The 144,179-nt window shown below is 40.0% G+C and overlaps 4 protein-coding genes across 7 annotated transcripts; 2 read left to right on the top strand and 2 right to left on the bottom strand.

The window, feature by feature from the left end:
• Window positions 1–44,149: 44,149 nt before the first annotated feature.
• Window positions 44,150–46,600, top strand: mterf2 (mitochondrial transcription termination factor 2). Its single transcript, XM_084932889.1, has 2 exons — window positions 44,150–44,229; window positions 45,041–46,600. The coding sequence occupies exon 2, from the start codon at window positions 45,067–45,069 to the stop codon at window positions 46,192–46,194; it is 1,128 nt and encodes a 375-aa protein (XP_084789015.1). The 5' UTR covers window positions 44,150–44,229; window positions 45,041–45,066; the 3' UTR covers window positions 46,195–46,600.
• A 4,325-nt stretch (window positions 46,601–50,925) lies between these two features.
• LOC146382318 (dihydrofolate reductase) lies at window positions 50,926–55,115 on the bottom strand. The gene is made up of 6 exons (XM_084932893.1): window positions 54,484–55,115; window positions 54,064–54,113; window positions 53,497–53,602; window positions 53,267–53,393; window positions 52,116–52,231; window positions 50,926–51,652 (listed from the first exon to the last, which is right to left on the bottom strand). The coding sequence occupies exons 1-6, from the start codon at window positions 54,588–54,590 to the stop codon at window positions 51,562–51,564; spliced, it is 597 nt and encodes a 198-aa protein (XP_084789019.1). The 5' UTR covers window positions 54,591–55,115; the 3' UTR covers window positions 50,926–51,561.
• Window positions 55,116–56,620: 1,505 nt separating this feature from the next.
• On the bottom strand, window positions 56,621–70,306 carry cry1b (cryptochrome circadian regulator 1b). 3 transcript variants are annotated; one of them, XM_084932880.1, is made up of 12 exons: window positions 70,113–70,306; window positions 69,230–69,710; window positions 63,299–63,407; window positions 62,815–62,957; window positions 62,507–62,691; window positions 62,305–62,393; window positions 61,658–61,798; window positions 61,229–61,540; window positions 60,749–60,900; window positions 58,784–58,986; window positions 58,095–58,229; window positions 56,621–57,713 (listed from the first exon to the last, which is right to left on the bottom strand). In XM_084932880.1, exons 2-12 carry the CDS (start codon window positions 69,385–69,387, stop codon window positions 57,631–57,633), a joined length of 1,710 nt encoding a protein of 569 aa, XP_084789006.1. In that variant the 5' UTR covers window positions 69,388–69,710; window positions 70,113–70,306; the 3' UTR covers window positions 56,621–57,630. The 3 variants fall into 3 exon arrangements, with proteins under 3 accessions (XP_084789006.1, XP_084789005.1, XP_084789004.1); XM_084932879.1 differs by lacking the exon at window positions 70,113–70,306 and adding an exon at window positions 69,872–70,034; XM_084932878.1 differs by lacking the exon at window positions 70,113–70,306 and adding an exon at window positions 69,876–70,034.
• Window positions 70,307–74,472: 4,166 nt separating this feature from the next.
• Window positions 74,473–142,245, top strand: abtb3b (ankyrin repeat and BTB domain containing 3b). 2 transcript variants are annotated; one of them, XM_084932870.1, is made up of 17 exons: window positions 74,475–75,606; window positions 118,587–118,742; window positions 126,891–127,095; window positions 130,832–130,984; window positions 131,233–131,398; window positions 132,131–132,220; window positions 134,171–134,272; window positions 135,984–136,077; window positions 136,396–136,531; window positions 137,377–137,597; window positions 137,695–137,873; window positions 139,344–139,449; window positions 139,761–139,863; window positions 140,328–140,409; window positions 140,536–140,604; window positions 140,728–140,841; window positions 140,954–142,245. In XM_084932870.1, the coding sequence occupies exons 1-17, from the start codon at window positions 74,754–74,756 to the stop codon at window positions 141,161–141,163; spliced, it is 3,039 nt and encodes a 1,012-aa protein (XP_084788996.1). In that variant the 5' UTR covers window positions 74,475–74,753; the 3' UTR covers window positions 141,164–142,245. The 2 variants fall into 2 exon arrangements, with proteins under 2 accessions (XP_084788997.1, XP_084788996.1); XM_084932871.1 differs by lacking the exon at window positions 134,171–134,272 and having other exon boundaries at window positions 74,473–75,606.
• The last annotated feature ends 1,934 nt before the right edge of the window (window positions 142,246–144,179 follow it).

Below are 144,179 nucleotides of genomic sequence, written 5' to 3'. Positions count from 1 at the left end.
CAGCACCATGCAAGTACACATTTCATTTAAGTTTGACATTTCTCCGAAGATAATTATTTGTTTTCTGGCACACTAATTCAGAAAAAAGTTCATGCCCCACTTCTCACAGCTCGCAATTTTTATTGATCAAGAGTCACGAAAATAAATTCAAAATTAATTTGACTTTACTAAAACTAAAAGTCCTCTTACTAAATTATAGACCTTCAACTTAGTTTCACTTCATATTTTACTCTAGTCATCCAAATCCATTCTGTAGTGGCTCCTTGCCTTAACAGACGGGCACTGTTTGTGAGCCCTTGCCTTCATGTAACCGCTCAACTAAACCCAGATTTAAAAATATGTCTTTAATATGAAATGTAAGTATTTATGAGAGCTGGGTTTGTCATATGTTGAGTCAGCATCAGTCTGCATCACTGCAACCTCCATGTTGATCACAACATGATGTGTACTGGCCCAAAAAGCATTTTTCCCTTTATGTTGCTGCAGTTCCTCAAATGGCCACTTGAGGCTGGCTTTCATTCAACATCGCAGTGGCTACATGCATCTTTGGATTAAGTCTTGGATTTTTGGAATTTGATTGACCTCACACACCAGGAAAGAAAATGGGAATTCTGCTCTTCATATTCATTTTCAAGTTCCACAAATACAGTGCGGCCTTCCTCTGTTTTTTTTTACGCTCTTCCTCGTCTTTATTTTTGACTCATGGAGTGTGAAGTTGAAACAGATAAAAAGTTTTATCCAGATTAAATCACAGACGGCCTGTGTAAACCTGCTGATTCCATTGGAAATAAAGGTAACCAGAGACTCTCATATGTAACTGAAGCCTTGGTGTCAGCTCGACATTTTCATACGTTACAGGATACTTTGCTGTCATTTCCTCTGATGACTCACTAGAGTAACCAGTTTTGAGGAGAAGGAGAAGCCACCCAAGACCTCTTTTTACAATATTTTTCACATAATGTATTATCTCATTACTATATTGTTCGACGTGTTTAAAAAAAAGTGTAAACACAGTCATTTTTGTAGTAATAATTTTGGGTTTGTGCCCAACAAAAGAAAGTAATTATCATGTGCCAATGGATAAAGTTTAGAGACTGTGTGTTTTGGTTGTTTATCAGTTTTATCACCAGTATTTATGTGAAGCTAAGTTAAATGGCTTTAAGCCTTACATTTAACTGACAGACACAATAATGCTATCAGTCATTTCATCAGACTGTTTGCCCAAAAACAAATAAGCATATTTACAAAATTATGAAAACTCTACATTTAAACTGACTGGGATTTATTTTGTTTAACTTCAGATACTGAGAAAGCACAGCTTTAGTCAGCTGGGATGTTTATTTGTAATTTTTTTCAACCAATAGGGAGGGTTTTTTTTGTGTAATATTACTTGACTGTTAATGAGAGGTCACAATTGAATTCAACAATGCTGACCCCAATCAGACTTGGAGTCTCAACTAGTTTGATTGCTTATTATTCTGAAGCTTGCAGAATTCCTGACCTGGCATGCCACACTTGTCTCTCCACTGTCCTGCTCAGTGAGCCATTTACAAAGACAAGGATCATGTGGCATAAATTTGTCTTGCCAGTAGACAAATCCATCACTGGCTGCTTTCTATGAAGACTCCAACATTACAGAAGGAGCTTTTTTTTTATAAACCAAACACCTTTCGCTCACATTTGTGCATCTACAGTGTTCCCATCCTGTTTGGCAATTTTGCAAGCCTTCATTTATTAAATTCAGGTGGGATGGGACGCATGCTGAGGTGCTTCACAGCAGGCAGAGCAAGAGAAATCAGCTGAGTGACACACATGATGATGAGAGGAAAGAAGAATGTGGGACAAGAGGGATGAGAAAAGCAGAGAGACAGATAACAGCAGATAGGAGGAGAGAAAGAGCAGGAGGTGGAATGAGAAAGTTTACACACACCATCTGTGCATCAAAGGTGTGGCTGTGCTGGCTCTGACTTCACAATACGCGTCTGCGTGATTATTTTTGATCGAGAGATCTCTTGATTATGGATGGTCTCATTTTTACTTGCCTGTCTAGCGTGCTCTCACTTTTTTATATCAGCTTTAATCTAACAGTATCTGCACATGACTGAGCAAGTCATCTGTGCTGTTTTGTTGTTGAACCCTGTGCAAAAAAATATTCTGCTTCCTAGCAAGGACTTTTAATTATCTTCTGTGTGGATGCAGGTATCTCAGCAGCATTCAGTGAAATTAAGAGTTTCTTTTTCTGCCACCAGTCAAGAGTCTCACACACACAACTCTTGTGCTTCTCACATGCCAGAGGAGGCAATTAAATGAGATTTCAGGCCTAACCAGTTGATAGCTGTTGTTTGCAATGAAAGACGAGATGTTTTCTTTTGTGTTGCATAAAAATGTAGATAAATAAAATTTTGCTTGTAAACATCACACAATGACTGCAATTACTCCATGGGATGAAAACCAGAATCATTATTGTGGGGCTTTTTCTCTCTCTAAAACACTTTGATCACACAGAAATTTTACAGTCTGACAGAGAGTGAGTATCATAGCATCAGCATCACGCCCACTGGTTTCTAGGGTATAGACTTCAAATCAAATCTACAAAAAGCCTTTGAGACGTCCAGAGGGGAGTAAGTTTTATTGAGAGCATTTGATTGGTCGTAGTCTTGCTCGAATTGCTCCTCTGAAACAACATACATAAATTCCTGCATGGCTGCAATCCAACCAGACACCTCCACATGTCTGGGTGGTGAGCAGACCGCTATTAGGAAAGATAAGCCCCAGGTGGCTCATCTCAGTCGGGTCTGTAACATCCCCCCCCCCCTCTGTTTTTGGAACCAAAGGCCCCCCTATGCAACCATTTTCCCTCTAGCGCTTTTGCTGTAAAACCAGCCCATCAGCAGTGCTCTCTGGTGCATAATTGGTGCCATTAGCACAAAGCATTGCACGCTCTCAGACACTGTGGCTAGACAGCAGCAATAGCGAGGTACCTTGCTCTCTCTCTCTCTCTCTCTCTCTCTTTATCCCACCAACTGTTTCACACTCACAGGGCTCGCAGCCATCACATTTGTGGGAGTAATGGGCCTGGCAAATTACAGCAGATCGGGCCTCAGCAAGCTCAGCCTGGCAGCCACCAGGGAACATTGAGCAGACATGCTGATTCCACTGAACATGGGTTCCTGATCGGAGAGAAAAAGCTGGCCTGGGAGTGTGGAGGGATCATGCTAACTTTGACCGGCTGTGGTTTTGATTGCTGCATTGGTGTGTGCGCGCATGTGTGCTTACAAGACAGAGAAAACTTTAGATAATCTTCAAATCGAGAGTCAAGTCACACGTCTTGTTGTGCTGCAGAAGTTGAACGAGCCCAAGTGAACACACTCCGAGTAACAACTTTTCTAAACACAATTTCCTGGCTGGTTTCATTGATTATTTTTCTAACTTTAGTTCTGCTCTGTCACCGCGATGGCTCAGTTTGCTTCAACTCAAACACACAGACAGCACGGTCTGAGACAGACTTGCACTAGCAGCTCAAACACGCCCTCCTACACACACAGATGGTCTGAGAGATGCCTCTGCAATTAAGCTGATCCATTTAAAGTCTCACACTGTAACAAGCTGAAGGAAGCCTACTGCTGGATCTTGCTGCTCTCTGAGGCGTGCTGAATCCTCTGTGCTCTGTTGGGCCTCGAGGGTCTTTCTGTGTGACCGAGCCTTTTCTTAATTACACCTGAGAGCACAGAACAGCTGCTCCTCTGTCACATCTGCATCTCCATCAGTCAAGCCTATGAAGGGGTGTATGTAAAGCAAACTGGCAAAGATGTAACACCTTCTACCTCATGCCTCTCATTGTTTTTGCATTTTGCACTATTTGCACCACATTTCTCTGCAAATAGCTCTTCTTTTCCTCCTTCCAGCAGACATTGCTCATCTTGTCCTGAGAATATTCATGGAAAAAAAATAATAGTCACAATTAAGTTATTTTTAAAACAAATGATGAGGAAAGTCCAAATTTCATTTTCACTGTGGGTAATTCATAGCTCAACTTCCCAAATATGACACCTTTCATAAAGTTGGTTGATTTTTAGTGCATGTATTTTTAACACTTGGGATGTATTTTTAATAGAAGTGCTTCATCAGAGGGCTGTAAAAGTATCAATGTTAGCAAAGAGCAGAGAAGGTTTCAAAATTGCATGAAAGTTGCATTAATTTTATGGAAATAATACCAGAACAGTTTATTTCATAGATGTGGCTTTTTCCTGCAGCTGCAGCATCAGATATTAGCTCAGTATCAAATTAAGAACAAAAATAGAATAAGATTTAATCTTTAGATACCAGCTGTGCAAATATTTCCTCACAGAAACCATATTTCTTCTTTGGATATATTGGCATTGCTGTGGAACATAAATATTTATCAGGGCTCCAAGAGGTTAAGTGAGTGGGAGTGATAGAATCTGGCAGCTGAAAATATTGCTGAAACAAAAAAAATCTCCAGGTTGTTTTCCAAGATCTGCGGCTTCAACACAGCTATTAAAATAGTTTTACATCGCCATGGTGTTCTTGAAAATAATAGACAAAATGTAAATAATAAATATGACGTTGGATTATTTAACCCTTGATATTTCTTCATGTGTAGCTTTAAAGAGCTTCAATATATTGGTATATGCTTAAGGTAGCACACTTTCAACATATTACCTCAGTATTTTATGCCGGCATGGGAGGTGGTGATATGATTTTCTCACCCGCAGAGTCCACTTGAGGGCGAGACTGAGAAAGCAATTATTGACTAAATATGCAACAGGAATAACAGTCGTCGTCTTGTTCTCTCATAAATACTGCATAATCAGCAGCCTTTGGGGCTAAAACATAAATCTCAACTGCCAAAAAATTGGCATTTCTTAAGTGGCCAACTTAAAGCTTGCGCCACTAATAAAATGCAGAGCTTGACATGTATACCTGATACAAAAACGGTTTTGGTCTCTAATTTCTAAATTTGGGCTTACAGCAACAGTACAGATTGTAAAATTTAAAATTCATAACTCACACATTTAAATCATGTTCAGACTTGAAATTATTCATATATAAAAGTCACTTGAAGTGACACGTGGGTGCTAACACAGCAATTTGTGCCACCTAGCCTTCAGGTGGTATCGGTGGTGGTGCTTTTTGGAGGCTTTTAAGTCCAATTACCTGGGTTACTGTTGGGCTATACAAAAAGCCAGTCCTGGAAGTCTATGCTCCAGCTTTGGTGAGTGAAAGTCAGTACAGTAGGTATCTGTATTGATGCAGTGTGTTGCTAGTGTAAAAAGGCATGGTGAGGTCTTTTTCCATCGGGTGGAGAGCAGCTAAAAATACAGAATGGTAGCCTAGCAGTACAAAAAACTCAGTGCAGCAGAACATTTGATTTATTTACAGTTAAAATCAAGCTCAGGGACTTAAAAAAAAAACAAGAGCTAAAACACTCCAAGTTAACAGTCCATATAGTATGTACATGCTGCAAATGCTCCAAGGCAGTTCCACAAGCAAATTCATGGAAAAATACCACGTCTTCCTTGAAATCCAACTGTAAACTCCATCTTGTTTCTTCCTGTTGCTCTGCTGGATTCCTGCGCCATGACTCTTTTGTTGCCTGACCTTAACTGTCCTGACCTTCCCTCCTCTAAGCAGGGAGGCTGAGCAGGCGTTAATAATTTCCTTGATTAGGAAGATGAGGGTAGAAAGTAACAACTTTTCAAAATAAAAGCATGCAACAAAACAACAACATGCAAATATGAAACCAAACTAATACAACACACAGAATAAAACATTAAAATTACACCCACACAAGCATTAACTGAACCAGAAGGACCTGTATGCAGCAGGTCCTTCTGGTTCCAAATATCCCGACATATTGGCAGCCAAAATTGAAATCCCCATGGGTTTCATATGCAGTCTGTGATACTGGAGGTTGCTGTGCTGCCCCAGATTTGATTTTAGTCATCCGAGGGTGCTTTGTACTTTGACCCTTGCAAGCTTAAAGTAATGCTGCACTGCACTGACAGGAGGAAATGATTCAAATATCACAACAGATAAGGCACTTGAGCAAAATTTCCCTTTGTAGCTGACATTGCTTTTTTTTGTGCCTAAACCTGAATGAGGAGGTGGGTGCCACACCCATGAGTTAATCAACTGTGGTGTAAAGAATCAAAGCAGAGGAGCAACCAACGTAGGTACATGTTTTATCTCATTTGTTTGAGCTGTATGAAAGCGTATGTGTGCACTCTACACTTTGTGGTTTTCAGGGAGTGTACAAATGAGCTCTACCTTCATATTTATAATTTATAGTAAAAGCTTGATTTTCTCCTTCACTAAATGAAGCACAAGACAGGGTAAGTGATTGATTTTACACGTGTAAGACCAGTAATGTTTTCTTTTACTGGTGAAACAGTTAATACTGTTGACCATTATTTTAGCCACTGAGACTTATCGACAGCATATTAGTGGAGAAACACCCTTTAAAATAATGTTATAACCTTGCCTCACTTTACAGCACAGATAAGATTCATTGTTCTGAGATCAATCAATGAAAACCTTACGGCCAAATTCATTGATGCAGCCATAAATTAAACACACAGCAGATGTGCAAGTTTACTTTGTATGCGGCAGGTCATGAGCACGTCTGTAAGTGTTTTACTGATATAATAAAAATATTATTATATATTTTTCACTTTTATGATGATTTCTAATCATACACACGTAGGTTGGTTTCCCCGAGTTTGACAATAGCGAGCCTAGGGCAGAGGGACTTATGCATTATTAATGTTTAACCAGGACCCAGCGTTACCGAGAACCCGAGGGAGATCAGGAGTGTTTCAGCGGCCTTGCTGTGGAGAAGCTCAGGGCTTATCGTGTGCCAACTGCTGCATATTAATTCTCAACATGATATTGATTGAGTAGATGATCAAAGTCCAGTATGACTGCAAGAAAGAGACCAGCATTTGTACTCTCTTTTTGGAAGTTCTTCTGGATGAACAAATCATCAGCAGGTAACATGATAACCATAATGAACAAGTTTCTACGTCCTGTTTTGAAAATATTTATTCAAATTCATGTGAGCTTGAAAAAAAAGAGACTCAGTTTTGTGAGCAAGGAACTGTGCCACTGCAGCAGCACCTCATATTTTCTTAAAACATAAACTTTCTCAGTATAATATCACATTTAATAAAATGCACAGTTTAATCAATATAAACACAGTCAGCTAGTCAATAATGTGCAGTTTATAATCACTTTATACACTGTGTCTCATTTTGTGTTTCCCAAACAATAAACTGCAATATCGGATCAATACTGATGTACACACTGCAGCAGTATACTGCTAAACCTGTTCAGGAGCTACAGATGACATTGACTGAATATTGCATATGTAATTGTATTCAATGAGGTTTACAACAGCAGCAGAATTTGCATACACACATGTGAGATATGCAAACACAGATTTATCATCTAATCCATCTGGATATTTTGAGGAATAATTTTGTAACAAATTTTCATGGTTAAAAAACAACAACAATATATTGCTCTGGTTTCATATATAATAACAATACATCATATGTTTAGTTACAGATGATGGAAGGTGATTGTCTCACTGGGAATCATTATTGGACTCTGCTAGCATGTTGTAAATCATTAACTGATTTCACAGCTTGCAGCTTTAATGTTTTGGTCCATTCTCATTTCTTTCATTAATCTGTTTTCCAGCAGCAGCTGTTTCCAGTAAGAGAAAAAATTAGCCCTACAAGCCCACTGTACACTATCTGTTCAACACCAAACAACAAACCAAACAGCATTTAGCTGCTAAAGAACCAGATATTTCCCTCATGATTTCATGAAGAACAGAACTGAGCAGAAAGGAGAATGGATATTGAACTCACGATTATCAGACTTCAAATGATTGTTGAGGTATTTCTTGCCACTGTTTGCGCACATATGAAAATGCAATTAGTTAAACTATTAACCACTGACTTGTGGTGTGAACATGTTAGCATTAACTGTAATGACATTCATTATGTGCAGCACAGTGAAAATGGAAGCACCCAAAGAGAAAAATATTTACTTCTCTGAAGCCTTTGACATTGAAGCTTACAGGGACTTTCTGACTGCTGCTCCTCCTGTGATTTACAACAAACAATCTGTTGACAGCAGAGTAGCCCAACTGGTTTTTAGTCATCATTTAATGTTGCATTAGAGCCATGCAACATTTTTTGCACCATCAGATAAATTGAAAACATGATAGCTATGATCCTTTTGCACTTCACTGGCTGCTTGTTCTGTACACTAAACATAAAGTAAAAAGAAAAATCTCTTATTTTTCCACGTTTTCAGTCTTAAGTAAAAACAGGATGTTGAAATTATATTTTATTTTAACAAATCTATAGTCATCAGCGACTGACAAGGAAGGAGAAAATGACATAAAGGCAAACTGAAAGCATAAATACTACTTTTTCATAATAATCAACTGGTGAAAATAGTTACACATTTGTACAGATTTTACAGCACAGTGTGCATCAGGTGGATATTAAAATGTCTTGCAGCTATTTTACAAAAGCTGAGCAACATTAATCAGATGCAGTTAACCTTTCAGAACAGCCAGGATCCCTATCCATCTTTATGTCTGCTTTTGCTGGTTTTCTCTTTGACCTCTTCTTCACCACCACTATTGTGACAATCACTACAGCTACCACCAGCAGCAGCACCACCACTACTGCCACCCCAACATACGGCATATGCAGTGGTGGAGGACTGCTGGGTAAATTCAAAGTGATCTCCTGTTTAAAAATGCATTCCAGAGACTCTGTCCACTCGTTGTCCATTTCATCTTCTTCAGTACCTTTGTCATCATATTCTGTATCATAATCCGTATAATTCCCTGCGAAATCCAGGGTTTTAACAACAGCACACAAGTACTTCCCTCCATCTGACACCTTCAGGTCGTTGATGGTCAGCAAAGTCCCATCCTCAGATAGAGTCACTCTGCCTCGTAGATCTTTAGGGATGGGAACAGTTTTGTCCTGTGAGTCGTGGATGATCTCATAGTGCCCTGAAAGTCCATAGCGGTACCACTGCACTATAGCTGAAACATCTTGGCCAGAATCGCACATCAGGGAGACATTTTCACCTTCATCAGCAACTTTTTCTTGGAGTTTGTTTTTGGGGCAAAGAAACAATGTATATTGCATCTCACGTGAGGGGGAGATGCATGAATAGTCTCCAATGTAGTCTGCAGAGATGGCAGGTATAACCAGTGAGAAGTCATCAGCTGATATGTACATTGGACTGCCCCTCGTGTTACCATCAATTCTTCCCAGTGGAGTCTCCCACGCCTGGTCACCCTCATCAGTAGAACAATTTAGAAGCACTCTGTCCCCCAGTGAGACAAAAATGTCCTTGCTTTCACTCTCATCTGGTGGGTGCATGGTTTGGAAACTAAGACAGTTGATACCTTTCATCACAAGACACTTAAAGTGTGTGGTTTTCTGTAACATGTTGTTGAACACGAGCAATGCACCGTTGTCTCTTACATCTACCACACCTGCAAGCTCCTTCACCAGAGGCTTCAGCGAAACACTGCTATCCAGGAAGAGTGTGGGCTCATAAGACGGATACATTTCATGGTACCAGCGTACAGATGTTCCCTCAGAGCCAATAGCACTGCTATTGCACAAGATCTCAGTCCCTTTACTGTCTTTACTTACAATTATGTCTTCAGATTCAATCTGCTCCTTACACACAGTGAGCTGCTGTGTCTTCTGGCTGATTATCGTCTGGTTCTTCCAACATTCCCTCCTATAAATCCCAGAGTCCAAGTGAGTGAGGTTACTGATTTGAAACCCGAGCAGGTTGGGATCGTCACTGATGTGGGTACGACCCTGTAGGTCTGCAGGTGGTGTGTTGGGCATGTTCTTGTTTGAAGAGTTGCCAAGCAGTTGGTCTCCCTCTGAAGCAGATCTATAAACAACAATATAATCCATTCCGAAACAGTATCCCATCTCAATAACTTCGCGCTCTGCCCTGACAGCAGGTTCTGGGTTGTCACTGTAGACCTCATGAAGGAGGAGGAGAAGGAAAAGCAGGAACTCTGTAAAGCTGATGCAGGTCATGTTGTTTGTTTCTCCCAGGTGACTCTGAAAAGTGCAAAGCCTGTTTCACTTTGGTGTGACACTTTTGTCCCGCCTCCAGCCAACATCAGTTTCCACCTCTTCCACATTCTTCCTTAAACACATACTCGGCCTCAGAGCGACAGACATTACAACACACACAAACTTTCACACTGTTATGCGCATACAAAGACAGATATATACATGCACATACATGTACGTTTGCTTTATGGGCAATAAGAGCAGGTGGAAAAGCATTACAGTTATAAAGTCATTTATTTGATTTTGACAAGGCTGAGTCAACAAGGTTAAAGGAAAGCCAGGGGACAGAAAATAAAAAGCTGCAATCCTGGTTGCTCATTAACAGTGTTGATGTGTAGTTGGACAGGTTTTCTATTAGCTGTGGGTGCGGTCTGTCGCTATGGAGGGAGTGTTCCTTTCACGCAAGCTTGATTGCAAACTTTCAAATGCATGCACTGCAAGATTTGTGTACCATCATATTCTTATTGAGTGAGCAGACTAATCTGAACTAAATCTAAATGTCTCAGGTAACCTGTAGTAGCAGATAAGGTTTCTAGTACATCGCAGCTCTCTTTATCTTTTGTCACTGCGAGACAGCACGAAATATGAATCCATTGCTTTGTCAGTTTATTACTGTGTGGGGAAAATTTTACCCTCAAGTGAAGTTAAAAGGGTTAAATGTGTTAATACAGAATGGTTTGTTTGCTTGGCCAGTCCTCTGCCCAGTATTTATTTATTTTTTTTAAAAATCAGTCCTTGAGCTACTATCATCCTGCCAGTCACAGCTATGATTTCACTTATTATATTACTGCATTCATACATGTCATCAGTGATGAGGTTTATTAACCTGATGAACAGCGCATTTCTGAAATACAACACTTCTCACTAGCAATATGTTCTTAAAAACTGCGTCTGCAGCTCACAATGTGAAGCTGACTTTCTATTTTACAACACTGTAAAGTTGATAAAACAATCACGGCTTATCTTTGCATGTGCTGTATAAATCTCACAGTAAAGCACGCTCTCTTTCGATATCTTTCTTTCACAGTGTCTCAGGTTGTAAATGTCATTGTTTGTTATAGTAGGTGGAGGACAGAGTGTGATCATATCGAATGGGAAAATCCCTTACCTGTGTGGAAAACAGGTTAGGTGCTGGTTTTAATAGAAATATTGATGTCTGTAAGACAAGAAGGGGTCTGGTCAATTTGGGCAAAGATAAGCAAAAGAGACTGACTTTCCCAGGATTCCCATCATTAGGAAAACTGATGAATGATAGTTTCTCTCAGGGAAGCCAGTGTCTAAAAGATGCAAATTGCCCCAGCAGGTACAAATGAAAAAAAAAAAGAATCTCCACTTTGTCTCTGATGGTGCTGTTTTTCTTCATGTTGTGGTGATTGTAACTTGGTTACAGCTGTGTCTTTTTAACATTTGTTCCTCCCTATAGCACCACTTTTAAACAATAGAAAATAACAGTAAGTATGTGGCAATATAGTTGTTTTAAGTTTTAACACGCTACACACACAAACTAGACATTTATCACTAGAGCTTGACAGGAATCAACAGTCTCTGTTCCATTTAAGCATTGGCTCGAAGTGTCTCTTTATTTTGATTTCATAATTTTTCTAAATCCCTGTTTATGTATTAAATTCCTCATTCCTGCTGCTACAAGAGAAGCATTGTTGCAAAGAAGGTTAGATAAATTAATGCATAGCTCAAACTCAGTGAAACAGTTAACAGGTTGACTGAAAATAGAAGAAGACTGAAAGGGACTGTTTATTCTACAGGATGAGGCTCACTTGTTGATGTGATTCACTGCTGAAGAGAGTTCCTTCCCATGACGCTCAAGTAAACCAGTAGGGATTTTTTTAAAAATCTAAACCACTGTTACTGCACTTGTGTTTGGACACAACTTAACAAACCTGCAGGTGCACTGTGATGACCAGCTTACTCCTGTGAGCATACTGGGTTATACAAAATCTCTTTTCCTTTCAGATATCACGATCATCTGTTTACTACTTTATGAACTATAATGAACATAGATACTCACTTAGCAGCAGCAGCAGATCTGGTGCTACTTAGAGAACAGCTTGCAGAGCTGGTGATCAAGCATCATGATTAAGCACCTACTGCAAGGAAACTCCTGTGTGTTCAGCTTGGCACTGATTACATTCATCAGAGTCCCACATGCTGCAGGGTTTTAGCAGCACACAAGCAACTGTTTGAGATACAGATTTTTGGCAAAATAATTAGCGTTAGCACATGAAATAAAACAACACACTTCTACCCTGACCTGTATGTAAAAGAAATTTCTTAGGTTTCAATTGAACTTATAGCTAGTTGCCTTCCTTTGCAGTACCAGTCATGGCCTCAGTGTGTCGCTGTGACACACCACACAACACAGGCTGCACACTAAAAAACAGCAAAGATCACATCCTCTGGTGGCTACTAAAGGTAATTCATTTTGCAAATATTTTCTTATTCTTTCCAAAACCTATTTACACATCTCTGTCCAATAATTTATGATAAATGAGTGGGTACACCACATGATACATGCTAACAGTCCAGTGGGACTGCTTGTCTATTCTAGACGCTAGTGGGCATGCTTTGTACCCAGCAGTTAGGGTTAGCGCTGGGCAAGTGGGAAACCCTGGATTTAACTGAATTCAGAAAAATATAAGTAGACAGATAAGTTTAAATTTATATCAACTAGGATTGAACCTAATGTTGTCCATGAACACTACAGCTTGCTCACCAGTCCAGCACAGTGGATTACTGTAAACATTTCCATAATATAACAAGCTAACTAGTTTAGCCTCCACTAAATTGCCTAGTACTTTCATGCAACGTTTGAATAACGCAAAATTATATTTCAATATGTTTTTCAAACTTTTCACATTATGTGTGAAAGGTTTACCTTTGAAAATAACCTCAAATCTTCATTTCAATTCAATTCAATTCAATTTTATTTATATAGCGCCAAATCACAACAAAAGTCGCCTCAAGGCGCTTCATAGATACAGAGAAAAACCCAACAATCATATGACCCCCTATGAGCAAGCACTTTGGTGACAGTGGGAAGGAAAAACTCCCTTTTAACAGGAAGAAACCTCCGGCAGAACCAGGCTCAGGGAGGGGCGGCCATCTGCTGCGACCGGTTGGGGTGAGAGAAGGAAGACAGGATAAAAGACATGCTGTGGAAGAGAGACAGAGGTTAATAACAGATATGATTCAATGCAGAGAGGTCTATTAATACATAGTGAGTGAGAAAGGTGACTGGAAAGGAAAAACTTAATGCATCATGGGAATCCCCCGGCAGCCTACGTCTATTGCAGCATAACTAAGGGAGGATTCAGGGTCACCTGGTCCAGCCCTAACTATATGCTTTAGCAAAAAGGAAAGTTTTAAGCCTAATCTTAAAAGTAGAGATAGTTTCTGTCTCCCGAATCCAAACTGGAAGCTGGTTCCACAGAAGAGGGGCCTGAAAACTGAAGGCTCTGCCTCCCATTCTACTTTTAAATACTCTAGGAACAACAAGTAGGCCTGCAGAGCGAGAGCGAAGTGCTCTAATAGGGTGATATGGTACTACAAGGTCATTAAGATAAAATGGGGCCTGATTATTTAAGACCTTGTATGTGAGGAGCAGGATTTTGAATTCAATTCTGGACTTAACAGGAAGCCAATGAAGGGAAGCCAAAACAGGAGAAATATGCTCTCTCTTTCTAGTCCCTGTCAGTACTCTTGCTGCAGCATTTTGGATTAGCTGAAGGCTTTTCAGTGAGTTTTTTGGACATCCTAATAATAATGAATTACAGTAGTCCAGCCTGGAAGTAATAAATGCATGAACTAGTTTTTCAGCGTCACTCTGAGACAGGATATTTCTAATTTTAGAGATGTTGCGCAAATGGAAGAAAGCAGTCTTACATATTTGTTTAATATGTGCGTTGAAGGACATGTCCTGGTCAAAAATGACTCCAAGGTTCCTCACAGCGTTACTGGAGGCCAAGGTAATGCCATCCAGAGTATGAATCTGGTTAGATACCATATTTCTAAGATTTTCAGGGCCGAGTACAATAACCTCAGTTTTATCTGAATTAAGAAGCAGAAAGTTAGCGGCCATCCAGGTCTTTATGTCTTTAAGATATTCCTGCAGTTTAACTAATTGGTGTGTGTGTTATCTGGCTTCATGGACAGATAGAGCTGGGTGTCATCTGCATAGCAGTGAAAATGTATGCTATGTCTTCTAATGATGCTGCCTAAGGGAAGCATGTATAATGTAAACAGAATTGGTCCTAGCACTGAACCCTGTGGAACTCCATAATTAACCTCAGTGTGTGAAGAGGACTCTCCATTTACATGCACAAATTGGAGTCTATTAGATAGATATGATACAAACCACTGCAGTGCAGTACCTGTAATACCTACAGCATGTTCTAATCGCTCTAATAGGATATTATGGTCAACAGTATCGAACGCTGCACTGAGGTCTAGCAGGACAAGCACAGAGATGAGTCCACTGTCAGAGGCCATAAGAAGATCATTTGTAACCTTCACTAAAGCTGTTTCTGTGCTGTGATGAGCTCTGAAACCTGACTGAAACTCTTCAAATAAACCATTCCTCTGCAGATGATCTGTTAGCTGTTTGACAACTACTCTTTCAAGGATTTTTGATATGAAAGGAAGGTTGGAGATTGGCCTATAATTAGCTAAGACTGCTGGGTCTAGAGATGGCTTTTTGAGTAAAGGTTTAACTACAGCCAGCTTGAAGGCCTGTGGTACATAGCCGATTATTAGAGATAGGTTGATCATATTTAAGATCGAAGAATTAATTAATGGCAGGACTTCTTTGAGCAGTTTTGTAGGAATGGGGTCTAAAAGACACGTTGATGGTTTGGAGGAAGTAATTATTGAAGTTAACTCAGAAAGATCAATTGGAGAAAAAGAGTCTAACTTAACATCAATGGTACTAAGAGTAGCTGTAGATAATATTACATCTGTGGGATGATTACTGGTAATTTTTTCTCTAATGATAAAAATTTTATTTGTGAAGAAGTTCATGAAGTCATTACTAGTTAACGTTAAAGGGATGGTTGGCTCAACAGAGCTCTGACTGTTTGTCAGCCTGGCTACAGTGCTGAAGAGAAACCTGGGGTTGTTCTTATTTTCTTCAATCAGTGATGAATAGTAAGATGTTCTGGCTTTGCGGAGGGCTTTCTTATAAAGCAGCAAACTATTTCTCCAGGCTAAATGATGATCCTCTAAATTTGTGACACGCCATTTCCTCTCCAGATTACGAGTCATCTGCTTGACCTGACCTCTTTTTGTCACTCTCTTCTCTTTTGAGCTGTTTGAAACATTAGAAATAACCTTTCAAACATGGACTCTGTTTATGTTCACTCATCTTCTTTAGCACTAACCATAGCCCTCACATAGATGCTTAAGTTCCACAACAACAGCTTTACTGACATTTGCAGGTTGAACACGTCACAGTAAGGAGAAGAACAAATGAATTCACTGAGGGTGTAAACCTGGTGTAGGATGACATTACTTTCATAGAACTGAACAGTTATCTCTATATTGTTATCAGATGCGATTATTCATTAACAGAAGGTGCTGGAATGCTGTTTCAGATATAAAGAGGGGTTTATTTAATCCCTCTTTATTTCTAGCATGAGTCTTCAATCAAAATACTCTAAACTTTCTGAGAAGATGTAACTGATACATTTAATTAATGTCATGGTTCTGGGTCATTTGACCCAGCATTTTGAGTTTATTATGTTGTAAGGTTTTAGTTTTCTATGATTCAGTATTGAGTTTCGGTTCCCTTTTATTTTCGGAGGTTATTTGTATTTCATGCTTTCTTGTCGCGGTCTCAATCTGTTTCCTCTCCGAGTCCCTCATGTCCTCTGTGTCATGTTGGTCTGTCTCGTCTTGCTTCCCTGTGTACACGTTCCACTCCTTTCATTCATTCCTTGTTCCCAGCTCCTGTGTCAAGTTGTGTGTTTTAGTCTACATCTTAGTGTTTCCTGTTTTACTTTGACAGTCTCACGTCCTATGTGCAGTGTGTTTTACTTTGCTTCCTCTGTGTCATTATGTCTATTCGTCCCAGGGGTGTTCCCATGTGTTTCCACTTCCCTCGTCACCCCTCTGTGTATTTATTGGCTGTGTCAAAATTCAGGGGTAGCATGCTTTGAAGGACCCACCCAACCTACTATGTAGGGCGGGTCCTTCGAAGGCAATGTAGGCTGTGAAATGGGACAGTCTTCTAGCCTTCGTTTAAGTCCGCCCTTACTAAGTCCTAACCCTTACCGGGCAAAAACTTTAAAACGGACCCTAAAATGTCGCTCCATTTTTTGTGCATTTTTAATTCTTGAGGAGCTAGAAAAACTTTATCGTCGTCGCCAGCATGTTTTGTACCTTAGCCTTATCAGAGACAATCATATCCAGGGAAAATAATTTTCTTTAATCTACACACATTTAGGAATAACTTAGCTAGTTTCATGGATAATTTCAGTGACTGAATGATTGCCGGTCATTCGTACACATTTACTGTAATATATAAAATATGTAAACTAAATCTCTTTGAAACTTATAGAAGAACATTTTCTATTGCTATTTTTTTCTATTATTTATTTGATCCTGTAACTTATTTGTGTGAATAGATGGACTGTAAAAATGTAATAAAGCTGAAAACAGGGTTATCTTTGAGGTCACAAAAAAGCTTAGTTACACAGATGAACTGTATAAAATTTAAGTCTTTTCACAGCGTATTAGTATATGTTACTTAAGCTTAATAATCAGAATAATGCTTTGATCTCTTAAAATAAATGAAATCATACATTTCTACCAAAACTGTTTATGTTGTTCTCCACCTTTTCCTTAACCAGACCAGACCCTGCACTGCAGGATTAACCTGAGTGTCCCAGTCCTGGACCGTTTTTTAACCAGGAGGACCCCAGGCCTGATTTTTGCTGATGTATTATAAATATTCTTGTTTTGTTGTTATTTACTTTATTCTCAACAAATAAACCTCCATTTAAAATTGTTCAAAGTTAGCATTATGTTCATCCATGTTAAAAAAAAAACATTGCCAGGTTGAGAGTCAGAGCAGCTCGGGCCAAACGATGAAATACTTGGCGTAGGATTTGCAAATGATCTTGCCATGTTTCAGTGCAAACCACCAGATCATCCAAATAGGCACTGCAGTTGGAGAGGCCACTCAAAATCTTATTTATCAGCCTGTGAAAGGTAGCAGGTGCATTACACATACCAAATGCCATGACAGTATACTGTAAAAACTCATCAGGTGTCACAAAGGCTGAAATGTTAGAGGCACGTTCAGGAAAGGGGACTTGCCAGTAACCTTTAAGGAGGTCCAATTTAGTTACATACCTTACTAAATTCTACATAAGTTTGATTGGGAAGTTTCCTCTGTTGGCAAAACTTCTGTCTATAAGCTTCAGGGACCAATTCATAAGCTTGCAAGACAGCTGCTTTAACACTCAGATAATTTAGACTTTATTTTAAAGGAAGTGCAGCAAACACCTCTTAAGCTTTGAGAGACAGTTTGTACTGTAACAAAAGGGGCCAAATATCACTAGGACACTGCAAAGCACCAACAATGCGTTCAAATGCTGCAAAATATGAATCAACTTCCGTAAAAGTGGGCACTAGAGAAATACACTTACTGACATCAAATGCAGTACCCGACATGGAAGTGGAACCTGGAGAGTCAGCAGAGGCAGATGAGGCTTGTGGCTGGGACTCCAGCTTACGCAGCCTTACAGCTTTGTCTGTATCAGAGGTTCCCAAAGTGTGTTGCCCGGCCCCTATGCGGGGTGCAGAGCCATTGCAGGGGAAAGGGGGAAAAAAAGAAGGAAAAAAAAAAAAGAAAGCTTGGATACTGCTAGCAGAATGGACATGTTTTTGACAGGGCTCCCACACAAACGCAAAGCAGGAGATGAAGCAATCCCAAATATGTTTCCAAACCAACTTTCTTCCCAGCCAAAGACTAGAAAATATGGTGAAGCATATCTTCCCTCTGGCTTCACCTGCACAAGTGCCAAGGTAGGTCTCCCCTGCAGAATTGGTTTTCCCTGTGTCGGGAGCACGCACTGGGCTCTCCAAATGACGGACAAACAGTATCCCACATTCTTGATTTTTAGTTCAAAAACACTTCTTGTAATGACTCACTACCCCTGACATTTTGGAGATGTTAGCTCTTTATACAGTAAAGTTACAGCGGGATACAAATAATATCAGGCTGATCCTGCCACGATTTGTTCCCCCTGTCCAAATCGCAGACAAACAGTTTTTGAAGTTTATGTTTTTGAACCCATTTTGCACAGAGAGGCATTTTTTTGAAAAACGTATAGAGATTGAAAATGTGACGTCATTTCCGGGGTAAAACCGCAAAGGATTGTAGGTACGAGTGGCAAGCAGTACTAACGCACGCAGGCTTTCACAGATTTCCATGTGTGTTCATGTTTCCGAAGTAACAAAGAGCCGACGGATGGCCTGGATTGCAGCCATTCGAAGACCAAATATAACGTTTCAGAACAGTCCAGCTCACATGTTAGTCTGCTCCAAGCATTTCCACAAAAGTAAGTATTTTGTTGTAGTTGTTACGTAATTTATCATAACGTAATTGTTGATATAGGTTACAAATAAGTCTTATATTGATTTGAATTGAATTCGTTGCGCTTTGCTGCTTTGTTCACTGTGGCTTTGTGGGCTAATGTTTGTTGTGTTTTGTAGGAAAACCAGTCTACAAAATGCTGCAATGCGATCCAGACTGGGCACCCTCTATCAACCAGGGTCATACCGAGTTCAAAGCTGCTACCACAGCCAAATTTGATCGGTTAAGAGGGAGAGCGATATCAAAACAGCCACGAAAAGTCCCGCATATATGTGCCCAAGTGTTGTATTGAAGAAATCAAGTGATGAATAACTGTTTTCCAGTATGTTGTTTTCCAGTGGTTATTTATTTATTTTTTTTTTTTTGCATTGTTGATTTGTTTTTCACCGAAGCAGCTAATAAAGCATGATGGAATACAATTTTGCCTCTTTCTTGTAAGATTCTATAATAGAATGAAACAATAATGCCAGTCATAAATAAAGACAATAAATTGAATGAATTATGAAACACTCATTTTATTTCTATTAGATCTGGAAATGTGTAATACTACAACCTGAAACAACAAATAGATTGCGTTGGCCTGTGCAGGAGATAGAGGAAAAAAAATGTAACAACAGCTGTGAAATGGAATAGTCCAAATCACCAAAGTAAACTGGACCTGGGCTTGTTGCAGGGATCTGAAGTTACTAAACATTTTGTGAGTGTATGCACTCACACTTAGGACCATATAATATTAAATATGTGCGTGATGAAAGTTGGACAGCACACTAACGTCCTTACTCCACTCTGTATGCTCGTATGGGTCTGACCCTTTCACTCCTTTGATTTTCTCCTCGTACTTTTTTTTGCCTTTTCGTCAACTCTGTCTTTGTACGGACCTGCCGTGTTCTCCGTTGTTTTGTTCATAACTGTTTTTGGGGCAAATAAAATGCAAGTAGGGATTAAAACCGCAGAATTAATGATTACCGGTGCTGGAAATGCTAGCGCTTGATGCAGTGTTTTGATTTTGGTGCCACTCGTACCCACAATGCAATGCGCGAAAGTCACGTGGTCTGTCAATCTCTATAGATAGTGTTGAGATTTAAATATATATTTTAAGGCTTATTTACTGATTATATTGTTTTATGTATAAAAGAGGGCCAGCTTTGAGACTAGGTCACAGGCCGAAAAAAAAAACTGCATGTTTTTTGTAGAGTATGAGCAACAGACAGAGTGAAACTAAGTTTAGACAGGTTGCCCTGGCAACAGACCTCAGAAAGGGGAAGTTATTGCAAGCTGCACAGGAAGTTTTAGTGCACAGGCATATTAATAAATTAGACAGAAAAGAGGAACTTGTACCATATAAGGAGTGTTTGTATCAAAACTGTGACGTGTAAAGTACCAAAATAATACCTATATGAGACACAGTTTATGATTCTAATGTTAGAGTTTCTGCAACTGGCTTTTGGGGCTGTGCAAGGCTCTCTCTTCCGGAAGATGATTGAATAAAAAGAAATATAAATGTTTTGACCACTATGAGTCGGGTTTTCTCTGTTCTATCATGGGGATAAAAGAATCGGGTTTTAATAATAGCAATTTCGAATATTATTACACAGGAAAAAAACAACTACACATAAAATAATTACACCGTGACGCCTCTTCCTTTCTAAATGGAGGAACAGTAACTGCATGTGTATATGTAAGCATGTAAAACCTGAAGATAGTCAGATTAACAGTGACAGTATTTTGTCTCTATCCGCCATAATACAATTCATCTCATGTAATCAATAACGTGGCGCACAGCGTGACGTGAAAAAAGGCACATACCTTTGACGTTGCGTGACGGACTCTGTATGGGCCTTTGGAGTTGACATCCCGTCGCAGTGCATTGTGGGACCGCGGCACCATTTTAGCAGGCCACGAATCAAAACAAAGGACCCGGCCTTCGCAGCCTTCACGGTCTACGTGGGCCGGGTCCTCAGAAGGTCGGGTAGGCCGGAAGTAAACGGCTGTGGAATTGGACGATCTAGCCTTCTGGTGGAGTTTAATAAACTGGCTGTCTGCTCCTTGCTATCTAAAATATAACAGGACACTGGCGTAAATTCTCGACTATCTCACACTTCTGTTTAATCAGTTTTCTGTTTGACGTTTATTCAGCTGTGTGAAAACCAAGGAGGAACCCACCCGGGGGATTAATAAAGTTTTATTTTATTTAATCTAATCTGATAACTTTAATCTCAGCCAAACCGATTTACTCACAAACAAATAAAACACTGAAAAAAGACAAACAATAACATTTTTAGGTTGTCTAAGTGACTTATATATAACGTTTAACCTGAGTAGCGAAAGTCCGCGGTGATCTGAAAACGATGTGCCGGGAGTTGTGCCGTTCTCGGCGACTTCAGTGACCCTCGAGCTCCCGGCTAGCTATCGAGCTGGTGGGTAACAGACGTCTCCGAAAACGTCGAAGCGCTTTTGCAAATATGCGATGTCTTAATAAACCGAGCAGATATTTGAAGTTTACACACCCACATTCTCGCCTGAAAATATGTTAAAAGCTTATTTTGTGAACCAGAAAGATTAATAAGAGTGATTTTAAAACTTAGTAGCGGCCAACATTGCCGGAAACTGGAGTTTGGCTGGGCAGCGCTATGAATTCTGGGATATGGTGGGCCACGAAGGACATACCCATCCTTCAAATTTGGGGAAAAGGAGGACGCATTTGTCGGCTGCATTCGGAGGAGTCTACAAATTTGGACAGCCTTCGGCGCATCGCTGTGACGTAATTGGTCTACAAATGTGTCCTTGGGAGGATGCAGCCCATGAATTTGGACACGACCAAACACACTGTGTTGGAAGGAAGATTGCTACGAACCATACTTAAAAGCAGCTCAAAAGAAAAAGAACATTATAGAGACAGATTGCGTCCGGATGCAAAGAGACGGTACTTGCAAAAAATAGCGTGCATTGGAAATATGGACCCATATGAAATACGGCAGTGGAGTAGAAACCCTGAAGACCAACCGCGATTGACTTAGCCTGTTATATTTTCCTACCTTGTCTGTGGAGTCAGCGCATACACAGCGAACCAATTTCTCAAATATAAATGTCTGGAGGCGCACATCCAATTCACCAAGGACTGGGTACAAGATTTGGCTATTTTTAAGCCTCCACATGGTGAATTCGCCGTCATTCAAACAATGGTAAGTCAGCTTGAGTACTGCGAGTCAAATGCGTTTGATTTCCTCCCGAACATTCAGATTAGTGCAAGCATAAATTCATTCATGAGGGGGAAATAACAGTGAGAACATGTTGAGGCTCTGTTAGATGGATAACATAGTGAGTTCAGTGCATTGATGTGACATTGTCCTGAAGCATTTAGTCATTCTCTATGGTTAAAGAAACTGCACTAATTAATTCACATTTATTATAAATAATCCTAATTATACATATTGCCTCAGTGTTTATGTCCCGTGTAACTAAAAATACATTCTATTTTGGTTTTATACATTGATCAATGACCTGCAGAATCTCCTTATCATATTAAGTGATTCATAATTGTCACTTAAAGTCGAACTTTATGTGTAATTATTGTTGGGGATTTTAACATCGATGTGGACAACGCTCAGGACAAAGGGACCAAAGACCTGAGTAACACTCTGGGCAACTTTGGGCTGACTCAGCATGTAACAGAGGCCACACATAATAGAGGACACACTCTTGACCTACTGATCTTCAAGGGTCTGAGCATTTCAAGGGCTACTGTGTCTGATGTGGGCCTGTCTGATCATTACTGTGTTTTCTTTGAAAGTAAAATTTCAGCCCACACAAATATATCAACAGCAGTGATCACAAAACGGTGTATAACTGAATACAGTAGTGAGATCTTTAACCAGGTCCTCCCATTAACACCTGACCTGTCCAGAGGTTCAGTCAATGAGCTCGTCAATAGCTTCAATGCTAAAATGTTAAATGTAATGGACACTATTGCTCCCATTAAGGTGAAGGTTATCTCTGGAAGGAAGAAGTCTCCATGGAGAAACTCCACACTGGTGAAAAATGAAAAAAGAGAGTGTAGGAAAGCTGAGCGCAGATGGAGAAAAACAAACCTCCAGGTTCATTATGATATCTATAAAGAGAAACTTCACAATTATAATTTACAACTGAGGAGTGCAAGGAGGTCCTACTTCTCTGACATCATCACCAAAAACAGTCATAATGCGCGGGTCTTATTCTCTAAGGGTTGACAGGCTAACAAACCCTCCTGTGTCAGTGGCAGCTGAACTTCATTCGACCATGGCCTGCAATGACTTTGCCAAATTCTTCACAGAAAAAATCCAAAAGATTAGACAAGCAATTGGTACATCAACAGCAGATCCAGGATATGTACTGTGTCCACCGAAAAACTGTTTAAACACCATAAAACAGTTTCACCCTATTAACAGCAAAGACCTGGAGGACATCTTAGGTCAACTGAACTCCTCCTCTTGCTGTTTAGATGTCCTGCCAACAGGTTTTTTCAAAAAGGTCTCAAAGACTTTGGAGTCAGACCTGTTACAGATTGTCAACTTTTCTTTAATGTCAGGTGTGTTTCCAGAACCACTAAAAACTGCTGTAATTAAACCTATATTGAAAAAGGACAATCTTGACAAGACACAAATGAACTACAGGCCGATCTCAAATCTCCCATTTTTAAGTAAGATCATTGAAAAAGCAGTTTCTCAACAGCTCAATTACTTCTTAACACAGAATAACTGCTATGATGCCTTCCAGTCAGGTTTTAGACAGAACCACAGCACTGAAACCGCTCTGACCAAAGTGTTTAATGACATATGTCTGAATACAGACAGTGGAAAAATGTCAGTCTTAGGCTACGTCCATACGTACACGGGTATTTTTGAAAACGCTGATTTTTCTATGCTTTTGCACCTTTCGTCCACACGTAAACGGCGTTTTCGGTCACTGAAAACTGAGATTTCTAAAAACTCCGGCCAGAGTGGATATTTTCAAAAACTCTGTTTTTGCATTTACGTGTGGACGAGAAAAACGGAGAAAACGCAGCGTCAAAGGTGTGCGCCTTTTTTGACGTCACACTGTGCGCCACGTTATTGTTTCGGTGAAATTAATTTCTACAATACTGTTACTGTTAATTGTACTCTCTGCAGTATTTAAATGCTTACATATACACACACAGTCACTGTCCCTCCACACATACGACTCTGTTCTGCTTCTATGCCCCATCTTTGTTTACTATTTCCCACCGAGGTTTCTAGACTTCTGATTGGCCAACATTTCTACACGGTTAGGAATATATCGCCACCTGTTGCTTTGGCATATTCCTAGCAGCGTTTTTCTTCATTTCTGCGTTTACGTCTGGACGGGATTATTTTTTAAAACGAAAACGGAAAATCTGCGTTTTCAAAAATACCCGTGTACGTGCAGACGTAGCCTTAGTTTTACTGGATCTCAGTGCAGCATTTGATACTGTTGACCACAACATATTACTCAAACGACTGGAGAATTGGGCAGATCTTTCAGGAACTGTACTAAACTGGTTCAAAACATACTTAGAAAACAGGAAATACTTTGTATCAATAGGCAACTTCACATTTGAGCAAACAGGTATCACATGTGGAGTTCCCCAAGGTTCCATCTTGGGACCCCTTCTGTTTAACATTTACATGCTCCCACTGGCACAGATAATAAAGAACAACAAAATAAACTATCATAGCTATGCAGATGACACACAAGTATATATCACAATGTCACCAGGAGACCGAGGACCTGTACAGGCTCTTGGTAAATGCATTGAGGAAATTAATGACTGGTTGTGCCACAATTTTCTCCAGCTAAACAAAAACAAAACTGAAGTAATAGTCTTTGGTGCCAAAGAAAAACGATTACATGTCACCAGAGAACTTCAATCTATACACCTAAAAACCACAAACCAGGCAAGAAATTTGGGTGTAGTGATGAATGCAGACCTAAACTTAGAAAAACACATTAAGACAATAACAAAATCAGCTTATTATCACCTCAAGAATATTTCAAGGATAAAAGATCTGATGTCTCAACAGGACCTGGAAAACTAGTCCATGCATTCATCTTTAGCAGGCTTGATTACTGTAACAGCATCTTTACAGGTCTACCTAAAAAATCAGTCAGACAACTACAGCTCATTCAGAGCTCTGCTGCTCGAGTCCTCACTAAGACCAAAAAAGTGGATCACATCAGTCCAGCTCTGAGGTCTTTACACTGGCTGCCTGTCCGTCAGAGGATAGACTTTGAAGTTCTGATGCTGGTCTATAAAACTCTGAATGGTTTAGGACCAAAATACATCAGTGACCTCCTGACCCAGTATGAACCTTCCAGATCCCTCAGGTCATCTGGATCCGGTTTTTTTTATCAGTTTCCAGAGTCAGAACCAGACACGGAGAAGCTGCATTCAGCTTTTATGCTCCATATATCTGGAACAAACTCCCAGAAAGCCTCAGATCAACTGAAACACTCAGTTTATTTAAATCCAGGTTGAAGACTCACCTGTTCTCAGCTGCATTTGAATAAAGCACCAAATCCACACTTTTAAGCTTAAATTTCAAAACTTAAATTTTAACTACTGATTTTATCTACTGTTCTGATTTTATCTACTGTTTTTTTAATCAATTTTAAATTATGCTTTTTATTTGTTTTTGTTTTTAATGTCTCTGTAAAGCACTTTGAATCACCTTTTTGTTGAATTGTGCTATATAAATAAACTTGCCTTGCCTTTCTCTATCTTGAAGTGATTACATCCTTGCATTACATACTTTAGATTCATTTTTTGCTGGCAGATTAAAAAACCCCCAAAAAAAACCAGGCAGATTTAGAATATAACATGCAGCATTCTATAGATGGATACATAAAAACACTTTGTTACATGTATGATAAATGGATTTGAAAGTGGATTAAACACAACTGTGTCGGCCTTGGCTCATTAAAGTTCTTGTCTTTAAATTAAATTTGTATTTGTATGTTTCAGGTACTGCACTCTCAAAGACTGAATGAAGCAGCATTGCAGCCATGGGTCATTGTGAGCATCACAGGGAAGGTTGAACTGCACCTGTATGGCTGGAGTCACCGAGACCTGCAGCCATGTCGCTGCTCTTCTGTTTAAAGTAGAAGCAATGGTGTTGATCTTTGGCACAAGGACTGTTACAGATGAACCTGCATACTGGGTTTTGCTGGATAATATGACCAAGATACAGTCAGTGGTTGGCCATAAGATAGACTTCTCCTCTTTAGCTGACCCAAAAAAGGCTCTCAATCAAAACATAAACAGACTATCCGTAGTGACAGGTAAAAGAAGCCATACTCAGAAAAGAAAAATTCCACCTGCTACTGTGGAGGAGTTGGATCAATTGATGGGAAAATATTTCTGTAAGCATAGTTCTGTTCTGAATAACCCATAATGTTTTATTTAGGGGGTCTACATTTATGCCTCAAGTGCATTGCCATGTAAATAATTTGCATTTACTGAATATGTACTTACTAAGTAACACTGTTCAAAAGTTGAATAAAGAAACAAACAAATGTTTGCCTTTTTTTATTATTAAAACCACTTTGTAGAACCTCAGATCAGTAACAATGTAGAATCCATGTTGTTTATAGTTTACAAATGACAAAATGTTCACATAAAATTATAACAGCATTTAAATAATATCAGCCACTACTAGCATTCTCTTATTTACTGTCTCTTTTGAAAACTTAACACTACATATACAGCACAAGACTTTTAAGAGTATTTAACAAAAGCATTTTCCCTGGTTTTAGTAGAACACTGGGGCACATATTCGCCCTCACATGGAAGAAGTAATCTGATTGGCATGGTGGTATGTAGCATGTAGTTTGAAGCAGGGATTTCGTAGTGCCCCATGTGTAGGAACCCAGTCAGGATTTGTTTCATCCATTTCATAGGCTGGTTTGCCTGCAATAATGAAAAACAATTAGCAACTCTATAAATAGAACGTATATCTACAAAATCACTCATTAGGATGTTTGTTCTAATTTGCTATGACCTCAGAGTGCATTGAAAATAAAACTAATAGGCTATAAAGAGTAATATGAACTTATTTAGATCTTACCTGAATGAAAATGTCTGGAGCACCAACAGATATGTGGGGATGGTAGAGAACTGGATATCAGCTCGTCTCACAGCTGCTATTCAGGCTAGATGCCTTCTTTTGGTAACATCCGATACATAAGCTCCCCCATGTTGCTTCCAGGTGGAAAAGGATAAAAAGAGAGCCCATTTTCCAGCTTATTCCCTTCCCGGTCGTGCAATCTAATATTACAACCGATAACACAGCAAGTGCGATCCATTGCTGATGCTTTCACTCCTTTAGCCCTTTGTTTGGCCTGCTAAAATGGCGCCCCGGCGGTCACGCCCCCTGCGGTGACATCACGCGAGTTTTAGAAAATCTCAGTTTTCGGTGATTCGAAACGCCGTTTACGTGTGGACAAAAGGTCCAAATGCATAGAAACAGCTGCGTTTTCAAAAATACCAGTGTAGGTGTGGACGTAGCAGAAAAGAGTTAGTAAGTTTATTTTATTACTACCTGTAACTTCCCTTTAATTCTTTCATCGGAATGATCTGATCAATATTCTTACATTGTAAAAATAAAAGGTCTCTTTAGACCTCTTCTAGCAAACATGGTTAAAACCCAGATGTCATCTCCTAAGTCAAAACTAGTTTTGGTAAAATCTGCACAACAGACAGATGCATGCTAACCTTAATCCACATAGTATAGTTATGTATTCAGACCGTCTCTTACAAAGTTAGAAATGTCAATTAGATTTTTGAGAGGAAGGAATTGGATGCATTTGTCTTTTAAAAAACAACAACAAAAAAACAACTGATCTGGTTAAAACATGGCTGTGAAAAGGCAGCCACACAATGTTTCCTCCATGTACAAAGACTGCTATTTTTTAGCCTATTTAAAATAATAATAATAATAATAATAATAATAATAATGCTTTAGGAGCCATTAATAAGGTGGCCCAGAGAGGTCAAATCCCCCACAACTTAAGAAAACACATCAAATAGAAAAATACAGCAAAAGCAAACAAAACACAGTGGACGTTGAATAAAACACAACAGAAATAGATCTTAAAAATGAAATGAAAGTTTAATAAGAAAAACAAAAACCCACAACAGAAGTTTTTTGAGGTGATAACAACGTGACTGAACAGCTGCGGGGGTGACAGAAACCAAAGCGTGAAGGATTGCACGCTTAAAAGAAGCAGGGACTCATGTTGTGAGAGGGAAGGGTAATGTATGTTTTAATCATATGATGCATATAATACGCTAGATATATATTTTCCTATTAGCTTATTTTTCCTATTAGTTTCCTTTATCCCTACTGTGACCTGTCTCTTCAATTACAAATAACTGTGCAATTGAGGCTTTTTATTATTGTTTTGTTTACTCTTCTGGTTGCCTTGCTGCTAACCTAATTTCCCTTTGAGGGGCAATAAAGTATTTGAATTGAACTGAACTGAATTGAAGCTGTTCCTTCACTTTTTTGTTCTTCCCAAAAACTTGTTTGTTTGTCTTTTTTTTTTTTTGTATAGGTTTTTTTTATTTTTATTGAACTCCAAATGTCTGTCTGTGGATCCGTTTTTGCTGTAGTATGCATTCAGTTTCGACCAGGGAAATGATGTCAGGGTTTCAACTCAGTTTGCTGGGCTGTTGCTCTCTGTATGATTCAAAACAAATGATCTACTGACAGCAGAGTGTCCTCACTGACTTTATTCATTGTTTAATATCACATCACTGCCACGATACATTTTTCAGGTCATCTGACAATTGAAAAATTAGATAGCTTCAATATTATTGTGTTATACTAGCACCTTGATTTTTTACATTGGATTTAGCATTAAAGCTAGAAGAGGACTTTCTATCAAAAGGGTCTTTGATGATTTCAGTCATAAGTGAAAATTATGTTTGAAATATTGGATTGGATTGCGGTGTGTGATATCCATAGTCATTTCTAGTTAGGAAGAAATTGGAAAGATAAAGGCATAAACTGAAAAAATGTCGAAAAACAGTCTTCTCATGGTAGACAACAGGTGAAAATAGCAACACATTTGATTTATGTACAGATTCTACAGCACAGCATGTGTCAGGTGGATATTAAGCCACCTTGGAGCTATTTTACAAAGGCTATTAAGCAATATCATTCAGATAGAGTTAACTTAGCCAGCTAACAGCCTTAACCCAATTTTCCTCGGGATGAATAAAGTATAATCAATCAATCAATCAATCAATCATCTTCTCAGTACAGCCAGGATCCATATCCATTTTTACATACAATGTTGCTTCTCACTGCAATGGCAAAGGCCTTGCTTTTTTCTTCATTACTATCACTGTAACAATCACTACAGCTACCACCAGCAGCAGCACCACCACTACTGCCACCCCAACATACGGCATATGCAGTGGTGGAGGACTGCTGGGTAAATTCAAAGTGATCTCCTGTTTAAAAATGCATTCCAGAGACTCTGTCCACTCTTTGTCCGTTTCATCTTCTTCAGTACCTTTGTCATCATATTCTGTATCATAATCCGTATAATTCCCTGCGAAATCCAGGGTTTTAACAACAGCACACAAGTACTTCCCTCCATCTGACACCTTCAGGTCGTTGATGGTCAGCAAAGTCCCATCCTCAGATAGAGTCACTCTGCCTCGTAGATCTTTAGGGATGGGAACAGTTTTGTCCTGTGAGTCGTGGATGATCTCATAGTGCCCTGAAAGTCCATAGCGGTACCACTGCACTATAGCTGAAACATCTTGGCCAGAATCGCACATCAGGGAGACATTTTCACCTTCATCAGCAACTTTTTCTTGGAGTTTGTTTTTGGGGCAAAGAAACAATGTATAATGCATCTCACGTGAGGGGGAGATGCATGAATAGTCTCCAATGTAGTCTGCAGAGATGGCAGGTATAACCAGTGAGAAGTCATCAGCTGATATGTACATTGGACTGCCCCTCATGTTACCATCAATTCTTCCCAGTGGAGTCTCCCACGCCTGGTCACCCTCATCAATAGAACAATTTAGAAGCACTCTGTCCCCCAGTGAGACAAAAATGTTCTTGCTTTCACTCTCATCTGGTGGGTGCATGGTTTGGAAACTAAGACAGTTGATACCTTTCATCACAAGACACTTAAAGTGTGTGGTTTTCTGTAACATGTTGTTGAACACGAGCAATGCACCGTTGTCTCTTACATCTACCACACCTGCAAGCTCCTTCACCAGAGGCTTCAGCGAAACACTGCTATCCAGGAAGAGTGTGGGCTCATAAGACGGATACATTTCATGGTACCAGCGTACAGATGTTCCCGCAGAGCCAATAGCACTGCTATTGCACAAGATCTCAGTTCCTTTACCGTCTTTACTTACAATTATGTCTTCAGATTCAATCTGCTCCTTACACACAGTGAGCTGCTGTGTCTTCTGGCTGATTATCGTCTGGTTCTTCCAACATTCCCTCCTATAAATCCCAGAGTCCAAGTGAGTGAGGTTACTGATTTGAAACCCGAGCAGGTTGGGATCGTCACTGATGTGGGTACGACCCTGTAGGTCTGCAGGTGGTGTGTTGGGCATGTTCTTGTTTGAAGAGTTGCCAAGCAGTTGGTCTCCCTCTGAAGCAGATCTATAAACAACAATATAATCCATTGCGAAACAGTATCCCATCTCCATAACTTCGCCCTCTGCTCTGACAGCATGTTCTGGGTGTCGCTGTAGACCTCATGAAGGAGGAGGAGAAGGAAAAGCAGGAACTCTGTAAAGCTGATGCAGGTCATGTTGTGTCCGAGTGACTCTGGAAAGTGTGATTACTGAATGTCGTTTGCGACTTTGGTTCTGCTTAAAGCAGAACAGGAAGTAGCGGGGTTGGTGTGTGTGTGTGTGTGTGTGTATGAGTGGGAGTGAGGTGTGCACGTTTTTATGATGATAGTGCTTAATAAAAAAAGACATTCATCTCTGAAAGCATAATTGTCTAAGAAAATATACACAAAACATTGACTTGATACATATCCAGTGACGGGGCACTCAAAGGAAAGAAAGATTTACAAAATCAAACTGGAGAAGCCGACACCATTTACAGCTGGCAGAAAATACAACACAGTCTCTGCACTTCACTATTTCTTCACATCTCTTTCTGAGAAGATGTAACTAATACATTTAATTACTGTCATGGTTGTCACTCATTTTGAGTTTATTATGTTGTAATGTTTTAGCTCTCTATAATTCAGTATTGTGTTTTAGTTCCCTTTTTTATAGGATATTTGGATTTCCTGGTTTCTTGTTGCGGTCTCATTCCCTGCTTCCAGTTCGAGTCTCTCATGTCCTCCGTGTTGCGTCGTTGTGTTTCCCTGTTTACATGTCCCCTCCTTGTGTGTTATGTCTTGTCTCCCCTGTCTGTAGTGTACTTTCATGTATGTTCTCCCCAGCCAGTAATGCCCCCCTCCCGCATCCCTCTCTCTTTCTCTCTCTCTTTGTCTCGTCAAAAGTAAACTGAGTATCACATATTAGTCCCCCCCCCCGCCCCGTCAGCCATCATGTCTCTCTTTCTCTCTTGATCTCCCCTCTCTGCACCCCCCTCCTTTGCTCTTTGTCACATCTCCCTTTTCCCCTCTCTGTAACCCCCCCTCTCTCCAGTCCACCCGTTTCCTTGAGCGTTCCTTCCTTCCAGCTCCTGTGTCAAATTGTGTGTTTTAGTCTACATCTTAGTGTTTCCTGTTTTACTTTGACAGTCTCACGTCCTATGTGCAGTGTGTTTTACTTTGCTTCCTCTGTGTCATTATGTCTATTCGTCCCAGGGGTGTTCCCATGTGTTTCCACTTCCCTCGTCACCCCTCTGTGTATTTATTGGCTGTGTCAAAATTCAGGGGTAGCATGCTTTGAAGGACCCACCCAACCTACCCGGTCAGTTTTCCTCTTTTCTTTGTCAGGTCGAGTTTCCCGTATCCAGGTTGTTTTGTTCTGCATTCTGTGTTTAGAGTTTAGTTTAGCTTTTCCCAGTTCAGTTATAGTTTAGCTCTTTCCTGTCTTTTCATTTCTCTGTTCTGTTCAGCCTTAATAAAATGTCTCGCTTTTGGTTTCAATTAAGTTCGTTTTCACGCCTGGTTGTTTGTCTGCGTTTGGGTACACTCCACACACCGACCAGATGGCTGTGACAATTACAGCTTAGATATAGATGGTAAAAGGTGATTGATGCACTGGGAATCACTGGATTACCAATGAAGTGTCGTTTGCATGATGTACGTCGGTCATTGGTTTCACTGCCTGCAGCTTAAATGTTTTGGTCCATTCTCATTTCTTTCTTTAATATCTTAACCAGAAGAAGTTGTTTCCAGTAAAAGAAGAAAAATAACCCCACCAGGCCCACTGCACACTATGTGTTCAGCACCAAACAACAAACCAAACAGCATTTAGCTGCTAAAGAGACTGATATTTCCTACAGATTTTGTGAAGAACAGAAAGGAGCAGAGAGGACAATGGATGTTTGACTCATGGTTATCAGGTAGCCAGAAACGTCATACGAGTAGACTTGTGATATATATATTATGTTTGTTTTAAATACACCACTCTTGCTTAAAAAACAAAAAAGAAAAACCAAACAACTGATGCCCTGCAGAATGTGACAATTACAAGCTACACTTAAGCTATTAGAAGTGGCTTATAGTCAAAGTAGCCATTCATTTTATTTGAATTTCTCCCTTTCCCAATTATGTCCCTCCATCTAAATTATTACCACATTACAACTTCCTCTGTCTCTTGCTCACGCTGTTGTACATACCTCTTTCTCTTTTCTGGTACTTCTCTGCGACCGCTGCTAGCAACAGCAGCATCCTGTGAGTGGGAGGGACTACTCCATAACCTGATGTACACCTCCCAGCAAATGTAACTAAGCATCAGGTCGATGCAGCCCACTTCAGTACAGCTGATTTCTCTCATGCATTTCCAAGTATTGTTATGCTGCAGTTTTAAACTTATCAGTGAGAGAACAACAATCATCACCTCAGTGTAAAAAAATTATTATATCATCAGTATATGAATTCACAAATGTCAATAGATTCCTGGAAGGAGAGTGCTGAAACTACTGAAATGGACTTGAGGTAATGTACAAAGAAGAAAAAAACCCTAATTGACAAATATGCCTGCCTTGCCTTTTCCTCGTCTTTTTTTCTATTGGCTAGCACCGCACATAAAACACAGAGACACAACTACACACGTAACCACACACAAGCATAAATGAGGGCAAAAACGTTGGCCTCTTAAGTAGGTTTCTACAAAGGCTTCCTGAAATAGTTTAAATCAGGCATTAAGGTCTGACTCAGACTTGGTAGAACCTACAATGTAGTAGCCAACATTGCTAAAAGTGACAGTGAGGTGATGGCTACAAGTCAAACAAGTGAAGTTCCTCACTGCAACAAATGAGATGAGAAACGAGACAGAATTTAGAAGTGCAGAAATGTGAATTGTTTAAGAACACTGGAGGGTCGTACTATAAAGTCCTTGGTGTGTTGTTTCATTATTTATTAGTAGTATATCATTATTAATATATTTATTATGAATGATTTCAGACTATAGTGCTAATGTAACCATGTAATCAACAAATTAGCTGCCTTTAATTCTTTCATCGCAATGATCTGATCGATGTTCTTACATTACATTAAGTTAAAAAAAATGTCTAAAAACAGTCTTCTTATGGTAGACAACAGGTGAAAATAGCAACACATTTGATTTATCTACAGATTCTACAGCACAGCATGTGTCAGGTAGATATTAAGTCACCTTGGAGCTATTTTACAAAGGCTATTAAGCACTAGACAGAGTTAACTTCTCAGTACAGCCAGGATCTATATCCATTTTTACATTTGATGTCACTTTTCTCTGCAATGGCAAAGGCTTTGCTTTTTTCTTTATTACTATCACTGTAACAATGACTCCAACTACCACCAGCAGCACCACCAGTCCTGCCCCCACAGCATATGCAGTAGCATTACTGGCACTGTTGACTAATATGATCAGACTGATCTCCTGCTTAAAAATGCATATTGGTGGATTGATCCACAGGTGTTTATTGCTGGTTTCATTTTCTCCGGTACCTTTTCCATCATTATCTATATCATCATCCGTATAAGTCATCTCACTGTATTTTAAAACAGCACATATGTACTTCCCTCCATCCTTCACCTTCAGATCATAGATGGTCAGCAAAGTTCCATCCTCAGATAGAGTCACTCTGCCTCGTAGATCTTTAGGGATGGGAACAGTTTTGTCCTGCGAGTTGTGGATGATCTCATAGTGCCCTGAAAGTCCATAGCGGTGCCACTGCACTCTTTCTGGATCATCTTGGTTAATATTGCACACGAGCGAGACATTTTCACCTTGACCAACAACTTGATAAACAACAGATTCGTTGGGGCAAAGAAACAATGCATAATGCATCTCACGTGAGGGGGAGATGCATGAATAGTCTCCACCGTAGTCTCCGGAGATGGCAGGTATAACCAGTGAGAAGTCATCAGCTGATATGTACATTGGACTGCCCCTCGTGTTACCATCAATTCTTCCCAGTGGAGTCTCCCACGCCTGGTCACCCTCATCAATAGAACAATTTAGAAGCACTCTGTCCCCCAGTGAGACAAAAATGTTCTTGCTTTCACTCTCATCTGGTGGGTGCATGGTTTGGAAACTAAGACAGTTGATACCTTTCATCACAAGACACTTAAAGTGTGTGGTTTTCTGTAACATGTTGTTGAACACGAGCAATGCACCGTTGTCTCTTACATCTACCACACCTGCAAGCTCCTTCACCAGAGGCTTCAGCGAAACACTGCTATCCAGGAAGAGTGTGGGCTCATAAGACGGATACATTTCATGGTACCAGCGTACAGATGTTCCCTCAGAGCCAATAGCACTGCTATTGCACAAGATCTCAGTCCCTTTACCGTCTTTACTTACAATTATGTCTTCAGATTCAATCTGCTCCTTACACACAGTGAGCTGCTGTGTCTTCTGGCTGATTATCGTCTGGTTCTTCCAACATTCCCTCCTATAAATCCCAGAGTCCAAGAGAGTGAGGTTACTGATTTGAAACCCGAGCAGGTTGGGATTGTCACTGATGTGGGTACGACCCTGTAGGTCTGCAGGTGGTGTGTTGGGCATGTTCTTGTTTGAAGAGTTGCCAAGCAGTTGGTCTCCCTCTGAAGCAGATCTATAAACAACAATATAATCCATTGCGAAACAATTACCCAGCTGGATAACTTCGCTCTCTGCCTTGAAAATGGGTTCTGACTCCTCACTGTAGACATTGCTGAAGAGGAGGAAAAGCAGGAGCTCTATAAACCTGAAGCAGGTCATGTTGTGTCTGAGTGAATGGAAATTGCGATCACTGAAAGGCTTCTTCATTGTGGTTTGCCACTTTTGTTCTGCTTACAGCAGCTGCAGAACAGGTAGTAGGGGGGTGGTGTGTGTGTGTGTGTGTGTGTGTGTGTGTGTGTGTGTGTGTGTGTGTGCATATGTGTGTGCTTTTATGATGATAGTCCTTATTAAAAACAATAGTATTCGTCTTTGAATGCATAATTGTTTCAGAAATTATACACAAAATATAGACTTGATACATATCCAGTGACTGGGCACTCAAAGATTTACAAAATTAAACTGGAGAAGCTGACACCATTTTAAAGGTGACAGAAAATGCAACACAGTCTCTGCACTTAACTATTTCTTAGAACAACCGCTGTACACTTCCTGGAACACAACCCAACACTGATGCTCCATTTTCCACAACTGCTATGTCAGCAGTGCTGCTGGCTGTTATGAGAGTCGCTTTTACAAAATATCTCGGAGTGTTGTGATATTCACAGGTAAAGCAAAGGCATCCAATTATCAAATAACACTTAATAAAAGGCTAGTGAAAGGCATTAATGCTGACTGTATAGTTTTGAGCACAGAAAAAATTGCATAGCAAAAGACTATGACTGCTTTAGTCCAATAATAACTAAAGAAACTTAAGCTTGTAACTCTTCAAGACCTCCATAAGGAAATAATTTTTTTTTAAATCTACTTGCGATGTTATATTTTGAGTTGAGCTTTTTAACCAGTTACCTAAAGCCCTGCTTTCCCACCATGTAACCGCATTGATAATTTCCATCCATCGCTTGTTTTCATTTAGAGTGCAACTAGTCAATGCAAATAGCAAGTGCAACTAACAAGAACTCCAGTGATAATGACTGTAGTTATCTGTTTACATTTGGGTCTCTTATCACCAACTGCTAGTATCCCCTCTCCCATACCCTGGCTATACTCGAAAATGTAATTTTACTTCAAATGGTGAAACAAGTTAGTAGTTTCCACCATTATCTGGAATTCTTTTTTGCATATATTGCAAAGCCCTGTGCTTTCTTGAAGGCTGTTGAAGTAGGTCCCATTTTAAGTACTCAGTCATCAATGGATGCTGACACACAGCTTTTGTGATTGTCTTGTTGCATGAATTAGGGCACATGTGTCAAAGTCAAGGCCCGCGGGCCACATCCGGCCCGGCATACATTTATATCCGGCCCGCGAGATCATTTTATATAGATGTACTATTATTGTTATGCATGGCCCAGCGATATGAGGCGCTAATAATATACAAACTACAGATCCCATAATGCAGCGCTGCAGCCTCCTTGCTGAACGCTAGGCTAAATGGGAACTTTCCCGTGTCAATCAATTCAAACTTCTGTTATTGCGAAGCTAGCCGCTCAAAGTTTATTAAAGTTTATTTTTTTAAGTTTATTTATTTTGGAATAATATTCCTGTCTGTTTTTATTCATATTTATGTTTAAAAAACATTGTTTTAGTGTGTTCAATAAATGTTTATCTTGTTTGGCCCGCGACCTAAAGTGTGCTTTGACTTTTGGCCCCCTGTGCAATTGAGTTTGACACCCCTGCATTAGGGGATGTAAATGGTGTTGGTGGTGTTGCTATCACATTGACGTCACAATATTACATTTTTATATCGTTTCAAATTTGTAACGGGATTATTGCAGATTATATGATATTGCACGGCCCTAGGTCAGGGACACTAATTGCCTAAGCAGCTTCAGCCATGGTGGGCTGCCACAAGCCAAAATCATCCTCAGTCATAACGTTGGAGATCAGGTTATAAATGAACAACAGCAAGGTTCTGCCTGCTTCTGCTGGAGGGTCCTTCGTTTTAAAAGGATTTTCCTTCCACATGTTACAGCTACTCATAGAATTCTGTCTGATTGTTGGAGTTTGGTTTTTAATATTGGAAGGTATTTACCTGATAATATAGCATGAGTTGAGGCAGCTGTTGTTGTGATTTGGTGCTATATAAATAAAAGTGAATTGAACTACATTGAATTAAACAAAGCACCAACAACACGAGCCTGCAGTACCCGTTCTAACACTGCACTTGACACATTACCTTAAACATGAACAAATGTACGACTTTATGCATTATAAATTATCCACAAAGTTGCTACAGTATCTTTTCATGAGTCACACTGAAACTTTTCATCATGCTATTATTAGGAAATAGTTACGAGAGCTGTGATGTAATTTTTTTACTAATGGTTTTTGATTGTTTTATGCTTTGCATGTTTGTTTGTTTTTTCACTTTTTATTTGCATGCTTTTATTTGGGGAATTATTTGGGATTTCAGTTCACATTGAAGTCTCCCAAGTTAAAGGCAATACAACACACCTGCTCTGTTAAACTTTCTTAATAATAGAGACAGGCCAACAGCAGGAGAGAGCCACAGCAGACCAGGTAGGGGGATTAAAGAGTGACCTGTTGGAGCAAGCTACAGCAGACAGAGGACAGATATCTGGACAGATATTTCGAAATCTGGCAGAGGGGTGGCATAGCGGTCTTGGTTTTTCAAGAGAGAGAGACATTAGTGAGAGCAGGAGGCAGACAGACAGCATCTTAGCCCTTGTGGTATTGTGACAGTAAAGTAAGTGAGGATCACCTGTGGGCAGAGGATCTCTCTTTGACCCTTCATAGTACTAAAGAAGGATTGGTGTTGACTCAGCACTGACTGAGTGACTCAGCACTGCATGCTGACCTTCACTCACAGGTCAGCATGCAGTGCACACAGTGTGGACAGAAGACAAACGGGCACATGAGGGATGACAGGGGACTTTTTTTATTGGACTTGTAGCTCTCTTTTAGGGCTTTGGAGGCACTTTACTGCAAAATCTTTTAGTTTTGTGGGGGTTTTCTGTATATATACTGTTTTAGAACTCTTTTTATGTTACTTAGTCTTTTAAACTCTTTAGTTGTTCCTGGCCCAGCCTGGTTTTACAATGTTATTTTATTGTAAATTAATTATTTTTTTGAACTCCTTGACATTTCAGAGATTATGAGATAATTTTTTTTAGGTGTGATCCACCTAGTCAAAATGGTCTGCTTCTCCTTTCTCTTTTATAAGACCTACTTCCCTCAACCAGGGTCAACGACACCATGGACAAAGACCAGCAACACCTTATTCAGATGTGTGTGCAAGCGGGTGTGGGGGAACTTTGAACCAGTATGATGGTGGGGATGTGATCGCAAGGAGCTCCAATGAGAAGGGAAAATGTACTACAGCAGAAAATCTCATTTTCTAACATCTGTCCAAAAGCTAGCCTTACCACTGCCAACAACTGGAAAGAGCAAATGGATGAAGCAAACAAAATCATGCCAAGTACCTTGGTACTAGGTGTAAGTACCACTAAGCCTGTAAGCTTGGAAGCTTGCAAGCCTGTGAGGGTGAGCTGGTGAGGTTTTGCAGGGCGCAGAGTACAAGGCATCACTGGACAAGATAAAAAGAGATCTGTTAGATCCACTACTGAAGCCATAGAGAAAGCCACCAGGTAGGTTTGGATTAAGAAGACAGATTAAGCGCCTTTAGGCAGCTGTTGTTGTGATTTGATGTGAAATAAATAAAACTGAATTGAATCCATTGATACCTGCTGCTGGGACATAAGCTGGGGTCTGATTAGCTCCAGAAGACGGCCTGGAAAAAGTCTGATGCTGAAAGACTGCATTACTCCAGGTTACATCACTCATCACGCATCTTTGTGTATCTGTGAGATAAACCCTTCTTCCTCCATGCAAGCTTGATTGCACATTTGTAAATGCATGCAGTTCAAGTTTTGTTTACCATCATAATGATATTGAGTGAGTGGACTAATCTGAACTAAATCTGCATTAGAAAACTTGTATTAGGTTATGTTTCTGGTATATTGCACTGTCACTTTTATTTATTTATTTATTTTTGTCACTGTGAGAGGACACAAATTATTCATCCGTTGCTTTATCAGTTTAATAATGCAACAACTGAGGAATTTGTACAAGACACAAAAGCTGTGTCCTGTTATATCAAGCTAAGCGACATTGACAGTACATTTACAATATGAATGTGAATAGAAGACGGCGTCCTTATCAGTGTTACTAGAAGCCTTGAAATATTGCAGTTTGATTATAAAGTAACTGTCTGTGTCTTGTGTGACCTATTTTTTTTGGTAGCTGTAAAAGATTTTAAATCTGTCAATAATAAACTGCTCGGCTTTTTTACTTCGCCAGCCTTCGCCAGTTGTTTAATATGGCACCAGACTAATTAATAATAATACTGACTTTGACCTGCCATAAAACAACAGGTCACAGCTCATCGTATTACTCCACTTTCTCATTCTATGAATGCTGAGCTCTTTATAGCTGATTAATAGTACAACTATGAAAATTAATACTTCTCTCTGATGTTGGGTCCTTGGGTAAATACTTGCTTAACATTAGCAGCATACTGTAATATGAAGCGGATTTTCTGTTTTGCAACACTGTAAAGGTAACATAAACAAGGACAGATCTTATCTTCGTGCATGCTATGTAAAATCTGCATGTTCTTCTTGTAACAAAGTAGTCATTCTCTTGGATATCTTTCTTTCATTTTCACAGGTTGTTACTGCCAGAAATTGCAGTATGTTGAGGAGAGAGGGCAAACAGATAAGGGGGAAACCACATATCTGCACAGGAAACAGGTTAGTTGTTGGTCTAATAAGAGGATGGATTCATTGGATAAGTTGGATAGGTCAGTAAAACATACTGACTTGAGTCCCATTAGGCGATCTGGCAGAGATGTAAGTCTATGATTAAGAGCTAGTCTATTTGTAAGCGATAGAATCACATCAAATATGTTGCAATATATTTATGTTTTAGGTCTTGCCAAGTCACGCACCAGTTACATCAGTTGAGTTATGGAGCTTCTTATTTCAACTTGCTGATTTGCAGTTACACAACAAGGTTGTTGTCTGTTACATTCTGCTGTAAAGCCATGCTATGAAAGGTGTCTCTAAAGAGAGGTACACAGTTTGTTGGCTTTGCAACTAATGGTACAGCTACACTCCTGTGTAAAAAGCCCTAACATGACTGCTGTTCAATGCATTCATCACAAATTAGACCCTGCAGTCGATGCTGTAAAACATGCTCGAGAAGCCATTTTTACATATTTACTGATGAAACTCAGAAAGTCCACATAATAATCAATAAATGGGCTTGCAGATGTGGGTAAAAGAGGGCCACATGCCCCAGATCACCCCTCCACAGGAAGCAGAAAAAATAAATCATCAAAACAGACGATACAAGTACACCCTTAGTGCTTACATAGGAATTAAGTACCAGCCAGGTGCTGCTAATCAAATGCATTTGATTAACCGAAATATCAGCAATTGTGTCCACCTCCATAAAAGCAGAGGTTCTGGCAGTTTGCTGGTGTGAAGCATTCAGGTGTGTTTTAATGCAATGCCAAAGAGGAAAAACATCAGAAATGATATTACAGAAGCAATTGTGCTGCCCATCAATCTGGGAAGGGTTAGAAGGCCATTTCCAATTCATCATTCTACAGTGAGAAAAATTATTCACCAGTGCAAAACATTCAAGACAGCTGCCAGTCTTCCCAAAAGTGGACATCCCAGCAAATTCACCCCAAGGTCAGAAATAATATGCAGTGAAACTGCAAAAAAACCCAAGAGCTACATCTCAGACAGAACAGGCCTCAGTTAGCAATATTGAATGTTACATTTTATGAAGGTAAAGTTAGACAAACACAAGAAATGTGTCTGTTTGGAATGCTTACTAAGAAAAAGCCTCTCCCAAAAGAAGATGGGAGCACAGCTTGGATTTACAAAGTTGGATCTCAACAAACCAAAACTTTATGACTATGACTTTAAGAATTATGAATTACGTGCTATGGACAAAATGCATCATACTACATCTGATGAAAACCAATCACAGGATATAAGCAAAAACACCTCATACCAAATGTGAAGCGCTGTGGTGAATGAGTAGGTTTGTTTTGCAGCCACAGGACCTGAGCACCTTGCAGTCATGAAGCTGACCATGACCTCTTTTGTTTACCTGCATTGAAGATTCAAATGTGAAGCCACCTGACAGGGAAATTACGTTATACAACAGGAAAATGATCTCAAGCACAGATGCTGCGATGAGACATTGAGTGCATAAACAAAGACCTCCAAACCTCAATGAACAAAAGCAATGTTCGAACAAAAAGTGGACTAAAATTGCTTTAAAATAATGTGAGAGACCAATAAAGTCATATATAAAAGCAATAAGAAACCAGCATGAGCTATGGGGGAGTTCACACACTTATTTAGAGTGTAATTTATTAGCAAAAAACAAATATTAAAAGCAAACAAACAACTGATCGAGTAGTTTTTTTCTATTTAAATGTGAATTCACATACCGCCAGAACAGGAGCACAGAGGATGCAGTCTCCATCGCACTGCACTCTGTCCTCTCACACCTGGACAACAACAACACCTACGCCAGAATGCTGTTTATAGACTTCAGTTCAGCGTTCAATACAGTCCACCCCTCACAACTCATCAGGAAACTGACAGACCTGGGCATCAGTTCCCTCATCTGCAAATGGTTACTGGACTTCCTGACCAACCGCCCCCAACATGTCCGGCTGGATAACCACTGCTCATCTACCATCACAATGAACACCGGTGTACCACAAGGCTGTGTGATGAGCCCCTTCCTCTACTCCCTCTTCACCCACGACTGCAGACCTGCTGATGGTTCCAACACCATCATTAAGTTTGCAGATGACACCACGGTGATTGGCCTCATCAGTGACAACGATGAGGCCGCCTACAGGGAGGAGGTGGATCGTCTGGCTGAGTGGTGCGACACAAACAACCTGCTGCTTAACACTGAGAAGACCAAGGAGCTCATCGTGGACTACAGGAGGAATGCTGACCCACATCCACCCATCGACATTAAGGGGACGGCTGTGGAGCGTGTGAGCAGGTTCAAGTTCCTGGGAGTCCACATCTCCGAGGATCTCACCTGGACGACCAACTGCTCCAAGCTGGTCAAGAAGGCTCACCAGCGCCTCTTCTTCTTGAGGACTCTGAGGAAGAACCACCTGTCCTCAGACATCCTGGTGAACTTCTATCGTTGCACCATCGAGAGCATCCTGACCAACTGTATAACAGTCTGGCACGGGAACTGCTCTGCCTCGGACCGGAAGGCGTTGCAGAGGGTCGTGAAAACTGCCCAGCGCATCGCCGGAGCACCACTTCCTGCCATAAAAGACATCTACAGGAAGCGGTGTCTGAAAAGGGCTGGGAAAATCATCAGAGACCCCAGTCACCCATCACATGGACTCTTCACCCTCCTGCCCTCTGGGAGGCGCTACAGGAGCCTCCGGACTAAGACCACCAGGTACCGGAACAGCTTCTTCCCCACAGCTGTCAGACTCCTGAACTCTGCCTCCTGACATCTGACCCACGTTAACACATGGACTGAACATACACACACCCACAATGGACAACTGTACCCTCAAACACACAATAATAACATGGACTGAACCACCACTCACAACCACTAGCACTTTATATAGATACTGTAGAAATTATCCACATATGTATAGCTCTGTAAATAATCATTCTGTACATACGATAACTTTTAACCCTACAACTGTTTACAACTTGCATAGTTCCCATTTCTGTATAACTGTATATCTCAGATTTCTGTAAAGTTATTTATTTCATATTCTGTATAGTTTTTCATATTTATATCCTGTTCATAGCCTGTACATAGCCTGTACTCACTACAGCCTAAACATACCTATAGTTATAGAATATTCACAACATACTTCATACCGTGTACATTATAACATACCATAATAGACCCATTTCTGTAATATACTTACATATCTATATTATTGCTAATATATATTGTAATATATCTATATCACTAAAGCACTTCTGGATGGATGCAAACTGCATTTCGTTGCCCTGTACCTGTGCATGTGCAATGACAATAAAGTTGAATTCTACTCTATTCTAATTCTAATTTTTAATTTAAAAGCTCCTTAAATTTACATGGAATCTCTTGACACTTTAAGACATTATGTATTTTATATATATATATATTTTTTTTTTTTCTTCAGTGAATATTAACTTTAACCTTGCTTTACATGCAGCAGTAACAGCGTTAATTATAACAATGTCTGAAATAAGTATGATGACAGTTCTTGTGATTTCGACAGTCTGCCTCTGTGTGTGTAACTGTGCTACTGCTATAGATAATGAATGTGCATATGTTGATTCCTGCAGTGACTACTGTTCCTCTGCCAATAAAAGCGATCACAGGCTGCTACGCACGGACTGGAACCAATAAGTGTTTTAATGTTAGTTTTACTTGACTTGTTTATGAGGCTCATTTTTAAATCAGTGATGTACAGAAACAATCATCTCAAAGATGGACAGATTAGAACAGGATCTAAAAAGGATCTTTTTTTTCTTTCTTTTTTTTTTTTTAAACAAAAGCACTGACCTCTTTTCCTTTGAGACGTATCATCTGTTTGCTATTATATAAACTATAATGAACCCAGATACTCAGCAGCAGCAGCAGCAGTTCATGTGCTACTATATGGAACAGCTTGCAGAGCTGGTGATCAAGCATCGTGATTAAGCACCAACTGCGAGGAAACTCTCCGTGCATTCAGTCCAATTCAGCCCGGCACTGATTACACTCATCAGGGCCCGTATGCTGCAGGGTTTTGAAAGAGCACCAACTGCTGTTTGAAATACAGATTTTTGTCAAAATTATTTAATTATCAGACATATGGGCTGCAATAAAAAGAGTGCTGCTTTAAAAAACAGAGAAGTTGGGCAAATTGGTACATCAAATAAAATAACACACTTCTACATCGACTTCTCTGAATTCTGTCTGTAAAATAATTTTTCTATTTAAGGGTCAGTTGAGTTTACAGGTAGCTGCCTTGCTTGCAGTACCAGTCGGGGGCTGTGGGTGTCGCTGTGGAACACCACACAACACAAAGTGTAGACGAAGGAATCGGTTTCATAACAAAACGTCACATCCTCTGACCGCTAACAAAGGTAATTCATTTTTGTTTTGGTTATTTTGCAAAGGTTTCCCCAGTGTTTCTAAAATGTATACATCTTTTGTCAGCAAGAATGAATAAATATTATAATAAATGAGCTGTCAGCTGTATATTGAGACTATCTCGCATAGTTGTTAGCTCAGCTGGCACGCTCTGTACCCGGCATGACTCTTCAAATGAAAATGCTCGGGTCAGTGCAAGAAGGGTTGTATTTTGACATGGTCAAATGCCGTCAGTCATACAAGCAGCTTCTGTGAAGATGTAACGAACATGTTTATTTACAGTGCTGAAATAAAAAGCTTTGAGTAATAACAGGCTGCTTTCAAAGATGCTATCTACAAATAGTCGTCAACAGTGTCAGGTAATCGAGTTGGCTCTTGCTTTTCCCCTATGAAACATATGGCAGCAGCTGTACAGAGAGACCATTAAGTTCCGATAAAAAGCCTCTGTTATGCATGCAAAGATAGGATGAGTGACATTAACTAAAGGAGCATGAAGCAGTGGAGTCAGAGCTGGAAGATGATGGTACAAAATGAGATGAAAGATTTAAAGTGTGTCAGTTTAGAAATAATAAAGGTAGATGAATCAATACAGGTTGTGCTTTAGAAATATCCCCTGGCTCTGCGTGTCTGGACCTTGTTTTTATTCGCTTAGAATTTCTGGAGTTAGAAAAAACATTAATGTTGTTCTGCTTCATGATGGGCAAAACCTCACAGAGCAAGGGTGACCACAAGCGTTAAATAAATGTAAGGATTAGTCTGTGTGCTCTGGTTACTTATGTAGTTTCTTTTCCTCCTTGTGTTTAGGGGATTGGTGTTAGGAATTTGCATCAATGCTGCGTTCAATCGCGACATTCCTGTGCCTCCGGTGCCAACCTGTCACAGCTCTACCTTTAAACCTCAGATCACGTGCGACACATAGTGTAGCAGAGAACCAGCAGACTGTAGAAGCTCTTTATGATCTATCTGTGGACATCCAGAAGGTCCGGAAACTTAAAGGATGGGTGCTGCTTCAGAGTCCAGCCTACACAAAAGAAGTAGCTGAACTCCTAAAGAACATGGGGGCCTCGGGCCCCATCATTGCTCATATTTTAACAAGTCATCCTGAGGCTGTCCTCTGTAATCCTGAGCAGATTTACACTCAAAAAGAGCTGTGGATGTCTGTGTGTCCAAACCAGAGGGAGCTGGTTGGTGTCATTGAGAAATTCCCAGCCTCATTTTTCACCTCCTCCAGTCACCATGACAACCAGCGAAACAACATCTCCTACTTCCAGAGTTTAAACCTGAACAAACGAGTCATCACCAAACTCATGGCCAGCGCTCCTCAAAGCTTCAGCCGGCCAGTAGAGCAGAACGAGCTGATGGTCTACACTCTCCAACAGGCCTACCAGGAGCTCGGGGGGGAGGAGGCCAACATGAAAATCTGGCTTCAGAAGTTGCTGAGTCAGAACCCGTTTGTTCTTCTCAAGCCTCCAGAGGTGCTGAGGGAGAACTTCCTTTTTCTGAGAGACAAGGGCTTCAGCACACCCCAGCTGCTCCACCTGCTGTCCAGGCTGAAGGGCTTTGTGACTGAGCTGAACCCAGACAGTATGTGTCGCACTCTGCTGTACTCTCAAGAAACCATTGGGTGCTCTGAGACAGAGCTGCGGGACATCATCCTCAGGTGCCCAGCTCTTCTGTACTACCCTGAATCTACTCTGGCTGAACGTTTTGAGGGTCTTCTCAGTGCTGGGATCAGCATATGTCAAATCACAGAGACTCCAACTGTCCTAGAACTAACCACGCAAATAGTAAATTATCGCATCCAGCGACTGAAGGCTCGAGGTTATGACATAAGGACAGGTAGTCTGGAGGTGCTAAATGGCACTAAGAAGGACTTTGAGATGAGCTTTGGAAAACTACAGCTCCGTAGGGAGAGACCACTTTTTAATCCTGTCGCCCCTTTAAAGGCGGATGATTGACACGGGTTGTATGGACGAACACTAACTGGATCCATGTCGTTCTTATGGGTATTTGTACTTTGTAAAAGATTAAAGTGTCTTAATTACAAATGTGCTTTCACTTCCACTTACATTATAATCATATGTTTGAATTTATTGCTGTAGTTAAATTGGATTAACTACAATGATGCCATTTAATCTGTACAGTGAATTTTGCCTGTGAAGATGCCTTAAATTTGAATCTGAATACTCTGGAAAACAATCTATTAAAGACTTGCTTCATAATTTATTTATTTTTTATTTGTATGTTTAAAACTGGGTTTTAAAAACAGCTGAAGGTACAATGCAGAGAATGTTTCATAGCCTTTCTCTTGCCAAACTCTCCAACCTTGTGGGATGTAATGTAATTAAAATCCAGTTAACAAGCTATGGTGTGAAGTGTTGTGAATGTTTTTTTTTTCAATCTATTTAGGCTGTGTGAATTTTTCCCAATTGTAAAAAAAAAGTAAAATTTTCACTTGTAGTTCAGACCAAAGAGAGGTGTGATTGCACCCCAACATTCAGTTTTTACAAGTCTGAGGTGTTACAAAGAAAAAGTAGTGCACTTTCATGTAGGTGTAAATTCACACTGGAAGAGATGAGAGCGGCTATGTGCTGATTTGTCAGACAGATATCAGAAAGTGAGACAAATGCAATGGCATCTTAATGTGTCAGTTTTTAGTGAAGATGCAATCCCTTGTCAAAAAAACTCTTCATGACATGACAGCTCAGTGACAGACGTGCTGATTGGTCTATTAGATGTATCATGGAGAACAAACAAGGCCTTTCAAATCATTTTATTTACTGTCTGTGTAAGTGTCTCATTTTCACACAATGTTCTTGGCTGCACAACTGTTACCCTCAGGGATGAAATCTAACTGCGCCTCCGATTTTTATTGTTACTCTACAGATGGAGACACTTTATTAGAAGCTATTTCACTTCTAAAATGTCACTTCATTATCATTTCAAATGAATTCAAATGCACCCACGCAAGATTAAAAAAAAAAAAGGAACAAAAGTGATGTGCCTTTGATTTCGGACTGGACCTTTGCAACCTTTCTGGCATTCAAAAAAAATCAGTAGACTTTCATTTCATTTAGACTAAATCGATTTTCCATAAGGTTTGACTTTATTAATTAAAGGTTTTCATGTCTGTGTGTGTCACGTGGTTCTAAAAAGGCTTTTGGATAAGTGCCCATTTTAGCATAAGCCACAAAATCAATATACAATCATACTAGGCATTGTCTAAACCAAGAGAGGGGACCATAAAATGTCTCATTTTGAATGTATCTTAATGTTTCAAAGCCAGCAAAAGCCCTTGAAACATGCTTAAGAGTGCCTTTTAATGGAAGCGAGCATCACAGCTAATGAAGTCATGACTTTATGCCTCAAGGTCCCCTCACTCTTATAATGTAGACGATGGGGGTCACAACAAAGAGACTGAGGACTTGTGTGTCTAGAGGGGCGGGGGTGTACGTTAACAACCTCCCATCTGCTGCTGTCTGAATCACTCACCATGGTCCCGTAGACATGGCCGTAGCCATTGGGCAGATGATTCAAAAAGTGAGTGCATCTGGTAAAGAATTTGAGCTCAGCAGATGGATGTTTGACTAGAGTTTATTTTCCAGTCATTCACAACACAGAAGCCCTGAGGGGCTGCAGCGTTACCGCGAGTAAACTGCAGCTGACGAACTAAAGGTTTCTAACTCTGCACAGCGCTGACATTTGCTTTAATTCATCATGTTGCAAGGTTACAGTGTTCGTCTTTAGCCGATGCTTAGTAATGAATACAAGGGAGTTAATCAGGACATATCAAGGCGAGGCAGATGAGACGAGGTCTAAGGTGTATAAGTGGAAGTCATCTTGATTTCTTACCCGGTGTCCTATTGTCCTCAGTGGACACCCTCATCCTCCTGTGCTGAGCGCTTGAATTACACGGGCAGGCCAGAGAGGTTAATAAGTAGGAGTATAAATTGTCCCTTTTCATTTCAAACACACCAGTGGTTGAAACTCCCCGTGCTTAACATTCTGCTTTTATGGGTCATATCTCACAGGAAACAGATGACATCTGCAATTAGAAGATATGATTTCCAGCTGATGCAGGAGCTCAGACGACCACTGCTGCAGTAAATAGTCCTCATTTGAAGTCAGTGTGAGTTAAGCTCTGGCATTTTCATTTAGAAGTCTATTCTTCAAAAGCAGCGAAAGGAGGTGGAAAATGAGCTTTTTGCCACTTAAATATTCCACTAGGAATATTTAAGTGGCAAAAAAATCAAAATGTCTTATGTTAACCAGAAAAGAGAACCAAACATTAGAATATTTAAAAAGTCATGTTTGGGTTTTATTCATACTAATGTCACTCGTGGATTTTCAGCTTTAAAAATGTGTTTGACTCCATGCTGTGAGTTGTTCTGGTGTATTTACATTTATATCATGAACTGGAGATGCTGCATGCTCTCATCTCAGTTTCTCTTTCCCCACCTACACTAGAAAGTTTGTTTTCTGTCACTCTGATGACACCACACAAATATACTTTACATTCTGCAGGAGGGAAATAAATGTCACATTGATGGATGTTCAATAGCAAGAAGTAAATAACTTTCTATATTGAACGTTCCATCGGAGATTCACAACTTTGAAGCAGAGAATCATCTGTCACTTGGTGAAATCTCACCTGTTGAGGGCTGTGGTCTGTTAGACAGCACCATCATTTATTCACTCATGACTGAATCTATCACTTGATCAACCATTTGAAGCAACAGTTGCCGGTGCCTAAACCTGAGACAAGTTAAAATATGCATGCCTTTAAATAGCAGTCTTTTTTTTTTACTGAGTTTTTACTGTTTCTTCAAATAACTCTTGGGCAGTATCAAAAATCAAATTTTTGAAAGCAGGAGTAGGTTTGAGTCCTATGTTTCTACTGTTCTTACTAGGACAGCTTATGAAAGAAGATTTCAACCAATCATGTCATCAAGCCCTGTCTTTTTAGTAACATATGTTGTATATACAAAAACGTGTGTAGACGTGCTTTGAAAATGAGTTCAGAGGAGAATTGCCAGACTGCTTTGAGCTAGTAGGAAGGCAACAGTAGCTTAAATAACTACTCATTACAATCAAGGTGTACAGAACAGCATCTCTGACCACACAACAGACCTTGAAGATGGGCTACAGCAGCAGAAGACCACACCAGCTCCCACTCCTGTCAGCTAAGAGCAGCAAACTGAGCTCACCAAAATCAGACAATAGAAGATTGGAAAAATATTGCCAGGTCTGAGTCTCGATTTCTGCTGCAACATTCAGATGGTACAGTCAGAATTTGGTGTAAATAACATGAAAACATGACCCCATCCTGCCTGGATCAACAGTTCAGGCTGCTGATGGTATAACGGTATGGAAGATATTTTCCTGGTTCTCTTTTTGAACCCCTTTCATTTAAATGCCACAGCCTACCTGAGTATTGTTGCTGGCCATATCCAACCCCAGTGTATACCCATATTCTCATGGCTGCTTTCCGGATATTGTCCTGTGTTACAAAGCTCAAATCATCTCAAGCTGATTTCTTGAACATGACGAGGTCAGTGTACCCAAATGGCCTTCAAAGTCACCAGATCTTTTTCCAATAGAGCACCTTTGGAATGTGGTTGAGCAGGAGTTTTGTTTCATGTGCAGCCAACAAATCTGCAGCAACTGAAAAATGTTTTTAATGTTATAAAAACAGAAAAGAGCCGCCCTGACTGTTAAGTAGTTTTCTTATCATTTATTGTTTCTGACATGTGTAGTGAAAACTGCACACGGATCTTGTCAAAGTTTGTTATTGTGTGTAAGATGGACTCCAGGACCAGTGTTTTGTGCAAAAGGAAAAAGTGAAAAAACTTTCTTCTAGAGGGATTCAACAATGAATGATCTGTCTTTTCATTTTAAAAGAGAAAAGACTTGGAAGGATGAAGACTGAATGAACGCTTGGTGACCTTTTTCTTGACCCTTTGTGACTTCCATGCAGGGGATGAGACAATCCAAAGTGTGGGATGGTCATGCCCTTATTCAGGAATGGGCATCTTAGGCTGCAGACTGTGACATTAATACCAGTGTTAATAGCATTTCTCTTGCAACAGTAAACTAGACATGTGCCAAAAGCCTCCTGTTCTAGTTAAAAATATTTCCTTGGATAAAGACCCCTTTGTATTCCTCATTGTTTTGGGCTTTTTAGCAACAAATGTTCCTCTTGTAATTGGATTAGTGAATAACTGTGCCACTGTGTATCCTGTCCCCGTATGCTCATTTCATTGGCTCTGATTAGATATCTACTCAGGTGGTGGTTGGTTTGAGATAAAGACTACATGAAGTCATCATAACAGAGGTCTAAGCAAAGTAGTGATGGATGCTAGACAGGAAGATAAAAACGCCCAGAAAACTCTCACTTAGGCTTATAGTGAAACACTGATCCATGAAGTCTTTTTGATAGACAGTCATACACCCACAGACAGTCCATGGAGCTTTTTAGTGCTAAAATATATACATAGTTTACTCATAATTGAGGTGTTTTCTTGTTCTGATTAAGTTAGATTTATTTACTGAGCAAAAAAAATGCACTGGCTAGAAACAAGAGGTAAAATATTGATAATTAGTTAACAGCAGCGTGCTCATAAGCTTTTGGTCTCTTGCCTCATTGATATATCTCCATCTACTGGCTAAAGGGATCACGTACAGCCAGATAAGAGTAAAGTATTTTATTAAAACTGAGAAAAACAAACAAACAGTGTCAATTACTTCTCCATTAAAAATTCACCATGTACTTATGGTTCCGTCTTTAAAAACATCCCAAGAAAAGCCGGTATCAACAAATACGAGTCTCACTATTTTGAACTACCATGGATTGAAGCAGTAACATTTTAAATAAGACATATTATAATGTGAAAGCACACAGGTGGAGTTATTAAATCATCACTTTCTAAACAGGCACCTGTCAAGCTGACTGAAAGGGTAAAAGATCTACTGTGATACTTGGAGTACTGGCATTGATGCAGGCTGCTGACTGACTCAAGCACATTTTCTGCGCTGCATTAAAATGACTGAGTGGGAGGACGAGATAGGAACACTGCCAAACGACAGGGCAACAGGAGAAAGTGACATGCCAGATCTGATTATAGTAGCTTAAAAAAGAGCAGAAACTAAAAAAAGTAAAATAGTTGAGCAGCAAGCACTGCAGCACTGTTGGAGTGTCTGTACTTAAAGTGGCTATGGACTGCAAAGACAAAGAAGTCACATTTATACTGTTTGAATTATTCATCGACTACATTACTAAAAGTCTTTTTTAAGACATTGGCATTTCTTTAATTAAAAAAGGTATTCTACACAGTGTCGGCAGTGTCTCTCTTGAATACTTGGTATTTGAACTTAATGCCATTCTCCTCTTGAATTTCACTTGGCACACCGGGAAATCTTATTTGAAAACAAGAGAGAAAAAAAAAGGTTAATTAGAACAAAAACAACTGATCATAATTTAATAAAACAATCAAAATGCAAAAGGCAGATAGGTAGAGTAGAATTATCCTCACATTCATTAAATTGGATATTAAAAGGTTGATTATGAACTCCATGATAATCTCCCTGTAAATATTTGCCAGTTTACTATTTCAATTCAGTTTTATTACAGTAACAAAGCTGTTCAAACCCTTGGTAAGCAACCTGTTAAAACCAAATGTCTCAGGCTGACAGATGGTGCTGATGTTGACTTTGTAACAAAAAGCAAAAATCACTTCCTCACTGGCGTCACAGGCTGGCTGGGTGCACATTAAAAAAAAGCAAACTATTTCATAACAATTTCAGTGCCAGCAAATTCACAAAGAGACACTGAGCCTTTGTGATCAGTATGCCCTGCACTTCAGATGAGGTGAAAACTTACCTTTCCTGTAGTTGAAATAGATTTTTGTCAAATTCTGGGAAGAAAACATCACAGTCATAGTCAGCCATGACATCTGTCAGGTAAAGCAGGTCACACCAAGGGTGGTTTAATGCATCCTGGTTAAAAGGAAAAGGAAGAGAAATGCTATTCACATTGAGGATACTAAAATACAGTTTTCCCCAAAGTAGATTTTAGGATGTTGTTGGTGGATCTTATTCCCTATCATATATATGATAGCCCTGAGAAAGATACTCTAAATATATGCAAATATCCTCTGACAACCAGAGAACACAGCTAATTGCTACAGCCACTGCAACTCTGTTAAACCACTAGAAACAAATGTGTGAAAAGCTGATCAATATATCACCCACTCAATATAATTTAACTTTAATGAGGTGCTGAGGCTTACAAAACAAGAATGTTGTGTGTTAACATGTCACTTTGGAAATAAGGCACTTTGTTATGCAATGGGAGAAAATCACCATCCGCTTAGAGCTGAGTATGTGAATAATGTTCCTTGGTGCTAAAACACACCAAGGAGCCACATTTAAAGCCTCTTACTTTAAATGTGTGAAACTCTAAGCATACATTTGAATTTTTCACCTGTAACTCAGGATGTAGAGTCAGTAGTTAGCTTCCCGGCTCCTCCAGTCTGCAGACTGACATAACCTTAGATAAGATACAGAAGCCTGAATTGCCCCCAATGCAAATGTGTGTGTGAATGTTAGGCAAAGTGCTTGGATATAGAAAAAAAGCCCTGTGTGTGTGTGATACTGGGTGAATGAGGCCTCTAGAAAAAAAACACACTTTGAGTACGTACTTAGACAAGAAAAGTGCTATATACATACCAGTCCATTTACAATTTATTCAAGTATCACAGTAAGTTAGGACAGTTCAGACACGATCCATGTTAAAAACTAGCTGGAAGGTGGATGAATTGAGGGCTTACACCAAAGTAAATATTCTTTTTGACTCCAAATCATGCAAGTCTATTATAGTAGAGTCCAAGAATAAAAATATGGAGCTGTAAATAAGCTCCTGTCTATGGTTTCTAAGTTATGCTTTCACTTCTTTACACGTGAACATGTCAATAACAGATCCTACACTTTAAATACACTGCAGTCTAGGTGGATATTGCCATACTGGTTTACCTTGTAAAGCTGCACTCCACCAACAATCCAGATGGTCTCTATTAAGTCAGCGAGGGGGGGCTCTGCAGCCAGGCGGATGGCACTGTCAAAATCTCGACACAGGAAGTGTGCGTGATCAGGAACCGTGCTGAAAGACAAGACCGCAAAAAGAAAAGACGATGAAGAGAAAACGGGGAAAAACAAAACTGATTTCTGGATGATCTGAATTTCTGTGTCTGTGTAACACTCACTCCAGGGTTTTACTCAACACCACATGCAAAATATTGGGAAGTGGAAACAAAGATTCAGGGTGGGAGTTCCAGCAGAGTCTACCCCAAACCATAAGATTCATCCTTCCTGTGTTTTACAGAATAAAACATAATTAATATCTCGGCCTTTGTAGTTTCTGTTTCTTTTTAAATTATTGAACATAATATAGGACTGGGTATCAAAATGTTCAAATGAATTAAGCCGTCCTCACAGAATTTACACAACTACAGTAAAACATTGCCAAATCCCTCAGTCCTTATGCCAAACTGAACTGAAATGTGTCCTTATTACTTGCTTTTTTTATGAACTCTTCCATGATTTATTAATAATAATTATTATTTTTTGAGAGGGTGGCTGTAGGTCAGCATGTAGAGAGCTACATAGGAACCAGTCCATTTACCATTTTTAAATGAATATTATATATTTTTTTAAATGTGCTCATTACGTTTTGGTCCCTAAAGGCAGATGTGGTTTTGGAAGCAGTGTTTCAAAATTGTGAATGACACCCAGACCTCTATGACAAATGTATGATGGGATGTGAAGAATACCTGGTCTTGACACCGTTTTGACAGTGTTCATAAAGTACTGGAATTCAGTCCTGTGAAAGTCACATTTCCAGTGTTAAGTCAGGCAGAAAACAGTTGCATTTCACAGTAAGCTCATTATTCTGAGAAAGCTGACTGCTGCTCACAGGGTACATCTTTTATTATCCTGGTTACTGGTTACTCAAACTCTGACTTCTAGCACTGCTGCCCTAACTGTTACAACTTAATGACACTGATATTTACAGCACATACTGATTGTTACCTTTGTAACTACTCTTGCTGTTTGAAACACGTTAGATAAACAGAAGTAAAACTCACATCAGCTGTCGTGCATGCATAGACTACTTATTCTATTTGATTTTTTTAAATAAATTTATTTAAATTAATTTATTAAAAGCGTCACCACAGTGGTTTAACTCTTACGGTAAATCCCAGGGCAGTTTTCCATCTTTCCCGATCCCCATGTCGTTGCAGGCTGCTGCAATGAGGCGAACGGGTTTCTTTTGCAATTTTTCCCAGCTCGTTTCCATCTCCAGCAGCACTCAAGCCAAACAAATCAGAAGGGATCAAGCTCTGCATCGAGAAATGCGCCTGTGTGGGAACAATTTATTGGGGTTTGGATTCTATCGCCGCCCACCGAGTCCAAGCTCCTTATTGGACACGGTCAGTGCATCCACAAGAGGATTGTTCGCGTTTTTCACAGCAACGTGACTCACGAGGTGCCCTCTTCGCTAATGCACAATAATCCCCCAAAATATTCAGACCCTTGTGTTACTCTAGTGAAAACAAAGTGAACAGTTTAGTTCAAAATCTCAACACAGCTCCTGCAGACACGAAAGCTGGTATGTAAACAAAGATGAACTTTGATTAAATTGCAAAGTAACAAAGTGTGCTGCAGGGTTCAGACAGGAAAGTCAAAAAGACAAAACAACAACAACAACAACAAAAAAAAACAGTCTCCAACAAAACATAATCCAACAGAAGAACAACGTGAGGCCAGAAAGACCCCAAACCCCAAAGCACTTTTGGATAAATGCGTAAAGGTGGATAAACGCTGAAGGAGAAGACGACTTGGAGCGAAGGACGACAGAAAGCAGAACTAATCGAATGTCACGCAGGTAAAACTAATGAAACTGATCAGGAGCACACAGACAGGAAACCAAACCAACAGATATGATTGGTTAACTAACTAAAAGGGGAGTTATTCCCGCTTTGAGTTACAGGGATTCTTAAATGGATAAGCGGGAAAAAAAATAGATGGGTGGAAATAAACAATAACGAAAAATCCTAAACACATGGATCCCATAATAGACTTAATGTTGGTGGTTATTGTTCAATTTAGAGATGTAGACTATAAAACATATTTTGCAGCAATGTGCAAAAGTCTTGAGCCACCTTTTCTTTTTCTTCCAAGGAGCCATGTTTTCTTCTATCAGAACTGTGAGGCTCATTTCTTCATTTTACAGGAAAATAGTTGATTTGTTGAAACGTGTGTGTATACATTATACATGGTGTAAAAGCCAACACAGCCTGAAAACTTGAATAAGAAAGCTTAGCCAAGGGGACTTCAGGAATGGGTTTCCAGGCTTCTTGGAGGACATTTATTTTATTTGTTTTGTTTCTTTTAAGGATGTGCTGCACACCACGCCATGTTTTCAGCTTGTAGCCATTTGGGAATCAACACACAACCCTAGTTTATCCCTGGAGTTGGATACCTTTTTTTTTTAAGCTTGATGGTTGAGATGTCAGTGCTAAGTGGACAAAAAACCCCGAAATTTCTTTGAAAATAGTCAGGTCCAAGGACTGTACAGAAAATGACTGAAAAACCACCTATATTGTCCAAAGAACCAAAGAAAAACTGAAAGACATTTAGAACAGCTGGAGAACCATTGCTCACTTTTAAAGTATTCTAAATACACACAACTGCTGGGATAGTTTCAGTCTTTCACAATATCTGTTGCAAGATTTACAGCCTGAGTTTAAAGGTGGACAAACTTCATAAAGGATGCCGAGTGAACAAACTCTGGTTCAGACCAATATATAACTTCTGCTTAAATGTTTTAATGCAGGTACCTGTTTTATCGGTAAAGGAGGGCCTGACATCATTTCTTACTCGTAGGTTTCAGACAAGTTTAGTGCAGATTCAGTAGGTCAGTGAATAAAGGGAAGGGCCTTTTGGGTAATCTGTCACCATGTAATTTGGATTTAAATGGTGGCTGGATAACTCCAACTTGGCACCCACCACACATGACTTCTCATAGACAAGTTGAAGTTTCACAGCAGGAAAAGCAGGTGTGTTAATGACAGCTTCATTCCTCTTAGGGGAGGTGTTGCCGTTATCCATACGGTTCCCTGGGACACTTGGAAGTGAATCATTGTGGTTAAAATGCCACAAATGCTTAATTTATCAAGTCAATATGTCTGCTGTGAAACAAATTTGAGGAAGTGTCTACTTCAGGTTGGAATATTGAAGAAGGCAAACAGTGAATAAAATTAGCATGAAATGAGTTACAGGAACAAACATCAGAGGTATTACAGCACATAAGAAATGAGAATGCAATAATATTTCATCCTTTATTTCAATACAATTGTAATTTGGTAATTGATACAAAAATAACAGATTTATGATCACATGGGAGAAGGGGGGGAGGGGGGGGGGTTGCACATTTTCAGAGAACTTTTTTTCCCCCCCCAGAGTTTTTTTTGGTAGCTTTATTTACAAAGGAATTTTGAGATCCTGTTACCAAATATACAAAAGTTGGAAATTAAAAAGAAATATTTACAAAACGTATGACGCCTTTTGTATGGCCTGCTTTAACAACGTGCTAACCTTATTTACAATCAATATTGTATGGATGTAATAATGATGCTAAAGATACAGAGGGCTGTTAAAAAATAAAAAGAAAGTTTACCCAGGTCATTTTACTTTAAGTCAGTTTACTAAAAGTGAGTGATAGTGTCAGCTGAACACAAAAAAACTCCTACGGTTCTGTCACTCTAATGGGAATAGTTTTTTTATTCTGACATTTTTACATATAGTGTGGAAGCTGAAGCATCAGATCAGGCTGTCTGAAAATCACTGATTGTGTTTCACCTTCCAATTAGAGCCTGATCATGTTCTGACGTCATTAATGTGGAGTGTAGCGGGGGGTAAAGCGCACTGGCTACTAGTTTCAGCATTTGTACAATTACATATTGTATTGGAAGACAATAGGTAGCTTCACAACATCCTGATGAGAAGATTTTATACTCAGCTGTATTTGCTGCTTTACCCCTTTTGCAGATTCCTTCTGTTAACTTTTCATCTGTTCCTGAGATCTATAATGTGTCCGATCGAGTCATGTTAACAGCTGACTGTTCCAAGTCCCGATAATTTGAATGTCATGTACTAAAGAGTTTTTAAGACTAAAAGTCAAAAGATAGAAGAAAAATCCAGTTCCCCCCTCCCTTTCGCGCTCTACAATGGTTGGTACTTTTAGCTATTACTGTTCGTTATTTGGGGCAATGCAGGGGGGATGCTACCCAGATGATACAGACAGACTGAGGAATCCTTGTTCTGTCTTCAGCACCCTATTTACTCTGCTTCCAGGATTTAGAGCTGCTTTCAAGGGGAGTCTCTTCATGACGACGCTTCTGCACAGACTGTGCTCTTTCTGTTTTAAAAACATAACATACAATTAATTTGCAAACAAACCGCATATATGCCTATGCGCAAAATGTACAAAAATGCTAAATGTTCATTTTTTCAGTCCACAATTTTAGCTCGGCTTTATCGGTTTCCAGTAGCTTCTCAAGAACAACAGTAATTCAGCTGTCCTCTGTAATAAAGCCCAATCCTCAGTTTCTAGTTCTCAACAGTTATCAAAAAGCCTACAGGTAGGGAATTCATATATTTAACATTACACTTCCTACCACTGCAGTCTCATGAGTATTTATTTTAGTGTGAGTCTGATGACTCTCAGAAATTGTATTTTGCAATAAATCAAGATTTTCAATGTTGTAGGTGTGACTATAAATAAATATTCAATACGTACCTGTTTGAGACATTCCCACCACAGAGGGGTCTTTAGAGGACCCTCCTGGACCTTCATTGGTCACTGTGCTGACTGCTCTGGGATTAGTGCCATTTCCACCAAAGTTGGAATTGGCAGGGACTGTTGCCAGCAGACCTGTGAGACAACAAAAGGATTTCAAATTAAAATAGTTAAAATATTAACTATTGGGCTATTTTATTAAAAACAAACAAACAAACAAACAAACAAACAAACAAACAAAAACAATTATATTTATTATTATTAGCCCTGCAACAGACTGATGATGAGTGTCCAGGGTGATAGGCTCCAGCCCACTCGCGAAAATTGGATAATTGGAAGAAAATGAATGGGATGGATATTATTATTGTTATTATTATTACTTCAGGGTTCAAACTGTTACCATGTGTCAAACATATTCTCTGTGTGTGGCGTTGCAGATGTAATTTAATATGATGGTAGGAGTATTATGGAGATTCCAGCAGTCACCTGTACTTATGAGTTAGAATTTATCCTAATACATCCTAATGAAGGTATAATAAGGTTCTGTGTATTTATCAGGAGAAAAAAAAAAGTCATAGGACAAGATCAGTCATCCTCACAAACAGCAGATAAAATGTTTATCTGAATGGTACACTTAGCAAAATGAATAATGCCATGACATTTAATTAGTATCTAGCTGGCATCCATACCCAGTCCTCTGTAGCAGGAAAGCTGCTGGTAAATCTGCTTCATTCTCTCAATGTTGATGCGACTGGCCTCAGCATGGTTCACCATGGGTTTGGGGTAGTGGACTCCTATGATGCACTTGGCTGCCTTTTGTATTTCATCTGGGGCATTCCAAGGGTCATAGATATATTTGGCTGGAAAACCCCTCAATATCGGCAAATAACGCCTGCAAGCAGACACAAAAATCAGACACAAAATCAGACGAAGATGACACAATGTAGGGCTGGGCGATATGACCCAAAATTCATATCTCGATATTCTTTAGCTGGATGGCGATATACGATATATATATCGATATTTTTTAAAGCCATAAAGTAAGAACAAAAAGAGTGCTTAGTCAAAGCTGTGTCCCAAATCTCACATAGGCACTTTCATTAGCATACAGCGTAGATGTACAAGAAAAAATTACTCAGAAATAAATTATCAGCATTTATTAAATAATAATGCTTTTTTTTTTTCTTCCCTCTTCCACAGATTAGGTGTCCTTTATTCCTTTTAGTTTGTTTCTTTTGTGTTCCTTTTTCATATTTTTGTTTGCATGTACTATAAAATTGGAAAAAGTACAAAATAAAAAGTTAAAAAAAATAAATAAATAAGGCTCCATAAGTAAAATAAAACAATGTTGTTTGTGTGCATAACAAAAAGCTCACAATTGTGCACTCAAAATGTAAACTAACAGACCCTGAGCATAATAACAAAGAGATTTCACAGCTGCTCTGCTCAGTTCTACTGCGTGACCGACAGCCTGGAGTTTGAAATCCTCTTTGTAACCGTGTCTCTGAACAGGTGCCATTTGTGGTCCTTAAACACGCACAATACGGTAATATTACGTTGAAGCACAGTACGTATCACTCCGCGAGGCTTCTCGGTAGCCGTAATGCTCCAACAATCCATCAAGCAGTGCAGCTTCGTAGCTTACCAAAGTCGTACCAAAACATTTTTGAAAGGTTTCTGAGCGCTGTGTACCACATAAAATCGTTTCACGGTCAGTAAGCACAACCAGAATTCATACATAAGGTACACTGTCGATCTTTGAGAAAATGAAAGGATTTTAGGGGTCAACGCCCCGTGCGTCCAGCCCCACGCACGGGGCGATCCGCGGTAACTCGTTAACAGAGATTTGCCCCGTTAATGCAGTTATGGCGTTAACGTCCGTCACGCTGACAGCACTAAAATAGTAATCTCCAAATGTTTTCTTTTTACCGACCAGCTCCTCTTTGATAGCTGCCGTGTCCGTCCTGTCGTTGCCTGCAGGTGAAGCGATGGGGGAGGGGGAGTTGTGTTCAGTGAAGGAGGGAGGCGAGGCAGAGTAACGCAGCGTAGAGACAAAAGTGGACGAAAGAGGCAAACTTGCGGCTCCACAAGTATAGTTATAACGTAACATAGACTATATCGATATAAACGATATTGTCACATCTCATATCTCGTATAAAAATATATCGATATATTTAAAAACTCGATATATCGCCCAGTCCTAACACAATGTAATGTAGACTAATGTAACAGACTGGTCCAAGTTCCTGGATGTACTGCATGTCATGTTACATTAGCTGGCACACATGCAGTTAATACTGTGGCTCAAAGTACATTCTTTGTGTCTCATGACAAATTTTCATCAGTGTTTACCAATTACACCACATGACTGTATCACATTTCATATTCAGGAGAACTTCTGTGGTGCAACACAGGCCACATTATCCCAAATACACTAACAATTATATAAAGTGCTAAACAAAGTTCAATGTTCACTTTTGTAACCGAGACGAATTATTCCTCCCATGTGAGGCTACAAAAAACAAAAAACACAACCCTCCCCACAAGTTAACCACGAGATTGTACTTAGTTACTTGAAATGACTGTAGGGATACACAAATACCCACACTATTGTTTCTATTTTCATGTGATACATCATAAAATGTCTCGCTGACCGTATATAGTCGCCATTTGGGTCGGTGCGTCGTCCAAATCCCACGGGGCAGTAGCAGTGAAAAAACTGCTGGAAAAATGAACTGCAAGAAAGCCACATCCAGCTGCCAGCATTTACACTCCAGTCTGCATCCAGAAGCAACTCTTCAAAAACCTGTTTTAAAAAAACAAACAGAAAACGGTCAACAACAAATGAGAGAAAGAAGACAACAGCAAGGTACCCAATTTACTCTGACTCTTCTTTAAGTGCACTTTTAAACAATGAATAATAACCAGAGTGACTCATATGCACTTAAATCTGGTGCAGGAAACATGATTTTGGCTTCACTGGACATAAAAATCTATAATAACCTTTCAGGATATTGTTCTTCAATAAGGCTGGGAATAAACCTGACTCCTGTACATCTTCAGATTTATTTATTTTTTTGGCTTTAGAAAATCTAGCCTCATGTAAGCACTTGTTCCCTTTTCTCCGTTCTTACCTTCATGCCTTCTTCCCAGCTGATCCAGAGGTCTCCCCTGGTGAGGAAACAAGCAACGCCGTGCCTTGCCAAATGATGGATCCACCCCTCCTGCCTCAGCTGGGTCATAATAGCATCTATCCAAGGAAAGCCCGTTCGTCCTTCTGCCCACTTGGCCAGTGCCTCTGGGTTTCGGTCCCAGGGTATCTGGACACAAATGGGGTTGCCATCCATCTTGTCAAAGCAGGGGTTGTTGGTGGCAGTTGTATAGAAGAACTCTCTCCACAGCAGCTGGCCGTATAAGGACAGTGGTGGTGTGTGGTTCTTCTTGACCTGATGGGATGATTGACAGCTGATTTAGGCTTATGAAAGAAAAAAATACAAATTTGAAAACAGACGCTAAAGCCTCTAAGCCCAACAAATATAATACTAATACTATGGAATTAGTACTTTTCTGTAGAGATCAGTAAGTTTGAAGTAGAAGAGCCGGCATGAGAGACATCCAAAGCGCAGGTAGGGGCTGAGGCCTGTTGGACTGGCCAGCAGAGAGTTAGCGTTCATACGTGGACGCTCAAAGTTCGCAACCCAGGCCTGTTTTAAAAAAAAAAAAAAAGGTTAGTCAGCTTCATCTGAATAACTGACAATAAATGAGATGTTACATTTCTGAGTCTCCGACAGCAAAACTTAACCTTCAATAAAGTCACTACTGAAGATCATTAATGACGACAAATGACAGATATTACACTCTTGTTGTAGCTCAGTACAAAAAAAATAAATTAATAATAATTAAGCGCAAAGTAATGCAAGAGGAACTCAGCTGGTTTGATACTGGAAGTAATGTGAGGAAAAAAGAAAAAACAAACTGGATTACTGACCTCTATGCACATGGTGTACTATGTTAAGAGCAATAAAGAAATGTAGTCAAAAATCTGAGAAATAGCGATCATCCAGTTAAAGTGCATATTTCTCTTACACCTGTATATACACTGAACAATTCACTGCACATGTAAGGAAGACATTTCTTTTTTTAAGACATAAAACCTGAGGAAGTTTCTAAATTAGTTTTTCATTTTGTTCTCAGTAAGATGTATTTTTACCTTCCGCTCGAGATGCCGCTCTAGCCTCATGAGGGCTTCAGTTTCTCCTCCAGGCCACACTGCTGTGGTTAAACCCTCTGTCTCAAAACCTGAAAAAGTACCACATTCAACTTAAAAACTGCAGTTTGCCCCCAACTCTGACACTGATGGATGATAGAAAAGGCAACAATGTATTAACGTGTACATAAACACAAAAACTTACCAAGCTCTTCAAGGGAGGGCACCCCAAACTTTTCATCATGGTCTTCACTGATTGGTGTGACACAGTTTTTAAGAACCTCAGATGTGATCGTCTCCGCTGGCATCTCGACGGCATCCATTCGATTTATTACAGCCTGGAAGCGTTTGTAGGTGAGTGGAGGCTGATTGCCATTAAGTTCTATAATCCTATGAAAGAGAAATGTATTAAAAGGCAGTCCCTGCAGAGACAGAGTAGGTGGTCACAATCTGCCTTAAAACTGGTTCATTACTATGAGACTTTCAGCTTAATTACTCTATACAGTCACTCACTTGTCCAGATTGTAGAGGGTGTGTGAAATCTGCACCGTGACCTCCACCCCAGCCTCATTGGCTAGTTTTTGGATGGCAGCGTCACGTTCCTTGCCAAAAGGCTCAGAGTCATATTCATAAGATAAACGGTTTATCTGCCATTCCTAGGTAACAACGAAAAACAGTAGTGTTTACACATCTGCTGCATTTTATTGAACGCATGCAACATTTGAAAGTCATTGACAGCAAAATGAAACGGTGATTAACCTAAAATCGCATACAGTTCATTTCATACACAACTAGAAACGTGTTTTTCTAACGAATATATACACACATTGATATTTGGGAAATACAGATTTTTCAGTCTGAACATCCATGTAATAACTTTTTTATTTTTTTTATTTATTTATTTATTTATTTATTTTTTAAATCCCTTTCATTATATTAGGTTTATTTGAAGAAAAAGTAAAGTGCAGGACTGCATCTTTTTCTCCAAAACTCGTACCTTAAACAGACGAGGGAAGACATCTGTAGGCTGGCCTCTAATGACAAACAAGCGGGAGTTGAGTTTGCGCAGGCTGGCATCCAAGTCTTCTAAACAGTGCAGCAAAAACCTGTTTATTAAAAAAAGCAAACAAAAAAATTAAAAGAAAAACCCCAGAAGGATCAAATAATTGGCTACAATTGATCGATTAAGTAAAACCGTATCAGTCTCATATGACCACTGATAACAGGCACAAGGAATGGAAAAGTTGTAATAGACTACAATTAATAAATTCAGTATAGAAATAGTTTTTAGTAGATTAACCATTTCTCCCATAAAACAACATGCAACAGGTACCCTCACTCATGACTTTTGATACCTGAATATAGAGGTTTTCTGATGACTATGAGAGTTTCCATTTTTTTCAAGGGCAGAGATCACCTTCACTTTCTGCTATCATTTTGGGTTATTTTAGCAGGTTCTAAGGTCTAAAGAGCTAAATATTTGACAATATGGAGCCAGATGTTTTTAAAAGTGGAAAGGTTCAAATGCACCATGTTGCACTGTTGCATTCCAACAATGCATTATGTTGGATTGCCAAAACTTGAGTATTTTGCATTTGTGGACAGAAAACACACAAAAAAAACTAACATATTTACATTACATTACCACCATCATCAGAAAAAAAAAAATAATTTTAGAACATCACTGATGACATCATGACATATGGACAAAACACAATAAATAAACAGCAGACAGTTTTTTCAGCAACATAGATACTGCAGTGTATTAATGTGAACATGCAGCCCTCTTCTGGTGAAACTGCTGTAAATATTACTGGCAAAAAAGCAGAACATGTATACTGTAGGAGCACTCATGACTTATGCCGTTAAACAAACATTTTCTCAACAATTTCTCTACAAACCCAGCAGCAAAACAAAACTTAAAAACAAAAAACAAAAAAAACATCTAACATAATTAAAAAAAAAAAAAAAAAAAAAAGAAAATCCTTAAGTCACGTCCATGGTCTTCCATTAACATCTGAGGGGCATTTGTATAGTAACTGACACCTAAACCACAACCTAAAAATAATAATTGCTTTATTACTAGGATTTCATAATATAATTCAAGATCTAATAAAGAGTTTGGCTTTGGCAAGCAGATATGGAGTAAATTTTAAAAATCAGTTATCAGCACACTACCTATATCTTCTGACAAATACTCTCCTGCCTTCATATCCTCATTTAATACACTCGAGTTATTATCCACAAGAGTTTTAATAACGGCTCTCTTATCTTCTAATTCTACAAATTAAAAACCCTTTAACTGTATGGAAGTAATGAAACATTATGGAAGTAATGTATCATAATATTCCCACAGATTACAGTATTTCTTAATTTCCCATTGTTACACTGGTCTTCCCTTCTGACACTCCCTCGATATTCCTTTCTGGGTCACACTGACCTATAATCACTTCTGGAGTGGCTTCCCCTCCTCTCTCTGTGCTGCAGTGTGCGTCTGCTGTATTGTGGCAGTGGAAATGGGTGTGTTTGATGGTTAGTGGAGTCAACGATGTGTCAGAGCTGAGCTTGAAGAGACTTGAAAACTGACTAATGTGCAGCTGGTGAAGTTCTGCTCCAGTTTAGTGTCTCTATACGCATGTGTGCAGTATTAGAAATTGTGCCGTCTTCCATTTACCTTGCAAATCTTCCTGCTCACTGCAGTTTTCTGCTACTAGATTTAGCTTAACACTCTGGCACTGCTTGCCCAGATCAGCTTAACTCCCTACTTTCTGAATTCTGTTCTGTCTGGTCAGGTTCCCTCAGTAAACCTCTGCTCCACTAACCCCAGTATGCTTCTCTGTCTCACCACTCCAGCTCCCATTCTGAGCCATTCAGACCAATCTGAGGTCACAATAATCACCTTTTATTTACAACCAGCTTTTTCTCTGTGCCTAATTTTCCCTTTCAGTTTAGTGCTTTGTGTAACAGAGTGTATCCAAGGTTAAAACATGGGTTTTCTTCAGCATTTATTGAAAATAAATAATCCATCATTTTTTCCATTAAGGTTCACAAGCTACAAAGCACAAATTACTGACCAGTTTGTATTGTTTCAGCATGAAAATTGAGACAAGAGAGGGAGAGCACTTCCATAAGAACTCAAACATATTCCATTCAATCTAAATCAGTGTACCAGTGTGTAGTAAAACTAAGCAGTTATAGTTGCTTGCAACATTGTGAACAAATGCGGCTGTATGGACGCATGGGATAAGCTAAAAATAGTGTGCATGTAATAACACAAATGACATGGTGTAGCTGACTAAAGGGGTGTGCGTGTTTAATATAGGTCAAAGCAGTGAGGATGGATGATGTAATGACTATAACAACATACTGACCCAGATTTGCAGCCCCTAATTTGCAGCCCCTGATTCAGGGTTGAACAGCAGAGTCAGTAAGCAGGAAAAAAAATAGCTTGTCAGAGTGGCTGGGCAGCAAGCTTACTGCCTGCAACCTTTATATGTCCTTCTTTGGATATAAATGGTGAAAGCCCTCTCTCTCACACATAGACTCAGTAATAAATAAATAAATAAGTAATAAATATTTTTTTAACCACAGTGGACTGATTTTAAAGACAAAAAGAGCTGGACACTGGTGCAACATGTGACTAATAATGTAATGTAACATATGAACATCTGCAATAAATAAATATAGCAAAAATAATTCACTCACTGCTTTCTTGTAACATATGCACTGTGTGCAGCTTCCCCCAAGACCCACTGACTATCAAACTGAAACTGTAATGTCAAAGGGTGGGTTTAAAGAGAATGAATAAAGTTTTGTAGATTTTTACAATTAACCATCAACAATATCATCATTTATTTTTAAATTACTAAATCTGATGAAAATTATTTGAGGATTCTGGGAAGAAAAAAAATACTATAAAACAAGAAAAAAATATTACCAACTAGTTGGAATTGGTCAAGATCTTGGTCACTAAAGCAGCTCAAGGTGAAAACAGTTGTTGTTTCAAGACAAACTGCCACAGCTGACATATCCTCTACAAAATGCCCTGTGTAGATGAGTTAGTGAAACAAACTGATCAGCCATCTTATCGCGTCTTGTCGTGCAACATGCATCCTCTTTATTGTGGGTGCGAGGGTGTAGCCATTGGTACCCATGCATCTGCTTATTGCCAGTGTGTATTTTCTACAAATCTTGCCAACTCTTCAAGGTTTGTGCGTTTTTTTCCCTTCTGGCCAGATGCAGCTTTCTGCACCATCTTTTCCAACTCGTCTACAAAAGGCATTTTGTAGAGAAAAAGTCAGCCTTGGCAGTTTGTCTTGAAAAAGTAATGTCCACACTTTGAAATTTTACTCAAAATAGTATGTAGTAATAGCGGCAGGCTTAAAAAAACAACAACAACATTAATCATAATGTTATAGTTCATTCATACGTCTGTCTTAATGCAGTGTTACTCATCCACAAAACACCCAGGAAACTTCAAGCTGCATGGTGCAGAAAACAGGTGTGACTGGCACATGCAGGTGCTGATTGAGGCTCGATTTAGACTTCTGCAGGGGATCCTTGCAGAGCCTACAACATGACCTATGTAAGTGGCTGAGGACGTTGCTGTGTGCATTATGTATTAACTGTCATATGGGCGTGTACTGGTGTTTTAGCCAGTAGAGACAGATAAAATGATGGGACTTTTCACCTCCTGGGTCCCCTACTGTTTTTCATCACATTTTTTTTAGATTCTAGATTCCCTCACATCAATTCCTACAGTTTCAGCAATTTCACTCCAGGAATTTGCTGATATGTGCCCTTATACTAAAGCTATGATTATTATCCCTTGTACTGAGATGATGATGATGATGATGATGGTGTGACTGTCATCCTCTCACTGAGGTTCAAAAAGTGTGGCAAAAAAAGCACCTGGAGATGCACAGCAGAAATCAAGAATAAATTTCCTGCTGAAATATAAAACCCCATTAGGTAGCATTTTATTTGTTCTGAATTCTATTAACACAAATTTTTAATATTGGTTGGGGCTAAAATTGTGATCAATATTAAAATTTGATTAATGTCCAGCCTTACAAGGGAAACTAGTCGGGCAGATTTATGCTTTAAGGGGACATATTCAATATTTTGTTCATGACACAATATGGTCCTCTCTCAATGTTGTACTCATTTTCCAATTACGTGTACCTTTTCTGTTGGAAGAGGACCAAATAATAGGCATAAAATTATAATATTGCAGCAAATCAATGCTTAAAAAACAGCTGCAAAGTACCAACCCCTAAAGAATGAATGTAAATATTTTAAAACTACTATTTTAACGACTTGTCTGCCTGATCAAAATGAGCACTTTTTTGTTCAATCAAATTCCCATCATCTATGGAAAGATGTGCAATTACATAATTCTCCATTCTGAATTAGATAAGCGCTTCAGAAAACAAACCAAACGTTTTTTAATAAAACAATACGCTAGTTAGTTAATGTTAGAGAGCCACTTTGCCCTGCTTCTCTCCTCTTTAACTCTTCTACAAAACATGCTGGAGTAACACCTTGCTAGTACTGTGTTGGCTCCCCCTTTGCCTTCAGAACTTTCTTAATTTTGTGCCAGTTTAAACAAGGTGCTAGAAACATTCCTGAGGGATTTCCATATTAACATGACAGCGTCGCACAACTGTTGCAGACTGGGCAACTCCACATCCATCATGCAAATCTCCCATTCCACCACATCCCCAAGGTGCTCTACTGGATAGAGATCTAGTACATGTGGATGGCAACGGAGCACTGTGAACTCATGTGATGTTCAAGAAACCAGTTTGAGATCATCTGAGCTTTGTCACTTGGTGGAAGCAGCCATCATAAGATGATCACTCTGTGGTCATAAAAGGATTGACACGGTCAGCAACAATACTGAGATAGGCTGTGGCATTTAAACAATGGTCAGGTACTAGGGGATCCAAACTGTATGAAGAAAATACTCTCCAGGATAAACTCATGCTTTTATGTTGTTTACACCAATCTTTGCGTAGCTTGAGTTTCTCATTTTTAAGCTTAGGGTTGTGGCACCTGCTGAAGTCTTTTGTTGTTACAGTCCATCTGCTTCAAGGTTTGACATGTTGTGTGTTCAGAAATGCTATTCTACATACCTTGGGTGTAATGACTGGTTATCTGACTTGTTGTTACAATACCCACAAGTGTGGTCATTCTCCTCTGATCTACGCAACTCACCCTAACTGGGTATTTTCTCTTTTTCAAACAACTGTCTGTAACTAAGGATAGCTGTACTGGAAAATCACAGTAGATCAGCATTTTCTGAACTACTCAGACCAGCCCATCTGGTCTCGACAACCACGCCACATTAAAAGTCACTTAAATTATGTTTCTTTCCCATTCTGATGAGTCACTTAAACTTTATCAGGTCATCTTGACCCTGTCTATATGCCTAAAAGCATTAGGTTGCAGCCATGCAATTGTCTGATTAGATATTTGTGTTAAAAAGCAGCTGAACGAGTGTAAGCAACGACGTGAAGAGAGAGTGTATGCAGTTAGTGAAGATAAAGGTTACATCTAAAACAATATTAAGTTTTGATTGGGTGATTGCTAAAATACCACAGGTCTTGATACTAAGCAATTATAACCAGGGATTAAGTTTGACCTAAACACCCTTTGACAATTGAAAGCACACCATATTGTGTGGAGATGCAGTTCTCCACAGGTCTTAAGAATCTAAATAATATGAACTTTGTGACAGGCGCTTAAGGATTAAGTGACCAATTGTTATGATTAGGTTTATAAAGTAAATGAACATGTTTGCCTCAAAGTCCATGTTATCTAGATTCAAGCTTAAAACTACGAATACCAAGAACAAACCTTTAACCCACATAACACTCCTATATACCCATACTTAAAAGCTAAAGCAGCATGTGACCCATCTTACCTCCACCTGTTGATGCCCACATTGGAGGATCCAGCGAACCAGGGGTCTAGGATATAAATACAACGAAGGGTGTCCGATCCCTGGATAGAGTCTTTCAGAGACGGGTTGTCATGCAGCCGTAGTCCCTTCCTGAACCAGTGGATGGTATTGACCACCATGTCGCCTCCCTTATTTATTTATTTTTTTTTACCACTAGTGGGGTGAAAAAGGTATTAAGGAGTTCCCACAAACAACAAACGACGCCCTCTAACGTTGTTCTGTGGCAAAAACAAAGTCACAAATACACATCCGAGGCCGAAGTAGCTTTAAAGCTGCTCTGCGTTCCTGGATGGCGATAATGGTTTGTTGGACCTTAACCAAGCTCCATGAATTTATCCACAGCGTTGGGTCTGCTGACCAGCAATGAATGCATGTGTAGAAAGGTGGAAACCGCAGCTGACGCAGAAAGGGGCTGCAACTCTTCTCTCAATTAGCAGCAACGCTGAAATGGAATAATTCAACATGATTAAGTTCGAAAACAGAACATTAACAGCATCAAACGATGTTTCAAATGGATTGTTTTGATGAGCTAACACACGGCGCTTGCGCGAAGGCCATATAAAATATGCTAGTAGTTAGCAAAACGTACAAACGCGTACATACTTACGTTTTGTTGCCACAAACGGGGTTAGTCTGCACAAATTCAACGCTCTCTCGACCTTACTAACATATTAAACACTGTACATAAACTACATCACCAGCCTTAGTCGGCCATGCAAGATGTCCTCGCTATCAACATCTCCACCCACAGGAATACGCAGGGCTGAAAGGAGCGACGTGATTGGCCAGAATTAAACGTTATGCAACGTGTTCCGCGTCACGTTTCCATAATGTGCTTTCTTACCTCTGCTTACGCGTCATCTGCGGTTATTTTTAAATGTTCCACCATCGATTTCGACGTTTTCTCGATACAATCTCTGGCAAACTCCGTTTTTAAGCTAAAACCCCGAAAATATCGTCTAAACTGGGAGATTAAAGGCAGCTAATGGGAGACTTCGGTTTCAGTTATGTGGTATACCCACAAGTACCCGGATGATCACATGCCGCGCGGCAAGGTCAGCTTCTGAACAGGTGTGCTCGATTCTTTTTCGTGACCGTGCCGCAACCGTGCGTTTGGTCGGACATAACTAACCCCGCCCATTGTCATCATCAGCGGTAATCTCTAACCAATGTGCACCCCGTGAGCCACGTTAAATTACATAAAAACTTAAGATGTGACATGGCATCAGCAGTTGTTAATACATAACATTTGCTGTAGAGTTAGGTACTACTATTACTATTGCACAGAGCTTCTCTAATTGGTTTGGACATGAATTAGATTGTTTTTGTGTGACAACTTTGATTACAATAAATAAATTGCAAGTTTTATTTGAATTTTGTCTTAATTTCATGGCAGTTGTGTCTAAAGTCTGTAAAACGACACTGGCATTACATGAAAACTGGGCAAATAAGTTGAACATACCCTTTAAATAATACTGGCAATTTACAGCCTGGCAAAAGCGATGTAGCTGTTGGTCACGTGGGTTGCTAATGCCACATTAGTGGGCACAGTGAAATTTTGTTGATATCACACATTTGACTTGACAAGCTGTTCATTTCACAGTGATAGCAAAACTTTGAGGTGATGACGTACGTTATCATTTTTTAATGATAAAGTACAAACTTACACAATAGTTGTGATTTAATTGATTTAAATGACACTTTTATTAAATAACCAAAACTGTACCCACATAGATCGTACTCCTAGCAGGGCTCTGGTGTACATTTGTCATAACTGGGTATCCTTTGGCTCTGAGTGAGGTACAGGGTTACTATATCAAGACTAGATTAAAATAAGGTGTTAAGAGGTATTCATTTCTAAGTTTTTGATAGTCTATCTGGTAGATTTTAAAATGTTATACGTTATGTAATTACTTTGTTTGTTTGTTTTTACTGTAACCCTGTTTGTAATTATAGGAAGAGCCAGCCTCATACATTTGTTAGAGTGTCATTAATGGTAAATTACATTTTGTTATTATCAATTGGAAAAATCAGAAGGATGATCATTTTGACCTTTGGTTTAATGATGGAATGGTTATCGAAGGATATTTCACTCATAAACAATTATGAATGCGCATGTTATTGAATTTTAGGTGTAAATTCAAGCAATAGAAGTTTAATGTAACTTGTTAACAGGTTTTGTTTAAAGAACAAAAATAAATCTTTTGAATAAATAATTTCTGTGGGATATATTGCATCCCACAGAAATGTCAGGGTTGGAGCAAAGATAGCACACTGTGCTCGGTAAGAAGAGCATGTTGTATCACCCTGGGGCAGAATGACAAGTTATATCATTGTCGCACAACCAGATCTGTGAAGCTGTGCAATATGCCTTTTTTTCCCTAAGTATCGTGCATGCATGATAAAATGCATGCATGATAAGATTAAAAGCCATGGCTTTTAAAGTACATTACACCTGAGCATTTCTGTTTCTGCTTTCTAAGGGAAAAACAGCTTGAAAAATCCTGCTCAGTGAAACAGAAAATAAAAAAGAAAGTAAAGCTTAATGTAAGGGAGCGAAGTCTGGACTTTAGCTGTTCTGTTATAGGTGTGGATATGAGAGGAATTTCTGTCACTTTCTGACCATTTGTTTTTCTGTCTGCTTGCTTTAGAAGTCCTTGATTGCACATCTCTGTCTTCTGGAGAAAATTACAGTAGATGTGCAGGAAAACCACAGGAGTGTGGTTAAGGCGTGCAATGCTTTTCACAATTATACAGTCAAAGTATTTGTTTGTTTTTTGCTTGTCTGTCTGTATTTTTTGCTGAGTGCATTGAAAAGTAATTGTTTCCAATGTCTGATGGCTTTTTCCACTGTGACCTTCTGGCTTCTCAAGGATATGCATCAAACATTCCTGAAAAAAAGTCATTTTCCATCATTTATTCTCTGCTAATATTTGAAAAATTACTGTAAAATCAGAGAAGCCTAAAGATTTCTCTGGCTATAAGAAAGTTAGGTTACTCTAATAATTATGTTGAAAAGGGTGGTGGGGATGCAGTCAAAAACATCTCATTACACTTATACAAATTGCCACTAGATGGCAGAATTAACCAGAAATTGTTTTTGTAGAGGCTCAAAGTGCACTTTAACGTTTTTGCCTTTGAGTCAGTTTTCACAAACTTTGAGGTTTTTCTGTCTTAATCTTCCTTTTTGTTTTATTAGAGCTATCTGAGCCTATGATAATCTATTTAACTGGACATGAAGCTGTGATGTGATTTTAAATGTTCTGAGCTTCAGTACTTTTAATCAGTTAATCTACTTTGCTTTTAAACACAAAGGTTGAGCAATGCAGCTTTTTCCCTTTGTAGAGCAGCTATAGACCAATCATGAAGGTTATAGTGCAGACACAAATCAATCAGCCTTTTGCTCTGTTTTTCTCAGTGAACCTATACTGCAGTAAACATTTAATGTGTGTGCAGCCTTCCAAATTGTGTGACAGGATGAAGAAGAAGAAGAGCATGCATACTTGAAGGCAGATCTTAATCTACATCAGGCCACATCACAGTGGCCCAAGAGCACAAGATTCCTCATTGTTACTGATACAGCCGCTTCTCATTTCGGTTACATTTAATGTGTTTCTAAATCATCTCAACCAGTTTGCTATTCTTCTGGGCTGTTGAACATTTTTTAAAACCTCTCTATATAAGGATGTTATTCTATTTACCCCATTTACATGAAGACCAGAGAGAGATCATAAGACAGCTTTAACGTGTGGTTTTGTAGAAATATGACTTTGTTTGCTCACAACCCATAATCACAGAATACAGGATTATGCTTTTCAGAAATATCTACATGTATCATATGCTTGTATATACTGTATTTACCTTAATAAAATGTTTATTTTAACTGAGCACTGATTTTATGAATTAAATGATAATGACTTTGCATAATATTGACTTGAAAATATGTGCTAAAATGCTGTGACATGCAGTTATGTGTTGGCAAAGACACAAAAACGAAATCAGAATGCCTCAGAAGGAGGTTTTATTTTATAATAACAAGTTAAAGTACTATAATAATAATCAGAAAGTCAGTTCTGTGTGCATCAGGGTAGCTTATTAACAAAGCGCCTTCATCTCTTTAAATGGAAAAGCTTTTGGCCCCACATTAATAAAGAATTTTGCAAACTAGGTGTACTTAATAATATAGATTGGGAGTGACTGGAGAACTGTGCGTGTTATCCTGCCAATTGCAGCATGGTGCATTTTAATGTGGACCACTATGCCGCACAGGTTTATGTTACATTGCCACATTAATTGTACAAAGCAGTCATCGTCCAATCCTAGTTGTGTGATGAAGTTGTTGTTGGAGCTTGTGATTGTTTTAAAATGTCAATGTCAATAAACTGAAGTTTTATTAGCTAACACCAGGGTTCACTGTTGCTCCAAGCTGCTGTCCAGTGCAGAAAGTACTGCAACTAAAATGTAAATACCACCAGTTTAGGTTAATTACACTCAGCCATTTTTTGTTACACTGAACCCGAAAGTTATTTGCACCAACCTTATTTTTTGTCAGCCTTACATTTCTTTCATTAGCCTACATTGTTACTGTAAATGCACGATCATGCTGTTACTTCAAAGTAAAGAATACTTCTACAGTGTATCGCTCGGTGTTGCTTTATTTAATGTATTCATGCAGATCCTGCAAAGCCGTGATGGCCCATGGGAAGGGCAAAAAACTAAACGCAGAAACTAACGTTAGACCCTGAGGGATCCGAGATAATGACCTTGAAAGTAATTCCGATCTTTTCAACGAGTTCTCCTCCAGAGGAACAGAGAAGGATACATTATGCATGCAATCTATTATTAATGGTCTTGAGTCATGTTACGATCAGACATGGGCCCTCAGAAAATAACTGAAAAGTCTGTGCCTCTGGCGGGTTTGTCCTCTAAACACAGTTACATAAAAGCAGTTGCTTTTATATTAAAATATATGTTATTCAGTGCAATTTGTGTCTTTTGTCTGACTGGTCATTTTACAGGATGTGCGGTTCAGGAGTTTTGAGGAAGCAAACTTTTATAAGGAGTAGACGACAGAAAGGGGGAAAATGAGCGGAATACTCCCGTTCTTTACTGTTTGTATTCATATTAACAATCTTTATCAGGAGCTATATCGATGGGTTTTTTTTATTGATCCAATTAAAACGCTTTGCTGATTCTTCCCGAGAGTCCATTGGTTGACAGCTGCGCTCTGTTTTCTCCGGTCCCGCCTCCATCTGTCAGCCTCTGCTTGAACTGCACTGTATGACTGTTGATGCACTGTAGGGAGATACTACTCTTAACTTTATGCCTGCATGGACAGTTCCAAAAGAAAACAAAAGAAAAGGGAAAAGAATAAAACATTTCAGTTGACAAGCTCGTGGAAGGCGCTTGTGTATCCACACTGCGTCTTCGTCGGTATTTTCCCCCACTTTTTCCAAGCCCTCTTTTTACAGTATGAAGCGCAGTTATGGCAAGGAGTAGCAAGTCAGTAGCAAGGACCCTGGAGGATTTGACGCTAGACTCGGGTTATGGTGGAGCCGCCGACTCCTTCAGGTCTTCCAGTGCGTCGCTGTGTTGCTCAGAGGCACATGGAGGGAATTACTGGCATTTAACCGACTCGATGCACAGTCGACACAACAGTCTGGACACTGTTAACACGGTCCTGGTCGAAGACGCCGAGATCCTGGAGTGCACCAGGCAATGCGCTAAACTACCCGAGCTTGAGGATGTGCCGTGGAGCCTCGGGGAAGTGGCGAACGCTCTGAGCAAGGACGAGGAGATGAGCCTGCCGACACCACAGCAGGACGTCCTGCACAGGCTCTCGGTTCTGGTCAGCCGGGCCCTGGTCAGGGTCGCCAAGGAGGCGCAGCGCTTGAGTTTGCGCTACGCCAAATGTACCAAATATGAGATCCAAAGTGCCATAAAGATGGTCCTGGCGTGGACCGTGTCGATGAACTGCATCAGCGGGGCCCTCAGTGCAATGTCACTGTACAATATGAGCACAGAGGACGACAAGTTCACCCGCGGCAAGTCGGCGCGATGCGGACTCATCTTTAACGTGGGGAAGTTCTTCAGGTGGATGGTCGACAGCAGGGTAGCGGTCAGGATCCATGAGCACGCGGCGATCTACCTGGCCGCGTGCATGGAAAACCTCTTCCGCGATGTGTACGCGCGGGTGCTGCGCAGTGCGCTGCTGGAGCGGGATAACGGGATCCCCAAGTTTACTGTGGAGATCCTGGAGCAGGCCGTTAACAGTGATGCAGAGATATGGGGCTCTTTGCAACCCTGGCAACACCTGATCTGCGGGAAGAATGCAAATGGTAAGTTAAGGATAAAGCAGGTCAATTTAACAAGAACCCCCTCTCCACTTTGCATTCATACATGTACACATTTTAAATTATGCCACTTGCAGAGTTACTTCTCTCTCCCCACAGCAGGTTTTAAAATCAATAACAGACTGCACAAATGTCAGAACATTGAAGATTTATATAAATAAGTAGGCTGCATTCTCCCAGATTCACTTTCTGCAGGATTCCTGCAGCTCCTGCCTCCTCAAAGAACTGTGAAACTTTAAATGACAGGAGGAAGGGATTCCTGCAGCTAGAATAGTGCTTTCCAAGAGTGCAGGCGCTGCAAGCAATTGAACACTGACCAGTTGGTCTTCGTGTGAAACTGTGATCCCCTTTTGTCCAGATTGCCTCGTTTGTCCTCTGTGCAAAGTTAGACTGGAGCTGCTGTTCTCTCATATACTTCTCATACTGTATGTGGCTGTTTTGTTCAAAATGGGTGAGCACAGCATCCCTGGGTTGAGTTATTCACTCTGAGGGCTTTCAGTAAAGGGGGCTCTGCCTGCAGTGATGCTATGCAGAGATGAGTTTCTGTTCTTTTCACCCAGAGACAGGATTTTTATTTTCTGGGTATAGCAGCTGATTCTATTACAGAGTACCCAGACTTTTCAAGTGTTAATAATACTTTTTGTCTGGTGTCTTTGAAAATATCTGAATTCAAAGGACAAGTCTAATAGTATTCTGACTTCACTGCCTTTTAACCATCAATACATCCGTAACCACTCTAAGACATTCTTGCCCCTGTTTTGATGGATGTTGTAAAAGCGCTGCTGTGACTCCTCTTGCAACAGGTTTACGTAATAAAAAAGGCCCTGGGGATGTATGTGCTGTTGTGCATTATGCAGAGTGATGCAAATAAAACTGAGTTATAGAAAGAGAGGGAGAATGAGAGACGGAGAGACAAAGTTAGAAAGACTGTGACTGTATTGATGAATCACCCACAGAAGAGAATAGTACTTCATTTTACTGTGCCTCTTGTTTTAAGTGCATGTCAGTTGGTTTGCAATTTCCTTGCTTATTTGTTCACAGTGGTACAGGATTGTAGTTATTTAGTGAGACTCGTTTAGAGACAGGTGACAAATTACTAGAAAAACAAAGTACCTTAGTATGGTGTAAGGCCACCATGTGCCACAAGAACAGCTGCACTGTACCTGGTTCTCCAGTTTTCTTGGAACTCTGCTTTAGGACTGAAACATCATTCTTCCAGCATTCCCTAATTTGGTATTTTGATTATCTAACTTGTTTAGAATCTTCCATAAATGTTCAATTGTATGATTATGAGGTGACTGCAAAGGCCATAGCAAACAATCCACATTTTCATACTCATCAAACCATTTGATGACCCTATGTGATCTATGGATGGGGCGCTATCATCCTGGAAAAGAGCGCTCACCTTAAAGATAATTTTCGGTGTAGGGGTCAAGCGTTCAGGCCTGCCACAAACGCTCTCACTCACTTGTCAAGAACACAATGAAGATTAATTTGTCTGGATGTAGCCACATCTCTGTAGACCAGTGCCTAAGCTTTTTTTTGCACCACTGAACTGTCAAATGTGCATTCATCTTTGTAATGAGGGGTTTATACACTGCAACCCATCTAATATCCCTCTCTATGTAATTGTCAGGGCTGTTCTTGCTGACAGTCTGATCACGTCCTGCAAACATATTCTCAGTCACCTGAGGAAGAGATCTTCTGCTTTCATTCTGCTACACATCACACTCACGCAAGCATCATGTTTATCACATATGTTCTATGTTCAACACTGATTACTGATGTCTTTCTGATAGTTGTAATGCAGACTGGATTTCTTAATGAAACTCTACTCAGTTGGATATTCTTTGTGACTCCTGCCATCTGTGCCCCCTCTTTAAGTCCCTTAGTTTTTTTTCTTATGCTATCTTGACACAGAATCAGAATCACTTGAGCATGCTCAGCAGTTTTGTACATGCTACATTGCATGATTGGATGATAATTGTTTAATTGTACCATGTAGTGCACCTGTGTGGAAGCATCTGCATTTTTGCTGTGTTTATCTACTCATTTATAGAAGCTTTTTTGCATAGCGTGTGCATTTATTCGTAGTGATTGCAACACACACTGAACCTACACATGCAACAATGCCAGAATCGTCACATACAATTAAAAGTAGCACAATAGAACGTCAGAGCTTAGAGTATGAAGACACAGTGCACAGTACTAAATATCAGGATTCACTCAGAAGGCACACTCAGGCCACTTGGCATGCGGTGAGGCTCCAGCTGTGGAAGAGGTGTGATGAGTGCTGACTGGTGTATCGGATTAGTGAATTGGATAAGATGCAAATAAAATATCTGGAGCATATGGAATATTGACATAAAGCTCAAGGCTAGGAAAATAACGTAGTGAATGAAATCATGCAATACCGTGTAATATAGCATTTTCTTAAAGGGTTAGGTAGTAATTATTGAACCACTAGCATAAAAATAAACATCAAAACACTAGGGCTGCCACAAACGATTATTTTGATAGTCGACTAGTCACCGATTATTTTTGCGATTAGTCGACTAGTCAGATCATCATCCATTGGACGTAAAACTACAGCTTATTGCACCAGCAGCATCTGCTCTTATATAACTATCATTAGCTTACAGCTTTAAGTGTTTAAGGTATGTGCTAACTAAAAATAAAGACAAGATGATAGTTTATTAAATTTTAATTAAATTTGCAGATTGTTTCGGTGAAGTTTAATAAACTCCTTGCTATCTAAAATATAACGGGACACCGGAGTATATTCTCGAGCATCTCACACTTCTGATAATCAGCTGTCTGCTTGACGTTTATTCAGCTGTGTAAAAACTATAACTTTAATCTCAGCCAAACCGATTTACTCAGGAACAAATAAAATACTAAAAAAGCCAAACAATAACATTTTGAAGTTATCTAAGTGACTTATATATGTTTAACCTGAGTAGCGAAAGACTGCAGTTGGTTTGAAAACGATTTGCCGGGAGTCCGGTGTTCTCACGGCTCTAGTGAGACTTGCCCCCGGCTAGCTATCGAGCTAGTGGGTAACAGATGTCTCCAAAAACGTCGGAGCGCTTTTGAAAAATATGTGGTGTCTTGATAAACTGAGAGATATTTGAGGTTTACACAGCTACATTCTCGCCTGCAAATATGTTAAATGTTTATTTTGTGACCCAGAAAGAATAATAAGAGTAATATTAAAACTAACTAGCTGCCGCCATTGTTGTAAACTGAGCAGGGCTGCGCTATGAATTCTGGGACACAGCTTCTTCTTCTTCTTCGGGGTTTAACGGCAGCTGGCATCCTTGTACATGCAGTGCTGCCATCTTCTGTTTCAGTCCGTTATTGCACTCTTAAATCCTACTACTTATTCCTGCGTCTTTTGTGAGCTTACAAAGCTTCAAACGACGCGTCGACTATTAAATCAGTCGTCGACGATTTTGATAGTCGACGTAATCGTGACTAGTCGACTAATCGTGGCAGCCCTACAAAACACTAAACATCAATATTTTGGATATGAATGTTTGAAAGGGTTTACAGCTTTACAGAGCTTATTGGTTCACCTATCTGTATTAGTGCATTTTTTGTCAGTTTTCAAATACTTTTAGCCTAGCACCTCAGCAGATACATGTTAGTGGCAAGCTAATGAACACAGCGAATCATTTAACAGCTACAGAGAGGAAAAAACAATCTATAGCTTAATGAATCTTTAGAGGCAAAAGCAGTCTTAAAAGGAAAGTAAGAGTAGACCTACAATGAGGAGGTGGCAGGAAATTTGACTCCAAAATGAAGACATATTTCTGTATCTACATGATAGGAACTTGCTAGCAAACAGTTGCCTAAGAGGTGATAATATAACAGAGTTCAAAAGCTCATCCCTTACCACATTTTCTGTTCTAATGGCAAGATCTCTAAACCTTAAAGCATCCTAAAGAGACAGAGAAAGCTGAAACACAACATCATTTGTTTTCTTCCTACTAAAACCAAACAGCCATCCAGTCTGAGGGTGGTTTGACCTTACCAGAGTCGCTGCCTGCCAAACTGAACTTCAATATCGCTCTATCCATTCTCTCTGTCTTACTCAGCCAAGTGGGAGTAATTTAGGTGATTTATCCATATTATGCTAAAGCTAGTGACCCAGCTTTGTGAAGAGGACTTTATGAATATCTTGAGCCAAAGCTTATTTCTGTTTCTTTGTTGTCACAAATTCAATAAGGTGTTTTTCTTTTTTTAAGATTTAGGTTCAAATACCTTAATAATTTGCAAAGTCATTTTTAGAAGGGGGCTTCAGTTTCCCAGCAGCTTATAATAAGCTACACAGTTTGCTTTCTTGCAGCCAGATATATGAAAGGCCTGCTTGACATCTATATAGTCAGTTTTAAACTTTATCTAATATATATATATATATATATATATATATATATATATATATTTGAAAAAAAAAATTCCCAGCTCGCCCCTCCGGGCGGTCTATCCTTCAAGCTCGGGTCCTCTACCAGAGGCCTGGGAGCTTGAGGGTCCTGCGCAGTATCTTAACTGTTCCTAGGACTACGCTCTTCTGGACAGAGATCTCCGATGTTGTTCCTGGGATCGGTTGGAGCCACTCGCCTAGCTTGGGAGTCACTGCACCTAGTGCTTCGATTACCACTGGGACCACTGTTACCTACTGTAGCTCTTCTCTGAGCCCTTGGTATTTCTCAAGCTTCTCGTGTTCCTTCTTTCTGATGTTGCTGTTATTCTGAACCATTACATCTAGCACTACGGCCGTCTTCTTCTGTTTGTCTACCACCACTAGTTGGTTAGCCACCACCGGTTTGTCCGTCTGTATCTGGAAGTCCCACAGGATCTTAGCTCGGTCATTCTTCACCACCCTTGGGGGCGTCTCCCATTTTGACCTCGGGACTTCCAGGAACAGCTAAGATACTGAGCGGGACCCTCAAGCTCTCAGGCCCAGGCCTCTGATAGCGAACCCAAACATATATATATATACATATACATCGAGATCTCAGGGCCTCCTCTCACCATGTGTGACTGTGTGTTATTTGCATTTGCAGGTGGGTGTTGGGTTTCCCTCCTTCAGCTGTGGTATCTTGTCAGAACAAGAAACTATTCTATATGGTGGGATATTTCTTATGGCTCCCGCTAGAGCTAGGATACAGTGATTCTTTGATTACCTTAATGACGTGTGCATGTCAGAAAATGTCTAGTGGAACGTGATATCCACCACGCAGGGATATCTTCCACCCTGGGGACCAGTTTGTAACCACACTTTATGTGTGAAATGACTTTCAAGTCTGGGCAAATCTCATTTGGTTTTTCAAAGGAAAGTTTCACCCTAAAGACATTTAAATAGTTGTTGTTAGTGCACCTTGATATACTTGATCTGCTTTATTTGTATATTGGTGGCATTTCTCTTACCCTTACTCAAATAATTATTAATGGCATACAAATTGGACCAAGTATTCATAACCTCATGGCTAAATAGCAACCATTTACAGCTGCTATAATCAGCTTTTTATGTTTGAAAGGGGCTACTCTTTACTGTGTGTATATAAATGTCTTTAAGATCATTTCTTTGGTTTAATGGGTGGCAACTGTCAATGTTGTGGAAATAGAGTAGTCGAGCAATTACAGCCGAGAATGAAACAGATTTTGGTGCAAAGCAGAATACAATGCAAGAGTACTGTGCTTATTTTATAGATTTCCAGTAGCCCGACTTCAAAAATGGCAATAGGTGATAACATTAGGGGTGTTGTCTTACAGCTGAATCTACTTCTACTTTATAAGCATGATTATGTAATTGATTAATAACAAACAGACCTTTTATACATTCAGCTAATGATTATTTAATGATCTTAACAGATGGAAAAAGACAGAACATCTTCTTATGGTTAGTATATAGAGTAACCAGAGATGCAAAATGATGTAACATTGGATTTATCAACAGAAATTCAATGCAGCAACACCTTGCATCTTTGTGGAAGTGTTGCCAGGTGCTTGGGAAATACAACACTCTTGAGAGGTAATTTGAGATCTTTTGAACAACAGGCGTGCTGCTCTGTGGTATTGTTCTGTATGCATCCTTACTTTTTCTTCCATGATTAAAAAAAAAAAAAAAAAACCTTTGTACTAACCAATGCACACTGTTTTTGACCACACCAAAAATAATACAACTTTCTCAGTAGGGCATACTGGAAAAATGTGTGAAATCACCAACTGAAAAGACAAATACAGAAAAAAGGGTTGTACAAAAAAAGTAAATTACAGCACTGAAGCACACCCATTGGAGAGCATTCTGCCATTACAGTGTGAAGTGCATAACAGAGGTGGGGGTTTCCTTTTAAAGTCTTAACAGCAGACCCTTCACTTAAAATTTCACATTTACATTTACAAAATTTTGGTCATCATGCGAGACAAGCAGCTATCCAGTCGCTGAGTCTACAGTATGTGTGCTGTTGTAACAAGAATGCTTTACTGCTGTACGTTCAGATGTTTTAATTACGTTGGATCTCATCGCTGAAGTGCAAGAGCACTGGTCCAGCTACATTCCAGGTTTTTTGTTTCTTATTCACTTGCTGGTGTTGTTGTGCAAGGCTGGTGCCTGGTGCACATGTGTGTGTGGCGAAGGCAGGGAGACAGGAATGACTGCGGTTAGCAGCCGTACCACTCTGTACTGGTGGAGACCAGTCCCAATTATGTCTGGAAGAAAGATATAATATATCTGTACTAGGGAAACCCTGACACAGCAGCATAGACTTGGTCATGTAAGGCAGCAACAGACACTGGCGAGAATTGAAACACACGCTCAAAGAGCCACACATGGCCAGGGGTAGATCTGGTTTTAATTGCAAGTTTTTGGGAGGGAATGAGGAATGCTGATGTGACATGGTGTCTGGCACAATGAGGGGGAGCTTCAGCCAAGTTAGCTTCAGTTGATTAAGAGGAGACAAGTGATAAAATGTAGTTAATTCTGTACCCAGCTGGCGGTGCCTGCAATGGGCTGTGCATCATTTTTTTGTTCTTTAGCAGCCATCCTTTTTTCTTATGCACTTCACTGGATTGTATAAACTTTCCATTTCCCGTGCGTGCATGTGTGTGTGTGTGTGTGTGTGCCTGTGCGTACATACGTGTATTGGTGCATTCGGCTAGTGAGCTGCCATTAAACTGCTGTCACTGCACACTGAAAAGGAGACACAAAAAATAATCGTAATACTGTTAATGTTGTCCCCTATGACTTTTCAATGATGAATTGATGAAACTGCGCCTTGTTATTGTTATTTTTTCTGAAGAACAAGAGCAGAACAGAACAATACAATCTCCTCCAAAATAATCAATATTTATGAAAAATCACTTCAAGGGTAAAACCCCCTGAGCCACTGAGTGATGAAATTTAAGAAAACACTACTGGAGCTGCGGCAGCATTGACTAATTTAGCTCATTTTTATGCTTGACCTTTCCTACCAAAAAGAGATTTACTCCATTACAGCCCTGGCAGTGTTAACCCAGAAAGTGTGCACTTATTGCTATAAACTCACTCAGCATAATGTTTTTAGTTTCATGTTTACTGCCCGTGGAAGAGCTTTGCTATTTTTTCATGCCAGGATGACAATATCAAGGGAGCTTTAGCCGTTTTATTTCTGTCTTTGGGGTAAATTTGTTTCCCTCTGGACCAAATTGTCTGAGTGTTTTTTAGTAGGTTTTCCCAAAGCACAGATGGAAAGTTTACCTTTTGCAGTGTAGACACTAAAAATATGCCACTGCTGCGCAAGAATAGTTTGATAATTACTCTGCATCCAGTAAATTTGTGGCTAAGAATGAATTGTTCAAGATGTCGACTTTGGAAGAAAAGCAATGAGAGAGGAAGCGGCACAGATGGCAAGGATCAAAACAGGAAAATCCATAAGAGAAGCTGTGGGTGACAGATGAGACCTATACAAGCAATGTCTCCTGCTTATTATAGCAGGAAGAAAAGTCTGCGCAAACAAGTACCAGCAAGTGGATTAGCTAAGGTGAAGCATCAGTATCTATTACATTTTTTTGCAGCTCTGAATTCCTTTTGTTGTATAGAGGGAAATGATCCTATTTAAGTAACATCCAGTCTGGCTGGAAAATATGAAGAAAATACTGGTAAACAAGCTTTGAACTTGTTTTCCCTCTTTGATGTGAGCCGAGCAAAACTCGAAGAAACTGTCTTGTCACTGGTAGAAAAAGTGATTTGTGTGTTAAAGACAGCTGCATGTCAGGACATACCGGATTCACAGTTGGTGAACTGTGAACCAAATTCCAAGATATTTACATAAACAGATTCATGCATGCATCTCACACACACAAATATACACATACAACACTTGCATCGTCTCCCATCAGATAAATGCTGCAATCAGCAGAGCGTGCTTTCGGCTAACACAATGCGCCATCCCGTGTTGTGAGCAGCACCAGTAACAAGCTTCGCTGTGCTAATACATTTAGGTCCGTATCATCTAACCTGTTGTTGTTTGATCACAGTAAGACAACGATGAGAGGCAGCAAATGTTGCAGATCATTTCATTGTGAGAAATCCATTTGCAGTGACAGTTAGCTTCCTCTAGATGGGTGTGGTTAATGTTTAGCTGATAATATTAAAGACAGTTCAGCCATGCAGAAAAAGTCAGTTAGTTTATTTGCTCAGAGGACCTAGTGAGACCTGTTTAACAAATGCTTAGATGATTCCTTTGATTTAAACGCACACACTTAGAGATGAACACCCAGTTTTTCTACTACCTCCCCCACTCATGACACTTTGTGTTGTTTCCCACTAAATGTCAGAACTGTAAATAAAGACGTCTTGATGCATGCTCAATCATCCAGGTAAGTAAATCTCCAAAAGTTGATTCTGTTCATCTGGACATAGCGTTTTGTGGGCTGGTTTCAATCATTATGCAAATGTACTGTTTATAAGATTGGGGAAACCTGCAGACCTGGTGCACCTAAACGCGCAGTGAGGGTGTGCTGGGAACGCCTAGCAGAGGCCCCAGTCCGTGAGATCAGAGTTGAGCAGAGCTTCAACAGCATTCCGAGGGAGACTGGGGACATTGAGTCCGAATGGACCATGTTCAGCATTTCCATTGCCGAAGCTGCTGCATTGAGTTGCGGCCGCAAGGTGGTTGGTGCCTGTTGTGGTGGTAATCCCCGAACCAAATGGTGGACACCAGAGGTGAAGGGAGCCATCAGGCTGAAGAAGGAGTCCTATTGGGCCTGGTTAGCCTGTGGGACTTTGGAAGCAGCTGACAGGTACCGACAGGCCAAGCGGAATGCGGCTCGGGCAGTGGCTGAAGAAAAAACTCGGCTGTGGGAGGAGTTTGGAGAGGCCATGGAAAAAGACTTTCGGACTGCCTCGAAGAGATTCTGGCAAACCGTCAGGCGTCTCAGGAGGGGAAAGCGGTGCTCTACCTGTACTGTGTATAGTGTTGGTGGAGCGCTGCTGACTTCGACTAAGAAAATTGTCGGGCGGTGGAAGGAATACTTCGAGGACCTCCTTAATCCCACTGACACGTCTTCCGAGGAGGAAGCAGAGTCTGCGGATGAGGGGGATTACCCGCCAATTTCCGTGGGTGAGGTCACTGAGGCAGTTAAACAACTCCTTGGTGGCAGAGCCCCTGGTGTGGATGAGGTCCGCCCCGAGTTCCTGAAGGCTCTGGACGTTGTAGGGCTGTCCTGGTTGACACACCTCTACAATGTTGCGTGGAGATCAGGGGCAGTACCACTGGACTGGCAGACCGGGGTGGTGGTCCCCATCTTTAAGAAGGGAGACCGGAGGGTGTGTTCCAACTACAGGGGGCTCACACTCCTCAGCCTCCCTGGGAAAGTCTATGCCAGGGTGCTGGAAAGGAGAGTTCGTCTGCTAGTCGAACCTCAGATACAGGAGGAACAATGTGGTTTTCGTCCTGGTCGCGGAACACTGGACCAGCTCTTTATCCTCTCAAGGATACTTGAGGGCGCATGGGAGTTTGCCCAACCAGTCTACATGTATTTTGTGGACTTGGAGAAGGCATTCGACTGTGTCCCTCGGGGTGTCCTGTGGGAGGTTCTACAGGAGTATGGGGTGTCTGGCCCATTGCTATGGGCCATTCGATCCCTGTACAACCGTTGCAAAAGCTTAGTTCGCATTGCTGGCAATAAGTCGGACTCGTTCCTGGTGGGTTATGGGCTCCGCCAGGGCTGCCCTTTATCATCGATTCTGTCCATAATTTTTATGGACAGGATTTCTAGGCACAGCCAAGTGGCAGAGGGCTTTCACTTCGGTGGCCTCAGAATCTCATCTCTGCTTTTCGCGGATGATGTGGTTCTGTTTGCTTCATCGGGTGATGGCCTCCAGCTCGCACTGGGACGGTGCGCAGCTGAATGTGAAGCAGCGGGAATGAGGATCAGCACCTTCAAATCTGAGGCCATGGTTCTCAGCTGGATAAGGGTGGAGTGCCCACTCCGGGTTGGGGATGAGTTCCTGCCCCAAGTGGAGGAGTTCAAGTATCTCAGGGTCTTGTTCGCAAGTGATGAGAGAAGGGAGCCGGAGATCGACAGATGGATTGGTGCTGCGGCTGCAGTGATGCGGATGCTGCACCGGTCTGTCGTGGTGAAGAGAGAGCTGAGTGTAAAAGCGAAGCTCTCAATTTATCGGTCGATCTTCGTCCCTACCCTCACCTATGGTCACGAGCTGTGGGTAGTGACCGAAAGAAGGAGATCACGGATACAAGCAGCAGAAATGAGCTTCCTCCCAAGGGTGGCTGGCCTCTCCCTTAGAGATAGGGTGAGAAGTTCAGCCATCCGGGAGGGGCTCAGAGTAGAGCCGCTGCTCCTCCACATCGAAAGGAGCCAGCTGAGGTGGTTCGGGCATCTGACAAGGATGCCACCTGGGTGAGGTTTTCCGGGCATGTCCCACTGGGAGGAGGCCTGACCCAGGACACGCTGGAGAGATTATATCTCTCAGCTGGCCTGGGAATGCCTTGGTGTTTCCCCGGATAAGCTAGAGGAGGTGGCTGGGGAGAGGGAGGTCTGGGCTTGTCTGCTTAGGCTGCTGCCCCCGCGACCCGGCCCCGGATAAAGCGGAAGAAGATGGATGGATGGATGGAAACCTGCAGTCAGCTGAGACTGAAGAACTTGGATGAGTGACGAAACATTTCTCCCACAAAACGCTACGTCCAGATGAACAGAATCAACTTTTGGAGATGTAAATAAAGATGGAAAAAAAATGTGACTTGTGTTTATTCTCTTTTGTCTTGGAAGTCAGATGAAAAATATCCAAGTTCATATACCTTTTGCAGGGTAAATGTAAAGGCACAGCTTGTGGACTGGAAGCGTCACATAATAATAGAAAAGGAAAGGAGCTTTGCCTGCCTGTCTAAGGAAACCACATTCACATATTATCAATTTTACAGCTTGCTTAGTAACAAAAACTGTGTTATTGTAGGGTCTACCTTATTATATAAAGCACCTTAAGGCCACTGTTGTTGTGATTTGGTGCATATAAATAACATTGAATTGAATTGAATGGAATAAAATAGGTTGGGTGTGTTTTTACTTATGCTAGACATTGCTTAGTTGCAGTCTGGATACCAAAACAAACAAATGAACAAACATAAGACCACTTGTATCCTTTCAGAAATAATTATCTTATTGTATCCCCCAAAGTTGTCAGTGTCCTGAACATTTACCAGGGATTAGTCATAGTGGACACACTTTTGCGGTGACTGAGTCATTAGGGTGAAACTGAGTTTGAATTTCTGAATTAGCATACTAACAGTATTCTGACCTTTGATCAAGAAACTAAGCTGCAAAGTTGGAAATTTTCCACTCCTGTGAAAGAGGAAATACATAGGACGCTACATGTTAGCAACACTGATGTTTGTTTTTATTTACACTTTTTCATATACAGAATTTTTACCTTACGTTTTGATGTGACAGAACCAATTACTCATTCAAAGTTACATTGAATGTAAAAGCAATGGATACAACTCAACAAGCCTTTATCTGAACTGCAAGATTTGTTATGTAATATTTGAGGCCAAAGGGTCATATTGGATTATACTTTTTTCCCTTTGATATCCATTTCTGTAACTTGGGTCTGTATTGACTGATGCTGAAAATTAGTTTTGATTCAGTACGTCACATGCACACTCTGCTGGGTTAAACACTTTAAATACTGTAAACAGGTTCCACACTGATTTGCACCAGTTGTTGTGTAAGAACATAACTTTGCATGCTGATAGTAGTTTGGTACCAAAATGCAGTGGGACCTTTAAATTCGGAGAAAACAACCAAACGTGATTACATCAACCTCAAAATGTCCACTTTCAATCAACCTGCTTCACTGGCAGTACTTGTAAATCAGTGACCGTTTTTCTAGCATTTCTTAGACTTAAACTCTGCAATCACCTGCATGGGTCTTAATTCAGTTCAATTCAATTTTATTTATATAGCACCAAATTACAACAACAGTCATCTGAAGGCGGTTTATATTATAAGGTAGAGACCTACAATAATGGAGAGAAAAACCCAACAATCAAGATGTCTATGTTCTAATCTTCTATGGACAGATTAGGTAGAAATGTAACTTTCTGGGGAAATAACACACTGGACTATAGGTTTGCAACAGAACATTGTCTCAGCTTTGAAGCATGGTAGAGGGAGCGTAATGTTTTGTGGCTCTGTTTGTTCAACAGTGCCTTCCAATTATTGGAGTAAGTAGGAATTCCAACCAAATCAATTTTACTCAGGAGAGGTTAAACAAAATGACAAGACAATAATTAAAAGCACAGAAGTAAGTCAACAACAGAATTAATGATAGTTTGATGTTGTGGAATAATCTGATCTTAATGCAGTTAATGGCCTGGTCTTTAATTAAGGTGTTTATTGTCCTTGATGATATATTTCCCTTCTGCTGTTATTTTTCTTTGTATGTACTGACTCTATTGTGCTTTTTAGTCATTTTTTAATGAAGTGTGTAGAGTTGTCTTTGAACATTGAATTGACTACAAGAGAGCTACATATTGGGGCTTAGTAGTCCTCAAACAGGCAGTAGATTTGCTGATACAGTACCGATTCTTTCTGCAGGACCAGTATCCTATTACCACCCATTTGAGCTCATACCATTGACCTTCAGAGTATGCGTGTGTCACTGCATATACCGTCAATGTATACCTGTTTGCACAAAGTGAATGCACTGTTTCTCATTCTGTTTTTCTCTGTGAAATTGCCTCAATCATAGTATGTTGCATAAGCAATTTATCCAGCTGATTTTCCTAGGCCTAATCAAGATGTGAATGAACTGATGTCTTCTACTTGTCTGTCCTCACTTATTTCTCTGTCTTTTATCCTTTTGTCTCATTTATGCTGCTGCCCGATTTCTCATTCTCTCTGTTTTGCTTCTTCAATTTCCCCTGTCTGTTTCAGTCCGGCTTTCTCATTCAGTGCAGAGTTTGTGTGATAACAAATCACACAAACTCTGCCACTGCCTAGAAGGAGAACTGGTGCCGAGCTGAGGTAACCTTGTCCCGTCCTACATATCTGGCAGGGCTCTTATAGTTCTGCCAATGTAGACATGGAAGGCCCCATTGGGGAGCTCAGGGTGAGCACACGCTACACATGCAGACATATGTGTCTGAACTGTGACAGATCTCCTCCAAATTGAACTGTAGTCTGTAACTATAGTGTGTACTGTGGAGTGGAGTGGATGGTGGCATGTGTTGGTGATGTAAGCGAATTGGAAAAGTGTCAGACATCAACAACAAAATAAGCTCCACACATACAACACCAAACAGTTGGTTTTTGCTCGAAATGTGTTGAACATCTTTTTAGTCCTTCAGTCCAGCTGAATGAGTTTGCTCAACCCCCGACTGAACCAGCAACATGTGGTACAGATTACCACAGGAGAAGGTACATGTCGATTTTGCTCATGACATTTTTTATTACTAACATATGCTGGTTCCTGCTTTACTCCCACAGCATTGTCAAAGCGGATCAGAGACTGGCAGAACAACCGCAGTGAAAAGACAGATGCCAACAGTGACTGTAATGTCTACTCTTTTCTGAAAAAAAGAAAGAAAGAAACACTGAAACACCACACTGTACCTTTTGTTATTGCCGGCATTAGCGGTGAACAGTACCTAAACCCATATGATAAATATAACCGGGCACTAATGCGTCTAAGTCAGAGTTCTGCGTATTGTAATCATCATTCCTCTAACTTTCCTGTGGATAAATAATTTTCATTGCCATGTTATGCTCCGCTAAACCCACTTTGTCCCATTTTCAAAAACTTTAGAGAAATTGGTAATTAATGACACACTTATGTGATGGCTACACATGAAGAAGATCTTTCAGAAATCTCTGTGGCAAATGGATTTAGACAAAGACTTAAAGTAAAATACTGCGAAAGGGTTAAATATCCTTTTTTAACCCCTTTTTGACAGCCTCTTTGCAGTTCAGCTTTATGTCTTCTTAGCCATATAAAACAGTGCAACATAAGACAGCTTGTGTTTATACACTCACCAAATTATTATCTTTTACAATACGCACTCACGTGAGAAACTATAATTATGTCTTTGGGTTAGAGTCAGTTTAAAGCAGCTGTTGATTGTGTCGTTTAATACTGCCTACTTCCCAATTAAGGAGTTCAGTGTAATAGAATTTATTGTGAACTTATCGACAAAGTGTAGAAACACTTTCAGACGATACTCAGCTCATTTTCCCTGCACCACTAATTACGTCATTGCTCACAGCTAAAACCTGACAGAACACCTGCTGAAAAAAGTTAATGTGGCATGCTTTTTTATTATACTGAGTGTGTTTTCTCGATTAATTCTTAAAATGATCTTAGAGTAGTTCATGTTATGATATGCTCCTCTCTTTCCTCATTCCGCTGTGTTTTTTCCATTGTTGGAATACATGATGGTATGTATTAACATTTATTATTTGGACAAAATGTATTGGACCACATCTCTTAATCTCTCACTTCAGTTGTTTTTAGTCCCATTGCCAAAGTTGTATAAAATCAAGCACCTGGCTATGCACTTTACAAACATTTGGGAAAGAATGAGTCGTTCTAAAGAGCTCATTTAATTCAAGTGTGGTGCTCTAAAAGGACGCATGCACAAGTCAGTCTGTGAAATGTATTTCCTCCTGGTATTATTGAAAAGTGTTTAGAAACCACAGCAACTCAGCCACAAAGTAGCAGACCATCTAAAATCACAGAGCATGGGCAAGTAGTGCGTAAAAGTCGCCAGCATGGCTAAGTCAATAACTACAGAGTTACAAGCTTCCTCTGGCATTAACGTTAGCGCCAAAACTGTGCACCAGGAGCTTCATGGTTTCTATGTCTGAACAGCTCCTTCATGTGTAATGTGTAGGTGGCCCACTACTTTTGTCAGAATAATGTATTTGGTTAGCATTGTGGGATACTTTGACTCCACTATCCATGGGGCATGCAATCAGTTCAAGTAAGGCGAGCTGCGTTTAAATCTCTACACAAATTAATAAAAATTAAAAGGTATAATGACAACCACTGTACTACACTAGAAAATGACTCAGTGTCAGCAATAGTGAAGACAAAGTGTCTGACACAGTTGATGTCTTGTTTCAGTAACAAGCTATATAAAGGATAGTGTTTAAGTTTTAATAATACTGTAAATACTGTAAGTTAGCACTGTTCTGATAATCTGATGGTCAGGAATGAGCTGAACGCAATTAAACACCATAATAACAACAATGGCGCTTCTGAGGTGCTGCTACAATCAGCTGTTGCTGCTTTTCAAACACATTGTCTTGGCATGAAGCTTTAAACTTGCAAGTCATATAATTTGTTTCAGTGCAAAATACTGAAACATTTACAGACATTTTTGTTAAGAGGGTTTTTGACCACAGGGTGCCTTTAATAATTAAAGCTAATTTCTGGGAAACACTCACACTGCTACCACAGTACAATAGTGATAAAAAGCCTCTAAAATGAGTCAACGTCATTATTATACTCTGTTGTTTTAGCTTAGCGGTTGTCGCTTGTTGGACAGACAGAGGTTGGGTGCAGTATCTGACTCACGGGATAGAAAGGAGTTAAGAGGATGACACGATGCTGCTGAGACAGGTGTGTCTGTCAGTTTTATACCTAGCATGATGTTGTACCAGCTCTTATGCACACATTCACACATATGACTAGAAGTCTGTTTTACTTTTACTGACTAGAAGGCTGTTCACTTTCAGATTATCTCCAAACCTAATGAAAGATGCATGGATTGGGGAATTTTCACGATTTCCAAGAATCACATGACTATTTTGTATTTGAGCATCTGGAACTGAATCATCTTTGATGCCTCAGAGTTAAAGTATCTACACTTTCTTACTCAACTCATTTTGTAGCTTGAGGCTTCTGTTTTCTTATGGGAAATATCCCGAATGTGATAATTCAAACATTTTTTCATCCTCCGCTGAAAGAAATATGACGTGGTTTATCCTGTATCTGATTACAAAGATAAGACCTTTGTCATTGGGGTTGAAGGAGATTCATGCAACAGTTGCACCATTAGTTAGATCCCCATATACCTTTCCAAACATAAGTCTTCAATACATGGTGTACACGAACGGAGGAATGTAGCCCCAAAGAGTTTTGAAATAAGGCTTACTGGCATACAAAGGCCCACCTCAGAAAATTTCAAAATCAGACTCCTTCTTCTTCCAGGATATAAATTATTGATGGTCTCCAGGCGATGATGACTGCAAAACCGATTTCTGCTGGTGTAACCTTTTGCACACCTGCAGAACATATTGTGAATGAAGTGATAACTTCAGCTGGCTGCACTAGCACAAAGACCCCAAGCATAATTTTCAAGCGTGTGTTGTGTACTTCGTGAGATCATACGGCGTTATTGAAAAAGAGAGGGGGGGAAGAAGAGTAGCAGATAGAGGGCAGGGCATAAAAACACTGGGACCGAGGGCTCGAAAACAGAAGACTGCACATTTTGTATGTCAGATGACAGAGGGCTGAGTCGAGATCTGAAGTGAACTATTAGGGCTGACACTGCTGGCAGGGAAAGCTGCATCCATCCAATTTTGTCTCCTTGCTTGCCTGTCAGTGGCTTGAACCAAGCAGTCTAAGCACCATCGAAAACAGCGCAGCCACAGTGACAGTAAAGTCCAGCACTCAAAAAAGATGCATGACAACTACTCAGAGAGGGAGGCAGGAGCTGCAGCAGTACAATGAACTACTGATGAATGGACTTATTCAAAAGGAGACAGCTGGACGTATAAGAGGATGTCCTTTTACGTACCAGCTGTAATAACAACACAGCAAAGATTTGATTTTTATGTTTTTCATCTCAAACACGCTCCTACTGATAATGACCCCTAATTAGTAGGCTTCATATTCTATCAGTCTGTGCTTCTGCCTCACAACATTACGAAACCGAGATCAAAACTGTGATACAGATGTCCGCAGTATCCTGTCTTGGCTCCATTTTTCTGTACCGTGATACCCATGTAGAGCTGTTAATGCTTTGGTATGGTTGAATGGTAATAATCTCTCTGGCAGCAAGTGAACTGGAATTGCTCTAAAGTAATAAAGATAATTTTTTGTTCATGATCCAATCATAACGGAGCGATCAGGCCTGTGGTAAAATTTGTAATCCATTCCTTCTAAAGAAAAAAACGAGGGACGAACTAAACCATGGTTTAGGAAAATTGTTACACCCCTAATCTGTGCTGCTCCTTTGCACTTTACAAATGGCCTGGTGTATACATTGTGTGCCTTACATAATTACGTTGCATTTCTGTGCAGAAGTGAGATAACCTTAACAGCACTGCCAAATAATTTCTTTAAGCACCAGTGTTGTCTTGGCCTTTTTTATCTTGATGATGCGCTCTCACACCCAAACGCTCAGCACAGTTTTAAGTTGTAAGGCAAATTCCTCTGTAAAAAATGGGTTGCAGGCACTGGAGATAAAGACCCTGCCCTTTGGCCTCTGCTGCCACTTCTGGCTGTTTGATAACAAAAACAAAGGCAGAGAGAAAAAAGCTCCTGGGGGTTGACGAGTGATGTCGACCCCAGTGTGACCCTCTGTGGGGGCAAAGAGATTATCAGATAGACATCATAGTGTCTGTTTTAACTGGTGCAGCTGAGGAGGCGATGCTTTATCTCGAACATCAGAAACCGAATACTCTGCTTCTTCGTGCTAAGCACACTGTATATAAGTAGCGCTGATTTTCAGACTGATTGTGGCTTTAATGGATAAAATGAAGCCGGATTCACGCTGATCAAAAAGAGTGGGAGCATTCTTCTTGTCAACTTTTGGAAATTGCGGTGACAAGTGAGAGAGTTTAATGCTATATACCGCTGTAGACCTACATATTTAGATTTAGCCTTGTGGGCTTACCCATGCCTTACAGTGACTGATTTGAGTGATAGCGCAGCATATTGTTCTGAAGAAGAACATTCTCGCCACTGCTCTAATGTCAGAGCGTGTACTTGGATCAGTCAAGGATCTAAGTGTATACTATGATATGATTTTCTCCATGGACAAGGATTACTGCTGAAGATTCAAAAGAGATACGAGTTATTTGCATATTAATTCTGACAGGATGAGAGTGAGTCTGTTTCTTTCAAAAGGCATACTGGATTTTAGGTTTGAGGGATAACTGACTTGCTTGTACCCAGATTCATGTTAAGCACAGATATTGTGAAGGTTACGAGCAAACAGATGCTTGACAGAAAGGGTTATTTTATGTATAATCGAAGTCAGGTAACCATGAGTGTATAATTTGTGTGCAGAGATTTGAAATGTGTCCCCTTTGTGATGCAGACTCATGCAAATAAATCATGTCTAACTTATCACATGAGGTCTGCCTCTCAAGGCCTGATTGTCAACAGGAGAAAAACGAGAGCATTGCAAGGATGAATTTGATTCGTGATAAGCACTTATATAGAGCAGCTAATGGTTTGAAATGATTGAAAGTCCTATTAAAATGTGCCCTCCTAGGAGTTAAAGGTCAAACAGTTATGACTTAAAGCAGAATTTGGATATCTCAGTATAAAACAGGTTTACATAGTATATAGAGTCACACCTAAACAGACCAGTCATAATTTTTAGATTTATTGGGAAATGAGAGTTCAGCCTGTCATGTCATATTTGGCTTCAGATTCAGAAGTGTAAGAGCTCTAGTATGACTCCTTGAAACTGTCAGAAAAGACTTTAAATCTAAGGCAAACCATTTATGCATCTCGTCTTTGAAGCAAAACGCTTTTGTTTTTTTAAGTGTCCCCCATTTTTGAATTTCTGAGTGATGTTGGATGCATGGATTTGATGCAGCTTCCCTCAAAACCCTATAAAATTCACACATCATAAGTACAAATCATGACCAGAGGAGAAGTAACTCTAGATATATCTAGTGGATTCATTCTGCACCGCTGGCAGGGTCTCAGTGGAATTTAAACCTCATTAAGAAACCATGAAAATATGCTTTACTTTGAAAATCAAACCTACTATATTTCTGTACACATGGAAACTGCATAACACAGCTAGCACTCAGCTTTGTTGAGCTCTTCTCATGTATTGCAGGCGCATTGGAGCTACTCTGAGAAAAATTATGAAGTGGCAATAATACTTACTCTGTACCAAGGCGGCTGACTTCAACAGTCGAATTCAGTGGTAAAATAATATCCTCAGTCTGTGTACAAGCCAGAAATTCTGCATTTAATATCCTAAAAAAGCAGTTTTAACCAAACAAACACACTCACAAAGGCCACTATTACACTGCCTGTGTTCTCTACTGTTACTTTGTATTTGCTAGAAATGTTAGCTGTTCTATATGAGGACTTTGTCTGGATCATCAAATGTGCTTTTGATTTGTAGTCGATGGCCCCGAAGCCCATAATGATGTGTCTTTAACAGCGTACAACAGCTGAACTCTGAGGGCCCAAAACCACTGCAGTGATATCACTATGTTGCAGCTCAGGATGAAGGAAGCTTTAAAAAACATCTTTTAAAAAAAATAAAAGCAAGCCACATCATGTTATCTGTTCTGTGTTTATGAAATGAACTCCACTTAATTAGTTGATTCTGTCCTTGTAAGTAAACACAAGCTGCTCCTTCACAGTATCAGTGCTGCCTGCAGGGGACATTTTCTCATTTTTAATCATTAATTGCTCATCTGCGTCTGATTCGTATGGGTTTCACATGTTCACTTGGAGCTTTGCTAATAAAAAATTGCCCCATGACATCACAGCACAGTGCGCCTCTCCGGATCCATTTGGATGAGACGGCATACCGAACAGAGAGGACCCACATGCTTGAGTTGTGGTTGTGTTGGTTTTGGGGTTTTTTGTCCCATGGTGTAATGAGGGAAAAATGGCAAAGATCCACATGAAGAAAGATTTGTCATGAGAACAACATTCAATGATCCACAAGCAAGAAGCCCCCCAAGCACGCTTTGCGATGACAACATTCAATTTGCTCATACGGAGGTCTTTTATTTCTTTCCTTAGTAAGTTATTCAAGAAATGCATCTTATAGGAAAGTAAGATGAATTTCCTGTCCTTGATCATGCCCTTTGTGTGCATGAGATCAAGAGTGACTCGTGACCCCTCCTGATCTGTTATTAAAGTTTCTAAGAGGAATATTGTGGCAACATAGGACAACAAGAAACTGCACAGACCCATCACTTATTTTTAATAGTTCTGTTTGACAGAGAGATGATTTCTGACACTGTATTATTTAGCATTATAGGCACTCTTAGATTAATTGCCTCTCCTCATGTTTCATGTGAGATTATTTAGGGTCATATTAACACACAGACACAAAACTGACATACATCTCCTTCAAGGCTGTTAAAAAAAGCAAATTTAAGAATATGTCGAGACCTATTCCAAATAAGAAATTTGAACATTTACTACAACAATGAGGCCAGGGACTAAATTGCTTGCCTGGCTTACACTGATGATAGAAGGGGAGCTGATATAGGTCACCTGGTTGAGCAGGTGAATCATAAGCCTGTTGCAGAGCCTGCTTTGAATCTTCCCGTATGCCATTCCCTGAGTGTCTTCCCTGCTCTCTCTCCCAGCTCTCCAAAAAGCGCCCCAAAAATAATAATGGTAGATGGGGAAAGGGACAGATCTGAGATTTGGCAACAAGGCCTGTGCTGATGACCGCAAAGTGAATTTTCTGTCTTACCTGTTCTGTTCTGCTAGTGTCAGGTTCCTCGAGGGGGAAGGAGATTAATATGTCATACTGTGTCTCTGATCCTTCTCCCTGTGTGCACTTTTTAAAAGTCTATGCTGTATTACCTATCCCCATATCCTCAATTTGATCCAGCTTTTAACTGAACTTAACAAGTGCAAAATTGCACTGAAGTAAGAGTACAAAAAAGCTTCATCACTCCTCTTCCACAAAAAAGAAAGCTGTTCTGTTAGCGCCATCTTCACACCGATAGAATCTTCTTTGTTGTGTGCTACGACACATGTTCCTAGAGAAAAGGGAGAAAGAGAGGCCTTATGAGACACTCGCACGTGCCTTAACATAATGGAATAGTCCATGTTTGTATGACCTTTGCACAAAATACAGACAGCTAATCAGTTTCTGTTCTTTTCTTTTCTTATTGTAAACTTTAATCATCCTAAAATAATAATGTGACTACATTAAAAAACGAAGAAAAAAAAAATCAGTCCACGATCAGTAAAGTCAATCCTCCAACCCTTCAAGCAGCTACACAGTGATGTTTGATCAGCATGTGTGGGATCAATGAAAATCGTCCTGTGAGTATTCAGCTGTGTGCGGATTTGCAAAATGATGACAGCGTACTGGCTATGTATGTCAGACTGACTCGTTATTGGGGCTACACAGATTCAACACACAGGAACACAATATCAGGAACACAAAAGTCCAGTGCAATTTCATTTTGGCAACGTGCAGACACCAGAATTGGCATATGTTCACACACAGAATCTGTCACTAAACATAGCCACAAGACCCTTCATAGAGGCAGTATTCATTGTAGAGCTATTTTATTGCATTGCCTCATATTGTATTTGTTTTGTTTTTGGGTTGACTCCCCATGGAGGCAGCTGTTTATTTGTGGCAAGTGTCATTACAGATATATGGAACAGAGAAAGGGCTGAGAGAGATTTCCATGCTCTGCCTTTCTGCTAAGCTGAGTGTCTATTGGCTATTTATCCTACATATGTAACAATAATGGCATCGAATCCCAAAAGAGAAAAGGCGGAAGAATATTTCCCTCAAACATTTCCATTAATTGCACGGTTCCATTTTTTAAACTAAAATCCGTATTGTAGTTTGTATTATATTAGATAGTGTATTGAAAAACCAATGTTAGCTTGAGCAATATAAATCAATTTTTTTCCATGCCTATTTTTGTGTAATGCTTCCAAAATATCAGAACACAGAAATATACTATATGTTTCCAATAAGTGCCCATATGGTGATTACAGTTTAACTTCATACTTTGAGTGACTATCTCTGTTGAAACATGACTATTATATGATGTAAAAAATTACATTCATGCCACATAAAACACAGAAGTAGCAAGAAGTACTTTTTCACTAAATATCCAAAATCATTCCCAATTATGCAGTGATGCTGAAGTATGATTTTTAAGAGAGAAGTCTCCCACCTGCTTCAAACACTTTCTGTAGTATCATAGCCTCTCCTCAACAGCCGAGGCCTGTGGGACATTTTCCCTTTTATATTTGGACAAGGACAAACAGGCTTTTCACACCTGAACACCTGCAGGTTAGAAACTGTACACACCTGCAGAGAAAATCAGCGTGTGACCTTTTGAACTATACTTCATTCTTCATTGCTGCTCTGGCGGTGTTGTTTCTTGTTGTCTTCACCTGGTCACATGGCAAGTGCGGGTTGGCAGGTGTTATGGGTGGTATCAGATATAACTCTCCCTGCTGAGGACCTTAGACAAACCACTCAATTAAATTTTGAGATGAAAAGTGAACCAGAGAAAAGTCATCCCTGCTCATTAACCCTGTAGCTTATAAATCTGCATTAGCATAATACTGTTGACTTTGACGTGGCAAGGACATTAACATTGTGACTTTTGTAAAGGTTGGATCAGGTTCCAAAAAGTGCAAACAGAATAACTTTGTGTTCACTATAACTTCCATAAATGACAGCTTTGTCCTTTGTTTTTTGTTTTTTTTGTCAAGAGATGTGGTTTTTCCCAAGGCCTATGCAGAAAGAGGGAGAAAGAAAAAAGGGGGGAAGGAGGGACTGTGCCCAGCAGTTTGCATGCTGTAGTCATTAGTTGGTGTGGTGGGAAGTTTTATTGCTTCCCACTTTTGTCAAGTCAATCCAACAATTTACTCTGCTGCATTCATTCCCTTTCCCCTGTCAATTTCATGTACAACTCTTTCTTCTGTGGACATTTCTGGTCAATCAGTGTAATGTTCTGGATGGGTGACCCAGTGGTCTGTCAGCCCTCCGGCCGAGGCTGCACAATTCCTCGAGGCAACATGAGGGCGGGTGGAGTTCTTAACTGGATGGCTGCAGGCCAGTGGCTAGGATAACCTCCAGCAATTGATGTCATTGTGGCTTTTCTGGTATCAACGCCCTCTGGATGTATGCTCAGCCACGGTAGTTTGTTTTTGCAGGGCAACAGAAAGTAGAAACACCATCCGAGCATTTTTTCGAGGCTTCCTTTGTCCCTGTCTTCTTATTTCATCCCACATGTAGCCGCTGTTTTCTAAACACATGCAAAGCTAGATGGGAGAAAAAAAACTACATGAAGTCAAATGTGGACTGTGGACTTTAAAACACTGATTACAGGGGTTGACAACAAAGACCTATTTTGGTGCTGTAAAACTTGCTGACCTGGAGCTGACGGGGAACGATTGTGTTTCACATTCTCCTGCAGGCTGTTCTGCCCTGCTCACACAGGCTGGGGGCAGACACACTATCGCTTTTTCCAACCAAAGAGCACTGGCTACTGAGCCCCAACCTTCAGGATGTATTTTTGTCACTTCTGCATGTGGACTTGGACATCACAAGGTCATTGCAAGAGACAGCAGAAGCCTTTTTACGGGTGATTGATAGTCACATCTTGGCAGGTTGTATCTCCACGATACGTCAGGGGAAGTGACTGTCAGTAGCTGGCTGTACTGTCTCCAGATCCTCTCAAGTCTATTGACTGTCAATCACTGTCTCCCTGTTTTCATTGATTTCCTCTCCACTCTTCCTATAGCCAACCCATCACTCCTCACATTGTGATCTAGCTCTTTACTGGTTTAAATATGAGTCAGGAGGGTAATGGCCTCATTTCAAACACCTTTTTGTCAAAAGAGGAAACAGGCTTTTCTAATTACTGCTGACCTGAATGTGTAATTCAAGCCCCTGAATGTCAGCACGTTTCACATGTAATTCCTGCAATTTTGGATTACATGCATCACACTTCCTGTGTTATTAATGCTTTATTATCCTTTTCGTCCCTGTTTTAATACAGGACAACAGAGTCTTGTTCATTTAGCCAGAGTGTGTTACTCAGTACAGTCGTTTCAACACAGCTAAAGTAGAAAAAACACACACTTATCCCTTGCATGTTCATGCATGCGTGCATAGTCACATGCACGCATGCACAAATCCACAAGTGTGGAAGCCGTCTGGTGTGAAGGCGTGTCTGTGGAGTCACATTACCTGTCATTCAGGAGATGTTTGATGAGCTGAATCCTGCTTCTCAGCTCTCTGCTTGTTATTTTCTACTTATGGACCCAAGGTGCTTCTTGCACCTGCGACTGATATCTTCTCATCTCCCAGTGCTATGGCGACTGTATCACAGACTTTTCTCTGTCTTGACCTAGAGTAAATAACTGGATCACCGGCTCCATCCCCTCAGGGAGGATATGAATGGCTTGCCAGTCATTCATTGGCAAATAAACATTCTCTGGCAAATATAAATTCGCTGCAGGGGTGAAGAAGCACCGGTGTGACACAAGCTGCTATTCTGACAGTCCAAAGTCCACTGGCTCTTTTTCCATTCACAAGCTGACAGTAGAGTCAAATGAATCCCATCATTTTCTTCTTATATTCAGTGAAGTACTTCCTGTAATAAATTCCACTTCTTTTATTCACTAAACTCAGTATTTAGACCATTAAACTATTGTGCTTTAAAGATCAGGCTCTTTGTTCTCTCATTACATTAGCGTAGCAGTGAATTGCACTGTCTTTCTTCATCTAAATGAACTTTATTGATCATCTGAGCACAACAGAAAATAAAGCAATATTAGTTAAGCATGCTTACACATCACCAGTGCCCTTGATGCTTCTGTTCCATTTAAAATCACAGATAGATGATTAGCAGTGTAATTGTTATGCAGCATTTTCTTGTAATTTGTTGTCCTTGTTTTGCTGTGTCTGTGGATATTGAACTTTTGTGTGTGTAGGTAGTTTTCATTATAGTTTCCCCAAAATCGAAACTTAATTAAAAACAGGTACTTTAGGTACTTAGATTTTGCTCAGTTTTTTTCTCTTTTATTAGTTCAATGGAAAGCAATAGGCTGCCAAGCATACATCTTGAATAGCTCCCATTAATTATATGAGATTCAGTATAAATGCATGGAAATGATTCTACATTATGAGCATTCTGCAACTCCTTTAAATGTGAAAATGTAGCCTTTGAATGTGCATGCAATGTTTTATTTGCACATATTTAGTTTTAGCTTCAACATTAAGAGGTAATGAGTCAGTGTGGAATTATTTAAACTCATTCACTCATATTATTTAAAATTTAAACAAACCTGAGCGTTATTTGTTTTCTGTCCAAGCATTTCCTGGATTGAGAGGATTTGTTAAGTACCTTCATTAGTTTCTTGGTACAAATATGAAGCTTGTCACTCATATTAAGGGGAATAATGTAACAAAGAAGTAATGCATTACTTCAATCCCTCAGCCTTAATCCTGTGTGCTTCTTCTTGTCTGAGATGAGAGTGTATGTGGTGTAAATCAATACGCTTCAATTTGTTCTCTTTGTAATGGTGACTGGCTGTTTGTCCTTCTCGCACTGAGGCATTTTTTTATTCGCAGTGGGTGTGTGGAAGGGACTGTGAGACTGGAAATAAAGGATCAATGAATGACTTAATTCAACAAACAATAGCTATATATTTCAGCAGCCTGCTTCACATTTGGAGACAAAGGTATTAGTGACCGCATACACAGGTATTCAGGCTTTCTGTGATAATAAGGATTTGGAGAAAACACCACTCCTGTTTCTTTTATGCTTAAACAGGATCATGCACACCACTTGCAACCGGACTGAGCAGAGTCAAATGGCACCGTGCTTTATTAGTTTAAGGTTCCTACTTTCTTTGCAAACCTTGCACACTGCCACTCTATACTTTCAGGTTTGTCAGGAGTTAGGGGTCCCAGTCACACCTGGGGCCTCAATCAGTTGTTTGCCTTGCCTGATGAGAAGTGGTACCTCAGCTTCTAAGTATTCTTTTTGGTTATGTTGGATGTGTTTAGCTGAATTTAGTGAAGGAGGTGCAGGACACAGACTTTGTGAAAAACCAGAGTTTAGTCATAGCAAATGGGAATTTCACACTAAAGATATTGTGCAGGATTTTAGAGGTAGTTGTGTTACCTTCAGGGACACACCAGCTGTTTTGTTTTACCAGTTAACACTTGATTTAGACATCCGGGTTTTGATTTGATAACATGTACCTACTTTATAATCACTATTATTATTAGTCTATAAAAGAGAAACTGATATCAAAACACACCTTGAGATAAAAAAAAAAACAAAACGGTATTAGTCTTGTCATCTAACTCTTGGGAGGGAGTGCTTTTCCCAAGAAATTCCTTTAAAGACTGGTCCACTTACCTGTGAGTAATTGTGGTCTCCACCCAATCTGCTACATTGTGCAACCATCAAACACCTCAATGCAATCTACATATCGCAGCATAAATCACTACATATTGTGCATGCCAGCAATGCGTATGCAAACATATAACTGCCAAAGAGGTAATCTCACACCATTATCTCTTAAGGAAGTGTCTCTAGTGCCCTTTTCACTCCAGCAAACTGCTCAAACACTCCTGCTGCTCCCTCAGGCACACCATATGCTTTAGCGTCCTCTCAAGAGTTTCTAAGTCATCGGCTGGTGCTCTTGAGCTTGATTTTACAACAAAGTGTTGCTATTCAACTGCGACTTACTCTTTCAAGCCTTGCTGCTTCACCTCGACTTTCAACTCATTCAGTACACCTAAGTATTTTCTTTTCACACACCCCCTCTGTGTATGCGCCCATCCCAAAGTGAGCTCCTCAGAATTCACACCCACCGCGATCGACAGGTCTCACCAAAACAAATGAGCCTTTCCCTTGCAATCTACCTGCACACTTTTATGTTTCATTAGTGTCCTCGTCAAAGTGATGGTTTTCTTTCTGGGAGCTAACAAATTTGCTTCATTTCCTCTCAGTTCTAGCTTGTTACACTGTTGTTGCTTGGTGTCATGAGACAGACAAATTTCTATCTAAATGCTATGTTGTAGAATAGATCCCCATCTAAACCAGCTGTATTGCTACATTTACACACACAGCTGCTAAAGACACGTTTCTCTGTTGATGGCACCTGACGTATTGAAATGTTGTTTAGTTGTCAATCATCCTTTTACTTTGAGGTGACTGGGGGAGTGAGAGAACCACATAGAGAACATAAATCAGAAAATGTGGAAATGCATGAAGTGGTTAATATAAACTATTACTACCCTTACAAAACACCTTACATGAAAGAAGTCATGTTAGCAGACTGTGTGAAATCAGACATGCTAATCTCTAGAAACCCCACCCCTACCTTTTTAAGGTGCTCACACGCTTCGTTGACACGGCATGTTTTTTGTCCCTGTGCAAATACACGTACTAATACCAAATCTACACAGAATAATTGAAGACCACGAGTGTGACTGATCGAGCAGCAGTTTACGTTTGATCTTCTCTCTAATTGGAACAGGCAGCTGAGTATTTTGGAAAACTCTAAAAGGCAGATTTCAGTTTAAGGCGTTGGTCCTTCATGCTTACACTCTCCATCAACTCCTTGGCTGTAATACCCCTGGCTGCCAAGTCAGCATTATATAATGCATATGAGAGTGTGTACTGTGAAAACACAGGAGACTGCTCTTATTAGCTTAATGGCAGTAAGTAATGCAAACAGTGAAAATCATTTACAAAAGTCATTACTTTTCAAGCAGTGCAACATGACTGAAGAATGGATGGGAAAATCAAAAGTCTATTAATACCAGTGCTCAGACTTTTGTTGACAGCATGATATTAAACTGTGACAGGCCCTTGGGTGTTTCTACTCTCATTTTTGCTGAAGAAGATATAGGACTCATAAGCATTCCACAAGGCTTATAAGTACATGGTAAATGGCCTGTATTTGTATAGCGCTTTACTAGGACCCCAAAGCGCTTTTTACACAACCAGTCATCCACCCATTCACACACTGGTGATGGCAGCTACATTGTAGCCACAGCCACCCTGGGGCGCACTGACAAAGGCGAGTCTGCCGGACACTGGCGCCACCGGGCCCTCTGACCACCACCACTAGGCAACGGGTGAAGTGTCTTGCCCAAGGACACAATGACCGAGACTGTCAGAGCCGGGGCTCGAACCAGCAACCTTCCGATTACAAGGCGAACTCCCAACTCTTGAGCCACAATCGCCCGTACAAGAATTATTTTGTCCTTTGTGCAATTAACTGTCCAACAAGATTTTTGTGCATTAGAAGTCAAACACTCATTGGCATCTGTGGAGAACATTTGAAAAGCAAGCTAACATGACACCCATTTGGGATCATTCGTTGTTGCGTAGCTTCTCCAATATACCTGGATACTTTCTGTTAATGCCTTTAAGGGGGGTTAATGCAAGTAGCTGCAATTTTCAAAACGTGTCCAGTGTGTAACCCTTCTCAGGCCGATTCACTTCAAAGTCACACTATCATTCTCCGTGAAGAAACCGACACATATGCAGATTTAATTTCACTTTTAAAAAGTCAGTTTAAGAAAAAAAAATTATCAAGCTCTTGGGGTTTGGCCCCTTTCCATTTCTGGCTGCGCAGCCAAGTGTATTAAGCTGCACAGATGAAGTGCCACAGTCAACCAAGCAGAAAAATAACTTGTGCTTGCCTCTGTTAGCTAGGGCGGGGTCGGTCCGGGTCAGCTTTGGACTCTCTAGTGCCTGGGGCGGCTTGGACCTGAAGACTGTTAATTACCACTGATGAGTTGAGCGTGAGTGACCTGATGATGATGGACTATATATCTTCCTCACAGAAAAGGGAATGATATGGGAATCACTGCTTTGATGGGACATGTGGGGAAATGTGGCTGCACTGGTTAGAGGGGTGTAGCAGCAGATATGCATTTTGATGATGTATAAATAATTACTGAGGGAAGAAGAGTTTTGCACTGATGAAGAGAAAGGGGAACCACTCCATAGCTCCCACAAGTGCTAGTTTCTGGTGCTGTATATTTTATTTCTCAAAAAACACATAGACCTTTAAATAACTTTAATGCACTCTTTGAACTACACAGTGCACTCCTGTTTGTGTCTTTGAAAGACTCCAGTATACTTGTTTTGATGTTTTAAACTTTTGAGTGAACCCCACCTCATGAACTAAGTTAAATGCTGCACTTGGCCATTTCAACAATGACTCCCTTTTTTGCATTTATATTCCTGGCACGCAATGGGTATGAATCTACAGGGTGAAGCTGGAACAGAGGAAAAGTGTGCATTTGCATGTGCGCATGCTACAGATGTGTATGTAGGCAGGGGTGTGTTTGTATGTGAGCGTGGCGTGCACATTCCAGCTCCATGTCCATGTGTTTGGATTTGAAGCGGGTGCTCTCTGCCAGCTGTTTTTCCCCACCCTTTTTTTCCTTCTCACAGCAGAGCTAGTGTACCTGGGAGAGAGAGGATGAGAAAACTTGTGGGGGAGAACTTGATGGAGCAGACGGGAGACCCAGCCTACCAACTGCCTGCAGCTGACTGGAGTCAGTTGATGCAGGGGAGTCACCCAAAATACGATAGGCTCAATATTTGCTTTGGCCTGGTTTCCCTGTTTTGGTAAAATATGGACTGTTGGCATGGGCTGTGACAGTTTTAACCTGCAATAACAACTACTTAGGGAGCACATCCTTGGTTGAAACTTTACCTTTCCTGCTAAGGCCTGCATGCGATGCACAAAGTAGCAGCATAGTTTGTAGCTCTTTTGTGTTTAGTGTGCTTTTGAAAGATGGCCGATTTAGTGGGCGATATTGCAAATTGCTCAATTATAGTTTGGCCGATGTTCATCCATATGTATGAGTGCGCTCGTTCATGCACAAGACTTAACAAAAAGCCCACTGTTTTCCTGTCAGACTTTCCACATTTTCCATAATAACCAATACAGCTGAGGCAACCAGGGCTCTTCCCCTGAGGTTCTAATATTGTTGAAAATTGAATGATTACATGTCAGACACGAGTGCTCTCCCCATTATAAAATTGACAGGAATATTTGAAGCCTTGTGAGGTTCATCCCTCGATGGAGGGTCAGAGGGAAGTGTAGAAGCAGCAGGAAGCGACACACAGCCCCAGGCCTCATCATTCTCTGCCAGGCATGGCCCACTTCCATGCTGTGCCTGTGCTACAAGCAGCCACTTTGCAGAGTCAGAGTGATAGATTATGCTAGGTGAGTTAAACAATTATGGAGTAATTTGGAACTCAGTGCCTCATAAATTGTTAGTCCCCCACCCTGAAACAAGTCTTGCAAGAGTAATGATTCAGTATTCTCAAAAGAAAGTCAGATTAGTCACTCAAGCTAATCTTTGATGCTAATAATGACAGCATTTGGGGCGTGTCAGGGACTCCTGTGCTGTTTTAATGGATTGCATTTATATAGCACTTTTCGGGGCCCTCAAAGTGCTTTACAATTCCATTATTCATTCACTCACTGGTGGAGGCAAGCTACAGTTGTAGCCACAGCTGCCCTGGGGCAGACTGACAGAAGCGAGGCTGCCATATCGCCTACTGGCCAGTGGGGCCATCACCAGTAGGCGGTAGGTGAAGTGTCTTGCCCAAGGACACAACGACCAGGACTGTCCGAGCCGGGGCTCGAACCGGCAATCTTCAAGACGAACTGCCAGCTCTTTGAGCCACAATCGCCCGATTGCCATATCTGCTGTGTTGGAAGGTTTTAAAAGAAGGCTTGCAAAACCATAAACATTCAAACTTACACACTTGTGCCAAGAGATAAAGTTAAACACACACACACACACACCACTGTGACATTGCATTTTTATCCTCAGAAGAATAGGAGCAGAGTAAGAAGACCGCCGTAGTGTACACTGTGCAGGATGTTATCATGCAGGTGGCTGATAACTGACTCATCTGTCGACCGTAAATATAATAAACTGGCATTTAGAAAGTAAATCGGGATTGCGAGAACAGGACATGCCATAGACGTGACTCTGTAGTGACGCACAAGATGGCAGGGGTCTAGCTTGTCTGCTGGGATGGCAGCAGTTAGCAGATTATTTCCGCCAGTTTTCAGACATGAGACTCCTGGGAGGAGCAAGGGATAAAAATAGAGATAAATTTTGTGGCCAGCAGTTCCGTGGTGGTAATGATTGGACATTACACATAGAGTAGCCTTTAGATGTAAATTTGTGTCTTAACATTTAAGATGTCGACACAAACAACAACAAAATAAACCTAACCAATCACTGGATTCAGATGACCAAGTGGTCTGTGTTGGAAGCATAAAACAAACTGTGCTCCACAGGAGAAGTAGAGGAAGCATAACGCAGGTGTTATTCTGTATTATTCACATTGTTAATAAAACCCAGAAAAGGCCAAAACTGACAACATATTATTCAGCCTCAAAATATGTTCTGACTTCACCAGACTGTGGCCCTCAGCTTCAAGCTTATTTGTTTCAACAGTGGCCTGTAAAATATACCTTCAAAAACCTCTGCAATGGCAGCACCCCTGCCTCACAACAAGTAAGAAATATGAAATTTCTATGATTAAAAAATATGACAATTGCACAGAGAATGTTATATGGTATTCTCTGCACTTTGAGAGCCAAGGATTGTGTGAAAATAATATTTGTAGACGTTGAAGGGGACACCCCAGTAGTGTTATCTTCCTTGCTGATCTACAGGGTACAGGGTGCATTACAGGTGGAAAAACTAAGTGGGTGCCTACACACCTAAACTAGAATTACTCATTATGAAGTGACGTCATGTGTTCCACATGTTATCAAACGAGAGGACTGTACTGCAAAGCAAGATTTCATCTTACCCAGTTAACTTCAGGGTTCACCCTGTGACTTCAGTAGTACTAATGCTGTCTTGCTACGAATCTAACTGTGGAGCAGGTTATCTATTAGAGATCAACAGGCATGAAATCACTGCCTATTGACCAATCAGTTTTCTGGAATTGAGCACTACATTTGAATTCTGTTTTTTGAACCATTAAAGAGCACAAAGGCTGAAGCTGAAATAATTTTTTAAGTCTTTTAACCAGCAAAATTATAACCAGTTTAGTCTGACTAGTTTAGTCTGATTGCTGATGTTAGACTAAGTGAATCCAGACCATGGAAAGATACCCCAGGTATACTGAAGTCACTTTGTAGTACAGTGCTCCTGTCTTCTGTCTGTAATGCTGACTAAGAAAGTAAGGAGACATCAGTCACCATTATATCTTGACAAGCCTCATCTCACTATTGGACACTATTGATAATGAGGGAATTGATGAAGTGGCTCTAGTTGTATAAACAACTCACTTTATAGATGATCAACAATCCTGCTGTCGTATGATGCTGCTTTTTTCATAAACTCACATCATCTCTGCTGAGGGTGGGCTAGTTACAATCACAGAAAACCCTGTGATAGTGTAATGAGGAGTCAAACAATAAAAGTACTGTAACTTTGTAGAAAGCCCTCCAAAAACATTTCAAAGGAAAATGACCCAAATGAAAGACACTCAAAGGTAAAGCTAAAAATGCAAAATCCAAATCTGTATTTTGAGAGGTCAAAAACATGAAGCTACCAGCGAGGAGCATGATTCCAAAAAAGGAACAGGCCGTGAAACAATCCAAAAGATCTAACACAAAGAGATCAACAGTAATGCTAGAAAGTCCAAAAGAAAACAGTGGGAATGCAAAGGGCAGTACAAGACTTGGGGAAATAACTGAGCATAACAATCTGCCACAGTGGGATTGGGAAGAGGAAACAGGTGGAGAACACAGGTGATGCAGGCAAAACAAACAACGATGGAAGATTACTAAAGGAAATGAAACTGACAAATGGACAAACCAAAAATTACAAAATAGGAAAGGAAATATGACAACAATGCAAAAACCATGACAGTCTGTGGGGCTAAAACAAATCACAAACATATAGTTTAAAATGAGGCTTAATATTTTCCTTTTAACCACTGTGAACTGTAGTTGTCATCAAGTGTTACTCAGGCAGGTGTAAAAGTGCATTGTAGGGGGAATGTTTTCACATTTGAAATGTTCAAGTTCTGTTTTATAGCAGCTGAATCTCTGTGTTGAGTCAAAATAAACTGCTAATTTTCAGGGGGATGATTGTTGACTCTGGTCTCTTTATGGAATTTGTTAACAGTAAAAATATTACCACAGCTGCCCCGTGTCTCCGTGATGACATTTCAAATATAATTTCTCCTATACATCATCCACTGATGTATACAGCGTCCCTGTGGATTACAAATCCCGATGTCATCATTCGTCACTTGTCCTTACATCCATCGCCGTGTGTAATGTATTGCCTAGAATACGTTGAATCATGCTCTCTCCCTCCTTATTGGAAATGCCATGTTTGTTGCGTGTTATTGGGATTAAGTGTAGATTCAGATCTGCAAACAGAGTTCAGTTCTTTCTATCCCGACCAGTAATCTAAATATGTGCCAAGCACTTGCTGGGAAACCTTCATCTCATAGGTACACGCACAAAACAGACACATGCAGTCAGACTGAGACACACACATGTGATGCAGACACTCACGGACAGAAATAAACATTGAACCGTGCATATACTGCACACAAGTAGTGACTGCACCTTTGCTGCCTGAAGCACTTACTGTCTTATCTACTTTGGGCTTTGCTTCACATTTATGGAATTTTAATGTCCAAGAGCCTTTTTCACTTAAAAGCTCCAAATGTTTACAAGCAGCTCCATATGATGTCATCCCATTTAAAAATGACCCAAAGGGAAAAATCCCCTCGCAGCAAACCTCATTTTATGACATTAGTCATATCCTTTAATTACTCCAGTGCCCTCGGTGCTAAATGAGCAATTAATTTAGAACACTGTTGCATTTAACATGACTGCTTCTTGTATTTGTTGAAAATTCAGAGTCTTCTCTTTTTTTCAGCATAATTCACATGTGCTCTATTTTTTTATTTTGACTGCATGCAGGAGATTTCATTTTTTCCCCCTTAAATTCCTACCTACATCAGATTATGTGAGGCAACGGCAAGAGTCCTTATTTTTAGGACTCTCCCAAATGCTTGTAGAGAAGCAGTGCAGGACGAGCGGAGAGATTACGGCTCAGTGACTTCAGATTTTTCCCTGCTGCTGATTGCCAGTGTTGTCTGGAAAGCATCCTGCGGGAAGCGTGCAACTCACGGATATTACACACAGACTTATTACCCTTGACAGAAGAAATGAGATGAAAAGAGAGAAATAATAGTGAAAGCAGCACTACCTCAGGGTGGAATAACACACAGCCAGCAGGCAGTGCTGGTTTCTCTTTGATTGGAGAAGATTGCATAATTCTAGTTGTGCCCTTGTTGTGTGTCGGTCACCCGTCACAAGTCCTCTGTGTGTGTGTGTGTGTGTGTGTGCGTGTGACTTTGGGTGTAGGGTTTGTGATTTTTTTGTTTACTTCTATGGTATGTTACTCTCTGTTTCCTTTTTTAGCTCTTAGTTCCTGTGTGTTGCTATTTGCAGCAATTTTGCAGGCACTATCTTGAGAAAGCCGGCATTTATTCCTTAAAAATTGCAGATTCTGGGACTCTCCTCAGCTCTTTCTGGGATAGTGGCGAAGCTGCCCCTCTGTTGGTCTTCCTTGGTCTCTTGTGTTCTGAGGGCCTCTGGATGTCTGGAGTCTTGATCTCCTCCATACCTGCTTCATGCCCTGGTGGACGGGGCTGTGGCCCCCCCACACCCTCTAGCAGATCATTACATGAAGGAACCTTTTAAAAACAAGCGCGTCCATGCTCACAGGTGTACACACGGGTGCTCACACACACAAACTACACCCTTTTTGGCTCCTACCTCAAAGCACACTGTGTGCTGTCGATATTACGTGCTGCACAATAATGTTTAATATTTAGTATTTACTGTTATATTCACATAGATCATCGTGATGTTGTTTATTGTATTGCTCTCGTTTTCTTCTGCTTGTTTTCTTTTTTCTTTCTCAACAGGTGATCCAGGTGATTGATATATGTATTTTTTTTTTTGTCTGCTTATTTAGTTGGTTTTTGTTTTTTTGCCCTTTATCCCCGTCTCTCTTCTCCGCTGTTTTTTCCCCCTCTTCCTTTCTCCCTTTTCTTTTCCTCATTCAAGTCTGTCCTGTATCTAGCAAGTGAAAATAAAATAAATAAATAAATAAACAATAAAAGGTGAATCAAATAGACCATTACGGCAAGGCTGGGATGGTCCATTTGGTAAAGTAAATCCGTTGGGCATCTTTCCTCGCCTTTAGACAATAATTCTGATGGCAAAAGAGCGAAACGGGACAGGCAAAAAATTAAGTTTACTGTTTACGAGACATGTGAGATTTCTACAATTTTGATGTCTAAATTGTAAAAACAAAAAGCAAAAAGAAGATACTTACTACCAGATACTACTAATAAAGGAGAGTCTTACAAAAGCTAGCCCAGTTAATAGCTGAATAGTCAGTATAAGAGCTTAACGAGCTGTGGTAAATAAATGTGGAAAATATTAGTGAGAAATTTGAAATTCAGATTATCTGTGTGTAAGTGAATTTATATTAAAAATTTGATGTCCATGTTTTTCCAGTATTTCTTTTAATGGCACCCAACATGAGAGATAGATTTGAATTAATTTGCATTAATGTGCAATTTCTTCATTAAATGATATGTAATTATAGTGGAAAAATGCACTACAGCTGAGAAAAACACTTTATAGCTATAAACCTAAAAATTTACAATTAAAAGTTTTAGCAAATGGTTGCCCATTTGTACTTTTAAAAGACCTGGTTTCATTTTGACCACTTGCAAACTTAAGTTCACTATTCTGTCTCCATTAGAGTCAATTTTTGGGGTCTATTTTTCTGTCCGTTAGCTCCAGAGGAAAATATCTAGGCCTTTACCTTCAAAAATCTCCCTTTTTTCTCATTTTCTTTTAGAGATTTACAGAAAGCATCCAACAAGTTTATCAGAGTGTACCTGCAGCAGCCTAGGCTAGAGGTTTTCAGGTTGGCCTGTAGGCCAAATGTTCCTTTATTGTGAATGCAATATGGTAAATGGTCTGTATTTATATAGCGCTTTACTTAGTCCCTAAGGACCCCAAAGCTACATTCTATATTCAGTCAGTCACCCATTCATTCACACACTGGTGATGAAGCTACATTGTAGCCACAGCTGCCCTGGGGCACACTGACAGAGGCGAGGCTGCCAGACACTGGCGCCACCGGGCCCTTTGACCACCACCACTAGGCAATGGGTGAAGTGTCTTGCTCAAGGACACAACGACCGAGACTGTCAGAGCTGGGTCTCGAACCGGCAAACTTCCGATTACAAGGCGAACTGCCAACTCTTGAGCCACGATCGCCCCGAGTTGTTCCCTTGAACAACTTGAGAACATTTCTTCAAAACTGATTAAAATTTGATTTAACTTAAGTGACTTAAAGATTCATTTGCTAATTGTGAACAATTGCCATAATCTTGGAAGAGAAGGAGTGATGGATATAGATATCACCATTCATTTAAGGGAAGCATGCAAACGTGAGGTGGTTATTCATTGGGAATGAAAACAGTTGTGGGGAGTGAATGAACCATTAAAACTGTGACATGTAAAACCAAAACAATTAGCAACAAAGATTCTCAAAAGGGTAAAATATATAGAGAGTGCAGAGTAGATCAAGACCAATTTAAGTGCTTCCCTCAGGCACTAGTCTACATGTTAAAGGCAGAATGCACTGAATTGATTGTAATCTGTCTATTTGCTTCCTGATTTGTCAGTGTGTAATGGACTTGCCTCAAACAAGGTCAATGATGAGGTGTGACCTCAATCAAAAGAATCTAATCTAAGACAAGAGCGAATCGCGCTAACAACTGAAGCAGAAACACTGTAAAGGGCAAGGTGAAAAAAATGGTTGCCACGTTGTCGAAGCTTCAGAAAGCAGGAGCTAATTGTGTGAGACAGTGACTCTATCAGCTTGTAGTGGCATCATTGTTGTATTTCTAACACACCCATGACCTCTGTGTGGAGGAGGGGTGTCAATAAAGGATCAATGTAATGCTGTATTCATTTTTAGATTCATTATATGAAACAGGCGCAGGATTTGTTTTCAGTGGGCTCTCTCCTCTGATCATGTGCAAACAAAAACAAACCTAAAGCCACAGTTGGAACGTGTTTCCTTCGGCGGTTTACTCATGCTTGTATAAGAACACATCAGGAGGCTTGTGTGCTTCCTTCGGAACAACACATCACGTAAACTCGGAAGCCTTTTCCATTCTGCAAAAAGGATCATCAGCAGACTGTATCTTGAACGTGACTACAGGAGAGGAAATATTCAGTTTGGGTTTAGCTGAACACATTGTTCTACCAGCAGATCACATCCCATGAAGTGTCTGGGATTAAGACTTTTTAATTACTGATAATTATGTGTTTGTGTCTGCTTTTGTGTGCACGCTCTTCAGCGTTGCATACAGCGTGACTTGTTATTAACTTGTTTGCAGCTCCTGACTGTAAATGAGCATTTGTGTGAATGCCAGTTTCCTAATTTTACCAGACATTTTGAAGGGTACATTTACTTTTTTGCAGAACTCCTTCACACCCGTGTGGTGAGCACATGTCTAAAAAATTGAAAGCTTGTGGCTACCTCAGACCATACTGTGGTTACCTGAGAACACAAGCCAAAGCCATACCTCTGGAGATTTACAGTCTACCCATGCATACCTGGTCTGTAATAAAAAAAAATACTAGCTTTATATTTACGCCCCTTTTCTTTCTGCAGTTCAATTACTCTTGATGGCAGCCTTCAGGAGTAAGAAAGGAATTTTAACACATTTCACCGCTCTGTTTTCTGCTTTCTGTCGTGCTATGTCTCCCTCTATGATCACTTGCTCAGTATACATATGGTGGCCATCTGGCCTGGCAGAACAGTCATGGAGCCTAGCGTGGGGCAGCACTACTGTGATCCACGTACAGTAACAACATGATTAACCCTTTACAGCCAAAAAGAGTGTTTATGTCAGGCCTGTATGATTTTTTTGACTGTCTGCCCTTCTGCTTTCTTTTTCTCACTCTGCTATTTAAATAATAGGTCAGATCATCTTGTACATTTGCATTGCTTAAAGTGCTTTTTTTCTAAAACAAAGCCCCACTCTGCTTTCTCTGTACCTTATCTGCATGTAAAAAACTGAAGCCAGCGTTCCTGCAGAACTAAAATATGTTTAGAGAAGTGCACTTCCCTGTGCGTCCCTCCAAAATAGATTTTAAATGCAGGGTAGGAGCCACATCGAGGTCAGCATTCCTGCCCCACTGCTCTAGTCAACCCTGAGAAGAGTCAGCAGATCCATACTACTACTACCACTGCTACTACCACTACTACTACTACTTCCACTACTGCTAATCAAATCAACAAACATTGCAGTTTTTTAAATTCATATACAGACTCACAGTTTAGGTAACATTTAGTGATATTTGGGGGAAATCCTTCTAGCTGAAACGTTAAGAAAAGAAGACTAAAGTGTCATGCTTGTACATTTCTGTGAATTTAAAGGATTTGTGGTTGGAGCGCATCCAAGTTGTCACTGGGTGAGAAGTGCAGGTTGCCAGTCCATTTCACTGGGAAGATTAAAATGTGTTTACTATTGTATAAAGATTTATTTTTAACCCAGACTATGAAAAAATATGAATTCAATATTTTCATTTAGTTTCAGTTAAAGTGAACAAGTACACCAGGCAGGAGTGCAATAGTACACATCTATCCAAAAGTTAGTCTTGTAAAATCTAAAAAAAAAAAAAAACCACACAAAAAAACTGCGATTTAAGAGTTTGTAACACACGTCTCATCTCAATATATTTTAGTGGCAAACATGAAATACATTGGACCATGCAGTGGGTCTATGCAGCTGTCTATCACTGAATATGACTAAGGTGCATTCTGTGACATCTTAATGGGAACTCCTGCACGTGTTACTTCTTCTTCGTTGACACTGTCTTGCCTGGAGGATCATCCAGCCTCATCTCTTCAGCAACACTGAATAGCTGCCATATGGCAAACGCAACCGGCCCACTTAAAGAGAGGCAGGTGCCCGATAGGATATCTCAGTATTATATAACCTAGCGTGGTTGCCAACTATTATTTCTTTATGATTATGCGCAATAATAAACTTAAAACATTATGTGAGGTAATTGAAAAACCTGAGAGCATTTCCCAGGAGATTCAAAGTGTAAAGACAGAGTGACATCTGGAGGAAGATACTCACGCAAACATAGACACAGAGAGAGCAGCCGCAGTGGCTGCCTGGCATGTAAGAGCTCCATCAGTGCCTGCCTGAGGTTAGACAGTGCCTTGCATTAGGAGGCAAAGAGCCAGTGAGTCACCTTGCCTCAGTCTATACTCAGAGCAACCACCATCACTGTCAGCTGGTTCTGCTATTTCCCTGAACAAGATTAAGGAGAATGACAGTTGAAAGATCAAATGTAATGTATGTTTGTTAGATTTTTTTTTTTTACTTCTATGTTTATACACAAGTTAAAAAAGCCAGAATGATGGATCTCATTGCTTATTTACTTTTACAAACTAGTTGGCAACTTATCACGGAGACAAAGTCTGACAAACACTTGTTCTGCTGTGATGAATGTACTGTAAACAATACAGTCAGAGCAGCCATGATAATACAATTTCAGAGTTTTCTGCGTGACATTCACTAAAATTTTGTTTCTTTTGTTGGTGACTATCTAACAATAGATATGTGTGATAAAGCCAGTAATACTGCAAGCAGTCCAGGGTGTACCACACCTCTTGACCAACGACAGCTGGAATAGGCTCTGCCCTTGCTGCAACACTGAATTACATATATGTTTAAGAAGATGGATGGATGGATGGATGGATGGACGCACGGACAGATGGATGGATGGAAAGAATAATAGGAAGTTATGCCATAAAGGGTTATTTACGACCTGAGAAGATTTATTTATTTAGAAGTAAATGAAAGACTGTCAATGGACCAAAGCCTACTGCATCCATAAACATATATTTTTCCATCACTGTGCTATGGGGATGATATGGTGACCACTTTGGTATAATAAACAGGTTGCTGTAATATTTTGTACAAATATTGTACAGTTCCTGTTATTTTTGCTGGCTTGATGATAAATTGGCTGCATCGCTTGCGGTTTATTTCAGAACTTTTGTATAACTTTACTGTGAAGACTAATTTACAGCCATCCAAAGTTGTGGACTTGTAGCTTGTTAGAGATGATGAATTTCAAGAAGAAAATGTAGTTGTAATATTTCTGTAATACCAGATTTATTTATTACTACAAACTATTTTTGGTGTAGTAAACCTAATATTGATGGTAAGTAGGTGTTATGTAACTTGCCTTTAAACAGCCGTATTCTTTTTTAGAGAAAAAATATATATAAATAATGTGTTATGTATGTTTATCTTTATCATAACTTTTTTGACAAAAAGTATCAAATTGAATTCGTTAGCCTTTTCTATTCATCTTCACAAGATGAACAAGTAAATAAATAAATAAAATTAATAATGAAAGATTTACTGGTTTAAAATGAATTAGGCTTTTTTGAAATCATTTTATTATAATTGTTGTATGTGTAGTGCATTATTGTGCTAGATCACAACTGGATGCCTTTAGTCTGGGCACATCAAAGGAAGTAGGTCATGAGTCCTGTAGGCACACTGAATGGGCTATTTACTCTGATGTATAATTGTTTGAAAGGAAAGTAAGAGGCTGGAAGGTGCCAGGGTATCCCTCCTGCTGGTTTAAATGGTTTAAGATGGATTTCCAGCAGTTTGCACAACCGCATGTCAAAGAAGGCACATTGTGAGCAATAAAAGCAATAACAAAGGTGTTTTAAAGAAATCCCTGTAGACAGGTTCGTTATGCAGAAACAGAAAGTACGTTTCTTTCTTTATACTCTGTCTTGCTGGTTCACGTTGGACTCTGACTGAAAATGGAAGCGAGTAAGACCACCTGACACTGGTGCAGCAGATGATGACATCTTGTCCCTCAGGCTGACAGTAGCTCTCTGGTTTTACAAAGATATAGATTAGATAGTGCCAAGACTGCTGCTCTCTAGGTTTACAGGATAAGCAACTGTGACTTATTGACTGTTTTTGCACCAGGATTTTTTATTCCTTGTATAATGCACAGTGAACCACAAACATAAATAATGTATGATTACAGGTATTACCTCAGATGAGAGCTGAAACATCTTGAAGAAACTTAAGGAAGTTCAGTCGCTTTTTTTTCCAAGCTCCTTATCTCACCATGACCTGAATGACCGAGAACCTACAGACACTACGATTACAAGTATCTTTTTATAAACCAGCACATTTAAAGGACTTCTTTGAGTTTATTATTATGGCTGTTTGTTTTGTTATCTCTAGGTGTTAGTAGTGCTACACTTGATCTTTCTATTTGCAAATGTAAGTGAACATGTGCTCATATGTTAGAAAACATTTTTTAAAAAGTAATATTCCATGAACAGTGCATTAATTTGATAATCATTTAGATTGTCCAGTCAGTGTGTAAAAAAAAGCTATTACAAAAACTATTTATGTCAGCCTTTTGCATGCATTTTTTCCTGCCTTGTGAAAGTAAAAAGAATCACTTCATAAGTAGCTGCCTGCTTCCTGCACAACAGAATAATGAGTGCCACATGTACATGTGCATTTAACTTGGAAGAATATTCTAATAGACATTAAAACCAAAGCTAATTTTCCATCAGTGATTAGAGGGCTAAGCAGAGAGTCGCAGCCTTTAGTCATTTCATAAGTTGATACCCTGCGAACATTGAGAAGGCTGCAGCGAAAAGCTGCAGAGGAATCGGAAACTGTCAGCAGAGCGAAATGGAGAATCTGCCTCATCACTCACAGAGCGAGGAAGAGCTGTGAATAATGAAACCACATTTTAAATATTACACGTTATTACCTTTGGGAGAAGTGTCTGACAGGTGTAGCTAGGAGGCAGAAATACTACATTGTATTGCTTCCATTGTTTTCACAATCAAACTCTCACTCTGGATATAAATAATTATGCGCACAGTTTCTAATATCCTGAACCTTTATGTTCTTTCCATTTATATGATAGGAGGAGATAATGAGATATTAATGACATTTTAGAATGAATCTACCAGTTTTAATCCTTCAAGAATATGAGAAAACAACGCAGCATATTTATTGTATTTAGCAGGGACATTTCTCCAGAAACAAATAGTACTGGATATACAATTGCTAAAAAGCAGTTTTTGTACAGGGGGACTCCATGCACAGATTACAGACATAGAAGATACCATTGGTGAAAAAAATCAAACCTGTAAACATTAAAAATGCAGCCACGATAAAAACACAAAAACTGTGTCCGATACATAGTTTAAATGATCCCTTTTTAGAGCGTGCACGCCTGCTTGTGCTATAGCATGAGTCCCACATGTACATGTGATATTCATCTGTTTTTCTCTCACTCTCAGGTGTGCTCAGCCTACCCGAGGGTCTAACTCTTCAAAGGGACCAGCAGCAGCAGCGAGCTGGGAAGAGTGGAGAGGGAAACACCTACAGTCAGTCCGAACTGCGCTCCATTGAACAGTGCTTACTGGCCACGAGAGTGGGCAGCATCTCTGAACTGAGTGAGTCGTATATGTATGTGTGAGTGCATGCATGTGGAAAAGTGGAGGTGCAGAGGTGAGAAAACTATTATGTACCCCTCCCCTCCAGAGCCACTATGCATTTGAGCAAGGCCTTTAGTTATTCGGCTCTTTCTTTGGAGCCGTTTGTGTCCCATAAAAACATTACAGGGCTTGTGATGCTTATTCAACATGCTTTTCTGTTTCTGTGCACAGAGCCATAGAAAGTTGTTTCCCAGCTTGGGTTTTGACAGTTGACTGAGATGTTTTTTAAAAATGAAAAAAAAAACCTCAAGTAAAAAAGTCTCAGTCTCCACCAACGCCTGTGGGATAAATTTGCAAGTGAGGTCTTATCATCCGACTTTCCCAACAGTGAACATTTTTCACAGCAGACATTTTGACTTGTTACAGCATAAACCTTACTGATGACTCTGTTCTACGCAAATGTCCCAGTAAGCCATGCAAATGTGACCGTGAGACAGCATACCCAGAACTCTTACTGCTTGAATTCAGCTGTTATTAATAAAATTATGCTGGAGCGAAGCAGGACAGCTGCATTTCAATATCTTGTCAAAAGACTTTGCAGAACAGTACGGCTTTTATAGCATCACATTCGTGTTCAAAAGTCACAACTGCAGCTGTGATATTTATAAGTCTGCACTTTATATGTTAGCACAGTTTTGGATACCTGCTTCATATAACACGACAAGACATTGCTTGAGACGAGTACTTTAGTTCTTTTTAGAGGCCTGAACTTTAAAAATACAGTGTGTGGATCAGTCTTTAATCACTGAGGTTTGAAAGCCTGCAGAAATCTTGCAGGCGATTTTCAAAACGATTCCAAAAAACAAGGGGAGAAAAAGGAAATTCTCTTATCACTTACAGCTATTGTAGAAAAATCTCCATCCTTGAAGTGATGGACATGTCAAAATTCAAGTTTTATCTTTGTGATTCCTGCTGCTTTTACTTATGACATTTTATCTAGCAGCAACTTAAGGATGGAGATCAAGAACTGGTTCCTTCCTACAGCAGAAGTTCCCACTTCAACCCCTAAGATCCCATGGTGACCCACCGCCCCTTTGCACACTGAGGAAAGTTGCTGTTAAAGTTTCAACTTTGACTCTCCCATAGTTTTGCTGACAATAAAAATGGTGCTGGGCTCTAATGGGTTAATCATGACATGATCAAATTTATGTCATAACATCAAAACTCAAATCTGTGTAGCCAACTTTAAAAAAAAATCAAAAGTCATGAAGGGAATTTAAAAAAAAGCAAACAAACAAAAAAATATGGCAGGCCCAAGACGTGATATTTATATTAGTAGACGTTTAACCATATTATCCTTCTTTGATTCAATTATCATGTGTAGATCCAACATGCCTTTGCTTCATACAAACAGTACTGTGCAAAAGGCTTAAGCTGGTCCTCATTTCTTTATATTTTGCTTACAAGGAGCCAGGCTTTACTGTAATTTTTTAAAGCAGTCTTGAGCAATAGTTCTCCAGGATCAAAGTTTTTTTTCTTTGGAGAAAATGAATTGTATCTTTAGGCACTTTTTACTTGCTGTCTGTTGCAAAAAAAAAAAAAACCCTCAAACATCATATGCCAATGGTAACACAGATATAAAACAGTACTTTTGCACAAAGAGCTATTAGCCAAAACTATAAGCCAAACAGAAGTGTCAGGCCTAAAAACAGATGAACGGTATCTGAAAGGCATGCCATTGACAAAAAATAAGAAATCCAGCAAAGACCTGACTCTGTACCTGCAGGATGCATCTGATCATTTCAGTTGATTCTTCTACTGTTCACTGAAGCCTCATCAGAAATGGTCTGAGTAGAAGGGTAGCTGTCAGGAAGCCATTCTTAAGGAAGGGAAACAGGGAGGAAAGGCTGAGGTATGCCAAACTGGACTGAAAATAGGTGATAACAGGTCTAATTAAGTGATGAATCCAAATTTGCCATTTTTGGTTTAAAGCATTGTTGGTATGGAAGGTGTCAGGAGAGAGGTACAACAGTGTCTACAGCCATCTGTAAAACATGGTGTTTCTGTCATGGTTTAGGTTGCATTACAACCAGTAAAGTTTTCAATCTTGTCTAAACTGATGCAATTAAAAATACCATAAGATTTTGATCCACCATGCAATACTATACGGAAAGCATCTGATTGGCAGCAGCCTTATTTCTCAGCATGGCAATGATCCCAGACATAGTACCAATGCATTAAAAACATGCCTGGATAGAAAAACACACTGTAACACTAGTGAAGCAGCGTGGGATCATCTTGAGAATGGAACAAAAAGTAGCCAACGTTCTATGAAGAGCTTTGAATGTCCTTTAAGAATCCTGGAGAAACATTCCTGAAGACTGCCTAAAGAAAAGAGAAGAAAGCTTGCCTGAGAGACTTCAGACTGTGTTAAGGAATAATGGTTTTCAAGCTTGTTAGAATTGCACAAACTGGATTATATATGTATTTCCATGTATGTTTGCACACTTTTCAATAATCACTGCGCCAACTTCCCTACTTGCACAAAGAAATGAAAGAAATTTACACACTACTGTATCTTACTCTTATTCTTTTTAGTGAAGGTGTTCAGCTCTGGTCAACTGGAAAATCTTCACATTCCAGCTAGATGACATTATCATCTAATGTGATAATCTGATGCTTGATAGAGCAGGAATATTGTCCCGCTCTATCAGTAAATCACTATATCATAATCTGACCGCAAGTGTGCTTATTTAAATAAATGTGTGGGAGTTACACTGTCAATGGGAGCAATTCTAATGAACCACAGCCATTCATTAAAATAAATGATTTTAGCTTATAAGTTTGACAAGTCCTCCGAAAGTTAATTGAATGCATGTCCACTTACAATGTACTCATTATTTAAAGAATAATGGGCGTCATAATGCTGTCTGCTTACGCTTATACAACATGAAGTCATTTACACAAGCCTTAGTTGTCAGTTTTCTCTAATTGTAATAGGTTTTCAGCATTACATACTGGTTGTATTTTACATTTTTGTCTTTGCTCACAAAAATTGGACAATATGCTATAGAACTCAAACAAGGTCCAGTATAAAGCTTTCATAACGATGATGATGATGATGGTGCTTGAAGATATCTGCAAGCTGTGCTGCGAACCACTGAATACACAGCGGCACATATTCCCATTTGATTTGATCAGATATAATCACAGAATTGGGATGTTCCTTTTCAAGTGCTGAACAGTTGCGTCTTTAGTTGCAGCGCTGCAAGAAAGAAAGGACAGCAGTGTCAAGAAGAATAATGGTGCATACGCCGAAAAAAGCACAGATTGTGTCCTAACGTACATGACAAAAAATTAAAAAATAAATCAAGCCAAATAATGTGGGAAGGGTCTGTTTCTGTTGCTATAGCATCAGCGTACTAAGAAAAGACTCAGAAAGTATTTTCTGTATATCCAGCGTAAATATTTATCATCACAATAAAAACTGAGACAGTTCTCTTCACTGTATGCTGTTCCCAGCACTGCAGGGCAGCTTCAGTGATGAGCCACATCGCAGGGCCTCTGTCCGTGTTGTATTGATGAGGTCAAGCAAGGACTTGTACTGTTATGTTGACACTGGAAACACACTGTGAGACAACAGAGCCGCTCACGTCTAATAGGACAGCTTAGTCCAGTGGTAATGTTATCAGCTCTGGAGAGCAATTCTGTAAATAACTAGAGGATTTGCAGCCAGTCGCTCAGCTCAAGCTGAAACAAAATGAATAACTGTGAAAAGCAGCAGTGATTGCACTGTCAGGCTGTCACAAAGTCAATTTTTTTGAAAGAGACTAAGATATGAATGAAGGAGTAAAAGATTAAAAGGTTAGGGGGAAAGAACAGTAAGAGTTTCTGAAACAAATTTCCTGGAATAAACCAACCTTGGCTCTTCCAGCACAGTAAAAATATGAATCCTGCAGTGTGACTTTTTCACACTGGCATTTAGACTCAATTTAAGAGGTTTCGCTGATTTACCTCTTTGTATTTCCTCATCTCTTCTGGCAAAAGGCCATATTAGCATATCTGAAATGATGGCTCCACAAATGCTGCAGTTATTAGGACTATGGGTGTGTCATGATCACTCAGTCATGCTGTCCTGCTTCAGATATTTTCCACATATTGCTGTGTCTGTTGCCAAATCTGAACTAGTCTTTTCACAGAAGTGGCAATGGATGAAGGATACGTGTCCGTGGAAACTCTTTACTCTTTACACCACAAAGAGCAGACGTATGTTTTCTGTGCAAACTGCTTAAACATAAATTTGAAAGAATTCGTTTAATATACTGGGAAATATACAAGAGTTACGTGAGCCAAGCTTGTCCGTGGTATTTAAGCTAGATTAAGGTGACAGTGTGCTGTCTGTTGCTTCAAAGACTATTTTTTTCTCTTTGAATTTTACTATATGAAACATTACACTTCCTTCCATAAATCAGTTTTAATAATAAACTGAATCAATCCTAAAGCCTCAAGGTTCTCAAATTCTCCCTAAGTGAGTTCCCAATTTTTTTAAGAAGTCAGTCTGAATCTCTCCATCTTTTCTATCTTTTGGCTGAATGCCATTAATTTGGAAATAATGACACTGACCAATTAACAAACTGTTGGAGTTGTTTCCAGAATGTTAACTAATATTATGCTGTGTAGAAAAGAGTTATCCAATCAGTATTTGAGCAAATACTTTGCCTTAGACCACATAGTGCGAAATGCAAACGTGAAATCTCTCCAGCACCAAGCTGTTTTATTTTAATTTCTTTTGTAACTCGTGTAAAGGTCAAGCTGTCTTACAGTTTTCCAAAATTCATTAACTCAAGTAATTTCAATAGTATCCTTCAGTGGTGTTTAAAAATGACTATATATAAACCATACCATCAATTTTATATATACTAAACACAATTTAGAAACAGAGAAACAAGAGTGAAGCAGTCGCAGATTACCTCTATTCTGTCTCTAGTTTTATATGTCACTAAAATAATAATGCCTGTATTATCCATTCATGATTCAAAGCTAGCCTTAATTTCCTTTGTCGGTACTCAGTCCTTTATTATTAGTTAATGTCGCTGATTAAAAAAACATGCTTCAAATGTCATTATTCATTATTATTATTAGACTTTTGTCTCATCTCTTTCTGTTCATCATAAAATTTATATCTTTACTCTAAGTCGAGCGTGATTGTTTTTCTATTCTCCACCAAGAACTTACAGCAGGTGCTGCTAATCAGCCACTGATGTTTAAAGATCATTTTGTTACTGTAGCTGTGAAAATGTCTTGATTTTTTCATTTATCTCCTCTGGGGTTGTGTTTTTGTTTTTTTGTTTTTTACCACATTTCAAATAAAACAGCAAGTTAATTATTTTTTTGTGTTTTTCTTTGCACAAAGTGTTAAAAGTGTTTTGCTCTGTGGTCAGCGCAACACTTGGAATTATGTCTTTACAGCCTCGATGCTAAATGATATCAAATGAGGTTAATAAGTGTCTGTGTGATGGTTCAGCTCTTGCTCACCATTTCTCTCAAAGCTATTCTATATCTACAACTATGTATGTCAAACCTCTGCATATATATTTCCTTCTTTACTAAAAATTCTCAAGTCCTCTAACAGCAAGAAATGTTACTTTCGGAATTTGTCCAAACTAACCTGACTAGATTGAAAGCAGAGTTCGGACTCACACAGATTACTGCAGGGACACTGTGTGCTGTGATGGCTGCTCAAAAGTAAAGCAGAGGTAGTTAAAGAGTAGAAGTTCCACTCACGGCTACACTAACAGACAGTTTGTGCCCTCCATGCTATCCGCTATGTGTGGCAGAGCGTGCCTGAGAGTTCTGGATGTTTGTGAAATGGACAAAACTAATAGCAAAAGAATAGCTCAGCATCTTGTTGAGTCAGGACGGCCACAGGCGGCTGTTATAATCACGACGTAGTGGCAAATAACTGAAACACAGAACGTGTGATGATGGCAGCAGCTGCACAGCGAGAATTTCTACATTTAGTCTGTTCCTTCCCATTCCATGCAAGGCCACCTGGGTTGGCTGGAAGACTGTTTACTTAGCCTAGCAGGGCGAAGGACACTGTCTCAGCTGAACTCTGGACACGCACACACATAGGGTCACAGGGTAAGATGGCACCGCCATTGCGTGCAATAGGTCGGCAGCCTTATGAAATTTCCCCTTGTGGGACTAATAAAGGTATATCAATTCAGTTCAATTCAATACATTTATCTCGCTCACTGTTGAACATTACACTGCCTTCAGACTCTGCAGTAATGAGCAGGGTGCTTGTTATGTGGGTCCTGCATTGCTGTTTACTGACCTTAAGCCAGCTCTCATAAAACCCCTTCTAATTTAAAGCAGTGCCATTATACTCTGTAAACTGGTCGATTTGTGTGATTTTGCTATTCGAGGATGGTTATAAAGCTTTGAAAACATGGAGAGCATGACCCCACTGCTAAAAGGTAATTACTGAGAACCTGAGAAGCAGGATCTGCTGTGTGTGTCCTCCACCTCTCCTCTTCTTGTTGGTATAAAGAATTAATCACCAAGGATGAGGTATTGATTAAAAGCTTGGATCTTGTAATTAAAAGTCTATTGACATTTTAGCTTATTAAACTGTCGCACTTCTGAATGACCTTCCAAAGAGAAATCTTACCACTTTGTGCTGCACCTACACCTGCTACAATGATCTCACGTGAAGCGGCACTACTGTTGGACTTTTTCAGCTTTGAAATAATCTACATTCTTAACCTCGTGAGCCTTCTCAGCCAGGAAAGGAAATGTCACAGAGCAGCATAAATAAGACATGAAAACTGCCTGCTGCTGACCACCTTGGCTCCCTTACTGAGCTTCAAAGGGAACTGTTACCAGCTTATCTGTATTCCCATTGGTACAATTAAGAGAAAGAAGGAGTAACAGAGAGTAACTGGAACAGCAAAGCTTAAGCTAAAAGTCTACAAGAGGTGGTCATTCCTGGAATAATTTTCCCTGCTCATTGCATCACAACATGATTTCTCTATCAGTGCAGCGCCACTGTTCCCAAAGGACAGTTGACTGTTTTATTGCATGAATGCTCCTCCCTCATTCAGGCATCCTTTTCACACTTGCCTCTCACATTGTCAAGGCTAAATGGAGTCTTGGCAAGCACCAAATAGCGCAATTTTGATGCTAAACAAACCCTTTTGTATATGAGAATGGCTGTTTGTTCCCTCTCTGTATTGAATAGTCACACATACAATATAGTCCATTGGAAACAGGGAACCAAGTGTCATCATGCTCTATTGCTTTTGTGCTTTCAACATTATCAAACTGGCCAGGACAATATGTCACAGTGTGTCTTTCTTTCCCTCTTTTTTTTAAGAGCGACCCTGCTTCACAATTTCATCACATTTTCTCATCACACGGTGGGTCTAGACAGGAAGGGAGAAGCGACAGTAACCTGACAGCATTCAGCAAAATGGGATTTGAGTCCAGCTGTAATAAAACAGGGTTGTTTTTCAAGTAAGCATTCAATAACTAACCAACCACAGTCACATGAAAGAATTGGGCTGTCTGTTAAAGAAACTTCTAGGTCAGCTTTTGATTTCTGATTAACTGAATTTGCTCTACAAAAAGGCCATCTGTCTGGTCCCCACGGCATAAAAAGCTGGCTTGAACATACTTTTCCAAGAACTATTTACTTTTTTTCTAAACCAGCTAGGAGAATGTTCAGATTTTTATTAGCAAAACCCTCTCGAGTTTGGAGTTTTGAAGCCCAACTGGATGACCTTAAAGTACTGACAAATTATGCAGGGGAAATAGCTTGGAGTAGCTATGTTTATCCATAAATATTCATTCTTCATCCATTGCAGTCCTGGGCATGCTTTTTCTCTCGCTCTCCTCCTGTGAGCTGCACAGAAAGAACTGGGATGAACCCTGTCTTTTTCCTGATTGTGGTGCATGGAAACTCTCGATTTCCCCTGACAGAGTGAGCTCCAAGGGGGCTGGGAGGAATAAAGATAATTCCCAGATGTCTTTTTAAAGGCCATGTGCTTAAAATATTTTGGTCTCATCTCTCTCATCTACTGAGTGAACCCTTGAATTCATTTCTCACTGTCTGTGTTCCTTTTGTGTTTTCCTGTTTGTATTGTCTGTGTATGTGTGTAGGTGACTTGGTGTCACGGGCTATGCACCACCTACAGCCACTGTATATGAAGAACCACAACAATGGGACACCAATGCACCAGAAAAGCAGCGTGATACTCTGGGCGCCGGAAGCTATCTACACGCTGTGCTACTTCATGCACTGCCCTCAGATGGAGTGGGAAAACCCCAACGTTGAACCCTCCAAGGTTACCTTACAAACCGAGAGGTTAGAAGTAAACACGCAAAATAAAGGAAATGCACGTCCACATTTCTCATCAGCAACACTCAGCAGTAAAAGAAAAAAGTCAGAGTAACAGAGCGTCACTGCATCTGGTGGCTCACAGAGCCAGTGAACCACAACAGTTAGTCTGCTTTTCTTATTCGTGCTTGTTTTCCTATATTTTTTAAAAAGAAAAGAAACGTCTAAACATGTCTTTACAGCGTCAAAACACACAAAGCCTTTAGCTACAGGAAGGTTTACAAGCTGTTTACAAGATTTGTACCTCAAGAATTAGCAGACAGCATAGATTTTATAGAACAAGAGGGTTATAACTGAACTGATTTCACCTTTTGGTTTGTGGGCTACCATTTTAAAGTCATATTGTTTGTATGATAACTGGCAAAAAAAGAAACCAGCACCACACAGATGGTTGAGAGCTCCTGCCAGAGTACAGAGCACCAGAAGTGCTGAGTTCCCCCACCTGTCACCCAAAGCATCACGATATTGGTAAATTATAGGAAATTCCTCCACTTCATTGAGTCATGAAAAGGAAACTTTCTTCTGCTTTTGTTCAGTTCTGTCCGTGGCTGTTTAAGGGACTGCAGTTTTTTACACTTGACATTAGATTTATTTTTGAGCCCTGCGATCGACACTTTATCAAGATGAAAACTGAGTGAATGTTTATCTTACCTTCATCAGAAGGACATATACAAAATTCCCAATCTCCTCGATACCTGTAAAGGTTGTCAGCTTAATTTGAAAATCTATGTGCTATAACAAACTATGGAACTGAGATTCAGTTTCAGTCATCCTGCATCAAGACCTGAAAAGCAAGTCAGGTGAGCAGCACAATGTTAAGCCTTTATTTGTCTACAAAAAAATAAAGCACTACATTATGGAGGTAAAACAGGAAACAGGAAAGCTCATAAATATTACAATTTATTAGTTTAGTAGTAATAATAAAGGCGCACCACAAGTCACTGGGACAAAAAGTGGAAACTGCCTTTGGTTATACACAATCAAAGCTTCTGCATGTCTCTTCCTCCTCCTCCTCACCTTATAACACCGTCCAGTGGTGATGCTGCTTCTGCAGAGATCATTCTGCTGCAACTGTACACCTCTGCTGACTGATTTTTTGTTTTTATTATTGTATTTCTGGCTCTCTGTGCTAAGCTGTGAAATGGCAGACCAGATGTTTTCCTCTGGAAGGAAAGTACAGTGAATTGTCAACGTCTTGGCTACTTGAGCGAGCCCTCTGGGTGACCTGAGTCGTGGAAGGAAGGGGCAGTTGGAGCAGCCATGAACAGACTTGCATTGAGAATTACCACCACTGCCCTATTGGGAATTTATATTCAGGAAGCTGTGGGACTGAGACGGTGACACATGTGACATGAAAATTAGGCAGTGTTTCCATAGTGTTTGGATACATGTTCCCACAGTGTTCACTTTCTTTGCCACTTCTACTCATGAAACATTTATTCACTGTATGTTCAGTATTTCCTCTGCTTTGGTAGAAACCTCTGTGGAATACAGAGCTGACAGTTGAGCCTGAGCAGTCCAGACTTTTATCACCTGTCGTGGAGCAATTTATCAGTTAATGTGTGTCCCAGATATCCAACTTATGTCTGCTTTAGCTCCACCATTTGTAACCAACATCACATTTAGCGCATGTTATTATATTTTTTTAGGTCATTTTAAATCCAATTCTGGACCCAACATTAAGGAAATCCCTCTGATTTCAACTGTTTCCTTGCAGATTGTCTGCACTTTTAAAGAACACTGCATGGAAACAGGGCGACCTTGAACTGCTTGTGAACCAAAGTTTCCATTGGGCTTGTGAAGGAATGCATTGGCATTATACGTTCCCTGACTCTTGATTAGGTGTTGTGCAGAGCTTTAATGAAGTCTGCAGAAGTAATAATGTCACGTGGCTGTAGGTCAGGCTCCTTTGAAGTGAGTAAAACACAAACACAAGGGTTTGCATTTCTTAGCATATCAAACTAATATTGAGTGACCCTCCTGTCAGCTTAAAGTAGCAGAGATGAGAGAGTTGTGCACTCAGCGTGTGTCAAGGGCAGCCCAGCCATTAAGACATCCTTTGTAAAGCGACATACTGATTAATAAATCTGCGAAGAGCACACAAACACAAACACATAACCAGCTTCTGGATTTGGCAACAGTCAAATAATCTGACAGAGTTTTTTAAAAGAAACTAAACTAATTGCTACTACTGTCGTCCAAATGCTGTTATATAATTAAAATGATACATGGTTTAAAAAAGAAAATATCAGTTTGTTTAAAAACATTTTTGTTTGCATTCCAATAGCGTGTGTCAGACTTTTGTCCTATTATATTACATAATAAGGTCTTGAAAAGTCATTGTTCTTCTGTAGTTATAAAGCATGGGGGTGTGTCATTATGTTTTGCATTACCAACTCACTTAAGATTGCTTTTGTATCAGTCAGTCACAAAGGTGAACACACATATTGTATATGTATTTCCATTCATATGGATTCCATATGGCTGTTGTAAACACTGATGCAGGATGAGTGGAGGAGAGAAGGCCAGAGGTAGAGGTTTTGAATTCTTCTATTTTACATAATTAAAACCAGAACACGGCTTCAGGGATTAATGATGGGCATCTCTTGTTATTACTGACATTTTATACGCTGAGCAATCAGGCTGTTATAAATGAAAATGATTGCCACATGTATTGATAATAAAAAAAAAGTTACAGGCTTTGGGTGATGGTGGAATAATAATACGACCTCGCCTGAGGTTTTCTCTGTGCTGTTTACTGATTACATGCAAAGAGGACAACTTTAATAAAGGTGAGCTCAATATAAACTGAAGCATTTGTGGTCCTGGCGCTGGGTTTTGATTCTCTTTCCTCAGCTGTGGTCAACATGGAGCATGAAGGAGCTAGACTCATTTGAAATGAATCTAATTACATAAGCCCAGATGATATGTAGTAAACATAGCTTGTTTGAGAGCCCATGGGGGTTTTGCCTGGTTGGTAATGCAACCTAGATTGTTTGCTCTGTGCAAATACGGCTTTAAACGCCTGTGTGCTCTCTAAGTCTTCTCTGTCAGAGAACAGGATGTATGATGTATAATGGTTGTTACCTGCTGCCGTCTGAACACCGCAGTACTGTACATTTCCAAGGAAGCAAACACACGATCAGTTTACTTTAACTGATAATGATCTTTTATAATTACTGAAATACATTACACGGAGCATTATAGGAAAACATGAGGAGGAACTGCAGTACTTGATCTTGTGAAGTGAAAATGATGACACATGTAATTCCTAGCAGCATTATGACATCACGATTCTTTTAAAGGCATATAAGTCTTATAATGCATCATCCCCAATTTGCAGTGCATTGTGTTGGTTTATATGGTACATTGTGGCATATGGGTTTATGTTCTATTAAACAATAAGCAACAGTGGGGCAGTATTTTATGGTATTATGACAGACTTTAGATCATTAAACAAGAGCAGAGCAGATTAAAATGATAAATTTTTTTAGTTATATATGGTTTACAACCTCTCTACATCTAAACACCACTTTTATGTTCTGATTTAGGGTCTTCAAAGTGAGTTAATCTTTTTCTCAATAATTAACAGTGGCAAAAAAATAACATGCAAATTCCGTTTTAGTGAAATGCCTGCGCACACCAAGTGTGACTTCACTGTGTTTATGGTGGCAACTACGTGTGCTTCTACCTCCCTCTATAGGCCATTTCTGGTCTTGCCGCCTCTGATGGAGTGGGTGCGTGTAGCTGTGGTTCACACCGAGCACAGACGCAGCTTCACTGTGGACAGCGATGATGTGCGGCAGGCTGCCAGGCTGCTGCTGCCTGGAGTGGACTGTGAGCCCCGCCAGCTCCGGTAGGCCTGGGAGTGAGTGGGCTTGCGCTTGAGCTGCAGAACATGTGTGCAGTCAACTTCTTCATCTGAACCCACAAAAAGCATACACGCATACATGTCAATTATACATGCAGGGAAAGATGTGCATGTTTCACGTCCTCCCTGTAGTGTCAAGAAATAAAGCCTGCAAGGTGTTTAGGGAAAACACTGCACGTAGCAAACAGTAATACTTGTCAGCTTGCACTCACTTTGTGTGCTATGCTTTTCAGAACGGATGACTGCTTCTGTGCCTCAAGGAAACTGGATGCTGCCTCTACTGAGGCAAAGTTCCTGCAGGATTTGGGCTTCCGCATGCTCAGCTGTGGACGCACAGACCTGGTAAAGCAGGCTGTCAACCTGCTAGGGCCGGATGGTATCAACAGCATGAGTGAGCAGGTTAGAAACACAGTCAACATATTTAATAATGCATATACCAGCACATTTGTTCTCATGAACACATCAACACACACACACACACAGCCTGTGGAAGTGTTTATTTTGTTTGTTTGGTAAACTGAGGTTCCTCCGCTTCTGAGCACAGTGCTGACTCTTGAGCTAAAAGGCAGTTATGCATATTAAATCATATTTTGACATATATTTTCCTGCATTAGAGCTCTGCACTATATCATGACTTCCACCTCAAGTACAATAAATCATCAGGGGAATACTGCAAGTGTAGCTCCTGATTTTCCTTGGGAAAATCAACATTCAGTTCAGGGCTGAGCTTAGCAGAAGCTTTCACATACAGAGCGCTGTACTGCATGTGTCCGTCAGACAGCCTCAGGTAGTGTCCCAGATGGCCCACAGGAGATCTTAATTCATGTGGTATCCTTTAAAATGTTCATCAGAAGCAGAATATTGCTGCCATCGAACTCAACCTTGAATTTGAGCTGTTGAGAAGACAAGCAGACCAAGCATTAACCCTTGTTCTGTAGCTAAAAACAAATGGTATAACTCAAGTTCACATTACTCAGTGGGGGGATAAGAAACATGACATTACCCAAGAAAAGTGCTTGAAAATGGTGTCCTGGAGCGAATTTTTAGGATTTGGTTATGCCATTGAGTGTTTCAAGAAAATGAAAGATTAAATCGCAGCTGCTTTCGTTCTCTGTGCATCTACTTGTGTAGGGTATGACCCCGCTGATGTACGCTTGTGTCCGTGGAGACGAAGCCATGGTGCAGATGCTGCTGGATGCAGGAGCAGATATTAACAGCGAGGTCAGTGGTTAAAAAGAAAGAAAGAAAACGTTTATGTCTGCTGTTCTGCTTTTGGCATTGAGCAGAAGTCAGCAGAACTGAACCAGGCTGCTTTGATTAGAGAATAGAAATATCGTTTACCTTTTTTGTATTATAAGATTGAGCTGCTGAGTATAACTGAAGACATTAGCACTCTTTATGCCCATTTTATATGTAGACAATTTAAATTAATAGTACTGAAATAACGGTACACTTTAATGTAACAAATGTATTTGTATACTTATTTTTCCTTTAAATTGGAGAAAACCAAACATGTCATCCGTCATTTCCTCTCGTTTTCTCCCATGTGTCGTGCGGCTAAATGTATAAGAGGTGAAGATCATGAGGCACTCACTGCTGTGCTCTTATACGCTGAAATCTATTTGCATTTCAGCAGTTAGAGTGTGAAACGTGACACAGAGGTTTCCTGCTGACTCATTCTTTTCTGTGTCCGGGAAAAAATAGAGATCAGCTGACTTAAAGCAAGCAGGATTCCTCACAGAGTCTGCAGAGAATCGTGACGGCATCCTTTGACTCTGCGCAGACATGAGCGAGGTCATTCAGTTGAGGTCTCATGATCCTGATCTCCGTTAGTCACTTCAGCAACAACATGTCCCATCAGCTATTGTGTCAGAGTTGATTTGCAGCCCACTGCATTCATGACAGCTGGCCAAAGCACAAAGCACTGTCAACGACTAAAACCTAAAGACCCACTTTAATATTCATTTCAGGCATGTGTATTTCCATTTTTAGAAATGTATTATGTATGAATTTTGTTTCAAAATTTATCGTGTACTTTCATTGCATGAATCGGGTACCAATGATAAATAGTTCCTACTGGTTTCTAAATCAAAGGACATAAGAAAAAAAAAAGACCCTGCGGACTAATACTACAGGTTCCAGTAGTGGGAAAAGTTTAAGTGAACTAATAATTTTCCGATCCAAAATGATCCATAATTACTTACTAATTATGGAATATTGAATAAGCCAAAATAGCAAAGTGGAACTTTGGGATTATCTCCCCAAACTCAGAGGATGGTGTTCTCGAGGGACATGTAGAAGATAAGGGTTATGTCCCCAAAGTGCTGACAGGTGGACTCATGTAAGGATGAAGGACCTGTCATACTTAAGGGGAATTTCCATAATGCTTGCCTATATAGTCTACATTGACTTCAGTGTTGGTTCAAGTGCTATTACCTTGTGCTCTTGACACTTATTATGTAAGAGTGCTCCAACAGAGAATCTCTTCCCAGTCTGATAGTATAGACTGTAGCTCTTGCAGAGGAAAACCTTGGCCAGCTTACACAATATACAGTAACTACAATAAGTAATAAAAAATACTATTATTGTTTCATTGCACCTCACATGCCCCCCTCATGTGTATTTCCCCTGTATACTCTTCTGTATTCAGCTGGTACCTGATTCATACAACAACATGACACTATTAAGTACCAATTCATAAAATCTAATGGACATGCCAGCCTCGTTTTCTCCCAGAGCAGTTTAAGTAAAAACATGTCCCTTTGTGCTTTGTTCATGCTCCTGTGTCTTGTGTATGTCACATTTTTAGTTTTTAAACCTGGCCAACGAGCTGAGCCTTGGAGAGGTCAATTCAGAGCGCTGTCAGAAAAAGCCGAAGCAGAGGGTGAAAAATGAGGGTGAAACTATTAGGACAAGGCCTAACTAGACAGATCAATTCATCGTGTTCATTAGGAGGCAAACACAGTGGCAGGATGTCCTCTGCAGCCCCATGGTTCCTGGTTAATTACTCTAGTTTCTCCTGTAGAGCTTGCTCTCTCCCCTTCTCCCCTCCCTTCAGCTGCTTGTCTTGTGCCTCGTAGGCCATGTAGTAGATTTAATGGCTTCGTATCTCTCTCCCTCACCTTTGTCCCTCCTACCTACCCAACCCACCTACCTGTGTCCCTTCCCCAGGTGCCAAACTCAGTGCACAAGCACCCCTCAGTCTTTCCCGAAACACGGCAGGCGACGCCCCTCACTTTCGCTGTGTTACACGGACATGTGCCTGTGGTGCAGGTAGTGACATTCTTTCTCACCTGTGATTCTCTCATCGTGACCTTTTGTTGTGCTTCAGCTCATGGTTGGTCATCATTGCCATTTCTGTCATCAAAGCTTCTCAGTGGTGATGATGACGGCTCTCCACTAAGAGTTTTCTCCTCTCTCTCTCTCTTTCTCTCTTTATTTTCCATTTGTGAAAATGACCTAGTTGCTAAATATATACAACATGAGCTTTATACATTTAAAGAGGACAATTGTGCAGCCATGCTTTAGGTCAGCACATGGTTACCTCCAGTCAATTTGCACTTTTGAGCAAATGGATCAAACTGAGTTTAGCAAGTGGAAAATGGAAACACAGCAGCCTAATTGTTATCGAACTCATTTAACTATTTCTGTTTGCCCTCTGAGGGATCTGATTTTGAATCATTAAAGTCCAGCGGAAAATGTTTTGGTAGTGCTACAGTTTGGTCTTTGAGGGCATCAGAAAACTGAAACCCTGAAGTTAAAAAAAGAGTCAATTTGGTGTAAAGTCATAGAAAGTATTACCATTAAAATGTAACAAATTCATGAAATATCTTTCATTAAGGAGATGGTCTAGATCATTATCTCATTAAAAATAAATAAATAAATGAACAATTTTAATAAAATTGATTTATCATCAAATATCCTGCAGTCAGTGTCATTTTAAGTCTTCTGTTTATTTCTGATAGGATCTGTTTATATGAAGAACTTGAAGAGCAGTTTACTTTCGCTGAAAATAAGTCTTCCTAGAAGTATAGTACAGGTGAATTATCTGAATGTTGATAAAGTAAAGTTAAACTGGACTGGCCTGAAAGGGTCCTGAATGTAGGCTGGTTCAATTCTTATCATAATCATACACATCTTAAAATGGCTAGAAATATAACAGGCAACCTGCACATTTCTGTGTGTTCTCTGGTTTTTGGGGAAGAGGTACTGAAAGACACTTGAAGAGTGCCTCAAAGAACCTATAACAGCATCCCATAAGTGTATATGCCAGGCGCTAAATCTTTCATGCCTTCAGAGTTTGCTAAAGCAGAATTTGGGCCGACAGTAACAGATTTTGCTGCAGCAGCCAGGTTTCTTTTATATCGCTGAAAGAGCCTACATATGGTGAAGTTAAGAACATGTCTTTAGGTGTGGAAACATTGTCTGTATGTATTTAAAATATTCAAGAAAAAAGGATTCAGTTCCTGGATTGTCTGTAATTGACTTTTTCCAGCTTTTTTGGTTGTGGTTTCGCTTCTTATTACATACATATATATATATCTATATATATATATAGATATATATATATAGATATAGATATATATCTATATATATATTGTAATGTGAAAATAAAGAAACTAATGGAAAATTAGCAACCTTTAACATTTAATAGCAAACAACACTACTGTATATGGGACTTGTAAAATGCATTTTAAAAAAACAAAGCAGACAAAAAGAAAACTAAACTTAAAGTTGGCCAAAATTGACATTCATACATTTGACTTTCATCTATTTAGTTTATTTCTCCAAAAGTAGCACTTCTGTTTTAAAGAGATAAAATAATAGGCAGTGTTTTAAACTAGCCAGTTTTAAACTAACCATCCTGACATCAAATTAGACTCATTAGCAAATGACTCTTCCTCTTCCCCTCACTCTGCTCTCTTGTCTTCTTCTTTGTCTCTCTCTCTTTGTCAATCATGCTCACCTGCATCCTCACCTGCAGCTGCTGCTGGATGCCAAAGCCAACGTGGAAGGCTCCCTGCAGGATGGGATGGAGAACTACACGGAGACACCGCTGCAGCTGGCTGCTGCTGCAGGTACTAAGACACAGCAGGACTCCATTCTTCCACCTCCTGCCCAACTGTATCACACCATGCTGTCAGCAGCAGCTGGCCATCTATACTCAGCTGATAACAACACCTGAGTGTCAGCATGATCAGTGGCTGAATTACAAGTTTAGAAGCTTGCTCCTCCTGGGGGCTGGAAGAATAAAGACAAATAGAGCCATGAATGTGGAACAAATGATGAAACGTGTGCTTCTCTCTCATCTTTCTCTCGGTCTCATTTTCGTTTAATCTTATTATTTCCGTGTGTGTGTGCGTGTTTAAACTGAGCCAGTCATTTTTCATGTGCAGGTAACTTTGAGCTGGTGAGTTTGCTGCTGGAGCGAGGCGCTGACCCCATGGTGGGAACTATGTACCGCAATGGAATTTCTACTGCACCACAAGGCGATATGAACTCCTATAGCCTGGCAGCAGCACATGGGCACAGGTAGGTGACGAATGCATTCATGTTCCCTTCAACAGCAAACATACAAGCACTGTGTACTCAGCGTATAATCTTATTTATGTACAAACACAACTTCCTTAGAGGACGTCTGTAAAATTAGTACCACAGGTCTTCAGTTTCCTGCATGAGTAACCTCCTGTTGTCTTTCTGTTGTTTTCAAAGTATTGTTAAGACTTAAAACTCTGCAAAACTATTTTAAAAGTTTGGCTTAACAAAATGGCAAAACTGACAGGGTTACACTGCAAACAGTGTACTCTGTACAATACTGTATTGTCTTTTAATAATCGATCCAGAATAGTTTCTGTTAATGCTTTGCTTTACAAGCTTATCGGTATAAACGCTCTCTGTTTTTGTGTCTTTGCCTTTCTTGCTGCCAGTAAGCAAAAATTGTAATTAGCAGAGAATTTTCCATTTGAATGATATGTTTCCACTTTATTTTGTGTTAAATTATGTGGTTGTTCTTGCAAATTAGGTGGAAATCATTCTGAAATATAGACCTGTAAAATATAGCATTATGTCAAACCAGTAGTTTTTTTGTTTGTTTTTGTTTTTTGCTAGTTATTTTTCTCCCATTCATCAAAATGCAGCTATTTCCATTGATTTATTTTAACTTGCCAGCAGACTACAACAGTAACGACCCCCAATTACTATCATATCATGTTCAAGTCCTTCCATTTAAATAAAAAAATCTAGCCCACTTCTGATTCAGGGCCAGAGATGCAAACTTATTTTTGGTAAAAAAGCAGTCAAATAGAGTCCTGAAATCCGTTCAGTCTAATCACAGTTTTTTTCTCTGCTTTTGGTCTTTTGCCTTTTTTGATTTGTAGAAATGTGTTTCGCAAGCTGTTGTCCCACACAGAGAAAGGGAAAGGAGATGTCTTGTCATTGGAAGAGATTCTCGCAGAAGGCTCAGAGCTGGAAGGCAGAAGCATGTCTCAGATGGATCTGATCAGAACTGGAAAAGCCAAACTTAAAGCTCTGAAGGAAGCCATGTACCACAGTGCTGAACATGGGCATGTAGACATCACCATAGATATACGGAGTCTCGGTGGGTTTTCTGGAAATGCATGCATGCGACTTCTACAGTATCTCATATTGTATGAAATTCTTTCTTTATTTCATATTGGTGTACTTGTGAAACTTAGGAGTCCCATGGACTTTGCACACTTGGCTGGAGTCTCTGCGCACATGTTTCCATCAGCACCGCCGACCTCTGATCCAGGGTCTTCTGAAAGAGTTCAGCTGCATTGAGGAAGAGGAGTACACCGAGGAGCTCATTACGCATGGCCTGCCTCTTATGTTCCAGATCCTCAGAGCCAGCAAGGTACTGCCCTGTGTGTGTTTCCTGTTAACATAAAACACAGGCAAGTGTCACCACATATTGGATCATTACCGTAAAAGTAAGAACATTTTCTTCAGAGCTACACTTTAGTCTCCATCCTCTTAAGTGTCTGCTCTTCACTAAACCACAGTCATGTCCTCCTCTTTTTTTGTAGTAATGCTATTACATAGCCAGGTCATCAGCTTCACATTGACCCACAGAGCCCCAGTGGCTTACTCAATATCTATTACGTAAAATGATAATGATTTCTGATAGACGCCCGTTCCTCTCTGTTGCAGTTTATCATATTAGGCCCTCGTCTCATTACTTCAGCTTAGGATCCCTTGGTAGGCAATGTTAGAGTTCACCCAGCTCATTGTTGTCCTTGTCCTGGCACTCATCTTAGCTTTGTCTACTGTGACTTAAGCTTGATAATGCCCTGATGGCATGATAGGTTAGCTGTCATTGCTGATATGAGAAAAAAAAAAACACTGCACAGTTTCAGAGTGTGAGTGTGCATACACTCATATAAATGAAATACACAAGCAGAGCCACAGAGACTCACGTGCATGGGTCTGATACCAGCAGCATACCTCTCTCACATGCACACACGCACATACTCATATACTCGTACACTCCAAACATGCTATGCTTCGCTGGATTGCTGCACTGTCAGTCCTTGTTTCTGTCTTGGTTGATGTATGGCTCGGGCCACTGGCCCTCATCTCTGAGAGAGGCTCTGCTTGCATCACCTTGAGGTCCGCAGACATCAAGGTACAGGCCGTTTGTCTTTTCTGTACCAGACACTCTGTTGCCATGTTCCTCTGAAGCATTCATTCAGCCTCTTAGTGTTTAGTTCATTTTAGATGACGTTGATTAAATGTATATCTGTATATCTCTACCTCGCTGCTTCCCTCTTGTCAGCATAGAAAATTTTGAAGACAATGCAGAAATACTTATTTTTTAGAAGTTTGTTGCATTCAAGCAGGATGACTGCACACATGAGGCTTGTGCTGTAGCGTGCCTCTACCCCTCCTTACCTTCACTTTGCCTCTGCACACACACAAGTGAAAAGTTTAGAAGAAGGGTAAGAAAATCTCCTGTCTTTTCCTCTTAATCTCACTCCTACAGTAGCTCAGCCTGTCGCTGTATTTCCCACCACAGCAACCTCTAAGGACGTGTGGGTGTGAAAAATAAGTCTGATATCTATCTGATCCCCTTGTAATGTGTGAAATATCCATAAATACAAGTTTTACTGGAACGACTGCTTGAATGAAGTGGATGCTAAGCCTGGTAAGGCTGCAGAAGTTTAACCTCTCTTGGTATTTGCGTCGGGGCTGTTTGTGTGGGAGAGGCGCGCCGTGCAGTATGTGCTTATGCTCTTACATAACACTCCTGGATGCTGGCTTAGCATGATGCATCCAAGGTGAGCTCTGCTTACCCTCTTCTGTCACTCTGTCTGTGTTTTGTCAGAATGAAGTGATCAGCCAGCAGCTGGCTGCGATCTTCACTCAGTGTTACGGCCCTTACCCCATCCCCAAACTGGCAGAGATCAAGAAGAAGCAGTCATCACGTTTGGGTGAGCATATTTCTTCATCATTTCATTTAATTATTAAAGTGTATTCACATACATACAGGCACGCAGCAGGAGCATCAGAATCATTTGTCTTATCTTTTTTAATCTGCCCTTACTAGTAAATGCAGATTAGAAAGTGTGCATGACACCATCTAGTGTTCAGAAACTGGAATAGAACTTTTCAGGTCAATACAATCAACTGCATGGAGCTGAAATGGGTCTAGAACGAGGAACAAGGCCAGGTTGAACACTCCATTTGCTCTTTTTATGAAAATCAGAAAAACATAAAGTTTTTCTGGTCATGTGTCTTTCAGATCCCCACTTCCTGAACAATAAAGAAATGTCTGATGTGACCTTTTTGGTGGAGGGGAAACCTTTTTATGCCCACAAAGTTCTGCTTTTCACAGCTTCCAACAGGTATTTAAACCTCTGCCTTTAAAATGCACTTGTAGAATGTTTACACAGTATATTTTGTAACCCTAAGGTCCTGCTAAATACGATTAGCCCAACTCTGAATTGTTTTTAATATAGCAAAATACTTTTGATTTAATGTGTTTGTGAGTTCTGATGTTTTGAATTTTATCAGGTAAATCTCTAGTCTTTTTTTCTTCTTCTGTAATCTTGAAGGGATTTGTAACTCTATTTTATTTTATTTTATTTATTTATACCAAAGTAGGGTATAAGTAAAGGCACATAAGGCAAATTACAATATTATAGAAAGAAGTAATAGAATGCCAGTTAATTTGGTCTCCACTCTTGTGTATTCTCCCTGCTGTTGTATGTTAGTAGTGTTTGTTTCCATTCAGTGAGTTCTTAAAACATGACCAAGTTAACCAACCCGTGATATTTCTCTCCTTTTGTCTCTTTATCATTCTCTACAGATTCAAAACTCTTCTAGCTAACAGACCATGTGGTGAAAACACGTGCATTGAAATCAGCAATGTCAAATTTCAAATATTTCAGGTAGTGTTATTATGTTTTGACAAGGCAGACATTTTAAGTAAATGTTAGCCACATGTTCCTTTAAATATATATGTTGTGTTTTCTTTTCTATGTGCACTCTGTAATTTATGGATCTTATCTCATCAGCTTGTCATGCAGTATCTGTACTGTGGAGGGACAGAAGCTCTGCACATCAGGAACACTGATGTTATGGAGGTTAGATCATTAGTGTCTTGAGTAACGAATCATAAACATGTCCATCATCATTTCTTTTTAGTTAAATAAAAAAAACTACAATTTGAACTTGAATTTTGAGTTGTTTTGTTGTTGTTTTTTCAGCTTCTGTCAGCAGCAAAGTTTTTCCAGTTGGAGGCGCTGCAAAGGCATTGTGAGATTATCTGCTCTAAGAACATCAACACAGACACTTGTGTTGAGATCTACAATCACACCAAGGTAAAAATTAATACGGTGCTGTGAGGCATTTTGAGGTGTTGCAGTGGTGCTCAAGTGACGTAAAATGAGTGATATTCTGAAAAAATTGATATATATTCTCCCTGTCCTTCAGTTTCTCGATGCTCCAGATCTAGCATCCTATATAGAGGGTTACTTTCTGAAGAATATGGTAATCCTGATTGAGTTGGAGCCCTTCAAACAGCTGCTGTATGACGCACCACCCGACAGCCCCGGCTGTGACATCCTGCGAGACTTGGAGAAAACCTTGGCTATTCGCATCCAGTCCATCCACCTGTCCTCCTCCAAGGGATCAATTGTCTGAACTTCTGAGTTTCCTAAACCCAGAAACAAAGAAGATTTAGCAGAGAGCAATCAGAGCTGTGACACTATATTTATATGCATCTGAGCGATGAATGATTTCGAGGTGAAATCAGGTGTCGTGATCTTGCTCTCCATGACGCTCATCAGTTGCTAAAATGCTTCTTGTTAGCACAGATGGTTAACACGTCTGTCTGTCTGTCTGCCTTGTCGATATATGTCTACTAACATGACATTCATACGATAGCTGTACAGTATTATGCCACAACTTGCCAATAACATATATGACTGTAACGGTGTCCCTTATTCAGCAAAAATCTATCAGCTACGTAGTGTTACACTCTGTTACATGTCAAACTGATCAGGATCAGCTGAGGCTACAGAAACTCAGAGGAGAACATTCAACCGATGTAATGAGGTAATAAACAACATCAGCATAATGTGATAAGCCATCAGTTTATCCCTGGATATGAGGAAGGAAGTTCAGCCTCACGTTTTTATTTGCCTACACATGTGGCCCCTGTACAGACAAGTTCATTTGTATATTTGTCAATCACTTACTGTAGACCTGAGATGATTAATCCCTAAAGCCAAACAAGACAACCAGCTGTAATGTGACTGAAGCACGTGACTTTAGGCAACTTGGTGGGAAAGAGGACTTGTTCTTTTACCGTAACTCTGTAAATATTGTTCATAAAAACAGAGCTATTGATAATGTAAGTTAATGTATATATCCACAGATGTTTTCTCATGTGTCTTACTGTTACTGTATTGCTGTAAAAACAAAAAGCTCATCTTTTAAATATCTATGCTTAAATGTTGCATGTCAGAGGAGTGACTTGTTTTTATGTTTGAACTGTTGGACGATTATATTGAGGACCTGTTTCCAGACTACCTTCGTCCTCAGCATGGGTCACTATAAATGTGTTGCGGTCAAATGGTGTCATCATTGTGTGTGCAAGAGGCGTTGGGTCTGTTTAGTCCTAAAACTGAGAACGTTACGATATCAAATGTTCTCCAAGGATTGTGAAACCACATTACTTGTATGTGTGTGATCTTTCCTCTATAAAGATTAATATCTATGTATTTGCTTTCAGATTTATTTGATGTAGTCTCTGGCCTAAAAATCTGAGCATGGGGACATCTATAATTCTGTCAGATGTAAAATTTAAAGGTTCCCCTGTTAGTATTTTGTTCTCCACGCCTAGAAGGTTAGATCACAGCTGGTAGGCAGTTTAATGTGGCATCACAAACACATGCAAATAAATGAAAAGACACACACAAAACATGTTAATTCCTCACAACACACTTAATTCATGGAGTCTCTCAGCTGACTGTAAAACGTAAATTAATGTTCATACACTGCATCAGTCATGTTAACCATCACTATATTTAAAATAGCTGTATCATTACTTTATTAACTAAAGCTTCATAATTGTAGCATCCATACGTTTTCTTAACCGCTTGTCAGTTCGGGGTATCTGGAGCCTGTAGGCTGTCATAGTGGAAAAAGCAGAAAACACCTTGGAAAATTTGTAACTGTTAAAAAAAAGACAACATTTCAGGGTCACATTCCAATCAACCTAATATACTTGTCTTTGGATTATGGGAGGAAACATTGAGAATCATAAAGTCAAAGGGAGAACATGCAAACTGCACGCAGGAAAGGCCACATGACTTCAGTACAACAGTGCCAACCATTACAGCACCAGCTGCCAACCTATTGGACCCCATCCAATTAATTTGCTAATGTAAGGTTTATAAGCACCATGCTTCTGTTTTAACAGCACGTTAAATGCTGGCTGTACATATTTGAGTCACCCCCAGGTCAGTGGTATCCCTGAGGGCCAAAAAACTTTAAAACCTCTTAAGCCCCAAAGAGGTTTCTGAGCTTCCTGCTCGAAAATGAAATGCCCAAAATTAATTGATTATTTCTCTGCAATTACAAACTCTGTGTATACAATCTTGGTATCAAAATAAAGCTAACACTTGTGAAATTTCATCAAAGGTATAAATATTGCAGCAGATATTACTGTGTCAACGTTACTGGGACTGAACACAGAAAAAGTAAGAAGATCTTATCCTCGTCTAATTTTTTTATTTATTTTTTTTTAGCATAAACCCTTTTAAAAATATGCCTCAGATCACATTTAATTCCAGAAATTCAGTAACCAACATATAAACATAATCTGTGCAAAGATTTATGTTTCTAAAGTGAAACAGTGATTACAAATTACAGCACTGTCAATACATGAATATCCAGACGTTGTATAAAAATGTCAAATTTTGGCACACATTGGACACTATGTCAGTTGAATTCTTTAGGTATTAAAGAGCAGAAATTAATTAATTTTATTAAGAGGCCTAAAAATGCTTGTGTTTTCAATATATATTTTTGAAGAATTAACCACGCATTTACATGGCAAAGGGCCTTTTCTGCCATGTGCATAGAGAGTTTAATTGGCCTCTGGCCCCTTAAAATCTGAGGGGCTGTAACTTTGGTTTCTTTTGGCCAATTTGCATGATTGACACTGCTTTTTAATTGTTTGAGCCAATAGGATCACACTAACGATGCCCTGTTCACTCACTTCAACCAATCAGAAGTTGCAAGACCAAAACCCACGTGGGACCAAATTTACTGCATTTGGCGCCTGTCCAGTCAGTGGCTGTGTCCCAATTCAGGGTCTGCACGCTTGAAGCACGCATTTTAAGTGCGGTTACGTCACCGCCACGCGACGACGGCTGTCCCAATTCGAAGTGTACTTCAAATGCATACTCCAAATGCGCCGTCGATTTCCCCAAATATCAAGCGTGGTCCGGTGCACGCTTCGTGGTCCCATATATCCCACAATTCATAGCGCGGCGGTGGGTGTGGATAATTTTGCCGCAAAATACGGCAGAAGGGAGCGGCCGAAGAGGTTTTTTTTTTTTTCCAAACTTTATTGAAATTATAAAGCGAACAGTCAGTCATTCCAGTTCAGTTTGCACAGTAGGCATACAAGGCAAATAAGAGTAACAAT

This window comes from Perissodus microlepis, chromosome 7 (genome assembly GCF_051167445.1).
Source record: "Perissodus microlepis isolate ML-2025 ecotype Zambia chromosome 7, ASM5116744v1, whole genome shotgun sequence".
Classification (NCBI taxonomy): Eukaryota; Metazoa; Chordata; class Actinopteri; order Cichliformes; family Cichlidae; genus Perissodus; species Perissodus microlepis.
This window is presented reverse-complemented; position numbering and strand designations above follow the sequence as displayed.

Coding starts and splice junctions, on each gene's coding strand:
- abtb3b (XM_084932870.1), top strand. CDS start 74,754: ATGGCAAGGAGTAGCAAGTCAGTAGCAAGGACCCTGGAGGATTTGACG. Junction 118,743..126,890: donor GGGCAGCATCTCTGAACTGA/GTGAGTCGTATA, acceptor GTATGTGTGTAG/GTGACTTGGTGTCACGGGCT. Junction 127,096..130,831: donor GTTACCTTACAAACCGAGAG/GTTAGAAGTAAA, acceptor CTCCCTCTATAG/GCCATTTCTGGTCTTGCCGC.
- mterf2 (XM_084932889.1), top strand. CDS start 45,067: ATGCTGCGTTCAATCGCGACATTCCTGTGCCTCCGGTGCCAACCTGTC.
- LOC146382318 (XM_084932893.1), bottom strand. CDS start 54,590: ATGGAAACGAGCTGGGAAAAATTGCAAAAGAAACCCGTTCGCCTCATT. Junction 53,603..54,063: donor CAAAACGGTGTCAAGACCAG/GTATTCTTCACA, acceptor TGTAAAACACAG/GAAGGATGAATCTTATGGTT. Junction 53,394..53,496: donor GTGTTGAGTAAAACCCTGGA/GTGAGTGTTACA, acceptor CTTGTCTTTCAG/CACGGTTCCTGATCACGCAC.
- cry1b (XM_084932880.1), bottom strand. CDS start 69,387: ATGGTGGTCAATACCATCCACTGGTTCAGGAAGGGACTACGGCTGCAT. Junction 62,692..62,814: donor ACCCTCTACAATCTGGACAA/GTGAGTGACTGT, acceptor TCTCTTTCATAG/GATTATAGAACTTAATGGCA. Junction 62,394..62,506: donor GCCCTCCCTTGAAGAGCTTG/GTAAGTTTTTGT, acceptor GTACTTTTTCAG/GTTTTGAGACAGAGGGTTTA.